Below are 142,488 nucleotides of genomic sequence, written 5' to 3'. Positions count from 1 at the left end.
GACGGACCGGCCAAGGGGACTGTACTGCTGATGAAATTTCATCCGTGTTGGTTAGGTGAGTTTAAAGCCTATTCCAAAAGGATAGGCTGTGTAATCAACTATACTACATGCATATAGGAAATGGGCTATAGGTTTATATATCCCAGGTTGATTGCAGAATACCCAACTTATAGCTACCCCACCCACTCCCAATGAAGAGAGGCATGTGACATAACATTAGGACCCACAAGAGCATGGCAAGCTTAGTGCCTGCCATCATTTTTTCTGCAATACGAACCTAAACTTTCGGAATGCCCATGATGTATGGGCAAGTGCATTGCATGTTAGATGAGGATAGACTTCTGATCATTACTACAGTACATATGAACCTGGGCTACCTCCATTTGGACACATGAGTTTTGAAAACACCAAAATCATAATCCCCAACAACAGTACTGCAAAACTCTTATTATTGTGCAGCAACAACGAGGTCCTGAGTCCTCAGGCAGATGTTAGAAGACAAAGCCAAGTTGATGTGGACAACTTTAGTCTGAACAAATGGGACATTTCTCTCTTGGCTAAGACATGCTCTTAATTGTTGGGGTGCCCTTAAATCAATTGAATTAATCTGAGTTATCCTCTTTTAAAAAAGATTATAATTAATGAAGAAGAAATGTGAAACTGCCTAGGAAACAGCTCCAAACACATGCAGCCCATAGCTCCACCCATTTGTCCATTAAGAGTCGCGGTTGTACTTCCCTCCTTGCATGCCACATTACCATCTATGAAATCGATGTAAGCGTCAGCAGAGTCTCCTAATCTCTATACAAAAAATACTTTACGCACAGAGAGAGATTCTTGCCAGATGTTCCCCGTTCACCTTATCTTTCCAAATTCTCGTGATCTCTCTAATTTTTTTTATCTGCTAAGCTGGTGATGAAAGGTACAAGGGCAGTTTATCGGCACGGTGCATGCACCTTCCCGACTACATATACCCTCACCACTCCCTGACTCTCTCTCACACCACCCAAGCCAAAACCTTTTCTCTCTAAAATTTTAAATTACCTGTCCTTTATTCGAACATCAACACTCTTTAGTTTATCTCTGAAATGGCTTTCTCTCTCTCCCTCAAAACACAATCTCTTGTTGTTGTCGTTGTTATTTTTCACTTGTTCTTCATTAGCCCATGTTTCTGCGCAAGAAAGCTAACTTCATTGTACCAGCCACCACCCATGGCTCTCACATACCATAATGGCGCTTTGCTTGAAGGACATCTCCCAGTATCAATTCTTTGGTACGGACAATTCTCACCGGCTCAGACATCTATTGTTGCAGACTTTCTTCTCTCCCTCGACCCACATGATCAACCAGAGAATCTCTCCTCTAAAAAACCCTCAGCCTCGCAGTGGTGGAAAACTATCCAAACCTACTTGAAAAAGGCTGGCAAAAGGGAGATCCAAATTGAACTGTCCAATCAAATCTCAGATGAGTCCTGTTCCATGGGCAAAACCCTCAAGAAATCCCAGATTTCCGAGTTGGCTCGTGCTGTCAGCTCCAAATCCAGTGGGTTAACTCTGGTTCTCACAGCAAAAGACGTTGCAGTTGAAGGCTTCTGCATGAGCAACTGCGGGTTTCATGGGTCGGACGCTAGAAAGAGGTCAGCCTTCATCTGGGTTGGGAACTCGGAGACTCAGTGCCCTGGCCAATGCGCGTGGCCCTTCCACCAACCCATCTACGGACCACAGACAACACCACTGATTGCACCCAACGGGGACGTGGGGTTGGATGGCATGGTCGAAAATATAGCGACTCTTCTGGCCGGAACTGTAACCAACCCTTTTGGAAACGGCTATTTCCAGGGCTCAGCTGAGGCGCCTCTGGAGGTGGCTTCAGCTTGCCCCGGAATTTATGGGAAAGGAGCTTATCCGGGATACGCCGGAGAGCTGTTGGTGGATTCCAGCACCGGTGCGAGCTATAATGCGCTGGGTGTAAACAGCAGGAAATACCTCTTACCTGCAGTGCTTGACCCTTCTACTTCGCAGTGCTCAACTGTTGTTTGACAAGGTTGACTTTTAGTGGATTGTACATGTGTGCACATTCTAATTTCTTCTTAATCGTAATTTTTTTTTTCTCTAGTGTTCTACATGTCATACCCACTCCAAATCATCAAACCCAAAAGACCTGAAAAGAGAAAGTAACTCTATGACAGGCCCAATAATCGGCCCGTTTCAGAACGTCACAACAGTTGGCATTTATGCTGATCTTATATTAAAAAATTGTTAAAAAGCTTTATTAAATTATTAATACATTATTACAAAGTAATTTATTGCACAAGTATGACAAATTATTTGATTGTAGTCATTCGATCACTAATTTTCGCATATCATCTATATGAGATTCAAAATAAATAAATAAATAAAATTTAATAATTAAATAAATAAAATCAGTATCAAGGTTGGATTTATTACTCCTGAATGAGACATCGTCTCGTATTGTTTTACCTTACAAGAAACTACTCCAATAATAACTCTTATACTTGGCCTAGACATGGTATAATCCGCTTTTAAATAAATAAAGAGAATGAGATACTACCTTAGAGCCATTACATCTAAGGGTAGCATTGGGTCCTTTGATGCATGAGGACTTAATTAATTTCATATGATCAGGCATTTGTATATCGGTGGCTATAGATTGTTTTTTCAAATGGGCAAAACTGACTCTAAAGGAAGTTAATAATTAACTTCCTTTGGACTAGCATCTATGTAGTGTTCCTCACTAAATTCTTACTAATAATGAAAATAGTGTCTATAACAATTTGATGCACAAATTATATGAAAACTTTGAATTCAAACAATAATACAACTCTTCCATATGTAATGCACTGGTTAATGGTCTTATTGAGACTTCAATAAAACTCTCTACAATCTATCTTAAACAATGGTTGATTAGTTAAGGAGAGATTGACATGAAAAACTACTTTATGCATACTAAACTATTTATTGAAGATCAACTCGAGCAACTTATATTCCCCTTAGAAAAACTTTTTGATAACAAGGAGTGATGGATTTGCTACCAGAAAAACCTTTTTCTCACACGAAAGGTATGTGACAAACCTATACTTTTATTTTCTATTTTATTTATATGTGATAAAATTATACTTTGATTTTCTATTTTGTTTATCATATTTAAATGCATAAACATATGCAGATATTATTTTGAAAATATGTTTTTTTTAGTAAAAAATTATGGAAAAAAAAAAATCATAACTAGAAGTTACATATAAAAAATATATATAATCCTCATGAATAAAAGTTATGGAGTAAATTACATCATTACAATTATATAATCAAAAGTTATACATATGATTCATAATTACCTTTTAATTATACTTTATAATTGGAAGTTATATAAAATAATATTATATGACTAAAAGTTATAAAATGAATAGTTTATAACCTTAAGCTATGTGCAAATTTGCATAATGAATAGTTCATAATTTGAAGCTATATATAAATTGTGCATTTTTTTATTCTGACAAAATAAACATAGCTTGTAATTGACAACAAAATATAGCAAGATTTTAGATCATTATATTTTTAGACATTATTTACTTAATGAAATATTGTTAAATAATTTTATTAATTTGTTTAAATTTTATTTTGATAAATTGAAATATTTTCTAATTAAATTATTGCATATATAGTTTTTAGAAAATGTCAAAATTGGCAAAGCTTGAATTTTTTGCCCTCAATATTTCGGGCAAAAACCATTTATCTTGGGTTATGAATGCTAAAATTCATCAAGATGTAATGAATCTTGGAAATACTATTAAAAAAGGAAATGACGCATCCTTATAGGATCGCGTCCAAACTTTAATATTCTTTCACCATCCTATTGATAAATGATTAAAATGTTAAGAATGCTAAAATTCATCTAAATGTAACGAATCTTGGAAATACTATTAAAAAAGGAAATGACGCATCCTTGCAGGATTGCGTCAAAACTTTAATATTCATTTGTCATCCCATTGATAAAGGATTAAAAGGTGAATACCTTATTATCAAAGATCATTTCATCATTTGGAATAATTTGAATGAACGATATGACCACCAAAAGAGTGTAATCCTTTAAAAAGTATGTTATGATCGAATGCACTTGAAATTATATGATTTCAAGTTTGTTAATGATTACAACTTGACTTTATTCAAAATTAGCTCACAATTAAAATTATGTGGAGAAAAAGTCACTAAAAAAATATATACTTGAAAAGACATTTACGACTTTTTATGCCTCAAATGTGCTCATGCAGCAACAATATCGAGAGCGTTATTTCACCAAATATTTAGAATTAATTTCATGTCTTCTTATGATTGAACAAAATAGGGAACTTTTACAAAAAAAAAAACCATTAATTTCGTTCTGTTAGGACCATGTCATTGCTTGAAGCCAATGACACATTTGTCCAAACTATAACCTAAAGGTCCATTGATACATCAATTAAAATGATTGATTCTAAAGAAAAAAAAAAACAAAAAAAAAAACCTATAACTCAATGTGATGGATTGTGTTTACTAGGACCTCAATCACGACCACATTCTCTACCTCGACCTTATCCATATCCACGTTCTTGTCCATGTTAAAAAGTTTGGACATATGGGACATTAGCTTTAGGCAATGACACATATCCAATAGGACAAGATTGATGGTTTTTTAGTAAAAGCTCATCATTTTGTTCAATCATAAGAGAACATTAAATCAATTTTGAATGTTTAATGAAACAACGCTTTCATTATTGCTACTATAGGAGCACATTCGCAACATGAAAAGTCGTAAATGTCTTTTTAAGCATATCTTCTTCAATGACTTTCTCTCCACATAATTTTAATTGTGAATTAATTTTGAATAAAACTAAGTTGTAGTCACTAACAAACTTGAAATCTTATAATTTCAAGTACATCCCATCATAACATGCTTTTGGAAGGATTGTAGTTTTTTGGTGGTCATATCGTTTACTTAGATTATTCCAAATGATGAAAGGATTTTTTACCATAAGGTATTCATCTTTTAATCCTTCATTAATGTGATGACAAGGAATATTAAAGTTTTGGTACAATTATGCAAGGATGTGTCATTTCCTTTTTTAGTAATATTTCCAAGATTCATTACATTTAGGTGAATTTTAGTATCTAAAACTTATGATAAGTAGTTTTTGCCTTGAAATTTCAAGGACAACAAACCTAAGCTTTGTCAAGCTTGACATTTTTTGAAAATGCAATAATTTAATGAGAAAATATTTCAATTTATTGAAATAAAATATAAACAAATTAATAAAATTATTTAATAATATTTTATCAAATAAATAATGTCAAAAAATATAATGATCTAAGATTTTGCTATATTTTATTGTTAATTATAAATATGATAAAAGTGCATGAATACAAAATAGAAATTAAAAATTAATATTTTTTATAACTTCAAATTATTTTTTCAGAATAAAAAAAAATTTATATATAATTTCAGGTTATGACCTATTTATTGTACAAATTTGTACATAACTTCATATTATGAATTAATTGTGTAAATTTATACATAGTTTTAGGTTATGAACTATTAATTTTATAGCTTCATGTTATGAACTATTTCATTTTATAGCTTCCACCTACACAATGTTGTTGACTTCCAATTATACAATATAATTAAAAAGTAATTAAAAGTCATATGCATGACTTTCCACTATATACTTGTAATTTTGTTATTTATCCCATAATTTTCGGTTATGAGGATTATACTTATTTTTCATAATATCTAATTATGATTTTTTTTTTCATAATTTTTTTACTAGAAAGAAAAACATATTTTCTAATTGATATCTACGTAAGTTTATGCGCTTCAATAAAATAAATGAAATATAAAATCAAAGTATAATTTTATCATATATAAATAAAATATGAAATCAAAGTTACCATAAAATTAAAGTATAATTTTATTACATATAAATAAAATAGGAAATAAAAGTGTAGGTTTATCATATACTTTTTATACAAGAAAAAAGTTTTTCTGATAATTTACCACTCCTTGTTATCAAAGAGTTTTCTTGTGCAGTTGATAATAGAAAAGAAAATAATGAAAAAAAGAAGAAAATAAAGAAATAGATTTATGAAATAACTTTAAAAGATGTAGTTTCATTGATTGAAGTCTCCTATTTAATTCTTTACTTTATTTATAAACATATTTCTAACACCACTCATTTTCGAATAGTAAAAAATAATAAAATAAAATAAATTCGGCGCCACTTACATAAATTAAAGAAAACTTTTTTGTGACACTTGAAATTTAAACGACCAATCAAAATTTTAATTTGCTCTACACAAAAATCTGCAAGATTCAAATTAAAACTTTTGTGGTGTTTGAAAGCCAATCAACATAATCCCTTCAAAATATAAGTCTTCCAGTTTTGTTTTGTTTTGTTTTTTTTGTTTTTTTGTTTTTTTGTTTTTTGTTTTTGTTTTTGAATTCAAATATTATTAATACTTGAATTTATAAATATTAAATTAAATATATCAGCTTTTTTTAAAAAAAAAATTGCCAATAAATTTTGTTTGCTCAAATCCTTTTGCCATTAGGATTCTTAATTGCCAATTAAATCTTTTAAATTCTTGTTACACAAAATTTTGGATCTTTAAAGGTTTTTCAAATTCAAATATTCCTAACAATTTTTTTTCTTATTCTATTAAATTTATTTAATTAATTCTTTTAAGTGATAAATAAATTTTATTGTTTCAACTACGATCCTATATTATCAATTAAACATTTTAAATTTTGTTCTATAAAATCCAAGATAAATATTCCACTAAAAAAAATTGTCATATAGAGTCCATTCAAAAGAAACTAAATAAAGCAATTTTTTTTAAAAGATATGAAATTTAAAATTTTGTTCATTTGTTAACATATTGAAGTTCTTTAAATTCCTTCACTTACTAACTATGACATATCATCTGTGTGTTTAAATAGGATCAAGACCTGTGTCATATGCCCAAATCAAAGCCCAAGCTTAATTAATTGTTAGATATTAATTATTAAAAAAAATTAGAAGATAAAATAAGGATCGTATTCTCAAAATTTTAAATTAATAAAAATAAATTTATTTTCAAATTTGTATATTTGGAAAGATTTTGTACACCTGGTATGGTATTAGAAGCGGTCTTCTCTCCAACATCATTTTTTTCCTTCATGAAACCCAAAGGTCCTTCAAAGTCTATTCTTTGAATATTAATATTCAAATGACACGTGCTTATAAAAGAATTTTTGGAAAGTGTTTTTCTTTTCCTTCATCAAACTCAAACCTCCATCAAAGTCTATTCTTTCGATATTAATATTCAAATAAGACGTGTTTATAAAACAACTTTTTGGAAATAAATTTTGTATATATATCAACAATATAAGGTAAAGTTATACACATCTACATGACACTTTTAATACCTACAACTTGAACAATATATGTAATGCATGCAACAACATCTCACAATGTGAAGCATGTCTATTAATTTACAATTTGATCCATGTGTTGGATTTAAGCGTATAGAAACAATTTACTAACCCAAAAGACGTAAATAAGAATAGAATTAATAAGAAGAAAAACTTATCGGTTGAGACATAATAAACAGTGTCTTTGAAATAGATTTATCATCCTAAAAGATGAACTTGATGTATTAGGGTACCAGTGGTTTAGTTATAAGATTCAATAGTCAGATCTTGAAATGAGATATGTATAGCTCGGGTTTTGAAAAAAAATTATTCCAAATAGATGTAATATATAAATCCATTCATCTTCTAATTTTTTTTAAAAATAAATTGAATAAAAAATTTGTTAGTTGACATAAACAATAAAATAAGAAATTTTAAAAATAAAAATAACAATTAAAACTAAAATAGTTGAAAAATAAAATATAATAAAAAAAAACTTAAAAATAAAAAAATAAAATATTTACTCTCATTGTATTTCCAACTATTGCCTGAATTTATATTTTTAATTAGTGTGATTTAGCGAAGTGAAATCTAATATTTTATTTTTATATTTTTTAGTTTTAAAGTTTTTTAGTAATCCGTATTTGTTGACTGAAAACAGCAATCTACATGATCATTGAAAAGGGGAAAAATCTTCTTGATACATTGAACCAAGATCATGACCAAATTCCAATCAATTTTTTAGTAAAATCACGCATGATCATTTTGTAAATTAGAAAATTTTCCATTATATAATATCAAATACATACAGATAATCACTGTTGTGAAATCTACAACTGCGTTGATCGGGCCCTGGTCTTGTGATTTTAAGTGGGCAAATCAACCTTGGGCTGAACTTGGCCCATCTAAGGTCACCCCCACTTGGTTCCCTGTAACCTCTTTAGCCAATGAGATGAGGTGGGCCTGGAATGGATTGAAGTGTAGGTTATGAATACAGGCCTAATGTTTTCATCCCAAACTCCAACAAGGTCCATTTCATATGAGGGTACAAAATCGCCACTTATTCCACTAGATTTTCTATTTCTTAAAGAGAAAAAAAAAACTCATGCTTAGATTCTCAACTCTTTTAGGTTTGTAGAATTACAAATAGCTAAGGTTGTGTTTGGTTTAGGGAAAATTCTAAAGAAAGAAAGAAAAAATAAGTTGGTAGAATATTGAAGATTAATTTGAATTAGATCAGCACATCAAATTAATTTTCTTAAACGTGATCAAAACAATTGCGAGGGTTAAAGCTCAAAATATCTTTAGCCTCAAACTATGGAAAAGATTGTATAATCCGCTTTCCAAATTGAGAAATATCTCATCTAATGTCATATCCCTGTGGCTTTCGTGTCCTATGTCCTAACTTACCTGCATTTGATGTTCATGTTTGAGAGGTTGTCAGTACTTGTCACACTTTTCCTTTTTATATTATATATATATATAAAAACAAGAAGTTAAGCTCCATGGCGTTCCAATGGTTCACGGAAGGATCAAGAAAATGACCAGAAAATATAGACCCAGATAGAGCCGTACAATACTGAAGTTTGTGGTCTTCACAATGATTGCATGAAAAGAAAGAATGAAGATGGGAGTTGTCTTTCCAGGAATGCGAACATAAGGTACGTGAAAGAATGGCAAAGGAAGCCACCAAAAAAATTCAGACCGCCCAAGGAATCTCTCACAGGGAAGATTTCTTTTTTTGGGTCGCCCTTAGCATCACTCAGTGACATGTCTTTTAAGCCCCTCAATCTTGTCACCGCCCTTTATCTGTCTTCTCTAAATATTTTATTTCATCTTATGGTCAACATATCTCAATGGAGTGGATGCATTCTGTCTTCAATTCATAGCGATTAGCACCTCTTTGTTTCCATTATATATACCGACTTCATCTTTTGTTTGAATGGGGCCGACTTAACCATTAACATCATGTATAATAGATTTCTCATCCACTCGCACACCTATAAATAATAATATATAGGTGTGGACATCCGACAACTTGGAACGAGTTTTTAGAGTAATTGATTGTCAAGATCCTACTGCATTACAAAAATAGGTATTCATATATCGTTGGGAATCTTGGATTGCTTAAAAGTAAAAAGTTGATAATTGTGTAAATATTGAATTTGTTGTACATCTCCTATGAAAAGCATTAGGCACCTGCCGTGAAGTATGGAGGACAGGTGGGTTAACCTAGATAAAGGAGAGAGACAAGATGAGAGTCGTATTTGACCTTTAGTTGCAGCATTTATTTGACTTCTGACTTTAATCTATATATATATATATATATAAGTAAAGTGTTTGATCCTCTCTCCTGGGGCTATAAAACCCAAGCTACTTCCAATGTCATGGGCATATACCAATTGAGAGCAGAGTGAAAGTGAGAGATAGAGAGAGAGAGAATGGGTTCCTTAGCCTCAGCTGAGAAGCCACATGCAGTTTGCATACCGTACCCAGCACAGGGCCACATAAACCCTATGCTAAAACTAGCAAAGTTCCTTCATTTCAGAGGGTTCCACATTACCTTTGTCAACACAGAGTACAACCATAACCGCCTGCTCAAATCTCTGGGTCCAGACTCCCTCAAGGGCATCCCCTCCTTCCAATTCAAGACCATTCCCGATGGTCTCCCTCCCTCCAATGTTGATGCCACCCAAGACACTCCCGCTCTCTGTGTCTCCACCAGAAAACACTGCCTGCCTCCCTTTAGAGACCTTCTTTCCAACCTCAACCACGATGGCCCTCCAGTCACTTGCATAGTTTCTGATGGCGCCATGAGCTTCACTCTTGATGCTGCTCAAGAGCTTGGCGTTCCTGAAGTTCTTTTCTGGACAACTAGTGCTTGCGGCTTCATGGGCTACGTGCAATATCGCAATCTTATCGATAAGGGTTTGGCTCCACTCAAAGGTATCATTCAAATGAATCAAATACTGACCAACTTTGCATTATTTACTTCAAAGCTAAGTTCAATACGGATTCTCATATTTTTTCCCCTCCTTTCTATGAAATGCAGATGAGAGTTACCTAACAAATGGGTATCTGGATACCGTTATTGATTGGATACCGGGTATGAAAGGTATCCGTTTGAGGGATATCCCAAGCTTCATTCGAACGACGGACCCAAACGACATTATGCTGGAATTTCCATTGCGGGAGACTGAAAGAGCTCGCAAGGCTTCTGCCCTCATTTTCAATACATTTGATGCTCTAGAGCATGAAGTTTTGGATGCACTTTCTCAGATGTTTCCCCCAATCTACACCATCGGTCCCCTGCACCAACTCATGAGTCAGATCCAAGATAACGATTTGAAGTTGATTGAATCGAATCTGTGGAAAGAAGAGCCGGAATGTCTGGAGTGGCTGGACTCCAAAGAGCCCAACTCTGTTGTTTACGTGAATTTCGGGAGCATCACAGTGATGACATCGCAGCAACTCAATGAGTTTGCTTGGGGACTGGTGAATAGCAATCAGACGTTCTTATGGATAATTAGGCCAGATCTTGTGTCCGGTGACGCGGCCATTCTTCCGCCAGAATTCGTGGCAGAGACGAAAGAGAGGGGTCTGTTAGCAGGTTGGTGTCCTCAAGAGCAAGTTCTCAGTCACCCGGCTGTTGGCGGCTTCTTAACTCACAACGGGTGGAATTCCACAATTGAAAGTGTGAGCGCTGGAGTGCCTATGATTTGTTGGCCCTTTTTTGCAGAGCAGCAAACCAACTGCCGCTACTGTTGCACTGAGTGGGGCATAGGCATGGAGATAGACAGCGACGTTAAGAGAGATGAAATTGAAAGGCTTGTGAAGGAGTTGATGGAGGGAGCGAAAGGCAAAGAGTTGAAGAAGAAGGCCTTGGAGTGGAAGACTCTAGCAGAAGAGGCCACTAGAGGTCCCAATGGGTCGTCTTTCTCGAACTTGGACAAAATGATCACTCAAGCTCTTCTCTAGACCCTAGACACTCCTTTCTTCAATGTCCCAACTCAGCGAACTCTGACTCGTCTATTATTTTGCTCTGGATGCTTCATTTGTTGTTTTCAATAGTCTGATGTATCGTTTACGAAATAAAAAAATATTTATACTGTACCTGAATATTGAAGATATTTTGTAATGCTGTATTCTTCATACGAAAAGTACTTCAAACTTTTAGTTAGTATATATTTTTTGGATAAAAAAAACTATTAAGAATATTTCATAACAAATTTTGGAGCCATTAAAACAATCCCTATGTGACTCTACTTATAATCAGAACATGACTCAAAATGAAAGGATGTTCTACTTATAAAAGGAATGAGACTACACTAACACAATCTCAATAGGACTCTTCCCAAAAATATAAGTCTAATAGAATAAAATAAAATTAATTCCCAATAAAATTCTTCCAAAAAATATAATAAAAATAAAAATTGTTTACATTCTTCCTATCCTATATCTGTAATGCAATGCAACAACCTTTGACAACATAATCCATGTCTCTAAGCGGGGCAATGACCCTTGAATGCTTGTGGCTAATTAAGCTTTCTTTCTAATGAACCCACTCTAAATAAATTTAAATTTCCAACTCTTTTGAGGTTATGGAGAGGTATTTATGGGCAAATAACTTCAATATGAATAGATTTTCAAATCTAATATGTTTGAAATTCTAAAAATTATATTGTATTATATAAATCCTGATTTTAATAAAATATCTTGATTTTATATCTTGCAATATAAAAATTCATTCATCTTCTTATTTTTATAAAAATATATTAAATAAAAAATTTGTTAGTTGACATAAACAATAAAATAAGAAATTTTAAAAATAAAAATAACAATTAAAACTAAAATAGTTGAAAAATTAAATACAATTAAAACAAAAACTTAAAAATAACAAAATTAAATATTTACTCTCATTATTTTTTCAACTATTTTTTGAATTTATATTTATAATTAGTGTGATTTAGCGAAGTGAAATCTAATATTTTATTTTTATATTTTTTAGTTTTAAAGTTTTTTAGTAATCCGTATTTGTTGACTGAAAACAGCAATCTACATGATCATTGAAAAAGGGAAAAATCTTCTTGATACATTGAACCAAGATCATGACCAAATTCCAATCTATTTTTTAGTAAAATCACGCATGATCATTTTGTAAATTAGAAAATTTTCCATCATATAATATCAAATACTTACAGATAATCGCTGTTGTGAAATCTACGACTGCGTTGATCGGGCCCTGGTCTTGTGATTTTAAGTGGGCAAATCAACCTTGGGCTGAACTTGGCCCATCTAAGGTCACCCCCACTTGGTTCCCTGTAACCTCTTTAGCCAATGAGATGAGGTGGGCCTGGAATGGATTGAAGTGTAGGTTATGAATACAGGCCTAATGTTTTCATCCCAAACTCCAACAAGGTCCATTTCATATGAGGGTACAAAATCGCCACTTATTCCACTAGATTTTCTATTTCTTAAAGAGAAAAAAAAAACTCATGCTTAGATTCTCAACTCTTTTAGGTTTGTAGAATTACAAATAGCTAAGGTTGTGTTTGGTTTAGGGAAAATTCTAAAGAAAGAAAGAAAAAATAAGTTGGTAGAATATTGAAGATTAATTTGAATTAGATACATCAAATTAATTTTCTTAAACGTGATCAAAACAATTGCGAGGGTTAAAGCTCAAAATATCTTTAGCCTCAAACTATGGAAAAGATTGTATAATCCGCTTTCCAAATTGAGAAAAATCTCATCTAATGTCATTTTCCTGTGGCTTTCGTGTCCTATGCCCTAACTTACCTGCATTTGATGTTCATGTTTGAGAGGTTGTCACACTTTTCTATATATAAACAAGAAGTTAAGCTCCATGGCGTTCCAATGGTTCACGGAAGGATCAAGAAAATGACCAGAAAATATAGACCCAGATAGAGCCGTACAATACTGAAGTTTGTGGTCTTCGTAATGATTGAATGAAAGGAAAGAATGAAAATGGGAGTTGTCTTTCCAGGAATGCGAACATAAGCTACCTGAAAGAATGGCAAAGGAAGCCAGCAAAAACATTAAGACCGCCCAAGGAATCTCTCACAGGATCAGATTTTTTTTTTTGGTCCCATAGCATCACTTCTCTTTTAAGCCAAGGATAAAATTATCGATAATCACTAATATATCGATAATTCGATTTTATGGATATATCGAAGATATATCGATGAATATTTTGATACAAAAAATTGATTGACTTAAAATTGATCAAAGCTTTTAAAAATATAAAATAAAGTTTTTAAAAATTAAATTAGAAGTGTAATAGATATTTTAAATTTGTTTTATTGAATAAATTAATACATATATGTATAAAAATGTATATAAATTATTAAATTACATCAAATATTATTCGATAATAATATTATGATATTTAATTATAATATATTTAATTTTAAAATATATTTAATATTAAAATTAGGATATATTTAATTTAATTGTATTAAATGATATAATATAAATGATGATAAATGTATAATTTTTTAATATTTAATTAATATATTAATGATATTAAAAACTTTTTATTACTCAATTAAATGAAAATTATGTATTTAATTATAAAATAAATATAATTAATTAATTATTTAAATATTTAATGTATATGAAAACTTTTAATATATATATATATATATATATATATATATATATATATAGTGTAAGATTATTAACAAGGGGCAAACTTGCCTCAAACAGTAATGTAATGTGGATGGTTGAAGCTTCAACTCCCCGGACAGCATGTAAATAGCTCATATCGACACAGATACATCGTTGAAATATCCCTATGTTTTAATCATTGTTTTAAGCTCCTCAATCTTGTCACCGCCCTCACATTTATCTTCTCTAAATATTTTATTTCATCTTATGGTCGACATTTTTGAATGGGGTGGATGCATTCTGTCTTCAATTCATAGCGATTAGCACCTCTTTGTTTCAATATACCGACTTCTTCTTTTGTTTGTATGGGTCCGACTTAACCATTAACATCATATATAATAGATTTCTCATCCATTCGCACACCTATAAATAATAATATATAGGTGTGGACATCCGACAACTTGGAACGAGTTTTAAAAGCTTATCGACTTTCTTTGGTCAACTTTTAGCTTGGGGCGGGGTTAGGCTTATGCCTTTTCAGAATTTGAAGATATTTCTTTCACAAATACAAACCATATATCATATCGGTTTGGACAAACATTCTTATTAAGAAAATAAACTCCATACCAGTACAAATTGTGAAGTTCTTGTGCCATGTCGACTGTGGGCCAACACAGAAGATGAATGATACCATTTAGCCCCACATAGAATCCGCAAAGCTTTTGGACTGCCCAAATTATTGGTTTACGTACATAAAGAGATACAGAAAAGGTATGTTCATCCATTAGAAAAAGTTGTGGAAATCCCTTGTCGGTTGTTTTTTGTCCGAAAAAAGCATGGGTTGTCCAATTCATGATTTTTAAAGGGTGACCGGCTGTTGATACATGGTTCCAGGATCAGGACCAAATAATTGATTGTCAAGAATAGGTATTTGTATATCGTTTATATTGCTTAAGAGTAATATATTAAAGGGGTAGGTAATTAAAAGTTGATAATTGTGTAAATATTGAATCTGTTGTACATCTCCTATGAAAAGCATTAGGCACCTGCCGTGAAGTATGGAGGACAGGTGGGTTAACCTAGATAAAGGAGAGAGCCAAGTTTGACCTTTAGTTACTCTCTGATACAGCTGTACATATATTAATATTGCAGCATTTATTTGACTTCTGACTTCTGGCTTTAATCTATATATAAATATGAGTAAAGTGTTTGACCCTCTCTCCTGGGGCTATAAAACCCAAGCTACTTCCAATGTCATGGGCATATACCAATTGAGGACAGAGTGAAAGTGAGAGATAGAGAGAGAGAATGGGTTCCTTAGCCTCAGCTGAGAAGCCACATGCAGTTTGCATACCGTACCCAGCACAAGGCCACATAAACCCTATGCTAAAACTAGCTAAGTTCCTTCATTTCAGAGGGTTCCACATTACCTTTGTCAACACAGAGTACAACCATAACCGCCTGCTCAAATCTCGGGGTCCAGACTCCCTCAAGGGCATCCCCTCCTTCCAATTCAAGACCATTCCCGATGGTCTCCCTCCCTCCAATGTTGATGCCACCCAAGACATTCCCTCCCTCTGTGTCTCCACCAGAAAACATTGCCTGCCTCCCTTTAGAGACCTTCTTTCCAACCTCAACCACGATGGCCCTCCAGTCACTTGCATAGTTTCTGATGGCGTCATGAGCTTCACTCTTGATGCTGCTCAAGAGCTTGGCGTTCCTGAAGTTCTTTTCTGGACAACTAGTGCTTGCGGCTTCATGGGCTACGTGCAATATCGCAATCTTATCGATAAGGGTTTGACTCCACTCAAAGGTATCATTCAAATGAATCAAATACAGACCAACTTTGCATTTAATTACTTCAAAGCTAGGTTCGATACGGATTCTCATATTTTTTTCCCCTCCTTTCTATGAAATGCAGATGAGAGTTACCTAACAAATGGGTATCTGGATACCGTTATTGATTGGATACCGGGCATGAAAGGTATCCGTTTGAGGGATATCCCAAGCTTCATTCGAACCACGGACCCAAATGAAATTATGCTGGAATTTCCATTGCGGGAGGCTGAAAGAGCTCGCAAGGCTTCTGCCCTCATTTTCAATACATTTGATGCTCTAGAGCATGAAGTTTTGGATGCACTTTCTCAGATGTTTCCCCCAATCTACACCATCGGTCCCCTGCACCAACTCATGAGTCAGATCCAAGATAACGATTTGAAGTTGATTGAATCGAATCTGTGGAAAGAAGAGCCGGAATGTCTGGAGTGGCTGGACTCCAAAGAGCCCAACTCTGTTGTTTACGTGAATTTCGGGAGCATCACAGTGATGACATCGCAGCAACTCAATGAGTTTGCTTGGGGACTTGTGAATAGCAATCAGACGTTCTTATGGATAATTAGGCCAGATCTTGTGTCCGGTGACGCGGCCATTCTTCCGCCAGAATTCGTGGCAGAGACGAAAGAGAGGGGTCTGTTAGCAGGTTGGTGTCCTCAAGAGCAAGTTCTCAGTCACCCGGCTGTTGGCGGCTTCTTAACTCACAACGGGTGGAATTCCACAATTGAAAGTGTGAGCGCTGGAGTGCCTATGATTTGTTGGCCCTTTTTTGCAGAGCAGCAAACCAACTGCCGCTACTGTTGCACTGAGTGGGGCATAGGCATGGAGGTAGACAGCGACGTTAAGAGAAATGAAATTGAAAGGCTTGTGAAGGAGTTGATGGAGGGAGAGAAAGGCAAAGAGTTGAAGAAGAAGGCCTTGGAGTGGAAGACTCTAGCAGAAGAGGCCACTAGAGGTCCCAATGGGTCGTCTTTCTCGAACTTGGACAAAATGATTACTCAAGCTCTTCTCTAGACCCTAGACACTCCTTTCTTCAATGTCCCAACTCAGCGAACTCTGACTCGTCTATTATTTTGCTCTGGATGCTTCATTTGTTGTTTTCAATAGTCTGACGTATTGTTTACGAAATAAAAAAATATTCATGCTGTACCTGAATATTGAAGATATTTTGTAATGCTGTGTTCTTCATACAAAAAGTACTTCAAACTTTTAGTTAGTATATATTTTTTTGATAAAAAAAACTATTAAGAATATTTCATAAAAGATTGAGTTATAATTGATCCTACTTGCATGAAAGCCAATTTGTCGTGTCCATACGCATGCAAAACGCATCTGAAACCACATGGAAAATGTGCTTCATTTATTTGCAGTACACGATTCCACACCAACAGTTTTTTATCCTTGGTAAGGCCGACGACAGCATGGGGATCAGTTTATTTTTCCTACTGCTTTGAGAGTGAGTAAAAAGAGATGGGAGAAATTGAGGGACCTCATCATGCTATCTACAGATTGACTTTTCTAATTTAGCTATCTATCTATTCTATAACAGGAGAAATTTTTCTGATTTTGCTAATCATGGAAATCAGAAATGGTATACCAAGAGCAAGAAAGGGTGCAGTTTGTTATCTTTACGGGAGTCGCAATGTGCCTCAGGATAATCACTACTCCAACGTCACTTTCCTTGGAAACAAAAGACGGGTACACGGAGAAACCGCAAGGATTCGGGGTGCTTGTATCATACTTTTTGTTCTTTGCCTTGCGCGCAGCATTACTCATCAACATGGTTCTCAGTTCCTCAACCGAGTCTTACACTCATCTTCTATTTTTGTCCTAATTCCACTTCCTTTCCGAACCTCATCCTCAATAACCCAATTCCTTTTCTAAAGTTGTGTACGTCTAAATTATTGACTTTTCAGTCCGAGTAAATCCCGTCGGCCTACCATGATGCTATCCCGTCTAATCAACGGGCTCAACGGAAAATAATTGAGTCATTGAAAACGAGTTCTGCTCTCCGTTGGACTTTCCAACTCTGGAAGAGAAATGGCGTGATCGTCCAATAATGCGTGAAAGCTGTTTTACTCTAATATCCCGCAGAAAACAAGATATACAAGAATTAAAATTTAAGCATGCTTTAACTTAGGTACAATGAAGCATCCATTTGATACTAATTCCAACAAAAAGACATCACCTCTGGTACAGTAAAAGTAGGGTTCTTTTACATAAAAAAAAAATTAGTTAATTTTTTTTTTAAAAAAATATATATATTATTTAAACTGTGAGAGTTGGGTGGTCGACAACACCCATCAACATCCTCGCATGTGAAAAATGACTGCATGCGTGTTCTTTAACGCTGTGTTAGGTTCTGAAAATTTGAAAGAGGAAAAAATAATAAAAAATAAAAAATAAATTTTAGATTAATAAATTATTTTTATTAAAAGTTAAATAAATTTAATATAAATGAATTTTAATTAATTTAAATTGTATTTGATTTTTTTTTTGAAAATTTTTTATAGTAAAATTAAATATAAAAAAATTATTTTTTGAAGTAATTTTTTTTCCTTAATAATATTTTTCGAGAGTTAAACATATTGTGTAGAGACCCTCTCTCTCCCGCCCTATAAGACCGGAGCTGGGTCGGCACGATGATATACAAGACTGGAAGAGAGAGCAAAGATAAAGAGCTGAGTTGTCTCCATGGAGAAGCCTCATGCAGTTTGCATACCATACCCAGCTCAAGGCCACATAAACCCTATGCTAAAATTAGCAAAGCTCCTCTGTTTCAGAGGCTTTCATATTACTTTCGTCAACACGGAGTTTAACCATAAGCGCCTGCTCAAGTCCCGTGGCCCCAACTCCCTTGATGATCTGCCTTCCTTCCAATTCAAAACCATTCCCGATGGTCTCCCTCCGTCCGATGAAGACGCCACCCAAGATATCCGCTACCTCTGCGCCTCCACCAGAAAAAACTGCTTAGATCCTTTTCGAGACCTTCTTTCCCAACTTAACCACGACGGGCCTCCTGTCACTTGCATAGTCTCTGATGGTGCCATGAGCTTCACTCTTGATGCTGCCCAAGAACTGGCCATTCCTGACGTTCTTTTCTGGACAACTAGTGCTTGTGGCTTCATGGGCTACTTGCAGTATCGCAATCTCATCGACAAGGGTTTTATACCCCTTAAAGGTATCAACCAAAACCCCAATTTTCATATACATTTTCAAATCCGAGTTAGCAGTACCGATTCTTGTATTTTTTTTTTTTTTTTTGAATCTTTTTTTTCTGTGACATGAAGACCCCAGTTACTTAACAAATGGGTATCTGGACACCGTTATTGATTGGATACCTGGTATGAGAGGTATTCGTCTGAGGGACATCCCGAGCTTCATTCGAACTACAGACCCAAATGAAATTATGCTGGACTTTCCATTGCATGAGGCTGAAAGAGCCCGCAAAGCTTCTGCCCTCATTTTCAATACGTTTGATGCTTTGGAGAAGGATGTTTTGGATGCACTTTCACCAATGTTTCCTCCAATTTACACCATTGGTCCTTTAAGTCTACTCGTGAATCAGGTCCAAGATAATGATTTGCAGTTGATTGGATCAAATCTGTGGAAAGAAGAATGGGGTTTTTTCGAATGGCTCAACTCCAAAAAACACAACTCTGTTGTTTACGTGAATTTTGGAAGTGTGACAAGCCTGACAACAGATCAACTCAATGAGTTTGCTTGGGGACTGGCAAATAGCAATCAAACATTCTTATGGATAATAAGGCCGGATATTGTGTCTGGTGAGTCGGCCATTCTTCTGCCACAATTCTTGGCAGAGACCAAAAACAGGGGTCTGCTAGCAAGTTGGTGTCCTCAGGAGGAAGTTCTCAGCAACCCTGCCGTTGGTGGGTTCTTAACTCACAACGGGTGGAATTCCACTATGGAAAGTGTGAGCGCAGGAGTGCCCATGATTTGCTGGCCATTTTTCGCAGAGCAGCAAACCAACTGCCGCTACTGTTGCACAGAATGGGGCATAGGCATGGAGATCGACAGTGACGTTAAGAGAGATGAAGTTGAGAGGCTTGTGAGAGAATTGATTGAGGGAGAGAAAGGCAAAGAGATGAAAAAGCAGGCCATGGAGTGGAAGAAGATGGCACAAAAGGCCACCATTGATTCAAATGGCTCATCTTACTCCAACTTGGACAAAATGATAAATCAAGTGTTTCTCCAAATCCCAAGCATTCCAACAAGTTAAAACTTAGCATCCGCACGTTCCTTTCCTTGTTTTATGATGAACTTTTGTGCACCATATTTAAATGTAGTATTAGTAAGGTGAATAAAGTGGAAATGTATTTATGCACTGCTCATCATTACACCCACTCAAATGTAAATATTAAATCCAATCACATATAGTAGAACATTTGATTGAAAATAATTAAGTCATAATAATAACTTACATGCAACATGTTGACAAATAAATAATAAAGCAAATTGATGCATTAAATTCTTATTCGAAATATTATTCTAAGTTGTCAACATCTTTGAGTCTAATTAGACTGGGCCCTCATGTTTTTTGGGACATTTTTTTTTTTCAAAATTTAAAAATATATGCTATCTAAATTTAGAGATTAAATCTTCATTTAACAACATGGGTATTTATTCCTTTCATGTTTATCCGTAGTTAATGATAAGTGATAATTAATTGAGAAATAAGACAAGTTAAAAGAAGTTTAACCCATATTTTTTTCTCTAAATTCCCTTATACAGCAAGAATGATGATTTGATCTATTTCTAAAGGCATTTGCATCAAATCCATAGTCCCCATTATGTTACATGCCCATTTTGTTTTATTTTTGAACCCCTAAAATAAATTCATATCCCTCGTCAACCATCTAGAAAATGCTACAAAACATATCAATATAACATCGGTTTGTTAATTTTTAACTCAATTAAGATATGATATTTTACGATTCCTTGTCCCACAAGGATTATGAATTGATTTTGTAAAGTTTGGGATATTTTGAATAAATAAGTCCTTTGGTCAAAGGGTATAAAAATGACTTTATTCAAAGTTGTTAAGAGTTTTAGCCAATTTTAGATTTTGAAGATTAGTGAATTAATTATCATATCTAAAGACATAGGTAAGAAAATGTCTCTTCCTTCTATTTCTATTTCTCTTATTATTTTTCTTTATATCATGAATTAATTTAGTTTGTATTTTATTAGGTGGTTTTAAGGATTTGGCCAAAGCACGAGAGAGTCAGCCAGCCGCCCAAACTTTCCAAAGTATCTCAATTCAGAAACCTATCCAAAAGTATCTCAATCTAATGTACGTAAGAGGGACGCAATAATACTTGACTGTATTGTTTTATGGTGCAGTGTGTATTCTTTTCTTTGGAGTGATCAGCAAGATGTCCATTCTGTCACACAGACCAAGAGAATTGGGCATTGTACAATTTATTACTCTCTCAATTTCGATGTCAAGCCAGACTCGGAAGATATTTTTAAAAAAGTTGTTCATATCATCAATTTATTCTTCTGCAGGGCCTGCACAAGTGGGCGAATACATAGTCACTCGTAATAAATATTAGATAATTGATGGATAATGATGGGTAAGGCGTAAGGACGCTGATGGTATCATTCCACCTGCTAGTCAATACTTGGCTGCAGTTCCTATACCGTGAACATGGTTTTCATTCATCATTCATTTCTTTTGTTCCAATCTCCAATTCTTTGAATTCCAGTAAAAAATTTATCGACACTTTCTTCGCTTGACATCATGCATTATGCAAGCGAAGATTATAAAATCTAGATGAGAGTGCATGGTCAACTTACCCTCTCACTTCTCTTATCTTTATATTATATAACGTTCATATCAGTATTAAATTAATGGACGATAACTTAGTCCTTTGATTTAATTAGTTGGGCAGCTGCGGAGTTCTATGAGTTCCATTTTTTAAACAAAGTCTGATGCAAACGAGAAAGATTTGCTTTGGATTCGTGACAGTGCAATATATTGATGCTAGGAAGGGCTGCGGCCGTCCAAAATTTTGAAACAGAGCATCGGCTTTAACATATATAGGTGGTAATTCATTATTCTCAGCGGAAGATGATAGAGGCTCATGCCAAGATCCTAGTTTGTCACGTTCTTTCTCGTACTTTTCATGGATAGCGGTCACTTAATTGTGACAGGAAAAACAAAAAGGAAGTCCCTGGCTCCAACGCGGGCTTTTTCTTTTACATGAATAACAAGGGATACCGCATGACTTAATCCTTCCAGTCGACTGTGATCTGAAGATAAAAAGTGTAGGTGCAAGACGTTGCTGCAGCACAGGATTGATTAATTATAACAAAATATTTCCAGCTTCGGTCGTGCAATTAAATTAGTGAGTTCGGTACCGTTTTAAAAAGGGGAAGGGTGTTCCACCAACCTCCCTTGCTTTCCGGCTTTCTGTGGCCTCGGAAATTGACTTTTCGAAAAAAGTTAAATCGATTTGGCACATGCGATTTTAAGTTGATTTTTAAAAAACACTTGAACCAAAACCGATGACGGAGGTTCTTTATTCAACTTCAAATAAAAACCAATATAGACAGAGACGGTTTTATTTCATAGATTAAATCAGTATTATCAATGATTTTTTTTTTTTTTGAAAAAAAAAAAAAAAACAGCTTAGATGCCATATTCAAAAACTCTATAAAATTGGAGGCAGATGTATCGGGAGGGCATCCCAAAGCAAAAATGGGTTCCATGGAGAAGCCTCATGCAGTTTGCATTCCATACCCTGCTCAGGGGCACATCAATCCTATGCTAAAACTAGCAAAGCTCCTCCATTTCAGAGGCTTTCGTATCACCTTTGTCAACACAGAGTTCAACCACACACGCTTACTCAAGGCCCAGGGCCCCAACTCCCTCAATGGTCTCCCCACCTTTCAGTTCGAAACCATTCCCGATGGTCTCCCACCGTCCAATGTCGACGCAACCCAAGACATCCCTTCCCTCTGTGTATCCACCAAAAAAAACTGCTTGGCTCCCTTTAGACGCCTTCTCGCCAAACTCAACGACAGACGTCCTCCCGTCACTTGCATATTTTCTGACGCTGTCATGAGCTTCACTTTAGACGCTGCTCAAGAACTCGGCATTCCCGACCTTCTTTTATGGACAGCTAGTGCTTGTGGCTTCATGGGCTATGTGCAGTATCGCAGTCTCATCGACAAGGGTTTTACACCACTCAAAGGTATTATTCCAAGTTCGGCTTTGAATACAAGTTTTTCAAATCCCAGTCTCCTACCGACTCTGATTTTTCATTTTTCCTTCTTCTGTGATATGCAGATGAGAGTTATCTAACAAATGGGTATTTGGATACTGTTGTTGATTGGATACCGGGCATGAAAGGTATCCGTTTGAAGGATCTCCCGAGCTTCATTCGGACTACCGATCCAGATGATGTCATGCTGGACTTTGCCATGGGTGAGCTTGAAAGGGCTCGCAAGGCTTCTGCCATCATTTTCAATACGTTTGACGCTTTAGAGCATGAGGTTTTGGATGCAATTGCTCCCATGTATCCCCCAATCTACACCATTGGTCCTCTTCAGCTACTTCCGGATCAGATTCACGATAGCGAACTAAAGTTGATTGGATCAAATCTGTGGAAGGAAGAGCCCGAGTGTCTCAAATGGCTGGATTCCAAAGAACCCAACTCTGTTGTTTACGTTAATTATGGAAGCATCACAGTCATGACTCCCCAGCAACTGATTGAGTTTGCTTGGGGACTTGCAAATAGCAATCAAAGCTTCTTGTGGATACTTAGGCCAGATCTCGTGTCTGGTGAGTCGGCCATTCTGCCACCAGAATTCGTGGCAGAAACAGAAGACAGGGGTTTGCTAGCAGGTTGGTGTCCTCAAGAGCAAGTTCTCACCCACCAGGCCATTGGCGGCTTCTTAACTCATAACGGCTGGAATTCCACAATTGAGGGTTTATGCGCTGGAGTGCCTATGATTTGTTGGCCATTTTTTGCAGAGCAGCAAACCAACTGTCGTTACTGCTGCACTGAGTGGGGCGTAGGAATGGAGATAGACAGTGATGTTAAGAGGGATGAAGTTGCAAAGCTTGTGAGAGAGTTAATGGTGGGAGAGAAAGGCAAAGTAATGAAAAAGAAAACCATGGAGTGGAAGCATACGGCAGAAGTGGCTACCACTGGTCCAGACGGATCATCTTACTTGAATTTGGAGAAAATATTTGAACAAGTGCTTCTCTAGATCTCAACTTTCCAATCTAGTTTTTTGCACCTTTCCTGCCTTGTTTCCATATTTCTTACTATGGTTCATGTTGTGCTCCTCTTGTTGTGGTTTGTTTCTTTAATATTGTTTCAGACAATAATATTAAATAAAGGAAAAAAAGATGTTCAGGGGTTTGGTTTATGGTAGAATTTTGGAAATAAGATTACACATAATTTAAATTAATTTGACAACTTTATATATATTTAAATGATTTAATTATAAATAAATAAATATATAAAATATATAGAAATAGTTTATTAATTTTAAATTTACTTTTTACTTTTACCTATTTTTTATTTTATTTTTTTCTTTTACTTTCCTTAAGACACATGTTTTTGTTTTCTTACTTCAATTATGAAATAAAATTTCATATTTTTATAGAATAATAATGATAGATTAAGACCGTTAAATATGTTGTAAAAATATTTAAAATTCTCATTAAAAATGCTTTTAGAAGACATATCATAAAATAATAACAATATAATGAAAATGTAAAAATGATCATTTGACTAATTGATATTTTTATTTATGTGGCGATCTCGATAAGTATAAAATCATTAAAAATGTGCCAAATATATGGACACTAATTATACCACGTTATCTTTATCGTTTTTATTTTTTTTCAATATCTCTATGGGTTCATATCTTTTTTATATATGCACACTAATGATGTTCGCCGCCCCATTGTCTCATAAAAACAGGTACCAATTTTCTCTCTAGCATTGCGTTCTCTTATGGGGTGCTGCACTATCACACAACTACTTCTCCAAAGGGGAAGAGTGATGAATCACATTTGTGATTAATGTTACAAAAATTATGTTAATTAGATGCCATTGCCACTTGTTGATCAGAAAATATGTCCTCTGTGTGCGAAGACATATAACAATAAATAATATTTATGACTATTGTGTCAGTGTCAGTGTCAATAGGGCCTATACATACCGAAGTTTTCGGTGATCAATAGTGATGATAGCTAGTCACTGTGCAATCAAGTTTCAGATGGGTTAAGCTGCAGAACGCCAGCCTATATGCCATCTCGTTTCAGCCGTCGCACCACCGCAGTTCGTCTTTTTCTCTCCCTAACTTTTGGTGATATATACACTTCCTGTAAAAGCATTTAGAAAGACATCAGAAAAGGGACATCCAAATATAGTTGAGTAGATCCAAATTAATGTAGGCAAATGAAAAGAATTTTATAAAAAATAAAAATAAAAATGCACCGAAGTACATCATTGTATAGGGAGAGGACTAAAAAAAACAACTTTTCTCGTTTAGCAAGATACTAAGGGCAAGTTTGTTTTTTTTTACTTAAATTTAAATAAAATCTTAATGTTTAATAATGTTAAATATTAGGTTGTTTATTTTTGTAGTATTTTATTTCTATTAAGTATTAAAAAAAAATCAATATATTATTTTTTCTATTTAAAAAAAATTATATATTTTGATTTTTTTTAATTAGTAAAAAATTTATAATAAGTTATGAAAAAATAGGAAAACAAATTATTTAAATTTTGAAAACAAATTATTTTTAATAAAAAATTAAAAAAATAAATACCACTTGAAAAAGATATAACATCTTTCCTTATAAACAATTTCACCCGAGAAATAATGACAAAGAAGAGAATTTGTTAAAGAAATATATATTTGCTCTACATTATCAAAAGAACTTTGTTTTCCTTCTCTTAGTTCTGTCCAAAAAAATATGTAAGGGAGTTGCTCTTCAAACTCTTTTTTAGGTTTTTGCCTTGAAAGGAAACATCTCAAGATAAGAAAGACTCGTATCACTAAGTTGATAGCAAATTCCACTTAAAAAAGCACAACAAAAAACAAAATATTTTCTTAAATATGGTTAGAAGATGAATAATGGATTCCCTAAAGCACTAAAAGCCTGGAAGGTCTATAGTGCCATAGCACAAAACGCCAGAGAGTATGGTTGGAGGGTACAGAGAAGGCAGAGGCCCCATCATTTTGCTAAATCTTGTGGATGGAAAGTGCATATTTGAATTTTGCAAGGTCTTGAATTAAACTTTATCACGCATTAGACCATTTCATAATTGATTATCACGAATTTTGTGCTATCCTTGTCTATCAAAGAAGGAAATAACCAAAGGAGTATCATAGTTAAATACAACCCAAGACAACTAGTCCAACCAATGGGGGCTTGGGGTTCCTCTTAGAAAAAAGTCATTTAGGTACGTACCTTTAGATGGGTCATTGCTCCTATTGATGGGAAAAACAACCAAAACACTTTAAAAGACCTCCCTCCTGCTCCTGTTGATGAACTTGTTGGAGAGCCTCAAAAACGCACTTATGCTTCTATTGAGGATTGCCAAAGGACAATCTGTGCCATCAGTCTCTCCTCGGTCGAATAATAACAAGAGCATGCCACCTGCTTCAGAATGGCATCATGTGCCACAGCCCAGTAATGACCGATCAGATGCATCATCAGTTATGTACTACCCCCTATATTCCTTTAGGACAGTCAGATTAGGAAATAGAGATTATTCCTCATTACAGCGACCTTTCTGTTCATCGTCACACCAGTGACAGTCCATCTCAGTGGTCTTTTGGAATCTGTGCTTGTTGCAATGACATGCTGATCCGTATACCGCGAAAGAAGCCTAGACACATTGAATCTCTGGGCACAACCCCCTGGAATTGCACCATCTCCACATACGAGTTCATGCTTCAATGTTCAGTCATATTTAAAATATGTTGCTGAATACCTTTCTGACCATCATATTTCATGGTGGTCAATTCAGCCATCAATGTGCCTGCAAGGGACTTATCAGCGCGTTTGAAGCGCTCCTCAACAGATTTCAGAAATTCCGAGGCAAACTCGGTTTGAGGGAGAGAGGTCTTGATATTATTGGCAATAGTCATTCTCATAAACATCATACTGAGTCTGTTGGATCTTGCCCAGGCTTTTGATTGTTCCACTTGCTCCGGAGTACTGTCATCCGTAGCTTCAGGAGGTTTATCCGTTATTAAAGCCAGGTCAAGATCCAATACGCCCAGTGAGAATTGAACCCTTTCATACCATTCAGAAAAGTTTGACCCATCAAAAACAGTCATTCCAGATGCAAGAGAGTGTAATGAAGTGGGAACTGTAAAAAAATAGAACAATGCTCACAATAAGGCCTCAAGTATAAAATAAATAGCAATGAACTATTGATATCATTAAAATTCTCCTTTGGGTAAATTTTAACATATCCAGTGTTCACTTGAAGGGAGCTTAAAACACTTTACTATTTTGTGTCATTTATATGTTACCTTTGGGTATCCATTTTACCTTTCTAAGCAACACAAAATAAAAACATTAATTAATAATTAGCAGAAATTGACTCTCCTTTGGGTTAGTCTCATTCTCCTAATTATAAAGAGAATTATTAAGAATTTTACAAGTCTCCCTTTATTCTTTTATGCAATTCAATAAATACAAGGCTCACTAATTTAGGTTACTTTGGCAACTATCCAAATTAGTTAACCTTACATTTATAAATTGTCTTTAGACAAAATATTCACAAGAAGAAATTAATTCTTTTATTTGAGTTAAAAATCAAGGAGATAGTATCTTTAATAATTATCTAATTCAATAATCAATCATAATAAAATTAAAGAAATCTGCTTTCAGATATAATAATAATTTCACAAAGGTTCAAATAAAATAATAAAATCAATTAAGATCTTTGGCTCAGTGAAGCGCACCTAAAACGGCACTGTAGACGGCAAGAAAACAGCGCCTGCAAATAGCGCTTCTAATGGCGCCTGCAACCAGCGCCTCTAATGGCGCCTGAGAAACAGCGCCTGCAACCAGGACCTCTAATGGCGCCTGCAACCAGCGCCTCTAATGGCGCCTGAGAAACGGCGCCTTCAATGACGCCGACAATGGCGCCTTCAATCAGCAGATGGCGCCTGAAAACGGTGCCGACAATGGCGCCGGCAATGGTGCCTGTAACCATCAGATGGCGCCTGAAAACAGCGCCGACAATGGCACCGGACAATGGTGCCTGAAACCATCAGATGGCGCCTGAAAACAGCGCCGACAATGGCACCGGCAATGGTGCCTGAAACCATCAGATGGCGCCTGAAAACAGCGCCTTCAATGGCGCCGACAATGGCGCCTTCAATAGCGCTTTGAACCGGCAAGATGGCACCTTCAATGGCGCCTGAAAACAGCCACCGGACTGACGCCAAACCAGTCCTCCAAACCAGCGCCCCTCAGCCGCATTGATCTAGCCAACGTTGCAAGGAAAAATCTTCCTTCTACGCGTTGAGGCTGGTCGTTTGTTTAATTAAATTTTTTTTTTTTTTTTATTCCTTTTAGTGAGATGAATTAATCAAAAGATAAATCTCAAATTTTCATCATTATAAAACAATGATTCTGAATATTTAAATTCAACCTTGCTCTGATACCAATTGTTGGAGATTTAATACGGAAATTAATACACAATAATTTCAGATCATTGAATTCAATCATCATCTCTGATAATAAAATAATAAAATAAAATAAAAACATTAATGAACTGATAGATTACATACCGTTTGAAGAACACGCAGCCATGAGGAATTTCCCTTCAGTTTATAGATCTTAAATCCTTGATCTCTTCTTCTCCTTATCAAACCTTAATACACAGAAAAGTTTTCTGTAATTGATGGAAGAGAGCACTTACCGTACATGAAGGGATTCTGTATATATATCTTATTGATAGGAGAAGAGGGCCAAGAATACACGTTCAAAAACCGTTCTGAACGTGTTATTCGAATAACTGTTTTTTTTTTATTTCAGATAATAATAAATATAATTATTATAATTTACCCACTCCATCAAGGGTAAATATCTTTATAACAGTTTAAAGATATTGGTATCCTTTTAATTGGCTAAATACTAGGTTAGTGGGCCACCCACTTAATTTTAATGTGGAAATAACATTTCATTCATCATTCATTTCTTTTGTTCGAATCTCCAATTCTTTGACTTCCAGTAAAAAATTTACCAACACTTTCTTCGCTTGACATCATGCATTATGCAAGACAGTCACAGAAGTCAGAAGCCAATATCGGGGGAGACCTATTAGGGATGAGCTGGATGAAGACTATAATATCTAGATGAGAGTGCATGGTCAACTTACCCTCTCAGTTCTCTTATCTTTATATTATATAACGTTCATATCAGTATTAAATTCATGGAGTCCTTTGATTTAATTAGTTGGGCAGCTGCGGAGTTCTATGAGTTCCATTTTTTAAACAAAGTCTGATGCAAACGAGAAAGATTTGCTTTGGATTCGTGGCAGTGCAATATATTGAAGCTAGGAAGGGCAGCGGCCGTCCAAAATTTTTAAACAGAGCATCAGCTTTAACATATATAGGTGGTAATTCATTATTCTCAGCGGAAGATGATAGAGGCTCATGCCAAGATCCTAGTTTGTCACGTTCTTTCTCGTACTTTTCATGGATAGCGGTCACTTAATTGTGACAGGAAAAACAAAAAGGAAGTCCCTGGCTCCAACGCGGGGCTTTTCTTTTACATGAATAACAAGGGATACCGCATGACTTAATCCTTCCAGTCAACTGTGATCTGAAGATAAAAAGTGTAGGTGCAAGACGTTGCTGCAGCACAGGATTGATTAATTATAACAAAATATTTCCAGCTTCGATCGTGCAATTAAATTAGTGAGTTCGGTACCGTTTTAAAAAGGGAAAGGGTGTTCCACCAACCTCCCTTGTTTTCCGCCTTTCTGTGGCCTAGGAAATTGACTTTTCGAAAAAAGTTAAATCGATTTGGCACATGCGATTTTAAGTTGATTTTTAAAAAACACTTGAACCAAAACCGATGACGGAGGTTCTTTATTCAACTTCAAATAAAAACCAATATAGACACAGACGGTTTTATTTCATAGATTAAATCAGTATTATCAATGATTTTTTTTTTTGAAAAAAAAAAAAAACACAGCTTAGATGCCATATTCAAAAACTCCATAAAATCGGAGGCAGATGTATAGGGAGGGCATCCCAAAGCAAAAATGGGTTCCATGGAGAAGCCTCATGCAGTTTGCATTCCATACCCTGCTCAGGGGCACATCAATCCTATGCTAAAACTGGCAAAGCTCCTCCATTTCAGAGGCTTTCGTATCACCTTTGTCAACACAGAGTTCAACCACACACGCTTACTCAAGGCCCAGGGGCCCAACTCCCTCAATGGTCTCCCCACCTTTCAGTTCGAAACCATTCCCGATGGTCTCCCACCGTCCAATGTCGACGCAACCCAAGACATCCCTTCCCTCTGTGCATCCACCAAAAAAAACTGCTTGGCTCCCTTTAGACGCCTTCTCGCCAAACTCAACGACAGAGGTCCTCCCGTCACTTGCATATTTTCTGACGCTGTCATGAGCTTCACTTTAGACGCTGCTCAAGAACTCGGCATTCCCGACCTTCTTTTATGGACAGCTAGTGCTTGTGGCTTCATGGCCTATGTGCAGTATCGCAGTCTCATCGACAAGGGTTTTACACCACTCAAAGGTATTATTCCAAGTTCGGCTTTGAATACAAGTTTTTCAAATCCCAGTCTCCTACCGACTCTGATTTTTCATTTTTCCTTCTTCTGTGATATGCAGATGAGAGTTATCTAACAAATGGGTATTTGGATACTGTTGTTGATTGGATACCGGGCATGAAAGGTATCCGTTTGAAGGATCTCCCGAGCTTCATTCGGACTACCGATCCAGATGATATCATGCTGGACTTTGCCATGGGTGAGCTTGAAAGGGCTCGCAAGGCTTCTGCCATCATTTTCAATACGTTTGATGCTTTAGAGAAGGATGTTTTGGATGCACTTTCACCAATGTTTCCTCCAATTTACACCATTGGTCCTTTAAGTCTACTCGTGAATCAGGTCCAAGATAATGATTTGCAGTTGATTGGATCAAATCTGTGGAAAGAAGAATGGGGTTTTTTCGAATGGCTCAACTCCAAAAAACACAACTCTGTTGTTTACGTGAATTTTGGAAGTGTGACAAGCCTGACAACAGATCAACTCAATGAGTTTGCTTGGGGACTGGCAAATAGCAATCAAACATTCTTATGGATAATAAGGCCGGATATTGTGTCTGGTGAGTCGGCCATTCTTCTGCCACAATTCTTGGCAGAGACCAAAAACAGGGGTCTGCTAGCAAGTTGGTGTCCTCAGGAGGAAGTTCTCAGCAACCCTGCCGTTGGTGGGTTCTTAACTCACAACGGGTGGAATTCCACTATGGAAAGTGTGAGCGCAGGAGTGCCCATGATTTGCTGGCCATTTTTCGCAGAGCAGCAAACCAACTGCCGCTACTGTTGCACAGAATGGGGCATAGGCATGGAGATCGACAGTGACGTTAAGAGAGATGAAGTTGAGAGGCTTGTGAGAGAATTGATTGAGGGAGAGAAAGGCAAAGAGATGAAAAAGCAGGCCATGGAGTGGAAGAAGATGGCACAAAAGGCCACCATTGATTCAAATGGCTCATCTTACTCCAACTTGGACAAATTGATAAATCAAGTGTTTCTCCAAATCCCAAGCATTCCAACAAGTTAAAACTTAGCATCAGCACGCTCCTTTCCTTGTTTTATGATGAACTCTTGTGCACCATATTTAAATGTAGTATTAGTAAGGTGAATAAAGTGGAAATGTATTTATGCACTGCTCATCATTACACCCACTCAAATGTAAATATTAAATCCAATCACATATAGTAGAACATTTGATTGAAAATAATTAAGTCATAATAATAACTTACATGCAACATGTTGACAAATAAATAATAAAGCAAATTGATGCATTAAATTCTTATTCGAAATATTATTCTAAGTTGTCAACATCTTTGAGTCTAGTTAGACTTGGCCCTGTTTTTTGGGACATTTTTTTTTTCAAAATTTTAAAATATATGCTATCTAAATTTAGAGATTAAATCTTCATTTAACAACATGGGTATTTATTCCTTTCATGTTTATCCGTAGTTAATGATAAGTGATAATTAATTGAGAAATAAGACAAGTTAAAAGAAGTTTAACCCATATTTTTTTTCTCTAAATTCCCTTATACAGCAAGAATGATGATTTGATCTATTTCTAAAGGCATTTGCATCAAATCCATAGTCCCCATTATGTTACATGCCCATTTTGTTTTATTTTTGAACCCCTAAAATAAATTCATATCCCTCGTCAACCATCTAGAAAATGCTACAAAACATATCAATATAACATCGGTTTGTTAATTTTTAACTCAATTAAGATATGATATTTTACGATTCCTTGTCCCACAAGGATTATGAATTGATTTTGTAAAGTTTGGGATATTTTGAATAAATAAGTCCTTTGGTCAAAGGGTATAAAAATGACTTTATTCAAAGTTGTTAAGAGTTTTAGCCAATTTTAGATTTTGAAGATTAGTGAATTAATTATCATATCTAAAGACATAGGTAAGAAAATATGTCTCTTCCTTCTATTTCTATTTCTCTTATTATTTTTCTTTATATCATGAATTAATTTAGTTTGTATTTTATTAGGTGGTTTTAAGGATTTGGCCAAAGCACGAGAGAGGCAGCCAGCCGCCCAAACTATCCAAAGTATCTCAATTCAGAAACCTATCCAAAAGTATCTCAATCTAATGTACGTAAGAGGGACGCAATAATACTTGACTGTATTATTTTATGGTGCAGTGTGTATTCTTTTCTTTGGAGTGATCAGCAAGATGTCCATTCTGTCACACAGACCAAGAGAATTGGGCATTGTACAATTTATTACTGTGTCTCAATTTCGATGTCAAGCCAGACTCGGAAGATATTTTTAAAAAAGTTGTTCATATCATCAATTTATTCTTCTGCAGGGCCTGCACAAGTGGGCGAATACATAGTCACTCATAATAAATATTAGATAATTGATGGATAATGATGGGTAAGGCGTAAGGACGCTGATGGTATCATTCCACCTGCTAGTCAATACTTGGCTGCAGTTCCTATACCGTGAACATGGTTTTCATTCATCATTCATTTCTTTTGTTCCAATCTCCAATTCTTTGAATTCCACCAAAAAATTTATCAACACTTTCTTCGCTTGACATCATGCATTATGCAAGCGAAGATTATAATATCTAGATGAGAGTGCATGGTCAACTTACCCTCTCACTTCTCTTATCTTTATATTATATAACGTTCATATCAGTATTAAATTAATGGACGATAACTTAGTCCTTTGATTTAATTAGTTGGGCAGTTGCGGAGTTCTATGAGTTCCATTTTTTAAACAAAGTCTGACGCAAACGAGAAAGATTTGCTTTGGATTCGTGGCAGTGCAATATATTGATGCTAGGAAGGGCAGCGGCCGTCCAAAATTTTTAAACAGAGCACCAGCTTTAACATATATAGGTGGTAATTCATTATTCTCAACGGAAGATGATAAGAGGCTCATGCCAAGATCCTAGTTTGTCACGTTCTTTCTCGTACTTTTCATGGATAGCGGTCACTTAATTGTGACAGGAAAAACAAAAAGGAAGTCCCTGGCTCCAACGCGGGCTTTTTCTTTTACATGAATAACAAGGGATACCGCATGACTTAATCCTTCCAGTCGACTGTGATCTGAAGATAAAAAGTGTAGGTGCAAGACGTTGCTGCAGCACAGGATTGATTAATTATAACAAAATATTTCCAGCTTCGGTCGTGCAATTAAATTAGTGAGTTCGGTACCGTTTTAAAAAGGGGAAGGGTGTTCCACCAACCTCCCTTGCTTTCCGGCTTTCTGTGGCCTCGGAAATTGACTTTTCGAAAAAAGTTAAATCGATTTGGCACATGCGATTTTAAGTTGATTTTTTAAAAAAAACTTGAACCAAAACCGATGACGGAGGTTCTTTATTCAACTTCAAATAAAAACCAATATAGACAGAGACGGTTTTATTTCATAGATTAAATCAGTATTATCAATGATTTTTTTTTTTTTGAAAAAAAAAAAAAAAAAAACAGCTTAGATGCCATATTCAAAAACTCTATAAAATTGGAGGCAGATGTATCGGGAGGGCATCCCAAAGCAAAAATGGGTTCCATGGAGAAGCCTCATGCAGTTTGCATTCCATCCCCTGCTCAGGGGCACATCAATCCTATGCTAAAACTAGCAAAGCTCCTCCATTTCAGAGGCTTTCGTATCACCTTTGTCAACACAGAGTTCAACCACACACGCTTACTCAAGGCCCAGGGCCCCAACTCCCTCAATGGTCTCCCCACCTTTCAGTTCGAAACCATTCCCGATGGTCTCCCACCGTCCAATGTCGACGCAACCCAAGACATCCCTTCCCTCTGTGTATCCACCAAAAAAAACTGCTTGGCTCCCTTTAGACGCCTTCTCGCCAAACTCAACGACAGACGTCCTCCCGTCACTTGCATATTTTCTGACGCTGTCATGAGCTTCACTTTAGACGCTGCTCAAGAACTCGGCATTCCCGACCTTCTTTTATGGACAGCTAGTGCTTGTGGCTTCATGGGCTATGTGCAGTATCGCAGTCTCATCGACAAGGGTTTTACACCACTCAAAGGTATTATTCCAAGTTCGGCTTTGAATACAAGTTTTTCAAATCCCAGTCTCCTACCGACTCTGATTTTTCATTTTTCCTTCTTCTGTGATATGCAGATGAGAGTTATCTAACAAATGGGTATTTGGATACTGTTGTTGATTGGATACCGGGCATGAAAGGTATCCGTTTGAAGGATCTCCCGAGCTTCATTCGGACTACCGATCCAGATGATGTCATGCTGGACTTTGCCATGGGTGAGCTTGAAAGGGCTCGCAAGGCTTCTGCCATCATTTTCAATACGTTTGACGCTTTAGAGCATGAGGTTTTGGATGCAATTGCTCCCATGTATCCCCCAATCTACACCATTGGTCCTCTTCAGCTACTTCCGGATCAGATTCACGATAGCGAACTAAAGTTGATTGGATCAAATCTGTGGAAGGAAGAGCCCGAGTGTCTCAAATGGCTGGATTCCAAAGAACCCAACTCTGTTGTTTACGTTAATTATGGAAGCATCACAGTCATGACTCCCCAGCAACTGATTGAGTTTGCTTGGGGACTTGCAAATAGCGATCAAAGCTTCTTGTGGATACTTAGGCCAGATCTCGTGTCTGGTGAGTCGGCCATTCTGCCACCAGAATTCGTGGCAGAAACAGAAGACAGGGGTTTACTAGCAGGTTGGTGTCCTCAAGAGCAAGTTCTCACCCACCAGGCCATTGGCGGCTTCTTAACTCATAACGGCTGGAATTCCACAATTGAGGGTTTATGCGCTGGAGTGCCTATGATTTGTTGGCCATTTTTTGCAGAGCAGCAAACCAACTGTCGTTACTGCTGCACTGAGTGGGGCGTAGGAATGGAGATAGACAGTGATGTTAAGAGGGATGAAGTTGCAAAGCTTGTGAGAGAGTTGATGGTGGGAGAGAAAGGCAAAGTAATGAAAAAGAAAACCATGGAGTGGAAGCATACGGCAGAAGTGGCTACCACTGGTCCAGATGGATCATCTTACTTGAATTTGGAGAAAATATTTGAACAAGTGCTTCTCTAGATCTCAACTTTGCAATCTAGTTTTTTGCACCTTTCCTGCCTTGTTTCCATATTTCTTACTATGGTTCATGTTGTGCTCCTCTTCTTGTGGTTTGTTTCTTTAATATTGTTTCAGACAATAATATTAAATAAAGGAAAAAAAGATGTTCAGGGGTTTGGTTTATGGTAGAATTTTGGAAATAAGATTACACATAATTTAAATTAATTTGACAACTTTATATATATTTAAATGATTTAATTATAAATAAATAAATATATAAAATATATAGAAATAGTTTATTAATTTTAAATTTACTTTTTACTTTTACCTATTTTTTGTTTTATTTTTTTCTTTTACTTTCCTTAAGACACATGTTTTTGTTTTCTTACTTCAATTATGAAATAAAATTTCATATTTTTATAGAATAATAATGATAGATTAAGACCGTTAAATATGTTGTAAAAATATTTAAAATTCTCATTAAAAATGCTTTTAGAAGACATATCATAAAATAATAACAATATCATGAAAATGTAAAAATGATCATTTGACTAAATGATATTTTTATTTATGTGGCGATCTCGATAAGTATAAAATCATTAAAAATGTGCCAAATATATGGACACTAATTATACCACGTTATCTTTATCGTTTTTATTTTTTTTCAATATCTCTATGGGTTCATATCTTTTTGGGAGAATTGTGTTTTGGGCCCAGCTGGGCCCAAAAATTGATAAAAGATCCTCATAAGTTTCATATTTAAGCCCAACACCTAAAGAAAGTCTACAAATTAAAAAGAAGGATATGAAACATTTAATTTTCCGAAAATGCCCTTTATTGTCAAAAAGAAAAAGAAAACAACTAACTTCCCACTCTCTTTCATTCTTTTTTTCCCTCTCTCTTTCATCATTCACCTTATCTTTTTCTCTCACATATTAATAGGTGGGACATGTAAATTAATTCTTTTCTAGAAAGGTGTTACTATTTTCATCAATTATTTTTCTCCCAAAAACCATGCCTAATAAATTAAATATTGGTAATCAATGGTTGAAAAGGATTATTACTATATTTTTAAAGTAAAATTTTTTTTGAATACCTCATAAAATATTTTTTTTAAACTTACAAAATATATAATAAATAATTTTTAAACACCTTAAAAAATATTATTATTTTTTTATCCAATATATATATAAATATCTTTAAAGTTGTAGACAATTATTTGAATATTTTCTCTATTTTTTGGACAATACATTGATATTGTTTTAATATATTATTTTGTAACATCATCATCTTTTAACTAATGGTGATAATTAATTTTTAATTAAATAATGTATTATAACTTAATAATTTGAAAAATATTCAAATGCCTTTTTAAATCTAAAATAGATGTGGACTTGACATGATTTAAATTATTAAAGCATGATGTTATTAAGTCAAGCAAATGTATCATATTAAGAGATGTGTATGTAAATTATATCATAATTATCTCTTTTTTTATTTTTTTTCCTCGTACATGATATCTTTTATATAAAGTTTTGTAGATGAAAAATAATAAAATCTTTTGTTATGTAAAGAGGTATAACAACACATTAAAATTGAAAAGATAATATAATGGAATACAAATTAGATGAAAATCACTTTAAATAAGGATATAATAGAAAACATATAAATGTAAGAAAAAACAAGTTTAGATGAAATTTAAAATAAAAAATCAAAGAAAATAAATTAAAAGTAATAATATAAAAATCGTAGAATCTTTAAAACTATAATTACAACAAAAAAATTATTTTAAATTAACTTGATAATTTAAATTAATGATTTTTTATAAAAAAAATTACAAATGTTACAAAGATAATTTTTTATCCTTTTTAATTCTATTTAAATATGATTTTTTTTTAATAATTGCTAACATTATGTTTATAAAGGTAAAATAGTAAAAATATATATTTCATTCGGTTTACTTGTAATAAACACTTTAAATGTGATTAATTTTAATTTTATTTCCTATGTTTTAATTTTGGTAGAGAAGATTTAAATGACATAATTTGGTAAAAAAATATTCATAATTTTTCCTTAACAGTTATTATATGTTGTTTATATTGTCTTAAGTTATTTGAAACAATGACATTAATGTGTTATCCATTTATATTAATTTGATTTCACAAAAAAAAAAAAAAAAAGTAATACCTAAATATTATGGTTAATTTTCCTTTATATAGGATGTAAATGTAGTAAGAAAAAATTTTGTTAAAACTACTTAAATGAAATATGCAATTACAAATTTTGGATGATGAAATTTAAAATTTCAAATTAAAACAATTTTTAGGTGAAGGAATGTGTGGGGGAAAAGTGTTCAATCCTTAGGTGACAAGAGAAAAAAAAAGTTCAGAATTGATTAAAATCTTGTATAAAAGATAACCTTGTACACCCTTGTATAATTAGTACATTTACCCCATACAGTTAGTACATTGCCTTACACAATGAGTCGAATACCCTTTTATAGTTAGTGTAACACCCTTATATAATAGTGCAAATTTCATAAACAATTTATGGGTAACAAAAAAAATAAAGAAATGATTCAAAATCGACTAAAATCTTTCACAAATGGTAGCCTTGTACACCCTTGTACACTTAGTATATTTCCCTTGTACACTTAGTACATTTCCCTTGTACAATTAGTGTAACATCATTGTACAATGGTGCAATATATCCCTATTAAGTTGTGTGTCCACGTAGATATATTAATCTTATTTCTAATGGTTTGGCTAACAAAATGGTGGATGAATTATGATTAAATTTTTTTTCCCCAAACATTATTACTAAGAAAAGTATCGAAATTTTCATGTGAAAGTTAAATAAATTGCATGACGTAGGTATTCAATCTATGGGTGACAAGGAAAATGAAAAAGAGATTCAAAATCGATTAAATTTTTTTATAGATGGTAGTCTTGTAGACCCTTGTACAGTTAGTATATTTTCCTTGTACACTTAGTACATTTCCCTTGTACAATTAGTGTAATATCATTGTACAATATATCTATCCTAAGTAATATGTCCATGTAGGTGTGTTAACCATATTTCTAATGGTTTAACTAATAAAAAGATGGATGAATTAGGGTTAGTTTTTTTTTTTTTTTTCCCAAACATCATTATTGGGGAAAGTATCGGAATTTCCATATGAGAGTTAAATAAAGTGCATGACATAAGTATGCAATTTGTGGGTGACAAGGAAAATAAAGGAGTGGTTCAAAATAGATTGAAATTTTTTATAAATGGTAATCTTATACACTGCTTGTACACTTAGTATATTTCCCTTATACAGTTAGTAAATACTCTTGTATAGTGACACAAATTTCATATTCCCGTAGTGCATATATGCCTATATTTGTATTAAACATGATTCTAGTAGTTTGATTAAAAAAATGATGAAAAACTTCAATCCAATTTTTTTATGAACATATTACATTTTGTGAAAAAAATATACAATTGACCAATTCCTTTATTTAATTGTGAAAATATTATATTTTAAAAATAAAAAAGAATAATTAATAAATGAAATTTAATTCTTTTTGTTATCTTAGTGTTAAACAAGGTCTTCAATTTTCATTTTTAAAAATATTTTTCATTTTTTTAATTAAATGTATTTTCAAAAAGAGACAATATAGAAAATAAAAATAATTTTTAAAAATAAAAAAATAATAAAAACTAGAAAAAATATTTTAAAACCAAACTCAAACATAATCTATATAATTTTTAACTACTTGTTTTTATTTAAAATGAGTAAACATATCATTTAACCCTTTTGTATGAGAAAAAAATCAATCTCTACTATACTATGTATTGATATAATCCATTTCTAAATACGAAAACATTTTAGTTGGATATTTAAAATAAAAACTCTTCATCTATCCTCTTTCTCTCTTTTTCTTTTTTCTCATTTCAATAAATTTTCAATTAATTCAAATCATTAAAAAAATTCTTTAATAAACAAATTTGGAACATTCATATAACTTATTACAAAAGTCTATGTTCAAAAGATTATTAAACTATGGAAAGAAAAAGATTAAAAAAAAAAAACTTTAAACTTTTTATTTTATAATAATAAAAAAATAAACTTTAAAATAATTTTTAGTATAAAAGAAAAAAAATAGTAAATATATTTATTTTAAATAGTGTTTTAATCATTAAATTATTTACTTGTAAAATGTAAAAAATAATTTTTATTCATTTAAATTAATATTTTTTTCAAAAGTATGTTCCAAAATAATTTTTGAATCATTAATATAATTTTTATTTATTTATAATTTAAAAATAGAAAATAATGTTGATTTTTCAATTATTTTTAAAGAAGTTTAAAAAATAATAAAAAATAAAAAAATGATTAAATAAAGGAAAATTTTATGGATGTGGCATGTAAAGAGTGGTGGTATAAAGACAAAATGATGGGTGTAAGTAAAAAGGGGTATTTTTGTCTATTCCAATCTTATATCCTTACAATCAATTAAAGGTATTTGGAGGATCTTTTATTAATTTTTGGGCCTAGCTAGGCCCAAAACACAATTCTCCCTATCTTTTTTATATATGCACACTAATGATGTTCGCCGCCCCATTGTCTCATAAAAACAGGTACCAATTTTCTCTCTAGCATTGCGTTCTCTTATGGGGTGCTGCACTATCACACAACTACTTCTCCAAAGGGGAAGAGTGATGAATCACATTTGTGATTAATGTTACAAAAATTATGTTAATTAGATGCCATTGCCACTTGTTGATCAGAAAATATGTCCTCTGTGTGCGAAGACATATAACAATAAATAATATTTATGACTATTGTATCAGTGTCAGTGTCAATAGGGCCTATACATACCGAAGTTTTCGGTGATCAATAGTGATGATAGCTAGTCACTATGCAATCAAGTTTCAGATGGGTTAAGCTGCAGAACGCCAGCCTATATGCCATCTCGTTTCGGCCGTCGCACCACCGCAGTTCGTCTTTTTCTCTCCCTAACTTTTGGTGATATATACACTTCCTGTAAAAGCATTTAGAAAGACATCAGAAAAGGGACATCCAAATATAGTTGAGTAGATCCAAATTAATGTAGGCAAATGAAAAGAATTTTATAAAAAATAAAAATAAAAATGCACCGAAGTACACCATTGTATAGGGAGAGGACTAAAAAAAACAACTTTTCTCGTTTAGCAAGATACTAAGGCCACGTTTGTTTTTTTTACTTAAATTTAAATAAAATCTTAATGTTTAATAGTGATAAATATTACGTTGTTTATTTTTGTAGTATTTTATTTCTATTAAGTATTAAAAAAAATTAATATATTATTTTTTCTATTTAAAAAAAATTATATATTTTGATTTTTTTTAATTAATAAAAAATTTATAATAAGTTATGAAAAAATAGAAAAACAAATTATTTAAATTTTGAAAACAAATTACTTTTAATAAAAAACTAAAAAAATAAATACCACTTGAAAAAGATATAACATCTTTCCTTATAAACAATTTCACCCGATAAATAATGACAAAGAAGAGAATTTGTTAAAGAAATATATATTTGCTCTACATTATCAAAAGAACTTTGTTTTCCTTCTCTTAGTTCTGTCCAAAAAAATATGTAAGGGAGTTGCTCTTCAAACTCTTTTTTAGGTTTTTGCCTTGAAAGGAAACATCTCAAGATAAGAAAGACTCATATCACTAAGTTGATAGCAAATTCCACTTAAAAAAGCACAACAAAAAACAAAATATTTTCCTAAATATGGTTAGAAGATGAATAATGGATTCCCTAAAGCACTAAAAGCCTGGAAGGTCTATAGTGCCATAGCACAAAACGCCAGAGAGTATGGTTGGAGGGTACAGAGAAGGCAGAGGCCCCATCATTTTGCTAAATCTTGTGGATGGAAAGTGCATATTTGAATTTTGCAAGGTCTTGAATTAAACTTTATCACGCATTAGACCATTTCATAATTGATTATCACGAATTTTGTGCTATCCTTGTCTATCAAAGAAGGAAATAACCAAAGGAGTATCATAGTTAAATACAACCCAAGACAACTAGTCCAACCAATGGGGGCTTGGGGTTCCTCTTAGAAAAAAGTCATTTAGGTACGTACCTTTAGATGGGTCATTGCTCCCCTCACCCCTGTATAGAACCACTCCTATTGATGGGAAAAACAACCAAAACACTTTAAAAGACCTCCCTCCTGCTCCTGTTGATGAACTTGTTGGAGAGCCTCAAAAACGAGTTTTGGGTCAGAATGACCCATTTTTTAAACTTAATGTTGAAAATGGGCACATTTTGAAACTATTGTTCAAAATGGCCTCTTTGATGCCACGTAGGCGCCACATCATTCAAAAATATTTTTTTTTTCGTCATTACAGTGAAAGCCGCAGTTGGGAAACGCGGCTTCATTTTTGCACTAAAGCCGCAGTTGGAAAATGCGGCTTCATTTTTGCACTAAAGCCGCAGTTGGCAAACGCGGTTTCATTTTTGTACTAAAGCCGCATTTGCCAAACGCGGCTTCATTTATTAAGCTCCCTGTTGGACTGATTAGTCCCCATAGCTTTGTTAGTCCCAGTGCTTGTGAAGACCCTCACCTGAAGCATCCTGTGGTTTCTGATTGTCTAATTGTAGAAACGCCTGCACAGTTAGATCAAGGCCCAATTGTGACAACAAGTTGGAGACTGACTAGACAAATGGGACACTGAGTCTCCGAGTTACCCACCCACGCGTACGCCCACTTACTCTGAGTTGACCCGTGAGTCCCGCACCGGCTCATGCAGAACCCTTCTACCGCCACGTCTGCCGACGTGAACACCACGGTTATTTCGCTCCTTTGGTTTGATCTAGAAGCCAAGGAAATGATGTCTGAACTTCGCAATGACTTCCCTAGAAAAATTACCCCTAACTATATGGTGGATCTTTAGGGAAAAAATAGGATTAAAATTCCTAATTTTCCTTAGGACCGTCGGGAAACACACCTTTAAAAAGAGATACCATCAGATAATGCCCGTCCCTCTCTACAGTATGAGAACACTCGAAACATAAATCAAACGCAAAGAGTAGAGGCTTAGACCAACTCAACAGAGTTAGAGAGGGGGAAAAAACTAGATACAGACTAGTTCAACCAGGTAAGGCAGAAGGTGTGGGGGTTTATCATTAAAATCACATAAAGCCGGAAGCGGAAGCCGGAACGGCGGAACGAAACAACTGAACAAAAACAACACAACATGCAAAATCTGATTTCGCAGATAAAACATCTTACTGTGTCTTTTAAGAAAAGAGAGGGTTCTAACAATCAAGTTAATGCTAGTAGTAGTAGTAGTAGACGTATCATCAGAGCGCCAGTTTTACCGATTATTCGAAAACCATGGATAAAAGGCAATATCCAAGGGGTGATGAGCTGTAGTAATAATTTTTTAGGGTTTAAAGTTTCGCGGGGACTTACATGTCCTTTATTTTAAGGTTAAGTCCTTATTCTATTCCTGACTCGGACTCAGGAATAGCGGACTTATATTTATAAGGTCAAGTCCTTATTCTATTCCTGACTAGGAGTCAGGAATAGCGGACTTCCTTGTTACAATACTATAATTGTCTATTAATTATAACTACTGACCGTTCGTGCCCCTTATAAACAAGGGTCACTCTCTCACTCAGAGCAGGTTTGCCAGGGGAGTTCCCCTGGACCCCCTTATGTCACAAGTGTGAGATTTCAATTTATATATTCAATGATCATACAGGATCGTATGTTGAATCACATGAAGAAATTATGCCATAATTACTATTAAAATTGTACCAACCTGAATCCATGTGTGAATTTGAAGACAGTATGGATCTTCTAAGGCTGATGGAGGGCACCACCTTTCTCTGATTCTCTCAGGCAATGGGAGCGGGAGAGAGAGCGGTTCAGTTCTTTCAAAAAGATGTGATGCATTGAAAAGACATAAGCCTCACCTTTTATACCCTCCTGCCTTAGGGACCATACCCATTGGTTATTGGGCCTCACGGGCCTTAGGCCCATCATCTAAAGCCCGTGATTGCGTTGGGCTCTACACATAAGGTGGCCCATACTCTTAAAATGAACATTAAATCAAAATGTCCATAATTTGAATAGCTTAATCATGAATCATTGTTAAATATGTGAGTCCATATTTCAACAACAAGGCCCCAATTAGGAAGACTAACTCAGGAACTACTTTAAGACCCGTTCCTGCCTCTTTTAAGAGTCACTCACTCAAGGTTTTGTCAGTATTTTGTGAGTTGAAGTTTCATCTTAAGTGACAAGAGAAACTACTGCATTGGAAAAAGGGACCCCTTGGAAAGGCCGGAAGATTATAATTGTTCTAGACTCTCTAGGAGCGCTAGGAACTGTATATATCCTAGGTCCGGGGCGGCAAAATGACTTGTCTGGTTGAATCATTCAAGCCAACCCGACCGAAAAATCCTTTGACCGCAGCAGATAGACGAGACGGCTCTTGTTGTTAATGTCAGGTAAAAGTACCGTACACCTAATGAGGTTAAGTCCTCTCTATGAACTATCAAGCTCAAAAGGCTTGTTTATTGAGTGAAATAGAGTTCCTGATTTAGGTTGAAGTTGTAAGACCGAACTCTAGCATCTGGAACTCTTCCAAGAACTAGACTTTATTCGGTTTACAATGTAAGGACCAATTGCCTGCGTTAACGTCTAACTCTATTAGGTGGTCTAGGAGTGGTGAACCTAGATCCGGAATTACATCGGAAGATCGGGCTCTTCCGTAGTCCGTTAAATATTTCCCAACGGCGAGGGTGCAGGAGACTCCTTTGTACTTCTGGATGGTCTGCCACCACGATGAGACGGAGTGGGGCGTGGTGGTGTGGGAATTGAGAGACTGGAGGAAGTCGACGAGTATGGAGCGTTGGATGGGGGAGAAGTTTCCGTACCAAATGAGATTGAGGGTGATATTGCCCTTAAGGAGTGGCCCGTTGTGGTACTTGAGAATGAGAGCGAGGTTGCTCTTGAACAAGAGAGAAGAGTTTTCGAGGTGTGGCGGAGGTGAGGTTGGGAAGGAAGGAGAGTAGGAGAAGTGAAACAAAGATGGAGAAATGGTAAGTAGAAGTCATTGAGAAGGTAAAGTAGTGGGGTGAAGGTGATGCAGAGAGTGTGAAAAGCTGGATTGGTGAGGAATGAGTGTGAAGGAAGAGTTCGATTGTTGCGATACTTATATAGTCATAGAAAGGTAGTATCATCATGGCGTGCGCGTGTGGCGCTGGCAAAAAGGGGGTGATGGAAGAAACATTGAAATCGTGCCGCGTTGATTAATTGACCACTTTTAGTGTCAAACGCGTGGCAGTTTTCGCCAGGTTGTGCCTGATGACGTGGTTATCAAGGGTAGGTGTCTCCTTCTTTCTGATTGTCCAAAAATATAAAAGCCAAAGTCAAGGGATAGGGGGAATAACAAGTAGGTAATCCTTGCATGTGAAGATAACGATCCTAGGGTTAGCACTCGTCCGTGATTATTTGCTTTAGAGTAAGATAGTCACAGGTGAGTTTGTATATGCTGAAAGCACATCCCCATTTTCTAAATAACTCAAGGAATCAATAATGCTCATGGTTTTAGATGGCTCAAAACATCAGTGTGCGCCGACCTGCCATTTAAAACTCCGGGCCCTGATCCACTTGATTCGATCGATACCGTGCTTTCATCTCTCTGGAGAAGCGGCTAGCTTGAAAGACACAAAAGCCAAAATTATTCCAAACACTGGCATGGTTTTCCTGGCGGCGGCTACATGCACACCATTTTTAATTTTTAGGTGCTCTGTTGTTATCACGGGGCCCTTGGGCATGGACCCCGCTATTCATGATCATATCGACTACGTGTGAAACAAGTGTGAGACTATAAGTATAAGATCCAAGCTGCAAGTTGCAACCATCAACATTGCAATATTGAATTTTTCATTAATACCCACAATCTTAGTTGTTTGGATTGTAATATTTCCAATTAAGTCAACAAATCACGATGTATTCGCACCATGTGATGGGACCGGGACAGCAATTTTAATGACAAAACAATTACACTCAGCTAATTAGAAGTTACTGTGATTATTGGGTATGAAATTTGTTCATTTGGCATGCAATCAATTTAGGTCGGTAGCCATACAGATGATGTCTTTAATTTATAGAAAAGGATAAGGGTCCGGCCTGTCTAGTTAGTTGTTAATGCCTTAATAGTTGTTGGTAAAATGACTTAAAATCGAGGTGGTCCCAAACATCTTATGGCCCTAGCTTAATTTGTTAAACTAACACCCCAAATTAGTGACAGTCTTTCTGTTTCCTGCTCAAATGTATAACATTTGGACCGGTTATGATTTGAAGTTTGAAACTCCTCAAAAACAATCTGACTTGTATGCCACTTAAATATCTTTGTTATTGCTACACTTAAAGTTCTAGATTTCTAAAAAATTTATGTCTTCTAGAAAGTTAGTTGATCAAGGTTTTACTTTAAATATCATTGAAATCATATAGCATATGTTTCAAACAATTCAAGAAATTTTATAAAAAAAATTTATTAAACATATGAAAAATGAGAGATTCATGATTTAGGAGCTTTTTCTATAAATTAAGTTAAGAATCAAATACTTTTATAAAGTAACTTTTTACAAAGAGACCTAGACCCCACAATATTCTTTACGTGTGAAATTAAATTATTTTTATATGTACTTTTTTTTAGCAAAAATTTATTTATTATAAAAGTTGTATCAATTCAAATGATGCCAGGTTAAAAAATTAAGCCCTCAAACTCTAATTTTGAGAATTGATATGAAATGATTAAGATGGTATTTTCTTTTTCTTTTTACTTAATTTTAAATAGAATTTAGAATTAAATAGTATTTAATAATATTAAGTATTAAATAGTTTGTTGATTTAATATTTTATTTTTATTAGGTATTAAAAAGTTAAAGAAAAATCAACACGTCATTTTATTATAGAATAATAATACTAAATATTTTAAACTAATTTCTAATAATATTTTAAAAGTAATAATTTTAAATTTATAAAAATATTGAGAAATGTTGAATTAACAGGAGAAAATTTGTTGAATATTTTATTTTCTAATTTTTCATATATTACACATCTAGCCAACATATTATTATCTCGAAAACCAACTTGCATTCATTGAGGATTTTTATTTTTTTGTCATGAGAAAAAAGAAATTATTAAAAGAAATTAGAAAATTTATATCACCAACGTGATAAGGCCCTTTTTATTTCTTCCTTACGACAAACATGAAAAAAAATTATGATGTTATATTCTCTAAAATCTTAATTTAAGCTAAAATTTTAGCCAAACCATCCTCACATTTGTTGATGTCTTGCGTCCCAGGGATCCATGTTGCTACCAAATGGACGCACGCTTTCAACCAAGATTGAGTTCTGGCTCAGTTGTCCCTACAAAAGATGTCCGGATAGGATGTCCGGACACACCCTCCGATGGTTTTGTTAGTCATGGCTCTAGAGATTAAGTTGTCAGCCTTTTTCAGGAGTAGCAAGCTTACCTTCCTCCTTGTGTGAAGACCCTTTTATATAGTGTCAGAAGCTCTGTCTCCCTCTTTAATGGTGGGAAGACTTTTTGGCTTGTCATGATGTCTTCAAGGTGGTGGCAGGATCATCATCACCCTGCAGACGGCTGTCAAAGATCGTGGGAGGCGACTTGCCATTGCTCCTATCCTTTCGCTCTGCAGGTGGCGGAACGTGCGCTGTGGCAGGCTGTCGGGGATGACTCAGCAAGACTTGCTCGCTACAGTCAATGATCCGGACAATATATCCGGATAGGATATATTATCGTCCGGGCATAATGCTTGCGAGTGTCGTGTGCTTCTCCCTGGGGGACCCGGATAGAGGTGTGCGCCACATGTCCTCTTGGGAGGTACGGTCAGGGTCGATCCCGGTAGAGGTGCGCGCCACGTGTCATGGGGGAGGGGTCCCTAGGGTTGACATATTCTATTGCACATTTCCGTTTGAATTATTGAACATCTATTAGAATTTCATGTGGAGGCCGGGCCATGAATAATTGTGACAAAATCCAAGGTTGGAAATCTACATCTTCTTAGACTGCCTTTTGAGAATGTTACATACTTAAATTATTAATAATATTACTGCAAAACGTGCTATTAACGGTTCTTCAATTGCAACTTCAGAATAAATAATGATGGCATGTAGAGGAGGTTGGAAAATCAAGTCTTAAATTAAAAATTAAAAATATAGGACGAGAAAAGCTGCAGATCATTCCATGTCCTAAAGGTTTTGCTTAAAATTTTCCTTATTATAATAAAGCTCTCCAATGGTAGATCTCATTAATGATTTTGACCACAGACGCGTTTGAATAGCAGAGGAGGGCGCAGTGCGGCTTTTGTTGGGGTTGGGAATGGGATTGGGATGTGAAGAAAAAATATCAGAGGAAGGCTGAGCTGGTTGGATATGAAAGAAAACATTGGATTTTCATTTATTCAGACGGGAAAAAGAATACATAATGGTAATTAATCAAATACAAACAAAGAATCGCTTATCATCTCCGTGCTATACAACTAAATGAATTTAGAGAAGCATAGTAGTATCAGTCTATCAGACCAGAGTAGAACAGGTGGAAGTTGAAGGATCAAGCAATGCAGGAAGCAGGTACTTCCTCCCATTCACACCATTGGCATTATAGCTAGCACCTGTGGTGGGATCCTCCAACAGCTTTCCGGCATAGCCAGGGTACGCGCCCTTCCCATAAATCCCAGGGCAAGCCGATGCAGCCTCCAGGGGAGCGTCTGCGGAACCTTGGTAGTATCCATTTCCAAAGGGGTTCGTAACAGTTCCAGCCAAGAGGCTAGCCAGGTTCATAACTATACCTTCCATACCCACATCGTTGTTGGGTGCGGACAGGGGTGGACTCTGGGGTCCGTAAATGGGCTGGTGGAATGGCCATGCGCATTGACCTGGGCACTGAGTCTCGGAGTTACCCACCCAGATGTATGCGAACTTGGAGATCTTGCCATTAACCTTAGCAGTCTTGGAGCTGGGAGAAGACCCATGTGTTCCGCACCTGCTGGAGCAGAACCCTTCAACGGCTACATCAGAAGATGTCAAGACTACGTTAATGGCGTTGCTCTGCTGCCCCTTTGCTGCCAACTGTTTGAGATTTCGACTGGTCAGTGATTTACCCAAAGAGTAGTTCTCGTCGAGGATTTGGGTGCCTAGGGAGAGACCGAGGGAGGTGGATTTCTTGGACTTAATGAGGAGGTAGTATTTGTCGATGGTATTCCACCACGCCGCAACAGAGGGTTGGTCGGGGGTGGTTTTGGAGGAAGAGAGGGAGGTAATGAAATCAGAGACAATGGCGCGTTGGGAAGGCTTGAACTTTCCGTACCAGATTAGATTAATGGAGATTTTTCCGGAAAGAAGAGGGCCATTGTGGTATTGAAGAAGTAGAGGTTGCTGGTCTTGAGCAAGTCTCCTGGCTGCTGAGATGAATGGAAGCAGAGAAGCCACAAAGAGGAGTTGTAAAAGGCATTGAGTAGGAACGAAAGAGGCCATGGTAGCTAGGACTTAAAGAGTGCAGTGAAGCTAAGCTGTAGAGATGGCTTTGGTGGGGGTTTGGAGTGAGGAGAAGATGAATTGGGGGTTTCATATATATAGTAAAATAGGCAGCCGGGAGAGTGTGACCAACAGCGTGAGAGGAGCGAGGGAGAGGGTACGAATGAAAGTGCCGAGAAGGAAGGGAAAAGGCGAAAAGCGAAGCAAATGCCAGCTCAATAGCGCGTTCGAAATTAATCTGGTTGAGTGCGGATCTGTCTTTCGCTGTGAAAAATCAAAAACTCTACGTTTACAGCTAAGGACATTAAGAGCCTAGGGGTGACTTTTTATCATCGTCAAACTTTTCTTTTCTTTATTATTTTTCTTCCATTTTGTTTTTTTTTTTTTTTTACCATTTTCTAAATTATAAATACATTTATCTGAACGTCTTTGGAGAACAACTCATCATCCTCCATGATTGTTTTGAAAACCAGATTCAAAATGACCCTTTAAAAAAATATATATATATTGTAAAATCAAACCACTCTTTAAAACTTAGTTCAAATTGATCTATTTGATGCCATATAAACACCGTATTATTAAAAAATATTTTTTTTTGTCATTTTAGTTAAAGCCCCAGTTACCAACTGTGACTTCATTTTTTGAACTAAAGCCGTAATTGTCAACTATGATTTCATTTTTAAACTAAAACTGTAGTTGTTAATTGAGACTTTAATTAATTATTTTTTAAAATTAAAAATTATTAAATTATAATTTATGATTGAAATTTAAAAATATACTTAAATAATAAATTATTTATATTTAAATTTAAAAATCTAGTATTACTTTAATATACATAAATTGATAAATAAAAGATATTATAAATGAATATTTTATTTATTAATAAATTAATAATCTTAAAATAATAAACTTATATAACATATAAATAGTATATAAAATTGTATAATTTATTAATTTAAGATATTTAATTTGTTGTTTTTTAATATATTAATTGATTTGTATTATGATAAATTTATCTTTATCGAAATAATAGTATACTTTTAAGTCGCAATTAATAACTGAGATTTCAATTATTATTATTTTTTTTTACTTTCAAATTTAATTAAAAACTATTAAATTACAATTTATGATTAAAATTTAAAAAATATACTTAAATAATAAACTATTTATATTTAAACTTATTATATTTAAACATGAAGATGTTCTCACTTTTAAAAGTATGAAAATCGTATTTTGAAGAGACGATTCTCCACTTTGTTTTTTTTTTTTTTTAAGCGAGAATTTCACACACACACACACACACAGATATATATATATATATATATATATATATATATATATAAATCAACTCTTGAAGAGACGATTTTTCACTTACAAATTATTTTTTCTTTCTTATTTCAACTCTAAATTATAAATACATTTATTTGAACGTCTTTGGAGAACAACTCATCATCCTCCATGATTGTTTTGAAAACCAGATTCAAAATGACCCTTAAATATATATATATTGTAAAATCAAACCACTCTTTAAAACTTAGGTTCAAATTGATCTATTTGGTGCCACATAAACACCATATTATTAAAAAATATTTTTTTTTGTCATTTTAGTTAAAGCCCCAGTTGCCAACTGCAACTTCATTTTTTGAACTAAAGCCGCAGTTGCCAACTACAATTTCATTTTTAAACTAAAACTGTAGTTGTTAATTGAGACTTTAGTTAATTATTTTTTTAAATTAAAAATTATTAAATTACAATTTATGATTGAAATTTAAAAATATACTTAAATAATAAATTATTTATATTTAAATTTAAAAATCTAGTATTACTTTAATAAACATAAATTGATAAATAAAAGATATTATAAATGAATATTTTATTTATTAATAAATTAATAATCTTTAAATAATAAACTTATACAACATATAAATAGTATATAAAATTGTATAATTTATTAATTTAAGATATTTAATTTGTTGTTTTTTAATATATTAATTGATTTGTATTATGATAAATTTATCTTTATCGAAATAATAGTATACTTTTAAGTCGCAATTAATAACTGAGATTTCAATTATTATTATTTTTTTTACTTTCAAATTTAATTAAAAACTATTAAATTACAATTTATGATTAAAATTTAAAAAATATACTTAAATAATAAACTATTTATATTTAAACTTATTATATTTAAACATGAAGATGTTCTCACTTTTAAAAGTATGAAAATCGTATTTTGAAGAGATGATTCCCCACTTTGTTGTTTTTTTTTTTTTTTTTAAAGTGAGAATTTCTCACATATATATATATATATATATATATATATATATATATATATATATATATATATATATATATATATATATATATATATATATATATATAGAAATTGTCTTTTTAAAAGACGATTTCTCACTTTGTTTTATTTTATATTTTTATTTTTTTAAATCGTTTCTTGAAGAGACGATTTTTCACTTACAAATTATTATTTTCTTTCTTATTTCAACAAAACTATAATAGATTTGAAATTATTTTTCACGGTAATTTAGAAATTATTTTTTAAAATTGTCGTCCCACTTTTCCCTGAGGCTACAATCACCAATACCTTGCACCTTGGGGCCCACTTCTGCTCGGCTTACTTGGCTACCTTCAGCGCTTCCACTCTCCTCTTCCGGTGACACTCCTCTCTTTTGTGAGAGTTTACAGTTTTTAAATTAAATTTTCAAACCTATTTTCAACTGAAATAGTCATCGCTTTTAAATTTTATCCTAGATATCTTTAGGCAATAAAATCTATTTTTCAAAAAAATAAACTTGTTGTGGACCCCGCATTTCGGCTCATGCGTTTCCCACTCGATGACAAATTCGCTATTTATTTATTAGAAAATGATTTATTGATTAAGAAAATGATTTGGAGTCGCCACTTATTTTTGTTTTATTTTTAAAGGGTAAACAAAATAAGAAAGAAAAACCCTAAATGTGACTCCTTATTTGGAAAAGGTAATCTGTGAAAAACCAAGTCTAGGTTCGGGGGTCAGGTTACTTATCGGGAAGGTACGGTAAAAACCATAGCACCCTCTAAGCCCCTAAAATGGGTCTCTACTAATAAGATGAAACAAGCATGACAATTGATTGATTGAACATGGATACCGAATGGTAATCAAATATGCGAAAACAAGAGACGCATGATAACAAATAAATCAATGAATACAATCGGGCACAAAGCGTACCTTAGTCACAAGCTGAGCGCTATCATAAGAGACAAGGTTAGTGCACAAATACAGAATAATCGCATGCATGTCATAGAGTAGAATAAATCAATTATGTATAGCAATTAATAAAATATGGGAATTGGAAAATGAATAAATTGAATAAATAAACGTGAAAATTAGAATTTTGGAAATTGGAAATTGGAAATTGAATTTAGAAATTGGAAATTTGAAGAATTATTTAGAAATGAAATTTTAAATAAATGAGTAAGTGAATAAATAAAATAATAATAATAACGAAAGTAATAATGATTAAATAAATAATATGAAAATTGACTCTTTGGAAATTAGGAATTAAATTTGGAAATCGAGAATTAAATTTGGAAATCGGGATTTTGAAGAATTTATTTAGAGATGGAATTTTAAAATAAATAAATAAATAAAATAATAATAACGAAAATAATAATTATTAAATAAATAAATGTGAAAATTAGAATTTTGGAAATTAAATTAAATTCGAAAATTGGGAAATTGAGGATTAATTTGGAAATAGGAATTATGAAGATTTTAGAAATAAATAAGTAAATATATAAATAAAATAATAATAATAGAGAAAATAATAACGATTAAAATAAATAAATAAATTTGAGAATTGAAATTTTGGAAATTGAGAATTAAATTCGAAAATCGAAAAATTGGAATTTCGAAAATTGAGAATTAAATTTGGAAATAAGAATTTTGAAGAATTATTTAAAGATAAAATTTTAATAATAATAAAAATAATGTGAAAATTGGAACTCTGGAAATGGGAAATTAAATTCGAAAATTGAAAAATCGGAATTTCGAAAATGGGGAATTGAATTTGAAAATAAGGATTTTGAAAATTGGAAGAAAAAGAGTGACCCGAAGCCTCCGTCTTGGTAATGACAAATAGATCCCTAGCGGTTGTTCTGACATGTGATTAACCGAATCAGCTGCGTAGCCCTCTTTCACAGGGGAGGTGTGGCGACATAGCCTGCTTCCAGAAAGTCATTCATGTTGAAGGTGGTTGCCCATTTACTGAGTTTTAAGCACTTCTTCTTATATGCTCACTTCGATGCTCGATTTTTGCCTTGCTTCGGGCCCTCGCCCGGATAAAGCTGGAGACATAGCAGACATGTCCCAAGCAGAACGACCATCCCGGAAACCACAGGTGGCGTGTAAGACTGGTTCCCGAACAGAATTAGTCGAAAGCGAAAATAGAGAGTCCCAGAAAGAGAAAGAAGAAATGAGAACAAGTCTCCTTTAGAAATGATTCAGAGATGGCGGGATTAAAAAAAACCATGGAAAAGTTAAAAAGGAAAGCCACGTGTTTCTTGAAATAATAAAAAAAACTATGCCTGCATGCAGTAGTGGGAAATATGTGAAAGGGCTGGTGGGGTCATTTTCCATTTGAGATATTTAAGGAAATAGGTTTCTTTCCAGCAAATTTTTGACTGGGTCTAGGAGCCATTCTTTCCCTCAGTCGACCCATCCTCACGAATTATCACTCCATCTCTCATATTTATGTCAAGAAACTGATTCTCCCATGGACGAACAGCTATCCATCCTTCCCATCAATTCCAACCAGAAACTTCACCGAGCATTCCACCGCCGCCGCGTAATACGCCTCCAACGACTCCCTCTTTATAATCCAACTATTCGGTAATTTCATTTCCAGAATGGTCTCCGGAACAGAGAAAGAAAAATGCGAACAAGAACAGAGCATAACCACGGGAAAACAAACATGCCATTGAGCTAGGTCCTGCTTCATGTACTAATTAGAGGATCCGGAACGGGTGGAAGAAACATGGAGTAATAGCATGATTAATAAAAAGACCGAGTTAAAAGGAGCAAATGGAAACAGCAATTATTCCTCAAAGGAATCCAAAAAAAACTAGGAAAGCACCGAAACAGAGTAAGCATGAAAACTCAGATTTCACATAGCTCAATGCCCAATAAAATAAAATAATAACATTCAAGTGGCAAGATGAGATGATCAAAACCTGTGACGATGAGGAAGAGAGAACAAGAAAGGTGCAAAGAAACCATACCTACAGTGTTCCTCTGATACTCCAAAGATCAGTAAGTTTTTTTTTTTCTACCCTCAGCTCACCCACTATATCCGTCTCCCCTTTGTTTCCTCTGTCTCTTTGTGGTTATCTCGCCCCCCCAAAAATGAAGACCTTCCCCTTTTTTTTTTTTCTATCTTCCTTCACACGTTTTCTACCCAGTCAGTTGCTTCTTTTCCCTGCCTCCAACTGCTCTTTGCTTCCTACCCAGCAGAAGTCCTCACACGTCTCTCTCTCTCTCATCCCATCTGGTGGCCCCCAATCCTCTATCTCAGGGTGGCAAACACAAGAAATAAAAGAAATAAAAAAAGAAAGAAAAAAAAGCCCCCGGCTGAGGGGGTCTACACTTGTGTTGCCACTTTTTTTGGGCATGCATTCTAAATATATTTTCTCTTATTTTCAATAATATCTTGATTCTCTTGATTTTTTAATAACATGAAAAAATTATATATTTCAAACAAATAATGAAATTTCCTCATATTTCCGTGATTCTTTCTTCATGTTTATTAGGAAAATGAAGTTTATAGAATAAATTCATGCCAAGTAAATTGGATATCGGTGGGACTAATATATGAGATATTCTCCATTTTTATTTTTGATTCTAAATGCTTTATATTTATTGGATGATAATCGCTCACGCCTTACTATTGTGATACATAAGATTATTTTGTGTTTGTTACTATACAGTATACACTCACCATATTTCCTATGAAATGCTTCGTCGTTCATGCTAAGGTACTTTCCCAATCTTATCTTGGTTATCTACTTATTTTTTTATTATCATGTATGGTTTGTTTTTATTCTTTGACTTTCAATTCTTCGTGTATATTGATTAATTAGTTATTCATTATTTTTACCTTAATTTGATTAGTAGAAATCTATTTTTAGGGTTTAGAGGAATGTTACCCGGCCTAATTCTTTTTTTAACAAAAGATTTGGTTATCATCGTACCCTTTTGATAGATAACTTGATGTTCGAATCAAGACTTGGTTTTTCATAAACCTATATTTTTTTTTTTAAGAGTCACACTTAATACTTTCTTATTTATTTATTTTTTTTCTTTACAAATGAAACAAAAATAAATGACGACTCTAAACCAAAATTTTAAAAATTAATTTTTACATAAATAAAAACCAAGTCTCACTATCAAGTATGAACGCATGTAAAAAATACAACTTTATACAAATATAATTATTATTTTTATATGTTTACATATATACAAGACAATTATATATATTAAATGTATAAAACATTTTCACATTTTTATTAATATCCATAAAAATACAAAAATATATTTACAATAGGTAGACGTGCATAGTCTATTATAACTAATATCCTATCTTATACCTTTAGGGGGTGTTTGGTACGTCGGAATAGGGAATGGAAATAATATTTTGTTTCCTTTCCTATTTCTTAGTGGAATGGAATGAATTTGATGATTCCATTTCTAGCATTTGGATGAACTTAGGAATGCAATATTGGAATGATTATTTGTTTCCATTCCAATGTTTGATAATAATAAGAATGGAAATAAAAAAGAAATAAATTTACAATAATATCCTTATATATAATTTAAAATATTTTTTTTTTATTTTTACTTTTATTTTAAAAAAATAAAATTTGAGAGGGTTTTTGTTATTAAATAATAAGACTAAAAAATATATATACTCAATAAATAAAAAATTAACTATAAAAAATCGTATAACCCTAATGCACAAATATTCAATTATTATTTTTATTAAAAATTTGAATAATTTGTCATGCTTAAGTAGTTATAAAATTATATTTTTCAAAAAAAAATTATTTATTATAATATTTAAATTCTCAAAGCTAGCAAATGTTTTTCCTATTTTCAAAAGAGGAAATAAAATAATTCAAATTTATTCTGCGAGACAGAATCCATAGCTTTAACTAGGAAAGGAAGACGCCGATAATAATAAACAAAGGGGAAAAAAAACCAAAAGTTTTGTTTTTGTTTGTTTTTTTCTTTTAATTTTTTTCCTAACCATTAAAAATTTTCAATATTGTAAACACGTGAAATCGAAAAATCTTTTTCCAACCATTTCAATTTTTCTCTCCAGTTTCCATTAATACAAGATAAAGAAACATCAAAGATTCCAAACATAAATTAATAAAAAAAAAATTAATCAATTTATAGAGAAGAAGAAACACATATAAAGAAGTAGAAGAAGAAAGAGAAAATAAGGTAAACCTGATCGAAAATGTAGAAGGGAGTTTTTAGAACCTAGATGCAGCAAACAATGATGAATCCTAGATCCAACAATCAAAATAAACATCCAAAACCCTATAAATTAAAATTTGATTTTTTTTTTTTTTAAATATCGTGGAAGGTTTAATTGATTCAATTTGGAAGAATCACTTGTTGCAGAGAATTGGATGATGAGTGGGTCTCTAGCTTTGCAAAGATAAGAAGTGGATGATGAATAGATCTCTACCTTTACAAAGAAGATAAACATCGGGTTTGAAGAACAAGATAAGAGGGTAAAATAGTAATTTAGGTTATTTTATATTATCAAATAGGTTTAATGAATCAGAATACCACCTACTTTTAATGAATCCAAATCCGACTCATAAGTTGGATTTGATTTCTGCCGGAATAATTTTTTATTTCATTTCCGCCTTCTTAACATTTATCCAAACATAGGAATAAGGGAGAAAAAGAATGAGATGTCTATTCCCACTCCCTATTCCCGTGTACCAAACACCCCCTTAGTACAAATGTTTTGTATATATGTGAAAATATTAAAAAAAAAATTATATTTGATATTTATACATATTAGTATGTAATATTTTTAGTGATATAAAAAATAAATAAAAAAATTAAAAGAAAATACTTAAATATATTCATAATAGGTAGAGTAGGACAAGTCTTTTATATCTAGTGTAAATATCTTGTAAATTTAGCACAAGTTTTTCCTTTTTGTATATATATATATATATTGACATTTATTCATGTGTAATTAATATTTTCAATAAGAATATTTTTGTTTAGGCCATCGCCCTGTAGTGTAATTCTCTTATATTATTTTGTGGGGTAATGTGTTTTCTTTTCTTTTCTTTTTGTTGGAGTGATCAACAAGCTATCCATTCAATTTATTACTCTGTTTCAACTTCGATGTCAAGCCAGAACTCAGAAGATAATATAAAAAAAGTAGGGCCATATCATCAATTTATTCTTATGTTGGGCCTGCAGTGTAGCTCAATTGTCACCCATCAACCGCTTAATTTGTAGAGAAAATAAATATTAGATAGTCGGTCGACGATGATGCGTAAGGAGTAAGGATGCACTCAACTATTCAAGGCAATCCGCGCTGATGCTATCATTCCAGGTGGCAAGAGTTTCCTGCTCGTCAATTCTTGACTGCGTTTCCTCCACCGTCAACATGGCTTTCATTCATCCGCCATTTCCTTCGTCCGAATCTCCGATTCTCTGAATTCCAGTAAAAAGTTTACCAACAATTTCTTCACTTGACGTCACGCATATGCAAGACAGTTACAGAAGTTTGAAGCCAATATTGGAGGAGACCCATTAGGGATGAACTGGATGAAGATCATAATATGAGGGTGAATGGTCATAACGTTCATATCAGTATTAAGAGTTTTAAGTCCAATATATTCCATTGGTAGAAAAAAATGGTAAGAATAGTACCAATCTTAAAATATTTGTTAAACTAATATTTTGTATCCACATAAGCATGAATTTTTTTTTAAGTGTGTAAAACCACCGTTGGTGATTGTGGTTTTAAAAGTTTCAAAAATATCCTTAAAACCACAGTTTGTAACTATGATTTTACAATTTTTCTTAAAACCACCGTTGATGACTGTGGTTTTATAAGTTTCAGAAATTATTTTTAATCCATCTATGTTTTAATGATATTATGATTTTAATATTATTTTTAAAATATTTTTTACCATAATAACCATAAAACCACTTTTATTAAGGAATAACCTAAAATCATAATCATTGGCATTAAATTTTATATGAAAATATAAAATTTTAAAATAATATAAATAATTTATTTAGTTATTTTTAAATTTAAAAATAACATGAAAAAATAATTGTCTTTAATTCATATGTGATAAAATTCATAAAACAAATAAATATTTTATTTACCATAAATATATAAAATTTTATGAGAATACAGGCGAAATTATTTTCTTAAAATTTTAAGGAAAATATGAAAAAATAAAGATAATATATATATAATTTTAAAATAGTCATAAAGAAAAATTTTATTAAGGATAATTTGTAAATAAAAATAATTTTAAACTGACAATGAAAAATTGTAAGAAATTTTTTCCTCTCCAAAAAGAACTTTAAGAAAATCTAGTACATCTTTAAGAAATTTTGGTACATCCATAATTTACATTAAAATTAAAAATAAAAAAGCAAAGTTTTAAAATCTCATTTTTTTTAGTTGATGTATGGTTATATGAGTTCTCCTTAAAGATATTTGTGAAACTCTACAATTACTAACTGTGGTTTAAAAAAAAAAATTGTAAAACCACAATCTATGACAGTGATTTTTAAGGATATTTTAAAATTTTCTTACAATTTTCCATTGTCGGTTTAAAGTTTTTTTTTTTTTTACAAATTATACTTAATAAATTTTTTCTTGACTGTTTTAAAATTATATATATATATATTATCTTTATTTTTTCATATTTTCTTTGAAATTTTGAGAAAATAATTTTGTATTCCCATAAAAATTTATATATTTATGATAAATAAAATATTTATTTGTTTTATGAATTTTATCACATATGAATTAAATAAAATTATTTTTTATATTATTTTTAAATTTTAAAATAATTAAATAAATTATTTATATTATTTTAAAATTTTATATTTTCATATAAAAATTAATATTAATAATTATGATTTTAGGTTACTATTGAATAACGGTGGTTTTATGGTTATTACGATAAAAAAATATTTTAAAAATAATATTAAAATCATAATATTATTAAAATATGAATAAATTAAAAATAATTTTGAAATCATAGTTACTAACTAGTTCTAAAAAAAATTATAAAATCACAATTATAAATTATAATTTTAAGAATATTTATGAAACTTTTAAAATTATGATTTTACACACTTAAAAAAGAAAATTCATGTAGATGTTTATAGGGATGTAAAAAGATTAGTTTGATAAATATTACGAGGTGGGTACTATTTTTATCATTTTTTATTATTTTGAAGTTAAACTCCAGTATTAAAGCCGTGGACCATAACTTAGTCCTTTGATTTAGTTTGGCAGCTGCGGAGTTCTCCGAGTTCCATTTTTCCCCTCGTTTTTAGGAAAGTGACGTAGGATTTCTCGGTTTATGGGCCTTGGAAGGAGTCCTCGTGAGGTACAAAACTACAGATACAGGCTATCTTTGACCTTAATGCTTCACTAAAAGACAAAAACAAAACGAAATGGTGTAATTACGAACGTAGGTGGAAGGGTAGATGCCTTGTTCCTGACTGACGGATCGGAGAAGTTTCCCGTCATTGGGATAGATATACTGTGTTGTTCTATGGGCAAGTTAGTAATCTTCATTAATTTTTTGCATTTGAAAATAGATTTGTTTTGAAAATAATTATCATCATATTTTAACTAGGAAATATAAATATGCTTTGGACTCATGCCAGCGCAATATATTGATACGAGGGCAGCCGTCGAAAATTTTTAAACAGAGCATCAGCTTCCACAAATGGTGATGCATATATAGGTGGTTCACTATTCTCTTAAGAAGATGGTAAAGGCTCACGCCAGGATCCTAGTTTGTCACGTTCTTTCTCGTACTTTTCATGAATAGCGGGCACTTAATTGTTACGAGAAAAATGAAACATAAGTCCCCAGGCTCCGGTGCGGGCTTTTCCTTTAACATGAATGATAATAAATTAAAAATCAATTGCAGCCAACTAAAAATAGTAATGTTTCCATCAGGGATACTGCATACATTAATCCTTCCTGTTGACTCTGATTCGAAGATAAAGAGTGTCGGTGACGCTATTGCAGCACGGAAATGATACCAAAATATTTCCAGCTCAGTGTTTTCTCTTAGAAACTGCGTAGAACAGGCTTTAAATGTTTTTTTTTTCCTTATTGATAGAAACATTCTATTTTTAAAATAACTGTCGATATAATGCTAAGTATAAGTTAATTTTAAAAAACATTTAGAACCAATATTGACACATACGCTTTTATTTTTTATGCTATAAGACCAACCGACCGACGATGATGTTGGTTTTACAAATTCACATTAAAACCAATATTGACAGACAAGACTTTATTTCATATATTAAATCAGTCTGATTAATGTTAGTTTTTTGGTTTATAATTTTTTTTCAAAAGAAAAAAAACACGGCTTAGGTGCCATACTAAAAAACTCTATAAAATTGGAGGCACATGAAACGGTAGGGCATCCCAATCCCAGTGCAAAAATGGGTTCGGAGAAGCCTCATGCAGTTTGTATTCCATACCCTGCTCAGGGCCATATCAATCCTATGCTAAAACTAGCAAAGCTCCTCCATTTCAGAGGCTTTCGTATCACCTTTGTCAACACAGAGTTCAACCACACACGCTTACTCAAGGCCCAGGGCCCCAACTGCCTCAGTGGTCTCCCCACCTTTCAGTTCGAAACCATTCCCGATGGTCTCCCCCCGTCCGACGTCGACGCAACCCAACACATTCCTTCCCTCTGTGTATCCACCAAAAAGAACTGCTTGGCTCCCTTTAGACGCCTTCTCGCCAAACTCAACCACGACGGTCCTCCCGTCACTTGCATATTTTCTGACGCTATCATGAGCTTCACTTTAGACGCTGCTCAAGAACTCGGCATTCCCGACCTTCTTTTATGGACAGCTAGTGCTTGTGGCTTCATGGCCTATGTGCAGTATCGCAGTCTCATCGACAAGGGTTTTACACCACTCAAAGGTATTATTCCAAGTTCGGCTTTGAATACAAGTTTTTCAAATCCCAGTCTCCTACCGACTCTGATTTTTCATTTTTCCTTCTTCTGTGATATGCAGATGAGAGTTATCTAACAAATGGGTATTTGGATACTGTTGTTGATTGGATACCGGGCATGAAAGGTATCCGTTTGAAGGATCTCCCGAGCTTCATTCGGACTACCGATCCAGATGATGTCATGCTGGACTTTGCCATGGGTGAGCTTGAAAGGGCTCGCAAGGCTTCTGCCATCATTTTCAATACGTTTGACGCTTTAGAGCATGAGGTTTTGGATGCAATTGCTCCCATGTATCCCCCAATCTACACCATCGCTCCTCTTCAGCTACTTCTGGATCAGATTCACGATAGCGAACTACAGTTGATTGGATCAAATCTGTGGAAGGAAGAGCCCGAGTGTCTCAAATGGCTGGATTCCAAAGAACCCAACTCTGTTGTTTACGTTAATTATGGAAGCATCACAGTCATGACTCCCCAGCAACTGATTGAGTTTGCTTGGGGACTTGCAAATAGCAATCAAAGCTTCTTGTGGATACTTAGGCCAGATCTCGTGTCTGGTGAGTCAGCCATTCTGCCACCAGAATTCGTGGCAGAAACAGAAGACAGGGGTTTACTAGCAGGTTGGTGTCCTCAAGAGCAAGTTCTCACCCACCAGGCCATTGGCGGCTTCTTAACTCATAACGGCTGGAATTCCATAATCGAGGGTTTATGCGCTGGAGTGCCTATGATTTGTTGGCCATTTTTTGCAGAGCAGCAAACCAACTGTCGTTACTGCTGCACTGAGTGGGGCGTAGGAATGGAGATAGACAGTGATGTTAAGCGGGATGAAGTTGCAAAGCTTGTGAGGGAGTTGATGGAGGGAGAGAAAGGCAAAGAAATGAAAAAGAAAACCATGGAGTGGAAGCATACGGCAGAAGCGGCTACCACTGGTCCAAATGGATCATCTTACTTGAATTTGGAAAAAATGTTTGAACACGTGCTTCTCTAGATCTCAAATTTCCAATCTAGTTTTTGGCACCTTTCCTCCCTTATTTCCATATTTCTTACTATGCTTCATGTCGTACCTCTCTTTTGGTGGTTTGTTTCATTATGCATCATGTTGTACTTTTCTTTTCGTGGCTTGTTTGACGAATTTTGGGTCAAAGTAACTTTTGACCGAAACAAAAAATCAACTTTAGGCCTACGGTGAAACAATTGTGGATTTTGGCCCTCTTTCGAATCTTTTGTTAAAAATAGCCTCATTCTCTCTCAATAGCATATTTTATTTGGGTTGTTATTTGGTACCCACTCTTCATTTTGAGGGTACCTACCCACATTTAACCCCGATAAAAAAATGACATATATAAAATATATATCATTAAAAAATTTATAAAACTTATCAAACAGGTAAAAATGACTTATTGGTGAGAAATAATTGCATGCATTTTATATATATCTAAATATTACAACTTTTTTTATAATTTATTATTAAATAACAAATATAATTTGTTATATAATGCATTACCTAACTCTATCTAAAAAAAGAAAATCCTACCAATTACTCTTATACTCTCATTATTCATATATATAAAAAAGATAGTAATTTAATATGAAAATTAAATAATTTCAACTACCAAATTACAAAATATGTAAGATGTATTTTGATGAATCAAATTTCAAGATCAAGTTTAAAACTTTTTGAGAGAGAAAATTTAAAATTTGTATTATATAAAGAAGATGAAGGATTTCAAGTGATTACAAGTGTCAAATGTAATATTTGATATTTTTTTATCTAAATATAATTGTTGTAGGAAGATATGTGATGTTAAATAACGATTTTAGAATTTTTTATGAGTTTATTAAAAAATTTTGTTATTAAATTGTTATTAATATTTTTATATAATTTTTCTTTTTTTGTTCATAGATTAAATTTGAAGATGAAGCTTTATATGTCTTGAAGGATGTCAAGTGATTACAAGTGTTAAAAGGTAATATTTGATTTTTTTTTTTCCATTTACATATAACTATTGTAGGTAGAAATGTCATGTTAAATGACATTTAAATATGTAATGATTTATAACATCTAGATTTTTTATTTTATTTTTGAGTTATTATTAATCAAATTGAGAGCATTTAGTCATTTGTTATGAAATTGTCATCAATATTTTGTAAGAGATGGTACGAACTTTCTAAGAGAGGGTACGAACTTTCTAAGAAATTGTACAAACTTTCTAAGAGATGGTACAAACATTCTAAAATATGATACGAACTTTCTAAGAGATGGTACGAACTTTCTAAGACGGGATACGAACTTTTTAAGACCGGGTACGAACTTTCTAAGACAGGGTACGAATTTTCTAAGATGGGGTACAAACTTTCTAAGATAATGTACGAACTTTATAAGAGAAAGTACGAACTTTCTAAGAGAGGGTACGGACTTTCTAAGAGATGGTACGAACTTTGTAAGACATAGTACGAACTTTCTAAGAGAAAGTACGAACTTTCTAAGAGAGGGTACGGACTTTCTAAGAGATGGTACGAACTTTGTAAGACATAGTACGAACTTTGTAAGAGATAGTACTAACCTTCTAAGAGTGAACACGAACTTTCTAAGAGAGGGTACGAACTTTCTAAGACAAGGTACAAACTATCTAATAAAGAGTACGAACTTTCTAAGATAGGGTATGAACTTTCTAAGAGATGGTACGAACTTTCTAAGATGAGGTACGAACTTTCTAAGAGATGGTACGAACTTTCTAAGAGATAGTACGAATTTTGTAAGACATGGTACGAACTTTCTAAGAGATGGTACGAACTTTCTAAGACAATGTACGAACTTTTTAAGAGAGTGTATGAACTTTCTAAGAGAATGTACGAACTTTCTAAGAGATTGTACGAACTTTGTAAGAGATAATACGAACTTTCTAAGAGAGGGTACAAACTTTCTAAGAGAAAGTACTAACTTTCTAAGACAGTGTACGAACTTTCTAAGAAATGGTATGAACTTTCTATGAGAGGGTACGAACTTTCTAAGAGAGGTTACGAACTTTCTAAGAGATGGTACAAACTTTCTAAGAGAGGTTACGAACTTTCTAAGAGAGGGTACAAACTTTCTAAGAGATGGTACGAACTTTCTAAGAGATGGTACGAACTTTCTAAGACAAGGTACGAACTTTCTAAGAGATGGTACGAACTTTCTAAGACGGGGTACGAACTTTCTAAGACGGGGTACAAACTTTCTAAGAGAGGGTACGAATTTTCTAAGAGATGGTACGAACTTTTTAAGAGAGGGTACGAACTTTCTAAGAGATGGTACGAACTTTATAAGAGAATGTATGAACTTTCTAAGAGAAGGTACGAATTTTCTAAGAGAGTGTACAAATTTTCTAATAGAGGGTACGAACTTTGTAAGACATTTCTAAACTTAATTAGTATCAATAAATAATATTATTGTATTTCCATGTGGGAAAAAAATTGAAAAGTTTGAAAATTTGTAAAATTTTTTAAGGTAAAGAGAATGTGACAAAAGGTACTAAGAATGTGAGGATTCCTCACATTCTTTGTACCATTCATCACATTGTTCGTACCTTCTACAATTACTTAGTGTTTTAATTTTTAAATTTTCTTAAAAATAATTTTCATCATTTCTAAGCTTGATTAGTATCAATAAACAATATTATTTGTATTTTTAAGTGGAAAAAAATTGAAAAAATCGAAAAATTGTTAAATTTCAGGGTACGGAGAATGTGAGGTAAGGTATGAAGAATGTGAGGATTTCTCATAATCTTCATACCTTTTCTCACATTTTTCATATTCTCTCTAATTTTTTAGTGTTTTAATTTTCTAATTTTTTTAAGATTATTTACATTATTTCCTATTTAAAATTTTTTTAATTTTTTTTTTAACAATTCTATTAATAATAACTCAAAATAATATTATTAAACCATGTTATTGTTATTTCAAGTTAAAAGGTAAATCTGAAAATTTTAAAATATAAATAATTTAGGGTACAAAAAATATGAGAACGGTACGAAAAATGTGATAAATACATGTTTGGTACTTTCATCACATTTTTCATATTGATTTTTAGTTTAAAAATTTTTGAAATTACAAAATTATTTTCGAAAATACTATCATTAGTAACTTAAAAGAGTATTAGTAATTTATTTTATTGTAATTTAACTTTAAAAACCTTAAATTCAAAAAATGTAAAATTTGGAGAGTACGGAAAAAAATTAGGATGGTCTAATTACCTAAGCTTTACATATGATTATCAAAATGTTGAATTTTAATGAAAATACTCATTTTATATTAAAATATTACCATATTCATTTTTATGTTGAATTTAAATGTTTAATAATTTGTTAAAAATAAAATAATATAATTATGATATATGATGATTTTTTTTTTAATGAATATGTTTTCAAATTTTATATCATTTTTATTTTTATTTTTTTTCAATTCTACTTTTATCTAATATTTATTTTATTTAAACCCAAAATTGTTGAGAATGGAGGAAGAAAGAAGGTCACAACCGGTTCTTCCCTTAACCGGTTAAGTGGAATTTTTATTTCAAATTTAAAATGGATGGCCAAGATGTAATCTTGGACATCTAATGGCTTGAAAAACTTTTTTGGTAGGTACAAGAGGTACCTAGAATTTTCTATTTTATTATTATTATTTTTTTAAAGTTGTTTAAAAATAATAATAAATTGAAGATAGAGGTGTGGGTCTAGGTGGGGCCATCGTGGGCATCATCAGCAAGGACGTTTAGCTGGCAATGAGTAGCAGCCGGAGTTGGAGGAAAAGGAAAAATGGCTAATGGGTAGGATGGAGAGAAAAAAGAAAAATAGGGAAAGAAGGAAACAAGCGAAGACAGAAAGGGTTGAAGTGGATCCAAGAAGGGGAGACGGAGTGACCGACAGCAATGTCGCTAACAATGGGTCAATGGTGATGGGTGTGTGGGTGGAAGAGAAGGAAGAAATGCAATTTTAATTAAAAAAGAAAAAGAAAAAGAAAAAGAAGAAGGGTAGTTTGAACAATTGTTTCAACACATGCCTACGTTGATTTTTTGTTTCGATCAAAAGCTACTTTGACCCAAAATTCCTTGTTTGAATATGGTTCATGTTGTACGTGGTTTGTTCCTTCAATATTGGTTCGGACAATATTAAATCAAGAGAAAAAAATTGTTAAGGAATTTGGTTTATGATTGAAATTTTGAAATAAAATTATATATAATTTAAATTAATTATAAATATTTTAATTAAAAATAATTTATTAACTTAAAATTTATTTTTTATTTTACTTATTTTTATATGTCTTTTTGTTTCTATCAAATAAAATTTCATATTTTTATATAATAATGATGGTAGATTAAGAACGTCTAAATATATTGTAAAAGTATTTAAAATTCATATTAAATACATATTATGATATCTCAAACGCTGGTTGCTTTAAATTAGATCTCCAATGTAAATAGCATAAAATAAACAACAATCATTAATATTATAGGATAAGAATATATTAAACGGAAATATTAAGAATATCCACTAAAATATTAAAAATGTTTTTATAAGACAATCATAAAATAATAATAATATCATGAAAATGTAAAAATGATCATTTCACTAAAAGATATTTTTATTTATGTGGTAATATTGACAAATATAAAATCCTTAAAAACGTGCTAAAGAATAAAGACATATACTAATTATGCCACTTGATCTTTATCATTTTTATTTTTTCAATATCTCCATGGGTTTTATTATGTACACACTAATGATGCTTGCCACCCCCATTGTCTCATAAAAAAGAGTAAAACATCCGTCATTTTGTATTACTTAATTTTTGTCATCTCTTATAGTTGTTTGAAATCCAATAAAATTTTCAAGTATAAAATTTTATATAAATACGGAATAAGATTCAAGATCTAAAGATTTATCTAATATTTTTCACAATAAATAAAATTTTAACATATAAAAAGGATACTTTGGCATTGCTTATATATCGTATAACAATCAAAATCTTTTTCTATCAAGAATAATAAAAAAATTTCCAACAATTAAATAAATGTACCTTCTTACAATAATAGACTATTTCATTATATAAAATTTTAATAAATATGTAGATCTTAAGATTTGTTCAAAATTATTTTTACTTTAATTTGAAGTCTAATTTTATCTTTAAAATTCAAATCTAATTACATTTGAATGTTTAGATATATTTATACCTTTTAAATCTTAATTTTTATTATTATTTTATTTTATTTTACTTTTCTCTCCTGCCATACTTCCCCTTCCCACGTACCCACACCCTCACTCTCATCTTCTTTACCCCCCATTTTTTCTCTTTGTTTCTTCATTTTTCTTCCCTCTTCTTCCTCCACTCGCTAACCCACACTTCCAAACTCCTCATTGCCACACGCTCCTTATCTCTTCTTCATTTTTATTTTATTTTTTTTTTCTTTCTCTTCTTATTTCTTTCATTTTCTCTTCACCACACCATCTTTCACTATTGGCGGTGACTGTTGCCCCCAACATTTCCCCTTCCCTCTCATTCTCCTTCCCTTTCATTTTTAGTCAATGCATGTAGAACAGTCGGCGCTGATCTTGCTATATCTGCGCAAGAATTGTCTGTTTGACCCTACTTTGGGACGAACCAATCACGCAACCTTCGGGCCATTGGGCTAGACCACTGAAAGTGTCTTCCTAGATGGCATGCGTTCCCAAACTGCCGTGAACACGAAGGACTTCGGGACAGCCTTGCAGAGAGGGTCCCACAGGAAATATATTAATGTTATTTATACCCTAAATCATCTAAATCTGTTTTATTTACTTATCCCATTACTTTATAAATCTTTTATATTCATATTTTTTCGGAAAAAATTGTGTATTGAGCCCAGTTGAGTCCAAAAATTAACAAAAGGTCCAAAAATGAACAAAAAGTTCATATAACTCTTCAAATTGAGTTGAAGGATATAAAATAGTAACGGATAAATATACCTTTAAGAATACATATAAAATATTTTATAAAATTAAGTTAAATAATTTTTTTTCAATAATTTTTTTTTCAAAAATACTAAATTAAATAAAAATGGTTTTCAAAAATATTAAATTAATTTTTTTTTTCAAAAATATTAAATTAAATAAAACTATTTAAAAAAATATTAAATTAAATAATTTTCAAAAATATTAAATTAAATAAAACTATTTTAAAAAATACTAAATTAAATAAAAGTGGTTTTCAAAAATATTAAATTAAAATTTTTTTAAAAAAAATATTAAATTAAATAATTTTTTTTCAAAAATTTAAATTAAATAAAACTATTTTAAAAAATATTAAATTAAATAAATTTATTTAAAAAAAATATTAAATTAAATAAAAGTATTTTTAAAAAATATTAAATTAAATAAAAAATATTTTAAAAAATATTAAATTAAATAAAAGTATTTTTCAAAAATATTAATTTTTTTCTCAAAATTAACAAAGGGCATTTTTGAAAATATTGAAGGATAATATCTTTCAACTTAATTTCCATAATTTCATTGAGTTTTGGGCTCAATTTGAAGAGTTACACGAACTTTTTATTAATTTGGGGACCCATCTACCCCTAAAACATAATTCTCCCTATTTTTTCTATCATTTAAAAAGGAATAACATCTTTAAATTGTTATGGAAAAATATATATATTTTAAAATATTTTTGAATATATAATCTATGACAGAGATTAATATAAAATATCCAAAAATATCTAGATTATAATAAGAATAAATCAATAATTATTATTACATTTAAATTTAAAATACAAAGGTAGCTCCCTCTCTCATTTCTTTTAACGAGAGTTGATATGATTTTGATATCACGATTTTGCTTTTTCATTTGGTGGATTTGAAAATCTTTGTATTATCTTCTTCGCATTAAGAATTAAAATATTGATGTCAATCCATTGTCATGCATGAATGAAATATTGATTTCAATTTTTTTTAAAGAATAATCACTTTCTTAATTTTATTCTTTGTTTTTAATTTTTTAAATTCTAATTTTTTAAGGTCAAACGATCCTTTTCAACTTTTTCAGGTATATTTTTGCATGATACCACTATTAGTAAAATTATTATAACCAAAAATATGAAAATTTAAAATAAAATAGGTCAACGTCAGTGCATTACTTCAAAATGCACGTGTATGTTTATTCATCGTTGGTGATTGTCGGTAGTAACGACAGTATTAGTTGGGCAATGAATGGTGATGGGCCACTGATCAACATCAGTCCACTGGCGTTCCTCTTTCTAGGCCCAACCAATTGATAATGTTGGTGTCAGGCTTTCAGCAACGTGATTATTTATTTATTTATTTATTATTATTATTATTTTATAAAAAGAGACTATGAAATAAAATATTTACAAATATGATTAAAAGAGGTGCCAATTCTAGCTACATGTTGCCATCGGGTCAGTCCCACTAGATCCAAGCCCAACCATGTGCTTTCAACAAATTTAATCTATTTTCATCCATGTTCATTAATGATAATGCTAAATATATCATCTTTTAATTAATTAATTAATTATCTTGTGTTATTAAAATTATGACTTACTTATTAACACTCCCCGTCATATGCATAACCTTTCATCAAACTAAGTTCTGATACTATATTGAATTAATTACCAACGATTTTAAAAGTTTAAGTTTGTAGAATCTAAACTCAATATACACATCATGTTTATTAATAAGTTGTTTAATTAAAAAAAATTATTTTTAAAAATAATATAAAATTTTTATTAATAATTGTATTATTTTTTTATTTTGAATAAATTAGTAGATAAAATCAAGGTAAATTACAATCTATATCAATTTATTTAGAATTTGAGACATATTAAATAAGTCATAATTATAGTGAATAAGTTATAATTGTATTATATTGACAGATAAGTAAATGAGTTATACAAATTTAGGTTCATCCATTCCAATTCAAATTATTATTAGAAAGAATACAATTCAAATTTAATAAAAAATTATTATTATTAATAACTTATTAGTAAATGATTTTTAAGAAGTTCCATTGACAAACACAATTAGTATCTCATAAATGAGAAAAAAAATAGTATTTCTTACCATCAACCTAGTTGATTCATAAGTAAATAACATAAATGTTGCGGTTTTTAAAATTATGTACGTAACATTAAAAAAAAATAAAATTGAACATAGGCATATGAAAATAATTTTCTAAAATAAATAAATAAATAAATAAACACACACATGAGAGCACACCATTGTATCCACCATGCATCAAAAGGTGCAATTAAAAAAGAGAGCACCAAAGGAAGAAATAACCAAAGGAGTATCATGGTTAAACACAACCCAAGAAAACTAGTCCAATCGATGGAGGCTTTGGGTTCTTCTTGGCAAAAGGTCATTTAGGTGCCCTTAGATGGGTCATTGCTCTCCTCACCCCTGTATAGAAACCCACTCCGAATGCTCACCATGAAGAAAATTTAAACAGCATAGGATCACATGTTGACATTTAAGCATGCATTGAACGGAAAAACGGAAACGTTCACCTTGGTTAATTTCGTGAAAGGCCATTTCTTCATCTTTTCTGGTACTCAGGAAGCTCCTCTAGTGCTTGATGATGCGAGAATTACGGGTTAATGAGTTCTTCCCTTCTACACCCGGATTCAGTCCAAAACGAGAGTGCGTGCTCTCTTTCAGCCAAAGGAGGAAGGAGCATGGAGACAGCCAGAGAGGGAGCCCTTCCTTTTCTTTTATATATATATATATATATATATATTCATATATATATCACACACATTATTTGGACCACCACTTGACTTAATGGGCCAGTCAAGTGAATTAGGGTGAGCCCATAAAAAATCAAGCAACAATATGTGTCCAGTCCCATTATGGACCACAATGCAAAAATAAATAACACTGATTTATGACATTATTAAATTGATTATGTAAGTCCACACATAAAAATTCCAACAATCTCCCACTTGGACTACATAATCAAACATTATAACATACACATAATCATAAATCAATGTCCCATAGAATCTCATCAAAATAAATAATCAAAAGCAATCATACATGCTTCATTGCTTGATTCACAGGGAAATATACAATAGTAGCAATCCTTCCAACAATACCATAATATTATAATACCAAAAAATGGCTCCCACTAACTTAATACAACCTAGGCTTCCAACAACCCCATTTGAGATACATGTTCCTGAAATGCAATTATGGGTAAGCCTTTTGTTAATGGATCCGCCAACATACTTTTTGTGGACATGTGTTCAATATCAACAAGAGATGCCACTTTCTCCTTAACAAAATAGAACTTTACATCAATATGTTTGGAGCGAGAAATACTCCTAGTGTTCTTGGAGAAAGCAACTGCTGCGGAAATATCACAAAATAATTTCAGCGGTCTAGAAATGGAGTCAACAACTCCCAAAGCTGAAATGAAATTCCGCATCCACATAGCATGACAACAAGCCTCATAACATGCCACATACTCTGCCTCCATAGTTGAGGATGCTGTAAGTGTTTGCTTGACACTTTTCCAAGATACAGCTCCTCTTGCCATCATAAAAATATACCCCGTAGTGGATTTCTTATCATTTATGCAGCCAGCAAAATCAGCATCACAAAACCCAACTACATCAAGTAAGCTGGTGCGCTGATATGTCAACATTAAGTCCTTTGTTCCTTGCAAATACCTAAGGACCTTCTTAGCTGCTTTCCAATGTTGACTCCCAGGATTGCTCACGTACCTACCCAACATGCCCACAACAAAAGCAATATCAGGGCGTGTACATACTTGAGCATACATAAGGCTGCCAACTAAAGATGAATAAGGAATGATTCTCATTTCCTCTCTCTCATCATCATTTTGAGGACACTGAGCCTTTGAAAATTTATCACCCTTCACAATTGGCGCTTTAGTAGATTTACAGTTGTGCATATTGAACCTCTTCAATATTTTCACAATATAGGTTCTTTGAGACAATTTAAGCACTCCATTATCCCTATCACGAAGAATCTTTATGCCCAAAACATAAGAAGCCTCACCAATATCCTTCATGTCAAAATGGGTTGACAACATGTGCTTTGTCTCAAACAACAAGTCAGAATCATTTGATGCGAGTAGTATATCATCAACATATAAAACAAGAAATATGTAACTACTCCCACTAACCCTCAAATATATGCATCTGTCAACTGTATTCTCTTTAAAACTATTTTGGGTGATAATACTATCAAACTTCAGATACCACTAGATCTTTCATCAACAGAGCTCACATCTTCAAAATATACAACCCTGTTTGATTCAATGATCCTGGTGGTATGAGATGGACAATAAAATCTGGAACCCCTTGATCCAATGCAATAGCCAACAAAGAAACCACTAATGGTTTTAGGATCAAGTTTCTTTGACCATGGGTTATAAGGCCTAACCTCAGCCTTACATCCCCAAACATGGAAATGGTGAAGGCTAGGTTTCTTTCCTGAACATAGCTCATAAGGTGTCTTAGACACAGACTTACTGGGCACTTGATTCAAAATATATGCCGCAGTCCTTAAGGCTTCAACCCACAAAAATTCTGGTAAGGAGGAATTGGACAACATGCACCTCACCATATCTAACAATGTGCGATTCCTCCTTTCTGCAACCCCATTCTGTTGAGGAGTGCCTGGCAAGGCAATGTATATCTTGCATCAATGCCACATTCCAACAGAAACTTAGCAAAAGGTCCAGGATTCCGTCCAGTCTCATCATATCTCCCATAATACTCACCACCTCTATCAGATTTCACAGCTTTAATGGGCTTTCCTAACTGCAACTCCACCTTAGCCTTAAAGGCTTTGAACACATTCAGGGAGTCAGATTTCTCATTTGCCTTGTTGAAATAGTGCCTTAGCTTGATGATATGATCTCTAACCCCACTGACTCCATCATATACAGTAGTTGTGAGAAGCTTCAAATGAGTTGTCATTTCTGCCTTATCAACTTTGGTATAAGTGGCCTTCACATATTCCAAGAAGTCTTTGGCCCTTTCCGTCTTTGGCCCGCATTCTTTGATAGATTTTTCCATAGTGTATTTCATCACCATCAAACAACTCCTGTTGGAGTGCTCCCATCTTTCATAAAATAATCTTTCATCTGCAGAGCTCACATCAGTGGGCTTACTTGGCTCATCAACCCTCAAAGCCAAGTCCAGATTTTGCAGAGTCATATGCACATTAAAGGACTCATACCATTCTTCAAAATTATTTCCAGTAAGAGGTTTGATGGCAGATAATTGCAGAGAAATACCAGGATTGCTAGTAGCTGGAAAATAGCAAAATTAAGCAATATGCATGTTACTACAAAATCATGCATTTGCTAGTTTCCAGAATTTCTCAATTTAGCAATAGTTTGGAATTTTGAAAATTCCACGGCGATAAAGACAACTAATTAAATATTACAACCAAGATGTACTAATTTTATTACCGAAAGGACAAAGAAAATTAGTACAGTTCATAATATACAATTAATTTCCTTCACCAATCCAAGCATCCTACCAAATATTATAATCATCGATAGGACAATCACAATACCCGTATGGACCTTGGTTATCACAATAATAAAACAATCAAAAGAGGGAGATAAAATATTTCAACAAAGACAATTTGACACATATAGGATCACGATAGGCAACCACACATATGTTCACAATTGTCATGAATAAAATTCAAAATATCTTAATTTTCACAATTTGACACACTTGGAATTGCGATAGGCAATCACACAAGTGTGCTTCATTGCCTCAATAAATTCAAATAGTTAACAAAATTGACCTTGGACAACATTATTGGTACAAAATAAAAATTATACCATAAAACCAATAATTATAATAATTGTCCCAATAAAGTCAATTTTAACAATTGCATAATAATTCTAACATATGCATAATCAATCCAAGAATACCAAGGCAACAAAAAAAAAAAAAAAAAATTGGTTTTTTTTTTTTTTTTATGACGTCATGATGACGTCATCATGTCACTATTCATCTCCTTCTCCAGCTGAACACGGGCTGGTGCAGGAGAAAAAAAAAATTTTCCTTTTTCGGCCAAAATTTTGGGCATTTTCCAACAAAAACGCTTAGATTTCCATCCTCAAACATCAAACCTTCAATCTAATCCCAAAATTTGCACAAAAAACGCATAATAGGAAGAACCAAAGCAAACCCTAATTTTCGAAATCCCACCAAACAAGCTCCAAAAATCAAATAAAATGATGGGTTTTGCTCCAAACAATATTCTCTACATGTTTCCAACAACAATCGGGCTTGAAAACAGAGAATCAACATCAAACGAGAAATAAAATTCCAAAAAAAATGGCTTCCACAACAGGAAACGGGAAACCCAAAAATTAACCCAAAATTGCAGCTCAAATGTCATCCATGCAAGCTCTGATACCAATTGAAGAAAATTTAAACAGCATAGGATCACATGTTGACATTTAAGCATGCATTGAACGGAAAAACGGAAACGTTCACCTTGGTTAATTTCGTGAAATGCCATTTCTTCATCTTTTCTGGTACTCAGGAAGCTCCTCCAGTGCTTGATGATGCGAGAATTACGGGTTAATGAGCTCTTCCCTTCTACACCCGGATTCAGTCCAAAACGAGAGTGCGTGCTCTCTTTCAGCCAAAGGAGGAAGGAGCATGGAGACAGCCAGAGAGGGAGCCCTTCCTTTTCTTTTATATATATATATATATATATTCATATATATATCACACACATTATTTGGACCACCACTTGACTTAATGGGCCAGTCAAGTGAATTAGGGTGAGCCCATAAAAAATCAAGCAACAATATGTGTCTAGTCCCATTATGGACCACAATGCAAAAATAAATAACACTGATTTATGACATTATTAAATTGATTATGTAAGTCCACACATAAAAATTCCAACACACCATTCTAATCTAAACTCACTGCTTTTGGCCTAGGTTGACCAAATTTAGCATGAAAGAAAATAAAATAATCTACTTTGTCTAGTGTTTAGTTTATGATATTGAGATAATTTATGTTCAATCAAACTTAATTTATGAAAGATGGTGACCCATGAGATATAATAATACTAATCTGATATGAAATATACATATCATTGTCAATTTATTATTCTTATCTATTATTTTTTTTAAATTTGTTTATTACTTGTTTTGTAAAAGAAAATTATTTTTATTTAAAAAAATTAAATTTGTAATTAAAAAAAACTACAAAAGTTACTTATAATATAGTAATAACCATTATTTGTACGAAATATTTTAAAGGTGCGTGTGACTTGTACCTCATAGGAATTACTATCTCAAGTTCATTCAAAGAAGTACTATGACATTACAACAAAAGTACTATCATTCATCATTGGATCAAAAATTACTATCACCATTGTTGTGGGACTTGTATTCCTCAATCTTTTTTATAATGGCAATCATGAGTTATTTGATTAGTCTTTTTTCATATGAAGCGATCCCTTTTTTTTATTATTATATTTTCCCCTTGAATCCTTAGGTTTATTGTTTGGTCGATGACAATAAATTTGATTGTTTTGGTAGTAATTTAGACAAATATTATTTTTTCTAACCATTCCTTTTAAAATTCCTTCCCTAACAACAAAATTTATTTTTAGAATTTGATATGTTAGAAGTCTCTATTAGGTCCATCACTTGGACATCATTTCATTTGGTTTCTTAATATTTGACCTATGATTTCCTTCAATTCTCAAAAAATTAATTTCTTTGGTCAAAATAAAATCTCCCTGCTTGTATCTAAGAGAATGAGCAAAATAGGACCAAGAAGTAAGTTTCTCTATAAGCTAAGATACTCGAAAATCCTCATTAAATATTGTATTTTTTTTATTTTTTTAAAAAGTTTTTGAAACTGTTGAATTTGGTTACCGTTAGATTTTTTATTTATCATAATAAATTTATTTAATTTAAAAATTCTAAATCATTCTATAACCTTGTCATCTATACCGTATTAGACTTTTCAAGTATTTGAAAGTTCTTTAAGGCCAATAATTGTGTGGAATATATCAAAAAAGTGATGGGCGAGGGCGTTAAAAATCTTATTATGGCAATGGTAATCTATTTGATACGATGTTACGAAGGATGAATATTTTATTTTATTTTTATTGGTTCCATTTTTTTTGTAAGTATAAATAAATTTTAAAAGAGTTAACTAATAGCTTATTTAGTTGTCATTGAAAACCTAGTAAAATCTTCAAGTTTTTAATAATAACACCCACCTGCATCGGGTCGAGATAATACACTAAGCAGAGGAGAAAGAGGGCAGGTAGGTTGATCTCACCCAATCCTAATGCGCTAAACGATTTTTTACCTTTGTTAATTCAGTGGCTCCATCCAATTTCATAACATTGTTTTTTCTGTAGCCTTGCTTGTTTCTGAAATGGGTTTCTACTTGTACGACGAGAAGTAATTGAGGTTGTGGCCGCACAGGGCCCACATTCCATGACTTCAGCTTTGACAGCCTGATTATTTGGCTGACATTCAATCAGTCGAGTGACGTACATAAAACGAAATAAAAAATTTATTTTAAGTCCAATATTTGAAATTATAAGCTAGACGCGGATAGATCATATCTTATAAATTCTCTTTTTTTTTTTTTCAATCCACGTTTCTTTTTATCCTTTCTTCTGTGTTCTTTAATGACTAAACCATGATAATTATAAAATTTTTATCTTGTTTTATCACTTCAGCTCATCTTAACATTCTTCAAAAATTTCTCTCAATCAATACAAGTTTTTCGAAATATTAAATATATTGATGGAAAGGGAGTTTTCTCGCAGAACCCAAGGCATGCCAATTGAAGCTTGAGAGAGCGAGAGAGCGAGTGTGAAAATGGGTTCCGTGGAGAAGAAGCCTCATGCAGTTTGTATTCCATTCCCTGCTCAGGGCCACATCAAGCCAATGCTAAACCTAGCAAAGCTCCTCCATTTCAGAGGCTTTCATATTACCTTCGTCAACACAGAGTTCAACCACAGACGCTTGCTCAAGGCCCGGGGTCCCAACTCCCTCGACGGTCTTCCCTCGTTTCAGTTCGAAACCATTCCCGATGGTCTCCAACCGTCCGATGTCGACGCAACCCAAGACATCCCTTCCCTCTGCGTCTCCACCAAAAATAACTTCTTGCCTCCCTTTCGACGCCTTCTCTCCAAACTCAACCACAACGGTCCTCCCGTCACTTGCATAGTTTCTGACAGTTCATTGACCTTCACTCTGGACGCAGCTCAAGAACTGGGCATTCCCGGCCTTCTCTTTTGGACGGCTAGCGCTTGTGGCTTCATGGGCTATGCGCACTATTGCACTCTCGTCAACAAGGGTCTTATACCACTCAAAGGTATAGATCAGATGTCAGAACCCCACTTTGCGCATACAATATTTCCAAAATCCAAATTTGGTGGTGCTTACTTTAATTTTCATGTTTTTTTTTTTTTGACAAATAGATGCAAGTTACCTAACAAATGGGTACTTGGATACGGTTATTGATTGGATACCGGGCATGAAAGGTATCCGTTTGAAGGACATGCCAAGCTTCATTCGGACTACCGATCCAGATGATGTTATGTTGGGGTTTACCATGGGTGAGCTTGAAAGAGCTCACAAGGCTTCTGCCATCATTTTCAATACGTTTGACGCTTTAGAGCACGAGGTGTTGGATGCAATTTCGACCATGTATCCTCCTATTTACACCATCGGCCCTATATCGCTACTCATGAATCAGATCCAGGATAAAGATTTGAAGTCGATTGGATCAAATCTGTGGAAGGAAGATGAGGAGTGTCTCCAATGGCTCGACTCCAAAGGACCCAACACGGTGGTCTACGTGAATTTTGGTAGCATCACAGTCATGACGCCGGAGCATCTGATCGAGTTTGCTTGGGGACTTTCAAATAGCAAACAAAAATTCTTATGGATAATTAGGCCAGATCTGGTGTCTGGTGCTTCGGCCATTCTTCCACCCGAATTCCTGACAGAGACCAAAGATAGGGGTCTACTCGCAAGTTGGTGCTCTCAAGAGCGAGTTCTGGGCCACCCAGCGGTAGGCGGGTTTTTAACCCACAACGGATGGAATTCCATCCTCGAAAGTGTGTGTTGCGGAGTGGCAATGATTTGTTGGCCCTTTTTCGCAGAGCAGCAAACCAACTGCCGCTACTGTTGCACAGAATGGGGCATAGGTATGGAGATAGACGGTGACGTTAAGAGAGATGATGTTGAGAGGCTTGTGAGAGAATTGATGGAGGGAGAGAAAGGCGAGGAGATGAAGAAGAAGACCATGGAGTGGAAGAAGATTGCGCATGAGGCCACCACTGCTCCAAGTGGTTCCTCGTTCTTCAACTTGGACAGAATGATCAAACAACTGCTTCTGTAGGCTGGCATGTTATCACTTTTTACCTTCAAGTTACGTACTTTATTTTCTCCTCACTTTTTATTCCAGTTTCTTAATTTTCTTCATCGTTTTTAATTGTTTAAATTTTAAATTTTTAGGCGAAACAATTCTTCCCAACTTTCTCACGCATGTTTAATTTTTATGAACCATCATTAATCAAATTTATTAAATCAGACATGAAAATTTAAAATAAAACTTTTAAAAATAAATAAAATAAAATGGATCAACGTCAAGCATTATTTCAAAAAATATATAAATATATATATATAATAACGACCGAAGTAGTTCACGTGTGCGATGAGACCATTCAGTAGGGCAGTGAACAGTCACGAGGACGCTGATCAGCACCAGCTCACCAGTATGCCCTTTTCCAGGCCCATTCATGTTGCCATTGGTCCACCAGTCCCGCTTAGTCCTACTCCAACTGCATTCTGGAAAATTCGACGGTACCTACGTCGGTACCGTACCCATTTTTTTTTTTTGCCATTGGATGTCCAAGATTAGATTCCATATTGGCCATCCATTTTAAATTCAAAAAGAAAAAAAAAATCAACTTGACCGCCGACCGGTGATAGGAAGAACCGGTTATGACCTTGGAATCTCTTCTCCTTTTACTTTTTCCTCGTTCTCAACCATTTTGGGTTTATATAAAATAAATGAGAGATAAATATTGAGATAAAAAATAAAATAATATAAAAATAAAAATAAAAATGATATAAAATCTGTAAAACATATTTATTAAAAAAAAATTTAATAAATTCTTAGACATTTAAATTCGACGTAATAATGAATATGGTAATATGATAATATTTTAATATGAAATGAGTATTTATATTAAAATTCAATATTTTGATAATTAGGTGATAACTTCATTATTTTAGTAATTATATTAACTTTATTAGTTTTAAAATGATCTAGATACATGTTAATCACTTATTAGTAAATGATTAGTAAACATTATCATTGTAGACAGACTTGTAGTCTCATAAATGAGAAAACAAATAATATTTTTTTACATCACCATACTTGATTGATAGAACATAATGCAAATAGTGTAAATATTGTCGTGGTAAAATTTTTTACATCCCATACTACTAAGGTTTTTTATTATTATTATCTTTTTAAATTTCATATATGAATTTTATATTAATAATAATAATAATAATAACAACAATAATATTAGAGTACGCATGAAAAGGCACACTTAAAAAAGAATAGTTAGAAAAACAATTTCTGCCCTTAGCAAGATCCTAACTTATCTATAAAGTGATTAAAAACATGATCAGATCCCTCAATAAATAATGTTATCTACAAGAAATATATATACATATCCTAATAGAATGGAGCATGAAAGACTCATGCCTCAATATCAATCTGCAGGTTTCTCATTACCCAGATCATGAGTTAGCATTTGCTCCAATCTCTAAAAATAGTAATAACAATATCAAAGACAAAAAGAAAGGAAAAGAGACAAGAAAGACACCAACTGATTACAGAAGTTGATTCCCCAAAAAAGAACTTGTATGCTAGAAGAAAAACAATTAAAAAAAATGATAAAGTGGGGAGTATAAACTTAAGGCAATGCCTATTGTCCTAGCATTTTTTTTATCAAAATTTCTAGAAATCAAATATAATTAACATCTTTTTATTTTCCCTAATATTTTTTTAAGAACCAAACAAAACATCCAAGTCAAAACAGAGAGCAACAGAAGGAGATACAATTTCCAAAACAATTTTCTCAAGCGAGGAACTATGTGAACTATACTTGCAATGTAGGATTTCCACTCGTTTTTGGCCTGACCCTCTGGAAAGGTAGTAGCAGGCTGAGAATGACTACCTTTGCTGAAGATGTGAACAAGTACGGCAGCATCAAGGGCAACATATTCTAGCTATGAGCATTAGTGTCCTTTTAGTGTCTCAAATGAAAGACTCAAATATAACTATAAAAGAAATGCACTATATTTTTGTGAAAAATTCAGGGTCAATTTAGCAACGTTTTCAAAAATAGTTGTCAAAAATCAAATTTTAAGAACATTTCTAAAATCTTAATTTTAAAAAATAGTTTTCTTAATCTATTTTCTGTGAAGGCACTGTATTCTTATGCAAAATAAAAAAGTTACCGGTATATTTTTCATATCTCTAATTGTTTTCCAAAATCAATTTTTTTTTAGAATAAATTGTCAAATCCAAAACTTGCCTTTTTAAGTTGGAAAACTATTTTATGTTATAAAGAACATAAAACAGAATACAGTTTTTAAAAACAGTTTTCAATCAATTTTGTTCTAGCACTTTAGATAAAGCAATCTACCATCAATACCTAAGATAGAAAGAGGTTAGATTAACATGTTACATATTGACACTGCAAAAACTGAGAGACACACGTCACACACATACACAAAATGAAAAATGAGCTGAAGGAAGCCTTTAGTAATTCATCAACTGTAGAAGATTCTCTATAAAACTCTTGATTATTACTCTAGCAGAACTTTTACAGTTGACAAAATATTAGAAAGAGGAATTGACAAACAGAGATAACATACTTGATGCTGACTCAAAGGTCATTTCTCTCAATTGCTGTTCTGTCTCGTCTTGTTTAAGCCTGCTTCCAATACTTTATAATTTTATAAAGGTCACAAAAAAGTTTGTTTAGTGGTTGCTATAGTGTAATAGTAACATCAATCTATGCGCGCACACACTTTTTTTGAAATTTGAGAAAAAAATTGAGGATTTTTCATACACTTTTTCCCTTGCGGAGATTTTTTTTCTTTAAACAGTAGTATTGAAAAGTGAGGCCACCTCCTGTGGGGGTCATATCCCATGTGTCCACCCACGAATACTTCCACATGTTTGTTCACGAGGCATCATCTCAGCTAGGCCACGTGTCACCTTTTTTATCGTTGCTTGGACAACCTTGAAGGCATCCGGGAACATCTTGTCCAGACCATTTGCGCCATGGCCCGCATCCTCCTGATAGCCTCAAATCTTCTCTAATATGCAAGATTATGGTTAACTGACATAAGATTAACTGATGAGACTTTTCCCATCCTCACGTCTGCTTTAGTAGACAGACATGTTCAATCTCAGGTCATCAACAAGGTTGAAAGGACAACAAACTGTGTCATGACGCACCGTCTGACACAGCCCCCAGCCACCCTGCAGATGTGATGATTGCCCTATCACTATTGCACAATCATCACTATAAGGGCCAACTCAGCACTACGAAGCCTGACTCCACATTTGAATATTATAAAAACCTTATTGAAATAGAACAAAAGAGATGAACACTGTGAGTTCTCCCACTTACTCTTTCTCTCTAAGGGTTTCTATTCATTCTCAAACTTGACTTGAGCTTTAGAGGGTGTGTCCGAACAACCCGTTTGGACATCTTCGTGCAGGAAAGCAGAGAGCCTAGGTTCCAATATCTGAACAAGAGTTTTCGCTGCCACTGCCAAAAGAAGGAATCCATCCTCAGTTGACCTGGTATCAACACCTCCTATACCACAATCACCAAAATTCCTAGAAGTTGACTACCACCAACTCAATGCGGCATCATTGGAACCATTTCGGATGCCTTTTTTGCCTTTTTTTTTTTCCTGCATCCAGTGGATACATGGGAAACTAATCAATTCAGATTTTTTTTAATCAATTTTAACTTAAGGGCCTTCACATCAAAAGGGTCGTGAAAGCACCCCTATCAGTATGTATTTCACAAGTTAAAACTCCGTGAAATTCCTTGTAATCTACCCATATTTCACACCACTAAAGTGTTGGCAGAAGCATAAACCTTGCGTTTATTTTTAAAACCATCCATATTTAAATTCACTCCTCCACATTGCTGAAGCAACAAAGAAACCCTATAGTTTTAACCAAAACTAAGCAAATCAAAATTCATAATAAAATCAAGTTGTTTTTCTTGAGTTAGTAGGTAACATGATTCAAGTTTCACTTTCAAGGGTGTGTTCTTCTTCCCCAAAAAAGAAAATTTTCGAAGTAAAATTTTTGAAACACAAGCATAGAACGTTTAGGCAGACTCTCTATCACGCATTCATATGAAATTAGAGTTTCTTTCAATCATCAAATGAAAAAAATTCGAAACACAAAACTTATGCCTAACTACAAACACAAGAAATAAATTACCTTGCATCTCAGTAGAAAGCACTCACTTTGAGAGAGTCTGAAGCCTTCTTGAGCATAGTCTCTAGTTTCATCATGGTAGGAGCCTAAGTAGGCTGAATCACCCATGCCAAAGCACTAATCACCACCATCACCTTGGCTAAATTGGGTTGCTCTGCTAGATATTTAACTCATAAATGAAGTTAAAAGGCTTTTTGGAATCTTTAGCCTTGAAGAGTTGGAGATCATTAGGGTGGTGACCGATGGTAGCTTGGGCTAGTCAATCACTAGTGACAATGTCGTGATGAACCGCTCTAGTCTGGTAGTAGGCTAAAATTTTAGGGTTAGGGTTTCGAAGAGGGTTAGGGTTTCAGAGATGGTCATCCATGGAGGAATTAGGGTCTGAGTGTGGGTGTTAGGCAGTGAGCTTGTGGGGTGGGACTGTTAATCTTTTTTAATTAGGAAATAAGGAGTTTTTATATATAAAAAATTGAACATGACGCTTTGAAAGACAGCCAACATTTAAGTTGTCCAACAATGATGCTTAAAAAAGTGTCATTATTTCAAATCCAACGTACAATGACGTTTTTAAAAGCTCCATTATTTAAAAACACCATTGCTTCTCCTTATAAATCACCAAGCGTCAATGCTTATTGCTTACTCATTTTAGTGATAAATAACAACATTTTTTACAAGCGCCAAGAAACAGAGTGCATTGCTGGAGGCACGCGATCGAGGAGCCCGAAGAGCCACCATTCAATAAAAAGGGAAAAAAAATATACATTGAGATTATGAAAATAAAACTTTAAACTACTCAATGAGAAATTTGATAATTTTATTAAACATATGGTATAATGATTGAAAATAGATTGTGTAGAATTTAAAGAATTCTAATAAAAAATAAAAAAATTATAAAAATTCAAATAGCATTTATAATAATTATGAAAAAATGGAACTCTTTGTTTATAAATTATTATTATATTATAATCCTTCATTTTTTTTTTTAATTTCCTCTCATTTTTTTTCTTCAAAAAGAATAAATAGTAAGATCCATGATATATTTTAAAATCCTTTCATCTAAACTCATTGTAGTGAGAGTAGTAGTTGGTAAATAAAGTCTAGTTAAATGACAAAAAAATTCAATCTTTTCACCTTGGATCTCATCATCCCAAATTTTTCAGGGCGCCCCCTTGCCACGCTGGCGGTGCAGTCATTCTTTATGATTCCGTTCTGGGTTTCTGACTTATTAATAATTCCAGTTTGCTGAGTATATAAAAGGAAATGAGGCCACTGGACCCGAGTTGTATTAATATAGACAACAGGCATTAAGTTATCATCAATTCGAACGTTACATCCTAAGTTATATAGGAGGAGCACCTCCTCAATGACACCGACGGCCACTGGGATAGTGGCTTCCATCAATCTACTCATTGAACTATCCAACCCTAAATTCAATCCCGAACCTAGATTAGATCATGGTTGGTTGGATTTGTTGGAAAATAGTCATTAAAACTTGTCCTTAAACCAGGACTGCGCCATTCATGGACAAGAATATAAATATAGGAAACTAACTAATAAGGAAACCAAAATTAAAATACGAAAGAGAAAATTTATTGAAATATTCAAAGTCTTCGCGCAGACGATCGGTATACTTGGAAGTGCATCAACAACAGTTATTTATTTATTTATTTATTATTATTATTTTATTATTTTATTTTATTTTATTTTATTTTTAAATCCACTTCCTACCTCATAACTTCAGGATTGTCCAAATTGCAGTAACAAGACTTGCTCATAGGGTTCTAAGGAGAAAATAGATTTGGGTTGTTTAATGAATTAGTGGCTTATGAGTCAGTTAGCATTTGTTAAGTAGACATCCCATTACCGAGTAGTTAAAGCTTAAAGATAAGGTGGAGAATTTATCAGCAGCTGAAAGGAAAATTCTATTGAAGAACAGCATTTCAAAGAAAACACACTTGATAAGACAGCATTTGAAGAAATAAACAACACTTAAATAAGAACGAATTGTTTTGGAATTGGTCCTTAGTGCTAATTAACATGGTGATTTGGAGAGAAGCACTTGGTTAATCATTTTGTCCAGATTTGAGTAAGATGAACCAGCCGGAGTGGTGGCTGCTTCTGCCATCCTTTTCCATTCCATTGCTTTCTTCTTCATCTCTTTACCTTTCTCTCCTTCCATCAAACCTCTCACAAGGCTCTCAACTTCATCTCTCGTAACATCATTGCCTATCTCCATGCCTACGCCCCACTCTGTGCAACAATATCTGCAGTTGGTCATCTGCTCTGCAAAGAAGGGCCAACAGATCATGGGTACCCCGCCGGACAAGCCTTCAATTGTGGAATTCCAGCCGCTGTGTGTTAAAAACCCTCCAATTGCAGGGTGTGTGAGAACTCGTTCTTGAGGGCACCAACTTGCTAACAAACTCCTTTCTTTTGTCTGTGCCACGAAATCTGCTGGAAGAATGGCAGCATCTCCGGCAACAAGATCTGGCCTGATTATCCACAAAAATTTCAGATTGGTATCGGCAAGACCCCAAGCAAATTCAACCAGTTGTTGGGGTGTCATGACTGTGACACTGCCAAAATTCACGTACACAACAGACTCAGGTTCTTTAGCGTCGAGCCACTCAAGACACCCTGGTTCTTCTTTCCATAAGTTCGATTCTATAGACTTTAAATCATTGTCTGGCATCTGATTCAGCAGTAGCTGTAGGGGACCGATGGTGTAAATAGGAGGAAACATGGTTGAAAGTGCCTGCAGAACCTCATGCTCTAATTCATCAAACGTATTTAAGAGGATAGCAGAAGCATCATTGGCTCTCTCAACTTCTCCCATGGCAAAATTCACCACAATATCATCTGGGTTTGTTGTTCTAATAAAGCTTGGTAAATCCCTCAAACGCACGCCTTTCATAGCTGGTATCCAGTCTACGACAGTGTCCAAGTGCCCATTTGTTAGACAACTCTCATCTGCATGTCATAATATAAACAATAAAATCAGAACTATATGGAAAGCAGTTTTTTAGTTTTTAAACCAAGAATTTGAAACATGATGAGCATATATTGGATATGCCTTTTCTTTTTCTAGATCTAGAAACATTGCTTCTTGAGATCCTGGCTTTGGGCTTTTATTTTTAAAGCGGTATTTGGTTCAAACGACACTGCTGGCAATAAATTTGCTTCGCACACAGATATATGAAACTGGGTTTTGATGGATCTACCTTTTAGTGGGAAAAAACCTCTATCAATGAGATGGCGATACTGCACGTAACCCATGAAGCCACAAGCACTGGCTGTCCAGAAAAATACTTCAGGAATGCCTAGTTCTTCAGCAGCCTTGAGAGTGAAGCTCATGATACTATCTGAAACCATGCAAGTTACTGGAGGGACTTTGGATGAAGAAGTGTCATTAAGTTTGGCGAGGAGGTCTCGGAAGGGAGCTAGGCAGTTGTTGTGGGTGGAGGCGCACAGGGACGGGACATCTTGGGTGGCATCGATATCTGATGGAGGGAGGCCGTCTGGAATGGTTTCGAATTGGAAGGAGGGTAGACCACGAAGGGAGTTGGGACCTCTGGATTTCAGCAGGCGTTGATGATTGAACTCTGTGTTAACGAAGGTGATGTGAAAACCTTTATGGTGGAGGAGCTTTGCTAATTTCATCATGGGGTTTATGTGGCCTTGAGCTGGGAACGGAACGCATACCGCATGAGGGCGAGGCTTCTCGGCCATTGCCATGGAACTCTCACCCTCTTCTTCTCCCTCTCTCATGTGCGCTCATGGCAAGACCAAACCTCTACTATTATAGGCCATCAATAATGCACCTGACAGTATGCCATCAATCCTGCACAGCATTTATCACGTACTATTCTCAATAATTAGATGTCTGCTGACTAATTTTTTTTTAGTTTGTATATGATATGATGATTGTATGTTTACAATACTTTTTTCAAAACATAGATCTGGCAATCTCTGCTTTTGTATAAAATTGCATTCTTTATTCCTTAATGTGTGTCTAGTAAGCAAATTCAAAAACTATTGGCATTACTTAGTATTTTTAAGGATAAAAAATTTATCACACAAATCTAAACCTATGTTATGCCAAAGTTCAGTATGGATCATTGAGGTACGTGGCATATAAAAATATACATAGATGATGCTCAGATGTGCAGTAATCTCACTGTTGACTAAAAGATTAGGCTGCCATCTCCTCACCTTTCCCTAAAGAGCCACTAAACACGTTCACAGGCATCAAATTCCCCTGTATTGACTCCACATATGCCTTAAAATTTACTATATGCCAATGAGATTCTTTTGTAAATGAATAGTCATGTTTTGTCACTATGATCAGGAAAATATGAACATGTTTGAAAAAGTTCATTAGAAGTAATATGGAACATTTATGTTGTGGTATTATAATGTTTATCCACTAACTTAGGGTTTGGTAAATCAATTAGGCACTCACTCTCTATTGTAAAATGATAGGGAAAAAAAAGGTTTTTTTGGTATCCCAATCATCAACATAGAATCTGATGCCCTGAGAGGCACCACAACCTCCTCTCTTTTAAAGGACTTCAATATTCCGGCCCACTATTTTTATGCGGAACAAACAGGGGAATTCCAGTCCCTGTTCGTGAGTTCTGCAAACAAGTCGCACCCAAAAAGTTAACTAAGTGCAGATTCTCCTCAGCACCTTGCCAATCGCAGCACCTTGTCATCATGTCCAACATGTACACATCTCCACAATTCGAGTCAGGCGTATGGGGAAATTAATGTGCAACAATTAAAGCATTTGACAACTGAATCATACTTTTTGGGTGTGGTGAGTAAGATGCTAAGCTAAACTTGGCCATGTCTTAAGTTTGTATTGCTCTGTTTTGGACATGATAAATAGTAGTTCAAGGGCTGGGGTCGGCTGCTACATGTCAATCTCAGTTGGGACTTTTGAAAATTTAAGAAATCTCAAATCCAAACCTGTTCATTCCCATCCAAAGTTCTACAGCTGAAAAAATTAGGGTAGGATTCAGTATGTCTACCAGCATGGACTCATAGATACACTCTTTTATTGGGCAGGACTCCATACCGTGTTTAATTATTCTCGAGTATTGGATGATTCCGTTATTTTTCATACAGCACATCAAAATTGAAGCAAATTTCTAAACTATGATGGGGAAATGAAAGCAAGCTCTTCAGAATTTTCAAGGTAAGTAATATTCACAGTGCAGAGTAAGTAGTTGCAAGTTGCAACAACGGTGAATAAAATCAATGGATCAATTTTTTATAGGTCGATGATCATCGTTGAAATTCGACATTGTTAAAGATGGCCTACTGATCCTCCATTCTATGGATCGATCATTCTATGATACGTCATGAATTTCAATTATTTTTTAATTTTATTTTTCCACTTGCTGAAATCATGTAAATTGTGCGGTATTCAACTCCCTTGTTGTTAGGATTAGTTTTTTTTTATACAAATAGTCTTTTCCAATTGAAAAACTTAAGCATATAATAATAGGTCCCAAAGGTGGGTGATCAAAATCTTTTGATTGTGATTAATGTTAAACGTTTCATGATGACTATATTTGGTTCCCAAAAAAATGCGAGAGAAAGAAAATTTTGAGGAAAAATAGAAAGAAAGAAAAAGTTAAGGAAATGAATATAATTTTTTTCACTTGTTTGGTTATCCATGGAAAATTGAAGGGAAAAAAAAATCCACTTTTTTTGTTTGGTTAACCAAACAAAAATCATATATTAAATGAGCGGAGGAAAAATAAAATCCAAAAACCAATACGCTGAAAACTCTAGTTTTTTTTCTATACTCTTTAACTTAAAAAGGTGGGGGTGACACGTTAGCCCAACAACCCATTTAAGCTGAAGTGGGTCCCGCACACTACCAATCATGACCGCAATCAACTTCATTTGGTGGGGCCATTGCACGTCGTCTCCGTATGGAATCCTGATCCAACGACTCTGATTTTGCCACATCTACTTTCATATCGTCTATCCACGAATTGGATCTCCGACCGGAGGCGAATCCCTGCACCCCTCCCAGAGTGGCAGGCTCCGACTCCGATTCACTTGTGTGCATCTCCAGTGCTATTGCTGTGAAGCTGTTTCTTGGAGATGACTGTTTTGGCGGCTCCGGAACTCCCTTGATTGGCTTTGCTCGGCAACCGATTCGGAATATCGACTTAAGGTTCTTCCAAAATCCACCTTTTGTATGTTTTCCGGATTTTGATCTTACCATCTTTGCTTCCGCTGCCACCATTGCCATCTTCGTCGGTGATTTCATTGACCGTTGTCGGTTTCTTAATCGATGACTTCAATCCTTCTTCGATCTCACTTTTCCCATACAAGAAACCTTCGACAACGACGGTTTCGCCATCGAAATTGCAGATTTCCCTATAGACTCAGTTTGTTTAAGGAACAGTCGCGTATTTGACGCTCGACTCGGTGAAGATGATACCACAAGCCTGATAAAATTTCCCCCAACTTTTCCCTTATTTTTTTCTCTTATTTTCATCATTATTTTTTAAAGAAAATAGTAGGAAAAATATTATGATATTTTCTTTAATATTTTCCTTTTTTTTTTCCAACATATTTTCTATGTCACCCAAATTAAAGAAAATAATTTTTCACATGATTTTTTTTTCCTTTTCTTAGCATTTTTGGGGAACCAAACATAGCCGAAATGCAGCCATCTTTCGTGATCTATCCCAAGTTGCTAGCATGTTATTAACTAGGCCAAAACAAAGGTCAGAATTGCAAAGAGAGGGTACTTTGAGCCTCAAAGGTGAAATACACCATGATAACTCATATGCCCAGTAGGTGCTTTATTCAGTGAGTTGAGAACAATGTATAATGCTCACTATGTTGAAGAAGAGGATATAGGCCCAAGGACAAAAGAAGATTTCAATTTGCAACACTAAACAATATATTTTCTTGTAGAATAGGAAACCATTGCTTGTAAACTAACAAACTGCCTACACAATCGAGATCAGATTATGACACAACAACAAGAATGGAAAAATGTACATGAGACACTTCTTGGAAGTTTTCTATTACACACACGCGCACACACACACACACACACACACACACATATATATATATATATATATATATATATATATATATATATATATGTATTAGTGATCACTCTATTGTAATAAGAACCACCTTGAGAAGCAGACTTAGCATTTTATTTTCTGCAATAGCCAAAAAAAAAAGCATAAAATAATGGCAACAATCAAAGCCAAAAAGCCCTATGCTATATGCATTCCATTTCCAGCACATGGTCATTTAAACCCCGTGATGCAATTGACAATGCTTTTTCATTCAAGAGGTTGTTATATTACCTTTGTTAACACTAAATTTGACCACTTCAGGTTTTTGGGGTCCATAGGTTCAGATGCCCTAACAGGATTGAAGGATTTCATGTTCTAAACCACACTTGATGGATTATCTACCTCTGATCCCGATGCTACCAAGTGTTTGATCAATCTGTGAGTCCACTCAGAAAAACTGCTTGAACTCCATTTCTAGAACTTGTATTTAAGCTGAACCACTCACCTGAGGTTCCTCAAGTCGCTTGCATTGTCGCGGATGGGGTCATGAGTTTTGGGATACAAACAACTCAAGAATTAGGCATTCCAGGAGTTATGTTTTGGTTTGTCGTTGCTTGCAATTTCATGGCATTTCTCTTCTTTTCGGGGCTAGTTGAAAGAGACAGTGTGCCATTTGAGGTACTAGTTCTAATAAGTGCTTTGAAAGGCGCTCTTAAGGCGCACTCTAGGGCGAGACATCCAGAAAACGCCTTAAGGCGTTGGCACAACAACGTTGAACACAAAAGGCGAACGCTTGAAGCACTTCAGAGGCACGCCCTACGTACGTCTTTCACGCCTTGCTCACTAAAGTGTGAGCCTTTGGTTTGCTGAGGTGGCTAATAAAAATAAAAAAAACTTACCGTTGAAGACTTTATAACCCCATAAACACATTGAAGATTGAAGAGAGAACAAAGAGAACGAGTTGGAGGAGAAACCTAACCTTAACCCCAACTCTTCATGGTTCGTACCGTCGGCGACCTGAAGATCAGATTCTTCTTCGACAACTTGAAGATTGGCTTCTTCTTGGGCAAAAACACTGAAGTGTTGCTCCTCTTTTTCACTCCGACGACTTCATCTCGACGGAAGTTCTCATTCGGCGGCAACACAATGTGAAAAACTGCATCTTGTTCATCTCGATTCTCAATAGGTAGGTATTTTCTCTCTATCGCTCACCCTTTCTTAGTCTCACACAGTTACACCCTTCTCATATTCTCTTATCTCTCTATTTTTCACCATTTTCAGTGTCCAACTTCTCATAGCTTCAATGACACTATTTTTCTTCTTTTCCTCACAACAATCTCAAATAAATCCTTGCAGCAACCGTTATTGCATCCAGCAGCATTTGTTGCACTTGGCAGCAACATTTATGTATGCCCAATACAGTAAAGCTAAATGGTGCACTGCACCATTTTTTAAACAATGCACAATACTAAAGTTTTAAAGAGGCACCCAACAATATCTTTTAAACAAGGCACCTAGCAGTGCTTTTCTAAACAGTGCACCGAACACTGTTTTTTCACTCTTTCATGCTTTATTTTTAATTGTTAATTTGATATTTCAATCATGTTTTATAATTATTTTTAAGGTTAATTATATAATGAAATTTAATTATTATTGTTATTATTATTTTTTAGAATGAGTTCCTTCGATTCGAAAGCTTCACGAAAAAATTTTGTGTGGAAATATGTTATTGAAGTCTCTGAAGAGAAGTATACACGATGTAAGTTTTGTAATCAAAGATGCGTGAGAGGGGTGAATAGACTCAAACATCACTTAATCGGAACTCATCATGGTATGCAACCATGTACCAAAGTCAATGAAGATGTTAGATTGGAATGCCAAGAGGCATTGAGCAATTATAAGGAACAAAAATAAAAAAGAAATTAATTGCTCCAAGAAATTGGTGGGGGTCCAAATGAGAGTGCTTTCTCTAAAACAATGGGAACATTGCGGAGTGGGAGTGTAAATAGGAGTGGAGAACCTATACCTAGGGGACTCATGGATAAATTCGTTATTTCACAACCTAGATAAAGTACTTTGAATTCTAAATGGAAGCTAGAAGAAATGAATGAAGTGTGTAGAAAAATTTGTTGATTTATATACTTAAAAGGTCTCCCATTTAATACAATGAATGATCTTTATTAGGTTCCTATGGTTAATACAATTGTAAATTTTGGGCCCTAGTTTAAGCCTCCATATATGCATGAATTGAGGACATGAATTTTGAAAGAAGAGATGAATGATATAAATATCATGATGGAAGAGCACAAAAAGCTTGGAAGCAATATGGATGTTCAATTATGTCATATAGTTGGACAAATGGAAAATATAGATGTCTTATGAATTTCTTGGTGAATAGTCCTGTTGGCACATGGTTTTTGAAATCAATTGATGCATCTGATACGATAAAAAATGGAGAATTAATGTTCAAGTATCTTGATGAGGTGGTTGAAGAAATTGAAGAGGAGAATGTTGTGCAAGTTATTACTGATAATGCACCTAACTATGTGAATGTCGGAATGAGGCTTATGGAAAAGAGAAGAAGATTGTGGTGGAATTTTTGTTCTGCTCATTACATAGATTTGATGTTGGAGGATGTTGGGAAGCTAAATGTTCATGCTAATACACTTTTGCAAGCTAGACAAGTGGTGAAGTTCATATATGGGCATACTTGGGTTCTTAGCTTGATGAGAACATTTACAAAAAATCATGAACTTATTCGTCCAGCAATTACACGATTTGCTACTGCATTTCTTACTCTTCAAAGTCTTTATAAGCAAAAACAAGCTCTTATAGCAATGTTCTTCTCAGAAAAATGGTGTTCTAGTACATGGGCCAAAAAGGTAGAAGGTGTAAAAACTCGAAGTGTAGTATTGTTTGACCCAAATTTTTGGCCTCATGTTGCTTTTTGTATTAAGACCATTATTCCATTAGTAAGTGTCTTAAGAGAGATTGATTCAAAGGAAAGACTAGTCATGGGTTATATTTATAAGTTAACGGACTCAGCCAAGGAGAAAATTGCATTTAATTGTGGGGGCATGGAGAAGAAATATGGCTCAGTTTGGAGAAAAATAGATGCAAGATGGACTCCGCAACTTCATCGACCTTTACATGTAGCGGGTTATTATCTTAATTCGTAATTGCGCTATGAAGATAAGTTCTCTAATGTGGATGAGGTGGGGAAATGATTATGTGAATGCATAGATAGGATGTTGGATTACCAAGAACATTTAAAAGTTGCCATTTAGTTGGATTCATATGACCAAGAAATGGTTGAATTTGGAAGCCGAATTGCAATTGATTCTCGAAGATTAAGAAGTCCTACGAGTTGGTGGATGCTTTTTGGGGGTTCCACACCGGAGTTGCAGAAGTTTGTTGTTCGAGTTCTTAGCCTCACTTGTAGTGCTTCGAGATGTGAGAGAAATTGGAGCACTTTTGAATCGGTAATACTTCCATTTTTTTAAAAAAATTAGTATATGCATTTTTATTCTAATGTTAGAGAACTTTAATTTAATTTTAATATATAAATTTGTTTCTATTAATATTTGTAGATTCATACCAAAAAGAGAAATAGACTTGAACATAAGAGGTTAAATGTTCTAGTGTATGTGAGGTACAACACTAGATTGAGAGAGCAAAGTCTACGAAGGAAATAAAATGTTGATCCCATTTTGGTAAATGAAATTGATTCAGATGAATTGCGGAAAAAGAAGATTTCCTCCTCCCGCTTGCTCTTTGTTGGCTTGAAGATAATGAACTATTTAATGTTGATGCCATTAGAATTGTGTCATCCCAAAACCAAGAGACTCAAGCGTCATCAGACAACATGGTTTCTTCACATTCCAACAAAAGAAACATAATGAATTTGCAAGCAAGTACTCAAAATTTTAAGTTATAAATTTTGTTAAATTTATTAATGAACTTATAATATTTACACCTAATTTATACTTTATGTTAAGTAAAAGTGGAGGCAAAGCAAAGGCAAAGGGAAGAAGTTGAATTTGACACCAATTCATGAAGATGAGGAGTTAGATGTGTTGGAAGGGTTTGATAGTGGGAACTTTCTAACTATCGATACATTGGACGAGGATGATGATGACATTGGAGAGGATGATTTAAGTTGAAACGTTCTAGTAATATATGTTGAACTCTATTTGATATTTTGTGACTTGGTTACGGTTGTTTGGAACTATTAGTATGGTTGCCTTTATTTTCTATTGCGAAAGTATGGAACTAGTAAGGTTTTTTTATAATTCTAATGGATTGTTTTCATATTTTTAATTTATACTATTTTATTTTTATTTTTTATATATTGTAAAATATTTATTAATTATAAAATGAGGGTCTCAAAAGGCTTACGCCTCAATGCTTCGAGGCTTACGCTTCGCCTCATGGGCACAAAAATGTCTCACCTTATGCCTTCGTCTTTAAAAACTTTCGTTCTAATTTCTAATTTCTTCTATTGCTTGGAGAATTCTCTGTTTTTCTTCTCTATTGTGACATTTCTATAGGCAAACATTTTGGCTCATAGAAAATTCACAGCTGTTTTACCTTTTCTCTATATTTTAACATTTTTCAATTTCTCAGTCATCTGCACAAACTATATCTTATGATGCTTACTACAATATTCTGCCCGCCATTTATAGCATAACTATAGACATATTTATTCTAATTGACATCGATCTGTTTTAGTGAGATGTGAAAGCTCAAATGGGCGCCCATCAGAATTGCTGCAAAATTTAACATTGGAGTATATGATTTTGATACCAAAATTTCATTAAGATGGGTTGTCCATTCTAGCTTTCTTTAAAGCAAAATAACATAAAATGTAATTGAAATTTTCTTTCATTTTAATTTTATTTCTCCTCAGTTTTAAATGAAATGTCTACTCATGATGCGGATCTTTGTCTCGGATTTGAATCTTATACAAATTCATAAGGAATTTAAAAGATAGACAAAATTGAGTCCAATCTTCTATATCAATTGTAAGGGTTTGGACCTCACTCCATTCCTTCAAAAGATTTGAGACATGCAAAGAAGAGAAATTTTGTAATCCATAAATAACGCATAGAACTCAACGCATCCCCATTTTAGGTGCTTCCAGCTTCTTTAACTCTCTTACCACCGACAGTCGAAACGACAAAGTTTTGCTTATTCCTTTCGTCAATTAGATGTTGTTCAGTCTGTCCGTTATCAAACACAAGATCGTTCCACTTTCTCCGTATTCCTATAAGGTGAACCGTCTCAAGCACCACATAGAATGCCTAATTCTATATTGGATTTTCATCACTTCACCGAGTAAGCCCACCCCGTCGATCGTCATAGAATAAATTTTTGATTCTGGACGAACACCAGCAGAACCTCACCAGTAATCACTCACACCAAATACTTGTGTGCGCCTGATAAATAAATTGCCACCTATCCGGACAGTTAATAATGATGAAACTTTACTATAAGCCAAGATTTAACAAAGTTGAGACCTTGAAATGTCTGCAGATGAGAGCTGCATCAGCAATGGCTGTCTTGATATCACCATGCATAGATTGGCTACCAGGTATGAAAAATATCTGGTACAGGGATCTGCCAAGCTACGCTAGAGCAACTGACCCACATGACTTCATGTTACATTTCTTGGGAATGGAAGCACTAAATTGCTTCAAGTAATCTTCTTCAATCATCTTCAACACATTTGATGACTGAGAAGGTGAGGTATTATAAGCCATCACGTCCAAGTTCCCTCACATCTATACTTAAGGCCTTCTGTCTATGCTCAGCCAGAGAATTCCAGAAAGCGGGTTAAAGTCACTGCAACTATGCCTATGGAAGCAAGATTCAATGTGTTAGATTGGTTGGACAAAAGAAGACCAAAGTCACTAGTATTTGTTAATTTTAGAAGGATTGCATTGTTGACAGATCAACAGCTGATAGAGTTTGCATGGGGGCTTGCAAATAGCAAGCATAGTTTATAGTGGGTTCTTCGACCTGATATTGTGTTGGGAAACTCGGCTACATTACCTAAAGAATTCATTGAAGGGACTAAAGATCGCTGCTTGTTGATGAGCTGGTGCCCACAAGATCTAGTTTTCTCCCACCCTTCGCTAGGAGGGTTTTTAACACATTGTGGTTGGAATTCGATGATGGAAAGCATCTGTGGAGGTGTGCCAATGATTTGCTAGCCATTCGTTGGTGAACAACATACAAATTGTCGATATGCTTGCAGTGTTTGGGGAATTGGTACAGAGATCAATGAAGCAAAGCGCCAGGAGATCGAACGAGCTGTTATGGAACTAATGGAAGATGAGAAAGGGAAGGAAATTAGAAGGAAGGGCTCTGAGTGGAAGAAGAAAGCAGAGGACGCCACCAAATAAGGAGGTTCGTCCTATGATAATTTTGATAGATTCATCAAAGAGGTTCTCACCCCACAAGAATAGCCGATTCCCAGAAACATATGGTATTGTATCAAATAAAATGTGGTCATCCTTACTCCTTTCCCAAGTTTGTTCACTTGGGCTTGAAATTACTCAATTGTTTTAATAAACTGTGCTTGAAGCCCAATACAAGATACTTGGCATCTGCATAGCCCAATACAAGAGAATGGAGTGGAAACTTTCAAAATCTATTCAATTCTTTTCTTTCTTTTTCTGATAAAACTTGCAACCCAAATGATGCATTTAAACTCAATTAACGAAAATCAACTAATCGTCTCAGGGCAATTAGATTAAACAAACGGAAAAGGCACAGCATCCTCTCGGAGCTGGACTCCTTCAAATGGAGGAGGAAATGGGCCGTGACCAGATCCAAATGCTTTAATGTGGTCTTTGAGTGATCTCTTGTGTTTGAAGTCCGAACCACACGCGCAAAGCCAACGCTTGCCGCAATTCTTCTCGTGAGTTCGCCAGTCACCTTTCACAGCCAAGCACTTTCCACATTTCCGACACATGAAAGGCTTCATACCATGCTTCCTCTTGTAATGCGTCTGCAAGGTTCGGAAATCCTTCAGCGGCTTTGCCCTTGGGTGGTCTATGTTGTTTTTGCACCCTTGCGTGCAACAGTAGCATGGGATGCTTAGAACAGCTCGTGGTTGGGTTCCTTTCAATGATTCGGGTCCTTTACGATACTGTGATCCATGACCCCACATATGCATCTACCATAAAAATATATGTAAGATGCTATGTAAACACACATATAGTGAATGAAAAGGATATTAATATTTTTTACCAGAAATAAAATAAATGAAAAGTTTGAGCAATTGCACCTGGAGATTGTTGTAGCGGTTGAAAGTTTTGTTGCAGATGTGGCACGAAAAGTGGGTGAAGCCAATGAGTATTTGTGCAGGTGTGGGTATCCAGTACTGGGTAGCCGCTATATCTGAATCTCTTTTATCAACTGCATTCTTGGAACCATCCTTATTATCAGGAAGACCAATGCATAAGGTCACGGTGACATCCCCAGTATCTTCATTGGATGCTTTTGTATTTCCTTCCAGTGGCACTGCTTTTGGTGAGCACAGCAAGCTGCTCGGCAGTGGTAGTGGCTCGAGGGAATTTGGGCGAGTGTCTGGAAATAGATTGAGGAGCTCGTTGTAGATATTATCATGGGAAGACGAACAAGCTGAGGGATTAGAACTAAACGGAATATCCGAGGGCTCCATGCTATAAGGGCAATGCTAGCGGGAAAGGTGCCAGTCTTTTGGATTCTAGAGGTTCTTATAGGGAAATGGTAGCCAAAAGTTTAAGGGTGTCCTTGAGAATAAGAATGAGAGCAGAGTTAGCATATCGCTGGAGAATATTATGGTTGAAAGAAAGCAACCTTCGTTAAGGGGCTCATTAATCTATCCTGTTTGTTTTGTTTATCCGCTTTTGGGAGGGAAAGCAAATTCCTTAAATCCTGTGGCCCATGCCTTCTGAATTTAGCAACAATTGCACCACAGAGGGCTGAAAATCTACGGCAATGTATTATATAGTCTGGTTGACACTTAAAACCATCTCTGACGTCAGATCGAGTGCAATACGTAATGCGCTTGTATGTATATATGTGAGAGGGAGAGGGTTAGGACATATTGCAGGTTAGGATATCATTGATTTCTAAGTAGGGACACGCATGGGGGGACCTCCTATTTATACGTGTTTCCCAAGCTTTATCTTGTTAGTTTTGTATTACTTGCACTGCAAGAAGAATTCACCCCAACAGGTCCTTGACTCTAGGACCACCAGTTCTTCAGGGATAAATATATATTTACTCCACTATAACGCTACTCTAGCAAAAAAGTTTACCAAGCCCTTCAATGTAACGCCCATTTTTAACCCTGCTAATAATTAGTATATCCAATAAAATCATACAGTATGATCAGGATGATCAGTCAAATTAATATATTGGGGGAGCAGTGAAAGTACTGTAACTGAATCCAATCAATCAAGCTAGGAAAAAGAAGTTGACAATTGGCGTGTGTTTGTCCAACAGATTCATATGATCGCCAAGGATGGTCCACCTTTCAGAATGTCGTAGCCAAAAATTGTACCCATTCCATGAAATTGACCAATCTTAATCAACAGATAATTTGGTGTTCAAAGGTGATAAAGATTGATTGGAATACAACTACTACTATTTTCAGATAAGGAAAAATTGAAGTTTGTTAGAGAAGAAATGTTGGCATTCCTGAGCATCAATCATCCCTGTCACGCACATGTCGATCTAAAATTTTTAATGACCTGAACTTACCACAACTTGATGAAAGGAAAAAACTCCACATGCTCATGCATTTGAGAAAACAGATTTCATGTTTTTTCCTTCTTTTTTTGGGGTTGGTTGCCATGAAGGAGAAAAATAAAAAATCATCAGAGACCTGCGTGATTAATCAAATTCCTTATTGAGGGATTGCACTTCCCTCCTGTTCATTACATTTGTGAAAGATGTTAAGCTCTTACACTGAAAAGAATAAATAAACTCGGATGAAAGTGAAAAATAAAGAAGAAGAAAGAGGGAAAAAAATCTGCAGAAATCGGTTGATTAGGCCATCTTTGCCTGCCATAGCTGTTGAGATCAGAGCAGTCACCTGAAGCAGTACTCACCATATGCTACAGCTTTGGACCAAAAAATATATATATAAATGGTTGTGGAAAGGAAGAAATATAGAGAGAGATGATGAGGCATAAATTCAGTCAAGATTATACAATTGAAACTTTTCAGCAAACCACCAACGGTTATGATGGTGTTCTCTTAGGTGGTTGGGCTTTCTGAATGACTGACCCCAGCTTCTGTTTCTGTGGAGGAATGCTGTATTGTCTGTGAATCTGACACCATCACAGTTTATAGATAGGAATTAGCACAGATAAATGACAAAAATACACAATACATGCAAGCACATTACAACCTATATTTCGAACCCCGGAAATAAGGAATAATGGATTATCATGTTACTATTTACAACTCTACCCTCCCACTCAAATTACGCATCAAACTGCGACGACAATTCTCAGGTAATCATGTTAATTTTGAAGAAAAAGGGGTATTGTTAGAGATAATTTAGCCTGTTCCCTGGATGTTGTCAAGTGAAAATTTCCTATACTATAACCATACTGAATTTTGTAGAAGAAGCCAAAAGTGATTTAGCAATGGCCGTTCTCTATTGTTATTTTGGTTGCCTTATGACTGCCGTGTATGTATGTATTTTAATTGTTGTTTTATTTTCAGTTATTTAGAAGTTTAAGTCCTAATCTTTAGGAAGTTGTTGGTTAGTTTGTTTCATGCTGTGAATCATGGCCAAAATGTACGACCATGATCTTTGTTTTCGTTTGTTTTTCAATTTCTATTTATTGTAATTTAGTTGAATTAATTAATGAATTCCTTCTGCATCATTTCTTGAGTTTAACCTTTCAATAGTTCTCCTACTGCAAATTATTGTCAGTCTTCTAGTTGTTTCTAGATTAAAAACTAACAATTGGTATCAAAGCAATCTTCTTGAGGGATCTGTGCTAGAGTACGACACATCATGGAAGCAGAGGCCAATTTTTCATCAATTGCTTTATCTATCTTTAATGGAGATAATTACCAGATTTGGCAGTACGCATGGAAACTTAGTTGGAAGCTTTAGATCTTTGAGAGGCTATAAAAGAGGATTAAGATATCCCAACCTTATCGAATAATCCCACCATGGCTCAAATCAAAGCTCATAAGGAGAAGAAAACGAAGAAATCAAAGGCTAAGGCATGTTTGTTCACTATGGTGTCACAAACGATTTTCACAAGAATCATGTCCCTTAAAATAGCAAAAGCAATATGGGATTATTTTAAAGAAGAATATGCAAGAGACAAAATGATAAAAGGTATGCAAGTTTTGAATTTGATAAGAGAATTTGAGTTGCAAAAAATAAAGGAATTTGAAACAATTAAAGACTATTCAGATAGACTTCAAAGTATTGTAAACAAAGCAAGATTACTCGGCTCTAAATTAAATGATTCAAGGATTGTAGAGAAGATCCTTGTCACGGTGCCTCAAAGGTATGAAGCAATTGTTACAATCTTAGAGAACACTAAGGATCTGTTAAAGATATCCTTAACATAATTGCTTAATTCTTTGTAGGCACAAGAGCAAAGGAGGTTTATGAGGCAAGATGTCATCATTAAAGGAGCTCTAGAGGCAAAACATCATAGAACTGAGAAGAACAAAAAGAAAAAGAAGAAAGGACAGAAAGAAAACAATGACTTTACAACCTCGAGCAGCAACAAAAGCAGAAATGGAAATTTCAAAGGAAAATATCCACTCTGCCAACACTGTGGGAAGAAAGGCCATTCTCCATTTAGATGTTGGAAAATACCCGATGCCAAATGTTTCAAATGCAATAAGCTCGGACATGAGGTTGTGATATGAAAGCACAAAAATCAAATACAGGAAGCAGATGCTCAAGTTGCTAACCAATAAGAGGAAGATCAACTTTTTGTTTCCATTTGCTTATCAAGCAGGGAATCAAGTGAGAGTTGGTTGATAGATAGTGGTTGTACAAACCACATGACCCATGATTGGACACTCTTCAAAGATTTAAAGCCCATAGCAATCACAAAGGTTTGGATAGGAAATGGTGATCACATTCTTGTGAAAGGAAATGGAACCATTGCCATCTCAACAAACAAAGACACAAAGACAATCTTAAATGTTCTCTTTGTACTTGATATTGATCCAAATTTGTTGAATGTTAGTCAACTCATAGAAAAATGATTTAAAGTGTCATTTGAAGACAAGCATTGCCTTATTCACAATGCAAATGAACAAGAAGTTTTCAGAGTAAAAATGAGATACAAAAGCTTCTCATTTGATCCAATCGATGAGAAGTAAGTTGCTTATTCCACTGAAGAGAACGTTACTAAAAAATGGCACAAGAATGAATGTTGCTGATAAAGAAAAATGAGTTGTCAGAAAGATTTTTAGCCAGATCACTTACCGAATTGTCATGCTTGTCAATACGGTAAACAAAAATGGAGACCATTCCCAAAGTCAACTTGGAGAGTCACTCACAAGTTGCATCTAATCCACATAGATGCATCTGGTCCTCAAAAAACTATATCATTAGGAAGTAGTTGGCATTACATTGCTTTCATTGATGATTTTACAAGATTGTGCTGGATTTTTTTCTTAAAATTCAAGTCAGAAGTGATTGGAGTGTTTTGGAAGTTTAAGAAAATGGTGGAAAACCAAAGTGGCTGCAAAATTCAAGTTCTAAGGTCAGATAATGGAAAAAAAATACACCTCAAAAGAATTTAATTTGTTTTGCGAGGAAACAAACATAAAACACCAGCTTATTGCTCCATATACTTCGCAACAAAACGGAGTTAGAGAAGAAATAGATGCATATGGAGATGACCAGATGTATGCTTCATGACAAGGAGTTGCCAAAGAAGTTTTGGGCTAAGGCGACAAATACTACAGTTTTCTTATATAAAAGATTGCCTACTAAGTCATTGAATAATAAAACTTCATTCGAGGCATGGTATGGCTATAAACCTTCACTCAATTTCCTTAGAGTGTTCGATTGTGTGTTTCTCTCACGTTTCACAGGTCAAACGTGATAAACTTGACAAGAAGTTAAAACTAGGCATCTTCGTAGGATACAATTCCTCCTTTAAAGCCTACAAGGTGTATCAACCTCAAACAGGGAAGTTAATTGTTAGTAAATATGTGTTCTTCAATGAAGATGAGAAGTGGAACTAGGAACAGACACAAGAGACATCCATAAGCAAGCAGAAATCAAGTCTCCCCTTCTAAACAACATAAGTGCAAGCTCTTGAACAATGGCAAGAAGAATTGGAAGATGATCCACCAATTCGTGGAACAATACCGTTCTATGGTATCTATCAAAGATGCAATGTGGCCATTTGTGAACCTACGGGTTATGAAAAAGCCATTAAAAACCATAAATGGAAGAAGCCAATAGAGGAAGAGATGTCAATGATTAAAAAAAAAAAAAAAAAGACTTGGGACCTTGTTGACCGACCAAAAGAGTGGAAGATTATTAGAGTAAAATGTGTGTTTAGAACCAAGCTAAAAGCAAATGGTTCCATCAACAAATACAAGGCTAGACTTGTAGTTCAAGGGTATGTACAGATTTTTGGGGTTAACTACTTAGACTCTTTTGCACTCATGGCTAGATTGGACATTATACGACTCTTACTAGCAATTGCAACTCAAAAAGGCTAGAAGGTGTTTCAGCTAGATGTCAAATTTGCATTCTTAAACAATGTATTGCACGAGGAGATTTATGTGGAGTAGCTCATAGGATTCATGGAAAAAAGTGAAGAAGAGAAAGTTTACTTGCTTAAGAAGGCTCTATATGGCTTAAAATAGGGATCGAGAGCCTAGTATAGCAGGATAGATGAGTATTTATCGAGTTTAGGCTATGAAAAAAACAAGTATGAAGCTACTCTCTATGTAAAACATAAGGAAAATGAATTGTTCATAGTTTCCCTTTATGTTTATGATCTCTTAGTAACAGGAGACAATGTCAAACTGGTTGAGGAGTTCAAAAGAGAAATGAAGCAGGTCTTTGAAATAACTAACCTTGGATTAATGACATACTTCTTGAGAATGGAAATTAAGTAAGCTAAAGATGAAGTATATATATATCATAGGAAATATGCCAAGGAAATACTTAAGAAATTTCATATGGAGGATTGCAAAGTAATAGTCACACCAATGAACTAAAATGATAGCTTAAGTAAGGAGGATGGGATTGACAAAGTTGAAAATTGTGATTTTAGAAGCTTGATTTGTTACCTAATGTATCTCACTGCATTAATACCAGACATTTTGTTTGTTGTGAGTCTTTTATCTCGTTTCATGCATTGTGCCAGTGAATTACATCTAAAAGCGGCAAAAAGAGTGGTGAAATACATTAAAGGAACAATCGACTTTTGTGTAAAGTTTAAGAAGAATCAGTGTTTCAAGTTGCAAGGATTTTCTGATAGTGATTAGGGAGGATCAGTTGATGACATGAAAAGTACATCTGGGTATTGTTTTAGTCTTGGTTTAGGGATTTTTTTCATGGTGCTCTAAGAAGCAGGAAACAGTTGCACAATCCACTATAGAGGTAGAGTTTATTGTAGCTATCAATCAGGCATTATGGTTAAGAAAATTTTTATGTGATTTGCACTTGAAGCAATGGAACATGTAAGGACGACCCCTAAACGAACATGTGATAGCCTCACAAAGCACTCCTCCATTGGACGTGTGGCACGTCCAACCCTTTGTCCGGATGTGCATAGGAACTGGCATGCGATACACACCTCCTCTATTCGGATGCTTAGTCCAGACCCAATGGCTAGCGTCTCAAACAAGATTCTTGACCGTGTTTCATGGTCAATCATTAATTATCTTGCCAAAAGCATGCTTGACAGGACCTTCCGGGATCACTTCAAGCGACCTGCCCTACGCCGCCTACAGAGTGAAAAGACAAGAATGACGACAAACCATCCCTCCAACAATCTCTGACAGCCGCCTGCAGGGTAATGATGGCTCTACCACCCTCTAAACACCATCATGACAACCAAAAAGTCTTTCCACCATTTCAAGGGACAATGCTCTTGGCATTATAAAAGGCCCTCACACAGTAAAAAAAGGTAAGTATTCCTAAGGAGAATGGCCCCGTAAAACTAACAAAACCATCATATAGTGTGTCCGGACATCTTTTACAAGTCAAAGGAAGTAAGTATCATCTTCAGTTGAGGAGGCGCGTACGTCAGGCAATTGCAGTGGTCCCAATAGCTTCAGCCCTCAACAGAACAGTACATAAGTTCTTATTGATAATCAAGCCGCAATTGCAATTTCTCACAATCTAGTCTTTCATGGGAAGACCAAGCACTTCAAAATCAAGCTTTTCTTTCTAAGGGAGGTACAAAAAGAAGGAGAAATTGCTCTCATTTACTACAAGTCTGAAAATCAGCTGGCAGACATTTTTACAAAACCACTACTTGTCAACAAGTTTAAAGCTCTAAGAGAAAAGCTCGAGGTTACAACACCTAATGCAAAGAGGAGTGTTATTTTGGCTGCCTTAGGACTGCAGTTTATGCATGTGTTTTAATTGTTGTTTTATTTTTTAGTTATTTAAAAGTTTAAGTCCTAGTCTTTAGTAAGTTATTGGTTAATTTGTTTCATGTTGTTAATCATAGTCAAATGTAGGACCATGATCTTTGTTTCCATTTATTTTTCAATTTCTATTTATTGTAATTCAGTTGAATGAATTAATAAATTCTCTGTACATCATTTTTTGAGTTTAACTTTTTAATAGATCTCTTACAGTAAATTATTGTCAGTCTTCTCATTGTTTCTAGATGAAAAACTAACATCCATAGTCTATACCATATGTTGAAGATATAATACTTAAAAGCGCAACGGCAGAATCTAACGTGCACCGTGGGCCTCTCCATGTACGGCCACTTGACTGCATCCCCACTTCCCAGAAACAACCATCATCTTGATACTGAAACCACATGCCGTCACTGTTAGTTTACACTTTGCTTCTCTGGCATGTCTTTCTACAGACCCATGATGGGTCATTGCTTAAATCGGACAGCTCACCTCACATGGTTGGGCTACCCATGTGGCCCCCACCCCCACCCCCACCCCCCAATGGTGCATCTTAGACTAAAGCCTATGTACATCACGTGTATTGCATATGAGCCAGTAGAAAACAATTTAAATATCAATTCTAATATCAACTCAAAGGCAATGGATGTTAATGCATATATATTTTTTGCGAAAAAAAAAAAGAATAGTCAAAGTAGGTTACCAGTAGAAGAGGGAAAAGGAGGCCTTGATGTTGGTTGTAGGGTTGGAGGAACAGGAGGAGGAGGATAGGTGGGGAAGGAGCCCTCCATTTGCGTAGGATAGTAGAGATAAGAGGGTCCTTGAACACGGGGCGCCTGGGGTCCTGAAAATGTTCCCCTGGAAGCTTGTAAAGAATATCCGTAATAATACGGAGAAGCCACAGTAGAAGATGACGCTCCGTAGAGTTGATGATAGTATGGTTGCTGAAGTTGTGGGTTATACAGGCTCTGCTGCTCAATCAATAATAATGTCACAACCGTTGGCTTAAATTATTTCTTATTCCTAAAAAGAAACATCTATGTAAATCTGTGTGCGCGCGAGAAAGAGACTCACTTGGTGGTACCCATAATCAGGTGTATAGGTTGCGTACCTGCGCAAGAGCAGCATTTAATGCTTGTTCAGTAAAGCAGTTCAGATTTATACACACAATAATGAAATTTAATGCCTGAATATTAGCCTCTCAGACCATATACAGGCCTCGCCTCTGCATGTTACATCCTCTATTCCTCCCATTTACAGTTTACACCTATTCCCAATAAATTTCACCTTCCACCGGTAAAATGAAGCTAACAACACAACACATATTTTATTCTTTATAATTAAAGCCTCTGGGCAATGGGTACGCATTTAGAAGATAGCATTGTGCCCATTTTGAATGAAAGCGAGGCTCACACGTGACAGGGGTCCCGTCCTTGGAGCCCTATCAAAGGTCAGCTTGGAATGCTGCCGTATGGGACCAACATTTTCCTCGTAACAATGATAACATGTTTGCATAAGGGACATCTGATTTATAATATATGATAATAAAAAATAATATATGCATCCACGTCAGCCCAGGGCAACAACCATCCCCGAAATTTTTTTTTGAAAAAAGGAAAAAAGAGAAGAAAATTCACATCGCCTCCATCCAATATGGCAAGGAAATGAGCTTCATAATGAAAAAGAAATTAAAACAGATAAGGTCTACTGACTAATCATGATTCACGATATGATGACGTGGTTTCGTTAGTGTGATCCCACTGAATTCAAATTTTTTATAATGTAAATTTAACTGTTCACTAATTGAATTTTAATTGGATAGACTAGAAAATTAACAACCATTCCCGCTTATTGGCTTTACTTTTTTTTTTTTATGTCGGCCCCATTTCTTACATCCTATATCTTGTTGACATGTCATATACTGTGATAGTAACAGGTCATATTTTAAAATATTATTTATGCAATGGATGAGAAGCTAGTCTAATCCACGTGTTATTTCAATGCAACTTAGAGTCTTAGTCAGCATAAATGGGCCGGCCATAACAGAGACGTGATGAGAATCATTTGGCCGTTTTGTACTCAACTGAGGTTTCAGACTGTATAATATAATTGCCTTTTCAGCCTTTTGAGTCATTAAAGTCAATGGTTATCCAAAATTCGGCTGTAAATTTGCCTAATTGGGGTTCAATAGTGACGTGCGCACAAGCTAAGGAACGCATCATAGAGGCATCCACCACAACACGTTGGATGGGTCCGCTGCCACGCATTGCCAGCTAGGCTTGTGCACACCCTTTCCCCACGTAGAAGTCATTTACTCAGTGGATTTTGGATTTATTTTATCCACGTTTGGTTGCATGGGCTCCACCAGATAATTAAAAAATATAAGAATTAAATGAATGAAATAAACTCGCCCTCTTGTGTTTATGTCTTTTTATGCCAACTACATTGGGGAAAGTTTTTTAATAATGAAAAATATCTACCATGTGGACCATTTTCTATGGATATCATAATTTCGGGTGATGGTAGCATTATTAAAGGGCAAAGAACTCACCCGTAAGGTGGATAAATGACCGGAGGCGGAGGTGGTGGTGGCGGCGGTGGAGGTGGAGGGGCCAGTGGTGCCGGAACTCCGCTGAAGGATGATGCACCCTGGGATGCGCCTGCGTGATAGGGATTGCCACCTTGATTTCTCCCTGTATTAACAACGAAAGAAATCATAAACGAATAATGGATTTTTTTCATCATTCTCGGTTGTTCAAATTAGAAAGAGAAAAATATATGTAGCCCAACCCATACATATTCCAGAAGACAAAAAAAAAATGGAGAATAATAATAAGGGTGTATGGACCTCGAGGTGGTGAAGGGCGTGGGCGTCCCAATGAAGCAATGTTGCAATTGGCTCTTCTCCCATCTATCACAGGGTTCGGATCAACACAAGCTCTCCTTGCCGATTCCGGATCACGAAAAGTAACCTATTCATTAGGAAACTTGATGAACACCGTCGCTGCCTCACAGATACATATAGCCTATAGGAAGCAAATCCAAAAGACGATTAAGTAATGGGGGAAGGAAAAACTTACGAATCCGTATCCTTTGGATTTTCCGGTATTCTTATCGGTGATGATAACAGCTTCAAGAATCTCTCCAAACTGCTCGAAATGTCTTCTCATTACATCGGTGGGCGTCTCCCAAGCTAGCCCCCCAACAAAGACTTTGGTAAACGTGGTGTCACCGAAGGGTGATCGATAATGCTGGTAAGCCATGGCGTTTAAATCATGAAAATGATAGATGGGTATTCTGATTTACGCATGAAATCTTGATGTGTGGATCATATAGTTAAAAAGGAATGGGCTGCGCTGTGTCTTCTCCGCCACCTCCTTTTCACCCCTTGCCCCTCTAGTTGTGCCTCTACCTCCATCCCTCATCTACAGTAGAGGAATCATTGAGAGAGAGATAGACAGAGAGTCCAGAGACGTTGTTGTTGTTGTTGTTGTTGTTATTTGATGGGCTGTTTGAAATGGAGGAGGTTGTTGTTTAATTGAAAGGAGGGGGAAAAAGGGTTGTGGGGGTAGGAGAGAGAGAGAAAGGCCGACAGCTGCAAACGCTTATTTGCTGTCTATGAGAAGGGGGTGGCTTTGTATATCGAATGACAGCTGCGTGACTCCGCACTTGAGTCTGTCCTCCCTGTCCCTGCATTAATATACCCTCCCACCCTCCAATCAATACTCCTCTCCCATCTCCCCTTTAGTTGTATTTATGTTCTCTTCTCCATGTTTTCTTTTGGCTTCAGCCTTGCTCCTTTTTGAGTTCTTCTTAGCTCTTAAAATTTACCATCCACCTTCTCAATTATATTACTGACTCGTATTTTACTTTTTATACAAAGTGGGTGAATGTCACTTGCAATTCTGACCCTTCTCCAGCGTGGGGTCTCGTGATGGACCCTGGCAATCATAATCAGGTTGCCACTTTTCATTGACAATGGTAAGTAAATTATTAAATTGATTTGCTCCATGATCAAAATAACAACTGCCATAATAATGTTGTTGAGTATTAGCCGGTGAGATAAAGCAATAACTTCTAATCAATCGACGCCAATTCTTGATTTTATGCCAAGAGTGTATATACTTCATGGGAATTTAGGTTTCATAGCTGTCTTATCATTAATTGAGAAGAAAAAAGAGAAGGGAAATAAAAAAACAGGGCCTAAATTTTCTCCCCTTCCCTTGTTAGTTTGTTTGTATGTGTGAGGTGGGGGAGATATAGGAAATTATAGAACCTCAAGAGTAGTTAATTTGGCAAATACTTATCAAACATTCCCACATGACCCCATGTTCCTAACCATCCAATCAGAAGATGTTACAAGGCCAACTTCCAAACAACAAAAAGAAATGGATCGCACAGTGCAGAACTAAAAACCAAATCCATTTTAATACTGCCAATATGGGGAGATGGAAATCCATGTGCTGACTAAAAAGAAATGGTGGGCGGCTTTGATGAAATCGAAGTTTGGAACTGCAGCTGGAATTATATGCGAGGGATCATTCTTTAGTCAATCATATTTAAAAAAATAAAAAAGGTTAATTTGAAGCGAACCTTGTGTCCTTTAACCGTTAATGGAGGACCATTACATTGTCCCAAACCCCATGGATCCCAAAAAATATCCTCTTTGGGCTTATGACTTTGAAGGATTCTCCCACACCCCTGCTTGGAAATTGGAACTACTTGTTTGTCATTTCAGTGATACAAAGGGTGGTTTAAGAGACGTTGAACTTTTTGGCAGTGACGCTGATGCCACACGCACACGAAGAGAGGAGTGAGGAGTGAGGGAGAAGCAGGTCATTTATCTAGCTTGTTGCCAGCGTTAGGGACGAGGAGACAGCTATAAGAACCTCTAGTTTTATGAATACTGTACAAGTCCGTGAATTGGCAGTCCTCCCCACGTGGGGTCGTGTCATGCTTTGAGAAGAATGAGCTGGATTTCATCTACTTTCTTTTACACCTCGGATACACCTCTTCCACCCTCATATATTGGATGACCCACCCACTAAGCTCTACCTCCATCGGCCAACAACTCCCACCAATCAATGCCTTTTAAAGCCGCGCTTTCTCTGCAGGCAACTCCCCCCTCTCGACCCAATTCAAATTTGCTTTGAGCATATAAAGCAATCTCTGAAATTCTTCCTCAAAGTCTACTCCTTATGGTAGTCATGCTCAGTTGTTCCAGTCCTTTCCACCTCAAAAGAACCCCCCATTTTGAGTGGTGATGTTCTCTCCCTGTAAGTTTGAATCAAAAGCTCAATCTGTTTCACTTTCCCAGGATTCTGCCATGCTTTTCTCATCATTTCATCTCTTTGCACTCAATTCTAGCTATAGTTACTGGCAGATGGGGTTCCATCGGACCAGGTTTTCTTGTTCTTCGATGTCTTGGTGTGGTTTTTGACTCAGTCCTATTCCCAGATAGTCCCTTCCTCTCACCCGTTCTGACTTTACCTATTAGCCCATTAGTTATTAAAACCTTTGAGCGCTATTTTATAAAAATGTAATTATAGTACACAACTAAAGCTTATTACAGCTTTAAGCTTATGGAAATTGGTGAAAATTTTAGGCCCCCACCGGCCACCAGGCATGGATGTGGCTTTCAAATACGCTTTTGGATTATGGATTTTTGGGAAACCAGCACAGATGCTGGGGGACTGCCGTATCTAATTTCAAGATGTCATTGCTTTTTAATGGAAACCTATATTGATCCCTACAGCCCATTGGCCATCCTCACTATATTTCTTTGTTCCAAACGGTGCCCGACATGACTGCTGCATATTCGTTGCCCCCACTTGTCGGGAGGCTACAATTGAGTCAATAGGCATTCATTGGATAAAAGTTAACCATACATACGTATCACATAGATTAGAGGCTAAACAAAGATGACTCAGGTTACATTCACAGCCTGTCATTACCATTGATTAACATGGGCAGTCCGGATAAGGAATTATTGGGCAATGGCCATGACAGTTCCACCAAAGTTGGGGGTGCAACAGGGGATCCTTGGTTATGTTTTGAACAGCATCTTGGCTGCATTGGCTTATGGGCTGGCATGCCTCCCAATAAAAATTTGACATTTGGAAACAACTCAGACCATCGTTTGGATATATAGGGTGCTGTGTCTTGTCCAGTCCCTTTCTAAGCCCCCAATTATCTCAGGTACCCAAAACAATACTTTAATGACTTATTTCAATTATCCTAGCTGTCCATCCAACTCTACACGAATATTTATTGACATAGACTTCCAATTTCACTTATTATAATATCTTGAAATAAGTTTTTCTTTTTTTAAATGAAAAATATTAAGGATTGAAACTTTTGGGAAAGGTGGAAGCAGAAAGCTATATTTTTACAGGTTATTTGAGTTTTCTATTAATCAAGTTCTTTTAGTTTGTGAATTGACAAATGGGTATTGACTTCATATAGCATACAGCTATGTCTGACTATTATCAATATAGCCGCTAGGATAATCTTATGTCCTTAGTTATCTTATTGGATTTCTTATATGCTAAAAATTTATTAGGCTTGTATCCACAGATAATACTGTGGCATTGAAAGGATGAAAAGAGGCCCAGATATTCCTGGCTCAATATTGAAGGTTTTAGCATTGGATAATACTTTCTCCTTGTAATGGATATGAGAGATATTCCCTCCCTGAGATAACTGTTGTGCAAATCATGATAAAGAATGATAATGGAGAGAAAAGAATAAGAAAAAAACAAAACAAAACATACAACAATTTAAGTGGTTCTATATCCACGGGTGAAGACAAAAAAAAACTTTCGCTATTATTAAAAGAGATTACAACTCTTAAAGCTCTCAAACCCGAAAGCTTCAATTTATATCTAAAAAGAGACTTACTATTTTGATCAAAATTTCTTCCTATGTTTTTTTCTAATTACAAAGAAAGTTTCTACATAGGAAACTAAGAGTATAATTGTTAAATATACTTTTTCTTAAAATAAAAAATCTTATAATAGGATTTTCCTCTAATAATAGGAAACCCAATTTCAAGAATACCTTTTATTATGAAATTATCAATAACTTTCTAAATTGACTCAAAATACAATTTGAGATACTTTCCAACAATCTCCACCTTGATTCAAATTCTCAAGATTCAAAGAAAAACTCGAAAGTCTTCCAAGTTACTTTACTCTCATACCCCACAGGAGCCTTTAGAGACTACTAATACCAATTAAATCCATGTAATGCTTGAACTTAATCATAGGAATGAACTTAGTCATCATATATGTGGGATTGTCCACCGTAGAGATTTTTTCACTACAATAGCACTTTGTGTAATCACATCCCCAATAAAATGCATTCTGATATCAATATGTTTGATCCTCTCATGGAACATCTTATTTTTAGTCAAATGTATAATACTTTGATTGTCACAATACACAACCATCAACTCTTGTTGCAAGCTTAAATTATCAACCAAACCCTTAAGCCAAATAGCTTATTTCATTGTTTCTATAGTTGTCATATATTATGCTTCAATGGTTAACAAAACATCTGTCGGTTAGGACTATTTTCACCCTCATTACATAAAGATTCAAGAAAGCAAGAGAGCATTTTCACACGGAGGGAGCATGATATGTTGGAAGTTTTTAGCATGGGCCTACATAATCATGTGGGCTAACATTGCATGAGGTCCATTTGCTTACACTTCCTCTCTTAACATTGGTGAGCCCATTGGGTCCAAGGTTTTCATATGCACTCTAAAAAGCTAAAGGTTGTTCCCCTTTGCAGTTGTCCTTTGTGTTGAGTTACCAATTTTCCTTTCATGTTCTTCAGGGAAATGCAAATTGCGATAGGGGTTGAACCCGAGACCTTCCACTGAATCAAACTCTAATAACACATTGAATTATTAACTTTCCTAAAAGTTTAAACTTACAAGATTTGAATTCAACATGTATATCATGTTCCTTATCGCTTCAATCTTTGATAATATTGATATTACGACACCCTGCATAGCTACTATTATGGGCATTGAAGGTAAATTTTTTGTTTTCTATGACATACTCCAAATTTCAAATGAGATATTTGTTAATATAATTGTAATTACTATTTGTTTTGCAAGTACATGAAAAAACTTATTTCTTGTGTAAGAATTAGAGTATGTTTAACAGTGATTTACGAAACGTTTTTAGCTTCTTCAATATTTAAAAAATAAAAAATTGTAAACATTAAAAAAATTAAAAACACTTCATAAAATCACAGTCAAATACACTCTTATTAACTTATATTTACCCTTCTTTTTCTACTCTCTTTAGTTCAACTGAAATTGTTCTATTACTAAAGAAAAGTGAAAATTACAATGGTCCAAATCTAAATTTATTTTCTCAGGCATTTTAGTGGAAAACGACAGGCTTTAAAAGGAAAAGTAAACCAGACACATTCCAATTAGGCCAACTGGCAGCAATTTAAAACTAAAACTTATGGTCAATTACACACTAATGGCTTTCTTTTTTTCTTGTTTATAAAAGTCTAATATCTGAGGCATCAATTTTTGCTGGAGAAAATATCTAATATCTCGATGTGATACAATCATTCATCCATATTCTGTGACATCATTAAGAATTAATTGACTGTAAAAATAAATAAGCTTTAAGATAGAATAAAATGAATACATGACTGTAAGATACCAATGTATCATATTACGAAGGTATTAGGAAACTTATGGATGCCTTCTCTTTGTAACATATGCCCAATGGGCTTGTACTAGGATTGGATTCATGGGCTTATGGGAATCTGGGCTTGTACTAGGAAATATGATTGTATTGCCATTTGGTCAATCTTTTTTAAGGGGGCTTATGGGTTCAAAAAAAAGACTTTTCTTACAAAGCTTAGATGGGTTTTTCGGTGGTGTGCCATTCGGCCATCATGGGCCTTGAAATCAAAGTAAGATGAATTTTTTCTTTTTCTTATTTTTTTTCCAGAAAAATACTATGAAACAAAATATTTACAAATTTTCTTTAAAAAAAAATAACAATAGTCTTCAAATCAAAATTGTTACAGAAAAATGAGAATAGATAACAAGAAAAATAAGAACACACAAATTTACATGAAAACCCCTAAACATGAAAAACTATGGACAAAGAAGAACAAAATCTATTACGTCAAAAATTGGTATAAAATGGGAGAAAATTGAGTGGCTATTGCATAACCCCAAAATACATCAAATTAAATAATAAAAATGAATATAAATGTATTTTGAAAAAAAATTAGACCTATTTATACCAATTTTAGATAATCCAATTTTTAAACCCATTTATACCCATTTTTCAGACAATCCATTTGGACCCTCCATTTTCATACTTAATTTCTACCATTCATTTAAAAAACAAAACCCTAAAACCCTCTCTTCCTCCCCTTTCTCCCCATTTCTCTTCTTTTTCTTTTTCTTCTTCTCCTCCTCCATTTCTTATTTTCTTTCTTTCCCTCTTTCTCTCACCATATCCACGCCTATCCTAACCAACAACCACCTCACTAGCAACCAGTAGTTGTCTCATTCCACCATCTCACTATTTCTCTCTCATGGAAAAAAAAAACCAAAAACATGTAGTGAACCATTCAATTCAATCGATTCAATCGATTCATCAGTCCAAACTTTGGTTTCGATGGTTCAAGGTTGATTCAATAGGTCATTGGCTCAAAGGGGTGGACCAAATAAAAAAAGTCATCAACCGACGATCAAACCGACCAATCTGATATGGTTTTTAAAATAATATATATATATATATGCAAGAGTAATAAATAAAACATGTATCGATCCGATCCCTCCACTATCAGGATTGACCTTCCAAAAAATCTCATAATTTTTTTTCATCACATATGTATAATAAAATAATCTACTATTCTATTTGTTTCCTTATAAATAAAATAATAATTATAAATATTTAAATATAACTTTTTAATATTCTTCATTAATAACATAATAAAACTAAAAATATTTGTTTTTATTATAACAATCTATTATCTAGTTTCTTTCAATTTCTAAATTCAATAATCCATTGTTGATAGCACACCATGCCTTCAAGCCATGTTGCAACTTCTTTCAATTTTCTCGAATCCAAAGCTATTGGGCCCATATAAGATATTTCAATTTTAAATTGAATGCCACCTGTACATATATAATGAACAGGTGACATCAGTCAAACAGGCACCCTTAACAACTTCTTTAAAAGAAAAAACTATCAAACCAAAGGCCAATCGATATGACAAAAAATTTGTGAGAATAGTTTTGATATCTTCGAAGTGTACAAATATTAGCAGAAGTGGTTACAACACTTTCCAATATTTCCAATTTTGAGTCTTCAATTTTAATTTAGTCATCACCTTACTGAATGGTAAAAAGAATTTTATCCCCGTGAGAGAGACAGCATCACGCTGACGCTTCCCTTTCTCTCTCTCACGGGGATAAAATTATTTTTACCATTCAGTAAGGTGATGACTAAATTAAAATTGAAGACTCAAAATTGGAAATATTGGAAAGTGTTGTAACCACAGAGAGAGAGAGAGAGAGGGAAGCGTCAGCGTGATGCGTTGGTGTTAGCGACTAGGCATTGATCATGCGATGATATCTGGAATGGGGTCTCCGAGCCACACAAGTCAATTGTTAAGAAAGATTTTTCATTTTTGTTGTCACCTTCTCAACCTCTAGCATAATTGTGATGGTCCCAGAGATGGGCTTCATGCGCAGTTGTTTATCCAGAATACAAATACCCATCTTGCCACGAGTGGAATTCTGTCAGATGCAATGCACCGAAGTGCCTAATCAACTTACCCTTTTTGAACGCAATATGATGACAGTCCTCCCACACTCGAAGAGCCACATAGTCCTTGCTTATGGAAGCTTCTTCTAGCTTCATCTTTTCACCCGGCATGCGCATTTATTCAAATGGACCTTTTTAGCCAGGAATTATGGACGCCCTACCTGCTAGCGCAGTGGCAATCAAGATAGGTACAGTGGGGCTGAATACAGCTGATCCGGTACCAAGTTCAATGTACAGGAACTCTTTGAATTGGGGCCTGATTCAATTGACTCTTAAGCCATTTGATTTGTTGTGATACTGCATATCACTGGACTATATATATGTAGGGATATTCTAGTTCAGGCTTGTTGAATTTGGTTAATTAATTTGAGGAGATGGAAATTTTGCTGCTGATATTCCATGTTTGGAGTGTTGTAGCTGCTATCTGTTTACGCCACAATTCTGCAGAAGGGGTGAAGCCCTGCAGACTATGAAGTGTGAATGATCCATTGGGTGTGCCATGTTATTTCCTGAGATCGGATCATCAGGTGACTTGCCTCTCCTTTAATATGTTGATATCATCTAGAGGTTTAATAGTAGAATATCATACTATGTAACTATCCCATTCCCATTCCCATTCCCTCTGCTCCAGGTACATGTTCAGCCCAGTGTGCAATGTGCATATTAAATGAATCCCTATGATACAGGGACCCGATTCTTCCTTCTTCAAGTCTACCTTCTCTTCTCATAGATAATGTTGCAAGTAGTAGGTGCAACATTTAATGATCCACTTGCTTTTATAATGATCATTCTGTCCGTATGCTGGTTGTATTCTCTAGCTGATTTAGAACTTACCTTCTGTGTAATATTCGCCTACAATGAGCTAAATGTCTAAAGGGGAATGATGTGACAGACCTTGACATCTAGCTTAGATTTGAGTTGAGCTACAATCCATACAAATATTTCATGCAAATTTATGAAATTATTTACGTCTAAGGAATAGCCTATCTTACCCAGGTTTCTGTTTGAAAATGGGTCTTTTCTGGGCAAGTGATGGGATATGATATATAATGGTCCAATTTCCTTGTGACTAGTGACATGGTTTTTAGTGAACACCAGTCATAGATCATGGTCCCGGGCAGATGAATCCTAATCTTTTGAGCAACCGCACATATCCATTCCATAATGAGATTGAGGCGAGCTGTGATATGACCTAAGATGAATAGACAGCCATTAACCATTGAGCTGCAGGACACATACATCACCATCAATCCAGGAAATTTTCTGGAATTTTCCCACGTCAATGCTCTGAATTTATTCTTGTCTTTAACCTAGATATGATTAGAAAATAAAGATGGGTGATATTTTCTAAATAGCGTTTCAGACTAGGTAATCGCCTAAACTGGTAAAGAACTTAATGTTTTTTTAAATAACGATTGAGTCGAGTCCACTTTTAATTTTGGCCCCACAAGATGACTGATTGTCACATTTGAACCCGAGTATAATTATTTGACAAAGCAAAATCAAAGGGACGGGTCTAAGAAGTTTGCAAAGTATGTAATTTGAGGAGTGACATGAAGAAAATACCATGATCTTCATTGTTTTTTCATCTTCCAAATTTCGAATATATAGGCAGACATCGAACTTGGAAGTAAATAAAAATGAAAGTTTTGGGTCACCTGTACATCCGATTGCACTTGTTTTGGCCTCATGATGGGATTGATTGCGTCAATGAAATATTTGCACGCATTGCTTGTCCCATATTAGACTCAAAAAGAGGCTTATGGTGCCCATGGGGCCTGCTGAATTATAACATTCTGCAATTCCCACTCTTTCACACATGATACCTCTACAAGCATAGCAGCCACCCTTCAATTACTAGATGTCAAACCGCCTAGGGTTTCTTTAAAGACAAAAGGTATTGGCAGTCCTGCCACTCGATTGTGATATGGCGACAATAGTCACAATACCCGTTAGCAGAAGTGATTGATATGGAATTATGGATGCATTGATTCACTTCACCTTATCTCACTATGGGACATGTAGCCATGGGTTCCACCCTAGCTACACGCCTACACCATGTGCATAGAGCTTCGATCCTCTCGGCCATGATTTTCCTTTTTTTTTAAAAAAAAAAAATTCTTTTCACACATGAAGCATGTAGCATTCCCATGTGGTTAATTGGTGTATTAATTCTACAATTCGCTACATTAGCTTTGATCCAATTTTTCATCAAAACACATATATAATAACATTCTAGGGAAAATGGAGTATAACCACCTAAGTTAGAGCCTTTTGATTGCTATTCTTAGAAAAATATGATTCAAAATGAAATAAGTTGAATTGATTAAATAATGCATCTTGAAATTAAAGTTCTATGTTTTTATCAATGACACTCCTTTAAAAAAATTTCAAAGCTTTAGAGTTTGAGATAAAGAGGTCTTCTCTCTTCCTATCCTTTTGTTTTAGAAATGGAGCCGCTCAATAATCTTTCAAAGAAAGCTATTGATGGTGAGGTTTTTTTTTTTTGTCGGTTTTTAAGGTGAGAGGGGTGAGGAGGTGGATGCAAGGCCACACAAAGTCAAATGATATATTTAAACTAAGTGTTTATATGATTTAAAGTTATTTTAGATTGAAAATTAATCTGGAAAAAAGTAAATTGATCCAACTTAAAAAAATATTTGAAATTGTGTCAATAAGAAGAGTGACTAATATGGACGATTTGACTCCTGAGTTGAAATGCAAGGTTAAAAGCTTTCAACTACTTTTTCTTTCAGGGCTCTATTAAAAATAAAGTTTATTTGGGATAGTATAAAAGAAAGATTTTGCTAAAGACTGTGTTATGGAAAATATGATATATTTGGAATGGGGGAAAACCGACTCTAATGGATGAGACTTAAATAACAATAGAGTATCATTTGAGGTGGGAAATAAGAAGAGGTGAAATTTTGAAAAAATAGGTAGTGTGGAGATAAACCCCTTATGTATAGTTTTGTTTTCCTTATATGTCTTAACATCATTAGAAGAAGCTAAAGTGACACATGTTTGGGATGCTCTTGAAAGGGGAGAGTCACTGGCATCCTTGCTTTCCTAGACACTTAAATGACTCTAAACTAAATAACATAAAGACTCTTTTCTCAAAGTTTTAAGGAAGGTTTACGAATGAGAAAAATGTGGAATAAAGTGATAAAAATGAATTATAGAAATGAAGTCCTATCTATTAAATCTTGATATTTCATTCTAAGGTCAGTTTATGCAATTCATTTCCCCGTAGCCATTATTTAGAATTTATAGATCCATCAAAAGCGAGTTTTTTTTTTTTTTTTTTAAAGCCAGTTGAGGCAAAATGTTATTTTTGGATCAACTTTAAAAGAGAAGGTGATTGATGCTGAACAGATATATCATTTGCAAAAACAAAGTAGAATAAATTGATCATATTCTTCGTCGTTGCACTAAAGTAAAAAAATTATATATGAGTTTATGACAACTTTGTTCTTTTTATTCACCATTTCATAAGTCTTTCAAAATTAGAGATACACTTTTAAATTAACATAACTTCTTTGTTCGAAGAAAACGTGAAATTGTTAGAAGAGTTGTTCCCTTATATATATTTTAAAATAATTTAGAAATATATATATTGAAAAACAAGAAACAAGTGGACAAACACTAAAACACTCTTTCCTTGGCAATCTCGTGTTATGGGTCAACTTCTACATAAAACAACGTTTAATACCTTAAATTGATTTGTAGATTGGGTGAGAAGTAACTAAGGAAGCAAATAATTATTTTTTATATTTTCTTTCTCATAACACTTTATTATAGTCATTGTATACATCACATACACATGGTATGACTTCTTTTATATAGGTCCGGTGAGATCTAGCTATAGTTATTTTCTACATCTTCTCTTTCTAACAACACGCTTTCATACCCATTGTATGCATTACATATATCTAGTGTATATGTATATTACATTTGAAAATTGTCTAATACACCGATGATGAGGAATTTATGACTTACAGTTGTCAAATTCCTTTTTCTTTCGTTGGCTTTTCTTCTCCAACTTTTCTTTGTACAAAAATATAATCATACGTCGACAACTTGATTGATGCACTAACGTGGTTCTTCTTGACATATTGGCCTTCGGAGGGCCATTACAGCCCAGTGATGAAAAAGGCCACATGCTTGAATGTGGAGTGCAAGTAGAAAAGAAGAGGGATGGGGACTATGTCGTCTGCTAATTCCTCAAAGAGAGAATGGAAAATGCCCTCACTTAAACACATCACATGCATTTGGGGCACTTGAGGCTTTTTATGGGTGGGTGGACCTCACACTGCCATGCCAATCAATGGTTGCAATCCAATCCAGACACTAATAACAGCATCCGAAAAGAGACTGGTGCTACTTTTCTGGACTTTAGTGAATTTAATTTATAGTACTGAGTATTGCTTAATGGTCAATTCTAAGTTGATAAAGCTCACAAGCCCATCTTGGTCACAGTCATGAGCCTAATGCCCAACCACCCACTAGTTTGTGAGGGCCGGGACGACTTCCTATTGTCAATATCGAGGGTGGATGTCGGGTCATCTCCATGCATGTAGACCAACTCCCCTATTGATATGTCCATCCAAATTCTATTTTTTTTTTCCATATCGAGTGGCTTGTAATTATCTTCAGGACCTGATTAATAATTTCATAATGCTACAGATATGGTAATCTGAAAAGCTTGATGGAGGCTAGTGTTGATACAATACACAAATGAGGGAGTCTTCATTATAGACGAAACAATTGCTGATTGCCATTTATTGTAAATAATTTGTCTTCTTTTTCATGAGAGATCCAGGGATGGAACCGTTTCACCAGTTTTGGAGGGAGGCATCAACATGTGATATGAGGTTGTTAAGCAGGAAAGATAAACCATGCGTGTTGATATCAAGCGGAAACCAGGCAAAAAGACAGAGAGGGTCATGACTGCATCGACTCCTTTTCCCTCAAAACCTCTCTGGTTTTACATTTTCTTTTTGGGTTAAATCTTGGCCGCTGCATGATTGGTATGAGGGAAAGCCCCTTGTCATAATCTGAAAAATCGAATCGCCTTTATAATTCTGGTTGCCTAGTCTCAAATCATCATGGTTGGACATGATGACAAGGACAGCCCCATTATCACGTAATCTAAATTTTACATAGGATTAAATATTTGATCCAGTTTGGTGGATTTCCAGTTACTCCAAATCTATTCATTTAAAAAACCAGCGGTTCGTCAACTAGTAAATTAAGTATTTAACAATAAAACAACTTATTTTAAAAATAAAACTATCCTTTAATAATTAAAATTATTAGGAACAAAAACGTCTGAAAAATGAAAACCAAGGAAACCATGTCTCACCGGGTGACTGCTGTCCCATCGATCACAAAAGGCATAGTGGATGCAGTGCCCTGCCTCACGGGTGCGCTGCAGACTGAAGGCCCGAAAAGTCATAGTGGAGAATATTATTATATCAATCATAGTCATAATAAAAAAAACATTTACATTGTTGTATTTTTTATATAATATATTATGATTATCTACAAAACCGCGTCGAAACCACATTCGATGATTCTTATGTTATCAATCATGACCCTCTTGACATACACAGAGAAAATATTTCAAACAAAAAAGAAAAAGTAAGGAAAAAGAAAAAGATTAGAGCGATTCCCATTTGATTATCCGCGGCTTTGGCTTCTCCTTTGCCTGTAACTTACACCGACCTGGTGTAAAGGCATTGCAAATGTGCTAAAGCCACCTAGTATCAAGCCCAAAGGAAAATTGGAAATTTTCTTGAATTAATTTTTCAATCATGGTCCAAACTGCCATGATCCCGTTTCTAGATTATTCTATGGATTCATGTATTGGATTTGGTAACTTCTTTTATTAAATAACAAATGGAACCCACTATTCTCACGTGAAATGTTCTGTAACTTTTGACCCACACAGAGAAAAGCTGCTGCCCCAAAACTCTCCCTCTCGCTGATTGGTGTTCATCGTACTTCTACATGCACACATTTTTAAGTCAAAGGGACGATGAAGGGTTTAGCATTAATGGAAGTGTATTTTAATCTGTATGTGAATAAATGCATATAATGCTTACACTTGACTTTTAATGATCGCAGTTATGGTTAATTTTAAAATAAACTGCATGATCACATTAAATATTGAGCACCTCATATAGCTGACACGCTATGAGTAATTAAACATTACCGACCGTTGCAAAATTTTTTCAATTTAAAATGTTGGGTGCATCCTCGTAATGGGTGACACGAATTTACAAAAGTTGAAGCATGGAAACAAGTGACACTCCCAACATTATGATTGGCCAGAATGAGATGGGATCGCGGATTATGAGCGTGAAAATTGTAAGCAATGTTAATACTCAGGAGGAACCCCACCGTCGAAGCTTTTGTGGTTTACTTTAGACCCCACAAAACCAACAAAATGGAGTTCAATAAATAGTGAAGCTTTGGTACGGAGGTGAAGTGCTGATGAAAAACATATTGGTTCTCTGGTTGGGACATTTAAGGATTGTACTGGAAAAATGTAGGCCACTCTGTATTTCAATAACCGTCAACGTGGTTGGTTTACTCGGTTACGTGAGTGGCCACTGGGCAGTGGGGTGGGTTGAGCTTGAGTCAAGTGCGGGGAGAGAGATGGGAGATCCATTCCACAAACGTACTGAAAATGTAGGCCATTCTTCCCATATGGATAATGTGATACCCTCGTCTTAGGTGGCCACACGCAAGCAATGCGTCTGCTTGCGAAGATTAGTAATTTCGAAAGAGAATTTTTAAAATTGTAATTTTCTTTAGTGAGTTAGACAAATTAGCAACAAGATTAGCAATTTCTTTCAAAATTCTTACTCAAATGGAAAATAAACCATCAAGTAAACTGACCCTTCCAAAAGTCGTTCCATTCTGGGTCAGACACTTAAATGGGACCATGATGAGTGATGATAATTCATAAATTAAATGTGGTTTAATTAATGGTACGATATTTTAGGATGCTAAATGATATATACTTGTATTTATTAATTATATTGTTTGCTTGAATTCAACGGAAATAATAATAATAATAATTTCATTCCAAATAACCCAATTATAAAAGCTGTAAGCGACAGCTGTGACAGAATTGTTACTGTGGAAGGATGTAATAAGCCAGGGTGTCTGAACTCCATTCTGATTGCAGCAGTCAAATTTTCAAATTGAATAGTAGCCTAGGAGGCTAGGTAGTCAAAGAAGTGAACACATCCTAATCTTTTTCTGATACCTTTGTGTATAAATTATTTGGATACAGTGCTTTTCAACTTTTTTATTTCTGTAATATTTTTTTTTTTTTATTTTACTTATTGTCTCTTGAAAAGTGATAACAAAAATAAATATATAAATATTATTTGAAAACAAAAATTGACTTGTATATAATATTTTCCTGTCTGGTTTTAAAACACAAAACAGTTCGTACAAATAAATAAATTTATTAAGTTTCAATAATGACTAATTTTTCGAATGAGTTTTAGGCTTATGACAAGGACAATATGTGGGCAATGTGAATTCTATCATCTGCACATGTCATTATTAGTTTTATTAGTGGACAGCAGCAATCGATGTCGCATCCAGCTCTCTCAGGGGTCAGGGGTCAAATATTTTAATAATCTATCCTGTTAGAATTAGTATTACCTTTGGAATGGAAAAGAAAAAAATGAAAAGATTTTATTATATGGTTTCGTCATAAAAAATGGTAGCGTATAGAAAATAGGAAAATGAGACTAGAAACGTGGGATGATCCATCCATCCATCAGGGGCAAGTGGCGGTACAAAATTTCAGGCGTGGATTTTGTCTGTTGTCTGTATAGGTGGTGGGCGGAGAAAAGATTGAATCCCGTGAAGACTTGGAATTCTAAGCCGCGTTCACCGCGCCAGAAGAAACAAAAAAAATAACAGAACCAACAAGTCACGAGTCAAGAAACAACTCATCCAGTAAGCAGTGTACAGATACTCTCTCCCCACCCCCACCGCACCTCTCATTTCATTATTTCACACACATGAGAGTTGACACTTGAGCCCTTCACGCACCCATGCTCATCCCCCCTCCTAAAACCGACATTAGGGCGTTCCCCCTACCCCGGGCTTCACCGACACACTGACGCGGAGGCACGCTGGGCCCCACGCTTTAAATTTATACATCTAATTCTTGGAAGCCTTCCAAATTGACTCTCCTTGCCTTTGCATGTGACCCTCTCCTCACCCTCCCTATTCACATTTAAAAACATCTGGAATCATTCCAAGCCCCCTGTTTTTTTTAATGATTTTGTGTTCATCCATGGCGCCTTCACATGATAATACTCACTTCCCTCGTCAATTTTATGGAACGTAAAAAAGACTCCGAATTCCCATCTTGCCCCTGTGTTTTTTTGCTGACGTGGGTGCCGGTGATTAGGAGGAATCTGACATATCAGAACCCTCTTGAATTCTTTCTCCTAATGCACCGCGAATCTGAGGGGCTCGTGAAGGGCTATTTTCAATAGGAGTGTCCTTTTCCGCTTTGGATTGGAATGATTACTGCCAGTAATAACAGTTGAAAATCTGTCTTTAAATTAGGGTTTGAATCCCCATTTCACCCATAAAAAGGACACCTATGTCACCGACTCAATCAAATTGGAAAGGAAATGAGTAAAAGCGGCGATGCTCTGGTACAGTTCAAAGGGAGTGGGTGGGTGTACCAGAAGAGTAGATTAGATAGGATTTTGGGGTTTTACCTGTGAATTAATTTGGGATTTTGTCGTCTCCAATGGTAGGGGTGTGTAAAGTGTGATATTAAAAGAAAAGGGTTTATTCATTTCATATTATTATATAATGGTCTGAGTCCGAAAAATCCGGCGTAGTATAGCATCTCATATTCGAAGGGGTGTGTGTAACAATGTCATGAATTTTGGTGTCAGCTGTCTCTTTCTCCTCCCCTTCGCAGATCTACACGCTCTGGCCGCTGTAAAATTCCTCCACTTGTAGAGAGACGGGCAGGGGAAGAGAGGGATTGCGACGACAGTGTATTTCGTGGGAATTATATACTTATACTGCATTTTCTCTTTCTAGATTTGGACTGAATTGTTAATTTGGATTGGGTCTGGTTTGGACGTAAAATATTTGAGAATTACAGTTGGGGATAGAAACTAGAAAGGTTTAGTTAAAGAGATAAAATCACTACATTTATTGTATTGGCAAACAAACGATAGTTTTCACCAGTTCCGTCGTGACTGGATCGAAACATACAAACTCTTCTTCGCTTCCTATATCTTTAAACTATCGGAGGCAAAGCTAGCGATAGAGATGAGATGCTATCGATGCTGAACAAGACAAGGATGATTGTGGCGTAGTCATTCACGAATTCCGCACCTGAGTTCGCTGATTTTCTGGGTTTCGTTCTCTCTTTCTACCTGAAATTCAGGTACTCTTTTTTTTCTTCCGCGACAACTTTCCCTTTTCGTTTCATGATTCGATTTTCAATACATCCGGCTATTTAATTTTTTATTTTTTTTATTTTATATTTTTCTTTCTGGTTAGCTGATGGACGGATCTAAAATGGGTTTTCAGCAAAGTTTTTGTAGGTCTGATTTTTATTTTCAGTTTAAGCTACTTGACTGAAGTGAATATTTATTGAGTCGAACTTGCCCTTTCGATACTTTCAGGTTACGGAACTCGTTGAAAGTCACTTAATGGTTAGTTACTTGGGATTTTTTTTTTCCTTGTTTTTCATCTGAATTTGTTCCTTTTTTTCTCTTTCACACTTACTAAAAAATAAGATTTTGATAGGCTATGGATCCAGTAAGACAAATTGGGAGTCTGCTGTACCATTTCTTCATGTCTTCACTGGTTTGAAAGAGGAACTCTTCTGGGTTTCTCTATTTTTTAACATTTAACCTTTTTTTTTTCCTGGGTTTTTCCTAGGTTTTATTTGTTTGAGTGAACTGCTTTTCTGGACTTCTCTGTTTCGCCATAAATTTTCATTTCCTTTTTGACAATTTGTCCCTGTGGTCTTTCAGGTCAGAAAATGTCCAGGGCTATGCACAGAGGTGTATCTGGGTTACGGATCTCTGGGAACAGTCATGATTCCCGGGACTCTCAAATGAAAGTTAAAACAGAGAAGGAGGATTCTGAAAAAAATCGGTCTTCTGATCACACCTGTTTATCTTTCAAATTCCCTAGTGTACCCTTCCCAGATAATTCTTCATCGAAGCATGGTATTAGTGAGAATGGTTTTGCATCTGATACCTTCAGTGCTGGAAGTCCAAGAAGCCGCCACAAATTAACTATGCTCGTCCTCAAGTTGAGCTTAGTTCTGATTGTAGTTCTGGCCCTTACTGGATCTTTCTTGTGGACAATCTCCATTACAACCTCATCAAGAGGTCAAATATTTCATTCTCATGGTTATAGGCGACTCTATGAGCAACTTGTTTCAGACCTATGGGATATTGGAGAGCTCTCTCTTGGCCCTGCAAGGTTGAAAGAAGTAGAATTCTGTCCTTTGGAATATGAAAATCATGTTCCTTGCTTCAATGTCTCTGAGAGTCTTGCTCTGGGTTTTTCTGATGGAGAAGAGTTAAATCGTCGCTGTGGGCATGGGATAAGGCAAAATTGCTTATTTCCTCCCCCTGTGAATTATAGGATTCCTCTTAGGTGGCCCACTGGAAGAGATATCATTTGGGTTGCAAATGTTAAAATTACTGCACAAGAGGTACTATCCTCTGGTAGCTTGACCAAGAGGTGAATGGAGATTTCTCTTATGAACCCTAAATGTATTATATTTTGCATTTTGTGTTTTTCACCCTGATTTCCTTTGGTTTCTCCATTGAATGGTGTTTCAGGATGATGATGTTGGAGGAAGAGCAGATTTCCTTCCGTTCAGCCTCTCTTATGTTTGATGGAGTTGAAGACTACTCACATCAAATTGCAGAAATGATTGGGCTGAGAAATGAATCCAACTTCATTCAAGCTGGGGTAAGTTGATATTTATTTCTTATGTGAAACCAAGATGTTAAAAATGTTCCAACCTGCAACACAAAGGATAAGAGTTTCAATTTCTGACTCAATAGGTATAGCAAGTTACTAATGAATATGTAAAATTTTCACCTCTAGCCCGCAACTCTGGCAATCTGCACAGATCATTATTTACATTTATATATTCTCTAGTAGTAGAATCTAACATGAATGGAAATTCCATATGACAATTGCATGACCGCATAGAATGCTTTGATAAGTTTCTTTCATGTTATTGAGCTTATTATGCTCACTGCACATTGTCATTACATCTAGTGCAAATCAAGTTACTGTGGATGTCATATCTGGGATCATGTTATTAGTTACTCATCTTGCAAGATATTCATAATTGTTTATTTAGAAGTAACCTTATGAATCGAATGATCTCACATTGTCATAGTGTCTATCTGATGCATACTCGTGCTCATGTTCTATTTGCATGGTTTTGAAAAATTGGACTTGGACATCTCCTTACAATGATTTGTGCTTGAAAGGACATTTGACCTTATTAAACTGATCAAAAGCTTTCTGAAATAGATGGTGTTTGACTATCATGTGTCAACTGTTGGTTCCTAAACCTTATGACATTACTCCAATGGATGATGTTTAATTATCATGCATGAGCAGGGGGTTTGAGAACTGAAGTTAATTGATGCTTCTTGGGTGAATCAGTGTGATGGACCAAAAGAAACTAACTAGATTGCAATTCTTTTTCAGGTTCGGACCATCTTGGATATAGGATGTGGTTATGGTAGCTTTGGAGCACATCTCTTTTCAAAAGAGATCTTAACTATGTGCATTGCAAGCTATGAGGCTTCAGGCAGTCAAGTTCAACTAACTCTTGAGAGAGGTCTTCCTGCAATGATTGGTTCATTTACTTCAAAGCAGATGCCATATCCATATCTTTCCTTTGATATGGTGCATTGTGCTCGATGTGGCATTGACTGGGACCAAAAAGGTACCAACTAAAATTGATTTAGTAATACCTTTTTAGGAGATGGGGATAGAATTGGTATTCATATTGGCATACATCTCTGAATGCTAGCACCAAAACAAGCAAGCATTCTTCTTATGTATTTTTTACTTCTTCTTTTGTTAATTTATAATTTGCTTATAAGCATATACTAGTTTTTTAAGTTACAGGCAAAATAAATTTCAGGGGAAATAAAGGGCTCTTGTATTAGTATAGTATTGTATTTTGGACAGGGTATATCCTTTTGGACTGCTTTCTACATTACAAAGAATTGTCGTAGAGAGTTATATATACTACACAGAGATCCATCGTATATGCATATGATAGTAGAATAATGTTGAGGATAGTAGTTGAGGTCTGCAAGGGGAAAAAAATCCATAGACTGCTTTGTGGGTTTCAAGAATTTTAAACCCATCTCTTTTTTAACTTTTACCCCAAAAAACAAGACCATGTGATGCACAAGTATGTAAATTGTTGGATTTGACATACTGTATTTTATAATTTACATTTTTTCTCTGGTGTAGATGGCATTCTCTTGATTGAAGTTGATAGAGTTTTGAGGCCAGGAGGATACTTTGTTTGGACTTCACCTCTTACCAATGCTCAGAGGTTCCTTCGTAACAAAGAGATGCAGAAGAGGTGGAACTTCGTACGTAACTTTGCAGAAAATCTCTGCTGGGAAATGTTATCACAGCAAGATGAAACTGCTGTATGGAAAAAGACCAGTAAAAAGAGTTGTTATGCTTCTCGGTGAGGCAGCTGGATATTTAGCTGTTTTCCTATTTCATTTTTTATTTCAGTTAATAAATGAATGCATTATTAATTGAAGTAATATATAATACAAAATGGTGGCCTTAATTCCATGATAGTAATTGGTGGTTCTGATAAGTAGTGCAAATTGCTTGTATTTCTAGGAAACCTGGTTCAGGCCCTTCAATTTGCAGTAAACGCCATGATGGTGAATCTCCATATTATCGGCCACTGGAAGCCTGCATAGGGGGGACTCAGAGCAGCCGATGGATTCCTATAAAAGCGAGGACAACCTGGCCTTCTAGAGCTAAATTGAACTCGAGTGAACTTCAAATTTATGGTAATTTTTATCTTCTTTTACATGGATTTGGATGCAAAATCTCATTGAATCAGCATCTTGGTAGAAAATGGTGTCATCTTATTAGTACTTAGAATGAAAATTTGGTCCATTATTTCTTATCAGTATGCCCTTTTTGATTGGAAAAATACAAATATAAATTAACAGCATACTGATACGACCATTTGTTATCAGTATGCTGATAAACCGCCTTTTGATGTAATGATTCCTTTGTTTTATCAGATCTACATTCGGAAGAGTTTGCTGAAGATACCCAACATTGGAACTTAGCCATTCGCAATTATTGGTCACTTCTGTCACCACTAATATTCTCAGATCATCCAAAGAGACCTGGTGATGAGGATCCTTCTCCACCTTTTAACATGCTCAGGAATGTGCTAGACATGAATGCACATCTAGGCGGTTTCAATTCTGCTTTATTGGAAGCCGGGAAATCTGTGTGGGTTATGAACGTGGTCCCTACAATTGGGCACAATTACCTTCCCTTGATCCTGGATAGAGGATTTGTTGGCGTATTGCATGACTGGTAAGTTCTACCTTGTACCTCTGGTTGGGAATGTGCTTTGTTTATGTCCTCTCTAAATACCAATCCTAATATTGAAATTCTTGCTTGACCTGGAATCTTGATCACTATTCACTATCATGAACAAATTTTAATTCGTTTTTTCCTCCTGTTCATGACGATTTACAGTGACAATAATGATATCAGCTTTTGTATTTAACTGGTGAACATTGAGAGTCACTGACTTGCTTTTCCCCTGTAGGTCAGTAAGAGTGATCAATTGGATGTCTGTTTGTCCAGAATGATTTGTTAGCCTGTTGTCTTTGACCGCACGACCAAACACTATTATCACCAAAGAGGCTTTGACCTTCCATTCTTGATCTAGGATTCAAATGCCTAGTTTTATAATTCATGGAAGCTTTTCATCAGAAAAGAAATTCATACTTAATCGGATTTCCATGATTTTAATCAATGAGTTCATGGGCACAACTACTGTATAGCACAATAACGTAATTGGTTATTGTAAGTAATAGATTAATTTGGAACCCTGAAGTTGGTTTTGATCATCTCTGAATTTTTTCAGAGTGAAAGCATAAAGCTCTAAAAGGCAATATATGTTCGGAGAAAAAAGACAGCTGCATTTCCAGGCTTTCAGAATATTATGGGAATTGTTCAAATGATTCATTTCTGTATGTGAATTTTGAGCTATTTTTAGTGGGAATTATTGAATTATATGGGATGATCTCTGGAGTTGTTTGCAACACTAAAAGCTGTATAGTTCTTGATTTTATTCATGAAAATGATAAAACCCTCCGGTTTATCTCATGTTTTGATTTCTATTTCACATATTTATCTATCTTGGGAGATCATTGTAACATTTCTACTTGTATATTTCTTTCTAATTTTGTGTTACTTATCATCCATTTTTTCCCTTTATAGGTGCGAAGCATTTCCAACATACCCTAGAACTTATGATATGGTGCATGCTGCTGGACTTCTATCTCTTGAAACAAGTCAGCAGCGCAGGTGCACCATGCTCGATCTATTCACAGAGATAGACCGGTTACTTCGTCCAGAGGTACCTGAACCATTCTTTCTTTTTAATTCTGTGTTCAGTTGCTACACTTTGATTTCCTTGTTCTTAACACTAAAGTTAAGGTGGAGCAGGATCATTGAATAGGCATATGCCAACATGGTAGTTTGAATAATAAATTTGTAAGATGAGGGTATTATAATTCTCTTTCTTTTATAATGGGTTATGATACATAATTTTAAAATTCTGTCATTCTTGTGTGACGTTGGAGTGCATAAAGAAGATGGTTACAACGTACATTAATACAACATTGATAAATCTCATAATTCAATAAATTGTAGAAATTAAAGGAAAGACGGGACTAAAAATCTTTTACAAGATTATCAGCTCAGGTTGAGCCATTGGGCATTTTTAATGAAATTTTATTACCCATGAAAAATATAATTAAAGAAGCAGCTTCTATAGGTCTTATGCAATAGGGGCTTTGGGGAATAGGTGTTCTTGTTAATGTCATTTATTTATATATGTGTGTGTGTGTATTGTTAACGTCCTATATACTGAGCAAGCGCCTTCTAAAACAGCTTTTCTTAATCCTGTTCTGGGGGAATTCTTGTTACTCTCATCAATTCACAGAAGAGGCCATTTTTAAGCTTCCTGACATTGTCATGCAACAGACGTGCTTTTCTTTTTTTTCCTCTTTTTGTCCAATATATATTCATGATTCAAATTCTTTTTGTTTAGATGTGTTTTAGCACATATATTAACACTTCACTTTCAGATGCCGTAGAATTGTTGGATTCAATTACTCATGAACCATCACCTTATTTTAAACAGTACTTGGTTAGGTAGCTTAGGTTGACTTTGCAGCTGGATTGATTTATGTAGGTTGAGCAGGTGGTGGCCCTGAACTTAAAAACTTGTCTTTTATACTGTCTTCTAGTTTACAAAACTGTCATTCATGCTGTATATATTGCTTTAGCCGTTTGGTAGGTGGGGAATTAAGGGGAAGCGTTTGATTTCTTTTCTGGTTGCCTCCTTTGATGCTCTGTTCTCAAAATTACTGATGTAGATGGCTTCATGCAGGGGTGGGTGATACTTCGGGACACCGTTTCTCTTATTGATTCAGCAAGAATGCTCATAACAAGGCTGAAATGGGATGCACGAGTTGTGGAGATTGAGAGTAACAGTAATGAGAGATTGCTGGTCTGCCAGAAACCTTTCTTTAAGCGACAAACAAACTGATGGTGAATTTTGGGAGGGAGCCCAAGAAGTAAGAATATGATAATACTCAATTCATTTTCAAGATGTTAAATAGTGGTCATAAAGCTCCACCATGAAAAGGGGGGATATCAAAAATTTTGAAGAGAAGAAAAAACCAGAAAACAAAGAGACGTGAGTGGAACCAACCACAAATCCTATGGGGTCGTAAGGCGTACATAGGGACATGTAATTATGCAATTGAGGCACAGGGCGAGAAGTATAGGATTAGTCATTTAATTTTCCATGTGATGTCTCACTACAACTATACAACCACATAATGATTTAGATTGTGAAGATAATTACAGAATAAGAAGCAAGTAAGGCTTGCTTTGTTGTCAGTTATATAGAACCCTTGGCAGTGCATTTATGTGGGGGGATTTTATTTTTATTTTTTTCATAGTATGTGCCCTATACCTTTACCTTTATGCAACACAATGATTTCCATTGTAAAACTCATTATTCGCCTCTTTCAAAGGGTTGATTATTGAAGGGTGATTAGAGTTTTTTTTAGCTCTTATTAACAACCAAATCACTGGCATGCATGTGGTCCATGTAAAGGAGGAACAAAAAGACTTTTAAAGAGAGAGAAAGTACAGAGACGTTGGTGGAAGCCCAGTCGCGCCCACTCCAAATTCCAATGATTGAACATTGAGCTGGAGCACCCAGTACAATTAATATGAGGTGATGGAAACAGTTTTGGGGGGAGAGCAAATGAGCAATAATACAATAGTGCTGCAAACCTACTGTTTTGATCCCCAGTGTTGTACTAGGTTTTGGGCGGAGTTCTTAGATGGGCCCTTTAAAATTTCTGTGCTCCAATCAAATGGATCTGACGAGGGTTACATGATGATGCGCGCATCCCACGACCCCGTTTTACTACGTGATAGTGTGATACTGATATCTACAAGAAGGAAGAGTATAATCTTATTTCACTACATCACACTCGATCTCAATTTGTTACAAATTACATGATCAATCTACTCGAACTAATAAGATTGAATTAATCAAAAGAGTTTTAGTTCTAATTTTTTTAATCAAAGCACACCACGTAAGTTAATAGCCAATAAGATTATTACTTTCCTTCAAACCCCATCTGATCTTAGCCAAGTAGGGAGAGCGGAGGTCAGACCTAAAATACATTTTTTTTTTTTTTGTTATAAGGTAATTTATCTGAGTCATACTTTTATTGAAAGTCAAATATGCCTTCATCGTACGAGACGCAATCTTTGTATGTATGTTTGATCAATTCAACTTATTTATATTTGTATATTATATATAATTACACTGAATGCACAATGCACATAAAAAATAATTACTTCTTGCTCTTCAAACTAATGTTTTTATAAACATAATTAAAATAGATATGGAAATCAGATTTATTTACGTGAAAAATGAGGTTTTTTGGGACAATAATTCCTTTTTAAAATGTACGGTTGGTATAGGGATGACCGACGAGTGACTACAGCGCGTATCTATATATATACATACTTCCTCCTTCAATGGCTGTGTAACTAGGGATAAGTTTGGGCATCTGGACCTGAGTGGGGCCTACGCTGCCCACATGTACGGCCCAAAGATTGCCGGCCGGCCGGCCTGAGTAATCGGGAACCTAGATGGAAGCAGCGGAAAGTGAAAAGAAATCAGAAATCCAAATCCAATGGCGTGGTGGTGGCGCCGGCTCATCCTAAGCTCCAAACTCTCCCAGTACAAAACCCTACTCCCTCCCATCTCTTCAAACCCTAAACCCTTCATCTCCTTCTTCTCCACCTCCTTCCTTCGCACCAAAACCCCAAAAAAGCACAAGAAAAGGAGAAAGCCCAAGGAGAGTCCCAGAACCAAACTCGTTCAGTCGGAGCCTAATCGCCTCTCCCACTTTGAACTACTTGTCCAACGCGACTCCTTCTTCAGATTCTTCACCAAATCAAAAGATTTTCTCTCCAAACAGCCCGACCACGTCCTCCGCTTCGATGACGCCGGCAAACTCCACCGCGAGCTAGGCTTTCCCCGTGGCCGCAAAGTCATCCGCTCCATCCAGCGCCACCCCTTGATTTTCGAGACGTATCGACACACCGATGGAAAAATGTGGTTCGGCTTTACGGATTTTATGGAGGACCTATTGGAGGAAGAGAAATCCATTATGGAGTCTATGGAGACGGAAAGAGTTACTACGGTGCGGAAACTGCTAATGATGTCTGCCAAGAAGCGGATTCCGTTGAGTAAAATTTATCACTGTAGGGCATTGTTTGGGATTCCGGAGGATTTTAGGGACCGGGTTTCCAAGTATCCGAATTATTTCAAAATTGTGGTTGAAGATGATGGGAAGAGAGTGCTTGAACTAGTGAATTGGGATCCATTGTTAGCCGTGAGTGCGCTGGAGAGGGACTTTATGATTGATGAGGATCGGGTTAAGAAGGCATTTAAGTTTCCAGTGAAACATGGGAAGGACTTGGACTTGGATGAGGGTGATGTGAGGAAGTTGAATTTGTTGAACACTCTCCCGCTCGTCTCGCCATACTCAGATGGATCAGGATTAAATATTTGGACTTTGGAGGCAGAGAAGTATAGGGTTGGGGTGTTGCATGAGTTCTTGAGCATGACATTGGAGAAGAGGGCTTCTATACATCATATAGTGGAGTTCAAAGAAGAGTTCAGTTTGACTAAGCATACCTATCAGATGCTTCTGAAGCAGCCCAGGACATTTTATTTGGCAGGGACGGAGATGAATTGGGTTGTTTTCTTGAGAGATGCTTATGATGAAAATGGAGTCTTGATGAATAAGGATCCACAGGTGGTCTTCAATGAGAAGCTTTTTGAATATGCAGAAATGCAAGATATGGAGTCTGATTCTGGTATAAGAAACAAAAGTAGAGGTTAACAGTCTGCATGTCTTGTTATTTGTCAAGCTGTACTAGGGACTTAAGTTCCTGATGACAGTTCATAGGGAGAAAAAAAATTTAGGGCAATGAGGGAAGTTAAAGGTAGATTGACAGCAAATTTTGTGGTACATGTACAAGGTAAGCTTTGGCAGATCCCTGTCAATGTTATTATTGTTATTGTCTCCTTTTTCTTTATAATGTGACTTGGAAATTATATTTTTGCTGCTTGGAGCAAGTTTAAATATCCATTTGCAGTGATCTTTACTTTATTCATTTCGAGTTTCAGTTGATTGATTTTCTTGGTTCTGATTCCTTATAGATATTATTTCCTGTTGTTGAATTGCATCTTTTGCTAAATTATGTACAATGTTCAGTTGTTTAGATTGTTTACTGCAGTCCGCCTTAAAAGGGGTGCTATATCCCCCTGATGACAATTCTGATTTGTAGAGCTGAAATGCTCTTCACTTGGTGTTTTGCTCACTAAAAAGATGAAAAAGTATGAAAATATTAAGTGACTATAAAATTAATGTCTCTCATTGGTTCAGATCTATCGAGCAATTAAGTGTTTGTTATGAGAATATGCTGTCAAGTTCTTTTATTAAGAACCATACAGTATGGACCTTATAGAGCCATATGGGATAATAGTTGGCTGTTACTTTACTGGTGATGCATAGTGCAGCTTGTGCCATCTCCGTTGGTTCCAACAAGCAGCAATCCTTAGTGCTTAGATTGCTTTCTAGAATCATAACAGAGTTCCTGATAATTGTGTGTTCTGAACACTTCTACTATACTCATGGCCAGCTTGATTTTGTACTGAATGCTGTGACCATAAGCTCTAGATTCATTAGTTATTGCTAAATACAGACAAGATGTGATGTAGAAAGTAAAGCAGATGCATGCTGTAAGCTTACTTTGCTACTTAAGAAATGGTCCTGAAGGCATAAATTTGTATTGATCTTGTGCCTTTTCCTGCGGACTCTCTGTCCATTCTCAATGTATAATACACTCATTGATGGGAGAATGTTGCAAAAAAATTCCTTGTTTATTTTGTACTTGGTGTGTCTCCTTTTAGGCACTTATAATATATTTACTCATTTGCCTATCCAAAAAAAGAATATCCTTGTTTATTTCAAGTTTTCACCATAGTATTTAACATTCATTCTAATTATGTCTGCCATATAGAAGTTCTGTACTTTCTGTCTGTGAAATTAAAAAACATTGACAAGAAGAGAAGGATATCAAGACCTTGGAGAAAAATCCAATCTTGAGGACAGCTAAAATGATTATATCTTTTGCAGGCTTCTGATCAAAAGCCAACGGGCTAATTATGTCTGTTCTTATTGCAACTCTGAGGAATTCTGAAGGTTAGTGAAAGATTTCTGCCATCAGATATCAGTGTGTCTATTTCCAGGTCAGTTGCTATTCTTTGGAAAAACTAGATTAGTTATGTAGATAGTGTCATCCCCTAGCATGATAGGTTCTGTCTTCATGAGTTGCTTCCACAACCCAAAGGGCGTAATATTTTACATTGATCAAAGTTGATATGTCATTTTCCTCTTTAAAGGGAAGTGCATCAAGCATGTGGTAGTTGATGTTGTAGAAATTAAACATAAACATGAGGAAGCATGCCTGGATGACAAGGAAACTTATTTGGGAGTAGTTCTCATAAAAGTGCTTTTTGGCTATATCTTCTCTACTAGTAGCACTTCTATTAGAAATGCTTTTATAGAGAATCAATTAGTATTTGGATATAAACTAAAAAAGTTTGGTAGTGTTTGTACTAATAAGATACATAACAAAAATTGATTTTTGGAAAAGTACCTACCAAGTGCTAAATCCAAATTTTAGAGCGATTTTTTGAAATTTTTCCAAACATCTAATTTAGAAAGTGCATCTAGTGCTCCTAGAAAACTCCCAAAGACACTCTAAGTTGGATTAAGATCAACCCTCCATTCTACATATGTAACATATCCTGGATTAGTGCTTAACATTTCATATCCTATTTTGTATAAAGATTTTTTAAATTTTATGTCATTGCTGCATTAAGTCCACAATGCATCTCTTGTTAAGTGCTCTTAATCTTAGCATCTATTTGCCTATCAGGAGGAAAAGAATGTCCAAATTGATCTCAAATCTTATTTTTTGTGGCTTGAGACTCTGTTTAAAGATTTATTCATAGCGCATAAACCTTAGGGTGTATTCATAGTGCATAAGCCCTAGGGTGCATTCTTCCAGATTATTGTGCCAATTTTCATCAAGTCTTAAAAAAGTGATTTTATGCATTAGCTTGATCAGCTCTCCTTTTGGATGAGAACTCTATATGTGGATCTGCAGATTTATGCTGTCCCTTTTCTTGGCACCCAGGCTTTCCTAGAATAGTGGCTGTTTCTATATGCTTTATGGTTTAGTCTCCAATTTAATTTTATTATTTTATAGCCTAGTTTTCATTTATTGAATTTGATTATTTTGTTTTCCCTGTTATATTGCACCCAACTTTGGTATAAATCTCTCTCTAAGGTAGACTATAGAACATGGCAGGTCCCACTAAAGATGGGAGGGAATCATTTATTCATGAAATCTTTTAAACTAGATGATATATCTATGGTGATTATCCAATTTTATTTGCTTGTCCCATTGGGGTCACAGGTCTGTACCTTTATATGCCATATGCCAATATGATTACAATCATTTAACTTACATGGGATGTCTAATGCCTGTCTGGCCACAATTAAGTGATGCATAAATGCATACTTCCTTGTTTGACAAAAAAATTTAAAAACCTGTGCTCGTCTATTTTTTGTAGCCATGTTTCCGGATATCTGTCTGATGGATTTGTATAAAAGTAATTTGAAAAGCTTTTCCACACCAGTACTTTCTTGTGCTTGTCAAGGACAGAAAAAGAATGATCCACTTCCATGGGCCATCTGATGAGTGTCGGGGACCCTCTTAAGAAATAAGACTTTTAGGATTTAGTGACAAATCATTCAAATTGGCCGCTCCCAATCCAGTGTTCGACCAGGTGAAAACATTTATATTGTTAAATTGTCGATTTGGACGTCTATCCCTTGGCTCTCTTTCATGGGTCTCTTTCAAATCCCCCTTGTCTTACCATCCAATGACAGAATGTTTTTTTTTTTGGTCTCCTCCATAAAGAAATAGGACTAGATTTTACTTGAGGGGTTGCACTTGAAAAGGAGAAGAGGCAGCAGATAGCCTTATAACTTGTTGGTCTTTAGTTCAGACCAATCTTCAATATATGCCTTTGCACGCCAACCAAAATAACACTGGATCTAAAAAAAAAAAAATGGGGCAGTTAGTGGAATGCCAACCTAAAATTTTCTTTTTCAATTCTTAACAGCCTTTTGCCTTGCACTCTAGGGATGAAAGTCTTGCTTGGTCATATTGAGATATGGTTTCTAGGTACGAGATGCCAAAGGCGTGTTCCGTGCTTTCCTCCCTTTCCCAATCGCTTTTAAGCTTTGCTTTCCAATAGGAAAGCGAGAACATAACTCTGTTGACCTAGAAGTCACCAGAGGGGCAGTTTCGCTCCGTTGGAAGCTCTGATGCCAGCTATTTCTTCATTCCCCTGCCTTCATTGCGGGGTGGACCAACATTCTCTCTTGAATGCAACACATGTGGGACAGGTGTGCGGAGCAGGAGGATCACTTAATGTTAGACGTCTATGAATCCATGATTTAGCTGGCAGGATGAGTTCCAACTGCTCCCCTTCACTATTTCTAAGGAAATCTTCTTTTTTGGCAGGAGAAACTATCCTACGGTTTATTATTTAACCTATTACAAGCTCATGCTTTCCAATATGATTTGTCTTCATCTTGTTTAGTTTTTTTCTTCTTTTTCAATTGGGGAAATGAAAAAAGAAAAAAGAACCCCATTTCCTATGGATTCAAATATTGTGAAAGAAGTAAATCTCACATAAATTCCAAACTGTTAGTGTTGGGGGGTTTGGGGGGGTGGGGTGGGGGGATTAACCATTACGATGATCCACGCTTGAACCAAACCTTTGAAGGAGACTGATAGGGGGCAACAGACTTAAATTGAGTCACCATATTATTTTTTTTCAAAAAAAGAAACAACCACTACATGGAAATTATAGCGGGCCATGAGACATCCACCATGGTATGACACTGCAGATACCGTTTCCACTAGACAAAATCAAGCCAGAATTGCAGACATTTTTGGTATTCAATGAAAAACTCAAACTGAGCTACCTACTGAAGCTAGAAAGTGGGTAGCTTCAGCAAACTAGCTTACTGGATAATGAACATAAGACAAAACCAAAAAAAAAAAATACAGATTCAACAACATGCCTTGAGATTAAAGGGATGCATATTCCAGAAACTTGGCCTTGAGATTTTCACCTGCAACCGTAAAAACAGACTAGCGAGATGATGATGCAAGTGCAGATGAACTAGTCTTGAGGGGCGACTGGTGGTGGGTTCTGCTCTTTGACCTGGTCCTGCTCTTATGCCCAACACTCGCACTGCTCCTATGCCCACTGGAGACAAGTGAACCACCTTGGCTCACCCTCTTCACTGCCCTCCGGCGAGAGCTCTGGCCACTGTACCCAAGTGCCGCTTTGGCAACACTATCTGTGGCCACCTCTCGTGCTCTTTGTGGTTTGATGGGCTGCTTGTTGAGGTAAGCTAACTTTGGGAGGAGACTGCCAACTGCCTTGCGGATTTGGTCGTCACTGATGTTGCTTTGGATTGGATTTCCCAGCAGGTTCAGAGCCAGCAAGGAGTTGTAATTAGCCACAAGTTGGCCCAGCGATTTTGTGGTGGTTATCTTGTTGAAGCTAAGGTCCAAGACTGTCAGCTTCAAGAGCCGATGTAAGGCTTCAACATCACTAATCTTGTTTCCCGCAAGATAGAGCTCCTTGATAAGCGTACAATTTGACAACCCTGACACCATTGCAGTCCACAGTCACCTTTAGAATTCTACATGTCTTTTAAGTTTAAAATAGAGTTTGCTCTTGGAAATATTTCATCTTGAAAATAAATAACATGTCTATAAAGTCCAAGTTCATAAACAAGTGTTTGGTGAAGATAATTACCATGCCCAATTCGGGAGATCCGATTGTAACTGAGATCAAGTACCCGCAATCGGGTTAATTCTCTGAGTCCTTCAATGGTGCTGATCTTGTTTCTGGACAAATTGAGGATGTGAAGGCCCTTTGGCAGTGATCCAGGTGTAATATGGACTGCAAATTGATGATGATGAAGAAGAGGAACAAAGCAAAGCTGTTAAGTTGGGACCATCTATACTTTCTAACTGCTGAAAATTCTTTTCAGCTAAGAGCTTCGGACTAAAGCACATACCTATGTAGTTGCTTGATAAGTTGACTGATCGTAGACTGGAGAAGTGTGATATGGTGGGAATCACTTTTAAACCAATACCAGAGATGTGAGCCACAGTTGAAGAAGAATTCAGAGACTGGATCACACTATTGGCATGTAATATTTCCTCTGAAAGATTGGTATTTGGATGCCGAGTCAGGTGTGCTGTACTTCTAGCCGGTGATCTACCTGTCTCAGGAGAAGGTGGGAAGATGATATCTTCAACATTGTTGTCATCATTGTCAACTGGCAACGGGGGTTGGGTTTCCAGATCTTTCACCCATTCATCAACTCTTGCAAAGGGTGATGATTCTGCTGAGAAAGCAACCCAGTGATTCTGGGGCCATAAACCAGAAGTTCTACCATGAAAGCCATCCCAGCTCTGGTTGTCATTTGGGTGGTTGTTGCCGGTGAATGATCCAGGTGATTCCAGCTCACTCAACTGCAGAGCTCTATTTGGTTCAAGGGTATCCGAACAGTAACCCCCTTGCTGGTTGAAAGCAGCAGCGATGGGAAGTGGGCGTGGCTTTGTAGTCCATGGTTTGTGGAGGTTCCTGTGGCTCCAAAGGAATAATTTCCACCACAATCTTCTACTCCTTGAAGGCAAAACTTGGCTTGAAGAGCGCTTCTTCAACATCACTCTGTCTGCACTGCGACGACTCAATACAGACCCTGGGCTGCCAGGATTCCTCGGAAAAACATCCTCCCTTGCCCCATCGGCTAAACCTTGCAATTCTTCAAAAGAATGAGACTTGGAAGGGGGCAACTGTCCAGCTATTTTCTTGAGCACATCCCTCGACTCTAAATTAGAACAGGAGCGCTTAAGCTTGGGTGAAGCCCAGAAATCTGCCTTGGGTATGCCCGGATCACTTACATGTCCATTCTGGATCATATCAACACCCTTTTCAGCATCCTTCTCGGCTTTGTCCTCAAATTGTCCATTAACTTCAATATCAAATGAATCAGAATAATTCATGTTTCTGTGTCTCAATTGAAATTCTTCTTCTCCTGCATTAGCTACATGGGTTTGGAGATCAAAATCCGAGAGTTCCCTCTTGATGGAGGAGTTATCTTCGTGCTCGTCTTCTCCTTCATAAGCTACCTCCACTGCTTCACCTTCAATGGGACTCTCATGGCTCATTACCTTGACCTTGCATGTAGAACTCCCCTTTATATCAAAAGGTACTGAGACACTAAAAGAAGTTGTATTTAACTCCTCTGGTTTGGAAGATTTCAAAGGGTGTTCCAGCTTCACTTCCATAGTTCTAACTCCCTTTTTGTGATCAACGGTTTTTGAAGATTCCTCGTCTTCCTGAAATCATAGGCAGCAGAGACAAGAAATTAGCAAAATCATTGGTTGAAACCCAAGCATAATTGAAAACCCACCTGATATTCTCACCTTGTCTTTCTTCTTCTTCTTCCCAACCAGTGCGGAGAAGCAATTGAAAATTGTCATTGCAGACAATGGATGACTCAAAATCTACAAATTCAAGCAGATCCACTCTTTATTCTCAATTTTCTTTCCCTTTTTTTTTCCTCTTTCTTTTCTTACCCTGTTTTTGTTCAATCCAGTGGTACTAATGCTCACATCTCTAATGGCAGAAAAAAGAACCCTCTTTAAGTCAACAAAGATTCTTGAAAGGCAGAGAGATCACATTTTTATTGATGCCTCAATCAAAAAGTTAGCCTTAGCCATAGTCAATAGGAAGTCGCCAAACCAGTAAGCGAGGCCAACCGGAAGACGGCGGAACACCCGGCTTCCAAGAATGGAGGCGTGGTCCGGCCGCAGAAGATAACGCTAGAGTGTCGGCCAGAGTGATATACCCTGCAACTTCTCACCAGTACCTCCACAATAATTCTCCAACCTGCATATGTGTGCATAATCAATCAATAACAAAAAAAAACCCAATCTCAAGAAAATTCCAAAAACCCCATTAATCTTTATCAACTTTTCCCTGAACAAAAGGTCATAGCGCACAGATCCCCATTGCCAGTCACGGCGATTTCCATAGACCTAGACTCAAAAGTCCTAAGTTTTAGATATTTCTCAGACGAAATTCATGAAGGAAAAAAACCCAATTTGAGGAAATGAAAAGGGTGTTTCATAATGCATAAGATGATATACCTAATGAAGTTGATGTCTGCCAGGTTGAGAGATTGTACAGGAGAGGAGAGAGAATATATGATAGAGACAATTTGTGGGCGGAGGTGGTTTGATTTGGGAGTTATTGAGTGAGTTTTGATCTGGGGTTGGAATAGAACTGCCCAGAAGAGAGTAGAAATAGAGAGTTTGTGGACGGAGGCGGTTTGGTTGGATGTAGCGAGCGAGTTTTGATCTGGGGTTATAATAGAACTGCCCAGAAGAGGGTAGAAATAGATATGGAAAGCAGGATACGACATACGCGCATACAACACGGTTTGGCCCTAACCTTATTTTAATCATCTTTCCTACTTTATATTAAACAATTTAAACCCTCCTATCATTCGTATTTTTTGCACTTGTTCTGTGCTGCAGCGCCGCGCTCCTTCTCCTCTGAGCCTAATTTATTAATTGCTTCACTCTCCTCCTCTTAACTCACCATATGTTTATGGTCTCCATTTTTCTTTCCTTATTATATGCTCCCCCCTCTCACTCTCTTATTTACTTAGATATTACAAAGGTCAGAATTCATTTGAAATCATCTTCCTTTTATAAATTCTATTGAGATTATAAA

The 142,488-nt window shown here is 35.1% G+C and overlaps 17 protein-coding genes and 1 long non-coding RNA gene across 20 annotated transcripts; 13 read left to right on the top strand and 5 right to left on the bottom strand.

Moving 5' to 3' along the window:
- The first annotated feature begins 986 nt into the window (after positions 1-986).
- On the top strand, positions 987-2,114 carry LOC117906221 (protein PHOSPHATE-INDUCED 1-like). The gene has a single exon (XM_034819194.1). The coding sequence runs from the start codon at positions 1,089-1,091 to the stop codon at positions 2,037-2,039; it is 951 nt and encodes a 316-aa protein (XP_034675085.1). The 5' UTR covers positions 987-1,088; the 3' UTR covers positions 2,040-2,114.
- A 7,718-nt stretch (positions 2,115-9,832) lies between these two features.
- Positions 9,833-11,573, top strand: LOC117906054 (7-deoxyloganetin glucosyltransferase-like). The gene is made up of 2 exons (XM_034818996.1): positions 9,833-10,389; positions 10,496-11,573. Exons 1-2 carry the CDS (start codon positions 9,885-9,887, stop codon positions 11,419-11,421), a joined length of 1,431 nt encoding a protein of 476 aa, XP_034674887.1. The 5' UTR covers positions 9,833-9,884; the 3' UTR covers positions 11,422-11,573.
- Positions 11,574-15,352: 3,779 nt separating this feature from the next.
- LOC117906180 (7-deoxyloganetin glucosyltransferase-like) lies at positions 15,353-17,094 on the top strand. The gene is made up of 2 exons (XM_034819141.1): positions 15,353-15,883; positions 15,992-17,094. The coding sequence occupies exons 1-2, from the start codon at positions 15,379-15,381 to the stop codon at positions 16,915-16,917; spliced, it is 1,431 nt and encodes a 476-aa protein (XP_034675032.1). The 5' UTR covers positions 15,353-15,378; the 3' UTR covers positions 16,918-17,094.
- Positions 17,095-18,577: 1,483 nt separating this feature from the next.
- Positions 18,578-20,339, top strand: LOC117906395 (7-deoxyloganetin glucosyltransferase-like). Its single transcript, XM_034819401.1, has 2 exons — positions 18,578-19,084; positions 19,194-20,339. Exons 1-2 carry the CDS (start codon positions 18,598-18,600, stop codon positions 20,141-20,143), a joined length of 1,437 nt encoding a protein of 478 aa, XP_034675292.1. The 5' UTR covers positions 18,578-18,597; the 3' UTR covers positions 20,144-20,339.
- Positions 20,340-22,612: 2,273 nt separating this feature from the next.
- On the top strand, positions 22,613-24,314 carry LOC117907495 (7-deoxyloganetin glucosyltransferase-like). The gene is made up of 2 exons (XM_034821044.1): positions 22,613-23,123; positions 23,219-24,314. The coding sequence occupies exons 1-2, from the start codon at positions 22,628-22,630 to the stop codon at positions 24,142-24,144; spliced, it is 1,422 nt and encodes a 473-aa protein (XP_034676935.1). The 5' UTR covers positions 22,613-22,627; the 3' UTR covers positions 24,145-24,314.
- A 5,845-nt stretch (positions 24,315-30,159) lies between these two features.
- LOC117907494 (7-deoxyloganetin glucosyltransferase-like) lies at positions 30,160-31,841 on the top strand. The gene is made up of 2 exons (XM_034821043.1): positions 30,160-30,684; positions 30,780-31,841. The coding sequence occupies exons 1-2, from the start codon at positions 30,189-30,191 to the stop codon at positions 31,727-31,729; spliced, it is 1,446 nt and encodes a 481-aa protein (XP_034676934.1). The 5' UTR covers positions 30,160-30,188; the 3' UTR covers positions 31,730-31,841.
- Positions 31,842-34,196: 2,355 nt separating this feature from the next.
- Positions 34,197-35,905, top strand: LOC117905920 (7-deoxyloganetin glucosyltransferase-like). The gene is made up of 2 exons (XM_034818799.1): positions 34,197-34,714; positions 34,810-35,905. The coding sequence occupies exons 1-2, from the start codon at positions 34,219-34,221 to the stop codon at positions 35,733-35,735; spliced, it is 1,422 nt and encodes a 473-aa protein (XP_034674690.1). The 5' UTR covers positions 34,197-34,218; the 3' UTR covers positions 35,736-35,905.
- Positions 35,906-48,177: 12,272 nt separating this feature from the next.
- Positions 48,178-49,359, bottom strand: LOC117906019 (protein PHOSPHATE-INDUCED 1-like). Its single transcript, XM_034818944.1, has one exon. The coding sequence runs from the start codon at positions 49,277-49,279 to the stop codon at positions 48,323-48,325; it is 957 nt and encodes a 318-aa protein (XP_034674835.1). The 5' UTR covers positions 49,280-49,359; the 3' UTR covers positions 48,178-48,322.
- Positions 49,360-61,030: 11,671 nt separating this feature from the next.
- On the top strand, positions 61,031-62,776 carry LOC117906240 (7-deoxyloganetin glucosyltransferase-like). Its single transcript, XM_034819216.1, has 2 exons — positions 61,031-61,524; positions 61,620-62,776. Exons 1-2 carry the CDS (start codon positions 61,032-61,034, stop codon positions 62,543-62,545), a joined length of 1,419 nt encoding a protein of 472 aa, XP_034675107.1. The 5' UTR covers position 61,031; the 3' UTR covers positions 62,546-62,776.
- Positions 62,777-77,321: 14,545 nt separating this feature from the next.
- Positions 77,322-79,062, top strand: LOC117907200 (7-deoxyloganetin glucosyltransferase-like). The gene is made up of 2 exons (XM_034820644.1): positions 77,322-77,947; positions 78,054-79,062. The coding sequence occupies exons 1-2, from the start codon at positions 77,449-77,451 to the stop codon at positions 78,977-78,979; spliced, it is 1,425 nt and encodes a 474-aa protein (XP_034676535.1). The 5' UTR covers positions 77,322-77,448; the 3' UTR covers positions 78,980-79,062.
- Positions 79,063-85,028: 5,966 nt separating this feature from the next.
- Positions 85,029-86,914, bottom strand: LOC117907199 (7-deoxyloganetin glucosyltransferase-like). Its single transcript, XM_034820643.1, has 2 exons — positions 86,353-86,914; positions 85,029-86,101 (listed from the first exon to the last, which is right to left on the bottom strand). Exons 1-2 carry the CDS (start codon positions 86,897-86,899, stop codon positions 85,164-85,166), a joined length of 1,485 nt encoding a protein of 494 aa, XP_034676534.1. The 5' UTR covers positions 86,900-86,914; the 3' UTR covers positions 85,029-85,163.
- Positions 86,915-92,657: 5,743 nt separating this feature from the next.
- On the top strand, positions 92,658-93,374 carry LOC117907178. Its single transcript, XM_034820620.1, has one exon. It carries the CDS (start codon positions 92,658-92,660, stop codon positions 93,372-93,374), a length of 717 nt encoding a protein of 238 aa, XP_034676511.1.
- Positions 93,375-96,750: 3,376 nt separating this feature from the next.
- Positions 96,751-98,421, bottom strand: LOC117907326 (protein TRANSPARENT TESTA 1-like). The gene is made up of 2 exons (XM_034820833.1): positions 97,490-98,421; positions 96,751-97,378 (listed from the first exon to the last, which is right to left on the bottom strand). The coding sequence occupies exons 1-2, from the start codon at positions 97,883-97,885 to the stop codon at positions 96,953-96,955; spliced, it is 822 nt and encodes a 273-aa protein (XP_034676724.1). The 5' UTR covers positions 97,886-98,421; the 3' UTR covers positions 96,751-96,952.
- A 637-nt stretch (positions 98,422-99,058) lies between these two features.
- Positions 99,059-108,449, bottom strand: LOC117907325 (RNA-binding protein 38). 2 transcript variants are annotated; one of them, XM_034820832.1, is made up of 6 exons: positions 107,886-108,449; positions 107,654-107,777; positions 107,357-107,498; positions 105,880-105,916; positions 105,509-105,773; positions 99,059-99,524 (listed from the first exon to the last, which is right to left on the bottom strand). In XM_034820832.1, the coding sequence occupies exons 1-6, from the start codon at positions 108,066-108,068 to the stop codon at positions 99,451-99,453; spliced, it is 825 nt and encodes a 274-aa protein (XP_034676723.1). In that variant the 5' UTR covers positions 108,069-108,449; the 3' UTR covers positions 99,059-99,450. The 2 variants fall into 2 exon arrangements, with proteins under 2 accessions (XP_034676723.1, XP_034676722.1); XM_034820831.1 differs by having other exon boundaries at positions 105,509-105,776; positions 107,886-108,448.
- Positions 108,450-115,422: 6,973 nt separating this feature from the next.
- Positions 115,423-116,516, top strand: LOC117907491. The gene is made up of 2 exons (XR_004650009.1): positions 115,423-116,152; positions 116,257-116,516. It is a non-coding gene; the product is annotated as an uncharacterized LOC117907491 (long non-coding RNA).
- Positions 116,517-123,925: 7,409 nt separating this feature from the next.
- LOC117905503 (probable pectin methyltransferase QUA2) lies at positions 123,926-132,051 on the top strand. Of its 2 annotated transcripts, XM_034818412.1 has the most exons (10): positions 123,926-125,076; positions 125,318-125,347; positions 125,672-126,392; positions 126,494-126,626; positions 127,383-127,623; positions 128,163-128,388; positions 128,553-128,728; positions 128,969-129,272; positions 130,188-130,326; positions 131,365-132,051. In XM_034818412.1, the coding sequence occupies exons 3-10, from the start codon at positions 125,680-125,682 to the stop codon at positions 131,521-131,523; spliced, it is 2,091 nt and encodes a 696-aa protein (XP_034674303.1). In that variant the 5' UTR covers positions 123,926-125,076; positions 125,318-125,347; positions 125,672-125,679; the 3' UTR covers positions 131,524-132,051. The 2 variants fall into 2 exon arrangements, with proteins under 2 accessions (XP_034674303.1, XP_034674304.1); XM_034818413.1 differs by lacking the exon at positions 125,318-125,347.
- A 945-nt stretch (positions 132,052-132,996) lies between these two features.
- LOC117905504 (protein WHAT'S THIS FACTOR 1 homolog, chloroplastic) lies at positions 132,997-138,233 on the top strand. Its single transcript, XM_034818415.1, has 2 exons — positions 132,997-134,555; positions 135,716-138,233. Exon 1 carries the CDS (start codon positions 133,199-133,201, stop codon positions 134,414-134,416), a length of 1,218 nt encoding a protein of 405 aa, XP_034674306.1. The 5' UTR covers positions 132,997-133,198; the 3' UTR covers positions 134,417-134,555; positions 135,716-138,233.
- A 234-nt stretch (positions 138,234-138,467) lies between these two features.
- On the bottom strand, positions 138,468-142,122 carry LOC117905502. The gene is made up of 5 exons (XM_034818411.1): positions 141,900-142,122; positions 141,174-141,639; positions 139,757-141,086; positions 139,492-139,638; positions 138,468-139,339 (listed from the first exon to the last, which is right to left on the bottom strand). Exons 2-5 carry the CDS (start codon positions 141,228-141,230, stop codon positions 138,816-138,818), a joined length of 2,058 nt encoding a protein of 685 aa, XP_034674302.1. The 5' UTR covers positions 141,231-141,639; positions 141,900-142,122; the 3' UTR covers positions 138,468-138,815.
- Between the last annotated feature and the right edge of the window lie 366 nt (positions 142,123-142,488).

This window comes from Vitis riparia, chromosome 18, assembly GCF_004353265.1.
Source record: "Vitis riparia cultivar Riparia Gloire de Montpellier isolate 1030 chromosome 18, EGFV_Vit.rip_1.0, whole genome shotgun sequence".
Taxonomy (NCBI): Eukaryota; Viridiplantae; Streptophyta; class Magnoliopsida; order Vitales; family Vitaceae; genus Vitis; species Vitis riparia.
The sequence above is the reverse complement of the archived record's forward strand: the minus strand, read 5'-3'. Positions and strand labels throughout refer to the sequence as shown.

Coding starts and splice junctions, on each gene's coding strand:
- LOC117906221 (XM_034819194.1), top strand. CDS start 1,089: ATGGCTTTCTCTCTCTCCCTCAAAACACAATCTCTTGTTGTTGTCGTT.
- LOC117906054 (XM_034818996.1), top strand. CDS start 9,885: ATGGGTTCCTTAGCCTCAGCTGAGAAGCCACATGCAGTTTGCATACCG. Junction 10,390..10,495: donor GGGTTTGGCTCCACTCAAAG/GTATCATTCAAA, acceptor TATGAAATGCAG/ATGAGAGTTACCTAACAAAT.
- LOC117906180 (XM_034819141.1), top strand. CDS start 15,379: ATGGGTTCCTTAGCCTCAGCTGAGAAGCCACATGCAGTTTGCATACCG. Junction 15,884..15,991: donor GGGTTTGACTCCACTCAAAG/GTATCATTCAAA, acceptor TATGAAATGCAG/ATGAGAGTTACCTAACAAAT.
- LOC117906395 (XM_034819401.1), top strand. CDS start 18,598: ATGGAGAAGCCTCATGCAGTTTGCATACCATACCCAGCTCAAGGCCAC. Junction 19,085..19,193: donor GGGTTTTATACCCCTTAAAG/GTATCAACCAAA, acceptor TGTGACATGAAG/ACCCCAGTTACTTAACAAAT.
- LOC117907495 (XM_034821044.1), top strand. CDS start 22,628: ATGGGTTCCATGGAGAAGCCTCATGCAGTTTGCATTCCATACCCTGCT. Junction 23,124..23,218: donor GGGTTTTACACCACTCAAAG/GTATTATTCCAA, acceptor TGTGATATGCAG/ATGAGAGTTATCTAACAAAT.
- LOC117907494 (XM_034821043.1), top strand. CDS start 30,189: ATGGGTTCCATGGAGAAGCCTCATGCAGTTTGCATTCCATACCCTGCT. Junction 30,685..30,779: donor GGGTTTTACACCACTCAAAG/GTATTATTCCAA, acceptor TGTGATATGCAG/ATGAGAGTTATCTAACAAAT.
- LOC117905920 (XM_034818799.1), top strand. CDS start 34,219: ATGGGTTCCATGGAGAAGCCTCATGCAGTTTGCATTCCATCCCCTGCT. Junction 34,715..34,809: donor GGGTTTTACACCACTCAAAG/GTATTATTCCAA, acceptor TGTGATATGCAG/ATGAGAGTTATCTAACAAAT.
- LOC117906019 (XM_034818944.1), bottom strand. CDS start 49,279: ATGGCCTCTTTCGTTCCTACTCAATGCCTTTTACAACTCCTCTTTGTG.
- LOC117906240 (XM_034819216.1), top strand. CDS start 61,032: ATGGGTTCGGAGAAGCCTCATGCAGTTTGTATTCCATACCCTGCTCAG. Junction 61,525..61,619: donor GGGTTTTACACCACTCAAAG/GTATTATTCCAA, acceptor TGTGATATGCAG/ATGAGAGTTATCTAACAAAT.
- LOC117907200 (XM_034820644.1), top strand. CDS start 77,449: ATGGGTTCCGTGGAGAAGAAGCCTCATGCAGTTTGTATTCCATTCCCT. Junction 77,948..78,053: donor GGGTCTTATACCACTCAAAG/GTATAGATCAGA, acceptor TTTGACAAATAG/ATGCAAGTTACCTAACAAAT.
- LOC117907199 (XM_034820643.1), bottom strand. CDS start 86,899: ATGAGAGAGGGAGAAGAAGAGGGTGAGAGTTCCATGGCAATGGCCGAG. Junction 86,102..86,352: donor AGGTTTTTTCCCACTAAAAG/GTAGATCCATCA, acceptor TATGACATGCAG/ATGAGAGTTGTCTAACAAAT.
- LOC117907178 (XM_034820620.1), top strand. CDS start 92,658: ATGTTCAAGTATCTTGATGAGGTGGTTGAAGAAATTGAAGAGGAGAAT.
- LOC117907326 (XM_034820833.1), bottom strand. CDS start 97,885: ATGGAGCCCTCGGATATTCCGTTTAGTTCTAATCCCTCAGCTTGTTCG. Junction 97,379..97,489: donor ACCGCTACAACAATCTCCAG/GTGCAATTGCTC, acceptor TTTTTATGGTAG/ATGCATATGTGGGGTCATGG.
- LOC117907325 (XM_034820831.1), bottom strand. CDS start 108,068: ATGGCTTACCAGCATTATCGATCACCCTTCGGTGACACCACGTTTACC. Junction 107,499..107,653: donor ACGCCCTTCACCACCTCGAG/GTCCATACACCC, acceptor TTGTTAATACAG/GGAGAAATCAAGGTGGCAAT. Junction 99,525..105,508: donor TCCTTTTCCCTCTTCTACTG/GTAACCTACTTT, acceptor TGATGGTGTCAG/ATTCACAGACAATACAGCAT.
- LOC117905503 (XM_034818413.1), top strand. CDS start 125,680: ATGTCCAGGGCTATGCACAGAGGTGTATCTGGGTTACGGATCTCTGGG. Junction 127,624..128,162: donor CATTGACTGGGACCAAAAAG/GTACCAACTAAA, acceptor TCTCTGGTGTAG/ATGGCATTCTCTTGATTGAA. Junction 128,389..128,552: donor AAGAGTTGTTATGCTTCTCG/GTGAGGCAGCTG, acceptor TTGTATTTCTAG/GAAACCTGGTTCAGGCCCTT.
- LOC117905504 (XM_034818415.1), top strand. CDS start 133,199: ATGGCGTGGTGGTGGCGCCGGCTCATCCTAAGCTCCAAACTCTCCCAG.
- LOC117905502 (XM_034818411.1), bottom strand. CDS start 141,230: ATGACAATTTTCAATTGCTTCTCCGCACTGGTTGGGAAGAAGAAGAAG. Junction 139,639..139,756: donor CTTATCAAGCAACTACATAG/GTATGTGCTTTA, acceptor ATCAATTTGCAG/TCCATATTACACCTGGATCA. Junction 139,340..139,491: donor GATCTCCCGAATTGGGCATG/GTAATTATCTTC, acceptor CAATGGTGTCAG/GGTTGTCAAATTGTACGCTT.